The sequence below is a fragment of the Pituophis catenifer genome, unplaced genomic scaffold, assembly GCF_029215685.1.
Source record: "Pituophis catenifer annectens isolate HBS135680 unplaced genomic scaffold, rPitCat1.0.hap2 SCAF_6, whole genome shotgun sequence".
In the NCBI taxonomy this organism is placed as follows: domain Eukaryota; kingdom Metazoa; phylum Chordata; class Lepidosauria; order Squamata; family Colubridae; genus Pituophis; species Pituophis catenifer.
In genome coordinates, this window is record NW_027256886.1 from 81,690,003 (window position 1) to 81,834,181 (window position 144,179).

Consider the following 144,179-nt stretch of genomic DNA (forward strand, 5'->3'; position numbering starts at 1 on the left):
GGTACTGAGTTTCTCCAGCCAAAAGCAGGCTTTTCTCGATGCTAAGGGGCATGGGAGGAGAGGGGTGTGTGGATAAGGCAGGCAGACAGGGTGTGTGTGTGTGTGTGTGTGTGTGTATCTCCTTTTGACTTGAGCCAAACATAACCAGGGTTGTGTGCCAAATGGGCACAACTTAGCCCAGATCAGCCAGGGGTCAGTCTTGCTATATTTGGACAAACCTTTATGACCATGCAAGGGAGATTCTCCAGAAGGAGGACATGCTGAGAACATGTCAGAGCCTCTCAGTTCCCTGTCCACTTACAATAGTGGCCAAAATTGTGGAAACCTTTTGGGAAAAGTGTATTTTTGAGGTTTGATGGCTAATAACACCACTTTTTTTTTTGAAGTTTCAGGATAATCCTATTTCACTGCTGGAATGGCCTGGGAATAGCCCAGACCTTAACCCAATTGAAAATCTATGGAGCCAACTAAAGAAACTGGTTAGTCAGAAGCGACCCAGAAATAAAACCCAGTTAATAGAAGCCATCATTCAATCTTGGTTTCACATTAGAACAGCTGCAGAACTAAAATACTTAGTTCACTCCATGGGAAGACGTTGTAAGGCCATAATTCATGCTAAAGGTTACCCAGCTAAGTATTAACTGACATGGTGATCATTTTTGTGTATCTCATTTTTTCTATGGTCATAGTTTTTGTATATCTTGTTTTTTTCTCCGTGTTTCACTTTTCTTCTTTATACTGTAACTGCTATTCTAATAGCAAATCCTTCATCAAAGTTATTGCATTACATTTTTGATTAAATTATCTTTCCATTGGCATATAATTTTATGGTATGACTAAAAAAAAAAAAATTGGTGTTATTAACTAATTTTAGAAAATACACTTTTCCCAGAAGGTTTCCACAATTTTGGCCACTACTGTAGTTGTGTTCAGCGCCCGCTTGGGTATGTTGGGTATCCTTTGACAAGATTAAGTAGATCACGGATAAAACTTGTTGAGGTGTTATTATTACCTCAAAAAGGAAAGGTGGGTTAGATAACTATTCCAGTCCAATATTAATTCTGTCATTTGCTGGGCTTGGTAGAAGATTGAACTTGGTGGCTTAAATGGCCTATATAAATTATGTGGATGAAGCTAGTTTTTTGAGAAGTTATTTTGGGGAAGGGGGACTTTTGCAAAAGGACAGCAGGGGACGACGCCAGTCTTTGCCTCCCATTTTGTGGCCAAATAGGTTAAATGGTGGGTGTAGCCTCCCATGCAGTGGTGAGATGCAGCCGGTTCTATCTGGCTTGGGTGAACCAGTAGCATCGGCAGTGGGAGGCTCCGCCCACCCATCCGGATGTCATCACGTCCGTTTTTGACCCTCTGCGCATGTGCGGAAGGCTCTGCGCATGTGTGGAGGAGGCGCACATGCTCACATTTGCGAACAGGTAGCGTGGATTTCACCACTGCTCCCATGTAACATTTCTCACCAGTTTGTTTCCTGGGCAGAAACTTCACTGTACTTGCCAATTATTACAAAAGTATTTTAAAAAGCAAAAAACAAAAAGCAACCCCACTCCTAAATAGTAGGTCAAGTCATTTCTAGTAGCCTTTGGAATATTTTCAGTATCTCTGTGGTTTATTTGCTTGCATATCCAGAAAGCGCACCCTAATTGAACTTCGAGAAGCTTTGAAGATGATAAGCACTCTGAAGAACTTGTCAGCCTTGTCAAAATTGCCATCTGTAGTCTAGGAAAAGTTCTTTTTTTTTTTTTTTTTTGAAATCACAGAGGTTTTCAGTAATTAATTTTAGATGGCACATACTGTGTGCTCTCTTTCCAATGCAGTAGATAAGGTGACTGGCTTTTGTTAATCCAGATGCATTTTTTAAAAAGCTATTTCACTGTTTGGAAACGTTTCACCCATGAGTGTACTGAAACTAGCATTTGCCGCAAACAGCAAATTGGGCTGCGGTTAAAAACCAAAATAAAATGGAAAAAGTAGTTCTACTTTCACTACTCTGTCCCCAGATTAGACCAAGAGATCATTTGCGCTTTCCATGTTATACCATGAATTTAACTATGAAATATTGGAAAGTCAAAACACATAGGATTTCTTCTCTGGATGAGATTATAACACTGTCTTCTATGGAATATGAGGAACTGAATGTAGTTTAGCTAACGTAATCGCTAGCCAACTACCATATTTCCTCGAAAATAAGCCCTCCCCAAAAATATTTAAATGCATGCGCACCTGGTCCCTGCCATTTCCTCTGGTTAGGGTGAGGGAGACAGAGCTGAAAATCAGGTAAGATGGCAAGAGAAGCCCATTCTTGCTCCATGTGCCCCAAAATAATAAGACCTCCCTGAAAATAAGGCCACACACTTGTTTCGGGGTTCAAAAAAATATAAGACAGTGTCTTATTTTCAGGGAAACACGGTATCATTTTTGCTTTTGTAATTATTCTTTTGTAATTTTTTTTGCTTGTTAATCTGGTATGTAATCTTTTTTTGTAGGTTATTCTGGTATTTTTTTTTTAATTACAAAATAATTTATAAGGAATTTGGTAGTCCCTTATATATAATATACATTATAATTAATTTTACAAGTACTGTAATAAAAAAAAGTTTTAAAATAGCAAAAAATTAAAAAAGAAATTTATAGCCAACATAAAGTTAGGCATATTTCTATATTTCTATATATGGATTTTAGAATGTCAACTATCAACTTAAAAGTTTACTCAATATTAAAAAGGCATTATTAAAATTGTTTATTATACAATAACTAACCAATCTGATTCACACTGCAAGATTTAGACCCAGATTTTACAAAACTTGGTAATTTTTGATTAATCTAAAAAATTAGCAGATTTAACAGATCATAAAAAGATTGAATATTATAATTTTGAAAATTTATTCCTTACTTTTACAACATCTAAGCCACAAATTTTCAGTCGTGAAAGCATAAAAGTGAATTCCCAGTGAGAAAATGTTAACTTTTTTGTAACATACATGTCTCTTTTGTTTTAATAATTTTCATCTGAGAGAAAACTGGCTGTCTGGACAAGCACTGCCATTTAAAAGAAACATGAAAATAAATATGAAAAGTTCTCAGTACACCTAAGATCTTCTCAAATTTGGAATTTCCCAAGATGGGTGTTTCCTCAGGATAACACAGTCATACACAGAGACACATGTGCCCCCAACCAACCATGTCTATTAGCACACAGAACCTTACTGAATGCCAAGATTTCAACTTCTGTCATTAAGTGAAAATGCAGAAAAATAGCATTTCCATAAGAATGTTGGTTTAAAAGCAGAATTGGAATCTAAGAGATGAAAGAAATAGACAGCCTAAACATATTCAAAACTTCTAAAATAGAATTTTGAAGAATTGTGATTTGTAGTAAATAACCTGAAACCTCTTCCATATTTTTAAGAGATTTGGGCAGAGTGTTTGTTCTTCATTTGTAACAGAACAGCACTACCATGTGGTCTGTCCAGAGTACTGGGTTCTTTTTTTGGATTTTTCTGTTTTTTTAACTTGATTTACCAGTTGTGATCTGGGCAACTCTGAAATTTGTCTCCCATGCAGAACATTTGCATGTTAATATTTAAAAGGTGGTTTGTTTTTTTTTGCTTTGTTTTGTTTTTTGCATTTTAACGGTTGCTTTTAAAAATAAAATCCATTTTGTTTATTTTCTATGAGATTGAATTTCCACGTTTTGGAGGTAGGGGAGGAGAGGAAAGGATGAAAACTCTGCTCACTGTGCCAGCAAGTTACATGCTTCAGAAGTGCACTTCTGGAATTATTTCAGGGTTTTTCCCCCCAGTTTTTTTTATCTTAGGCTTTTAATTGCCTTTTAATTCCAACTTTCCATGAGGCTCAGCTACGGTTACAGGGATTTTCCTATCGATTCCGACCCCATGGACAACTTTCCTCCAAGCCTTCCTGTCCTCTACCATCCCCTGGAGTCCATTTAAGCTCACGCCGACTGCTTCAGTGACTCCATCCAGCCAATTCATTTTCTGCCGTCCCCTTCTTTTGTCCTCAATCTTTCCCAGCATTAGACACTCTTCTCCAGTGAGTCCTTCCTTCTCATTAGGTGGCCAAAGTATTTGAGTTTCATCTTCAGGATCTGGCCTTCTAAAGAGCAGTCAGGGTTGATCTCCTCTAGAACTGACTGGTTTGATCACTTTGCAGTCCAAGGGACTTGCAGGAGTCTTCTCCAGCACCATAGTTCAAAGGCCTAGGTCCATCTTCATTGCCATCATTACTTCTAACTGCCAGCCCAGCATCTGTAGCTCCTCCTCCTCTCTTCTATGGGAAACCAAATTATGCTCTATTCCCAGCTTCTCCGGATCAAGAAAAGTAACAGACAACATTTGTTTGGGTTTCTGGGCAGATATGTGACAATCAATAAGAAGATTTGGCTAGCTGTTAGATTTACATTGTTACCTTGTCAAAGAATCACAAAACTATTAAATTTCAGGCTTGAAAGTGACCATGGAGATCATGTAGTCCAACCCTCTAGATAGAGCGGGTTGAACTATATTAATGCAACATCTCCAATAGATTGCCATCCAACTTCTAAACATCTTCACTCCAGCACTTTCTAAGACCGTCTGTTCCATTAGTGAACAACCTTACAACTGTGATATCTCCAGCACTCTTTTCTTCTCCAGATTAGACAAACTGTTAAATTTCAACAGTTTCCCCCTCCAGGCCCGTTTTCATCTTTGTTATCTTCTCTGGACATGCTCCAGTTCATTTTGCATCCTTCTAAAAATATGATATCCAGAACTGGATGTAATATTTTAGGTATAGCTTGATCAACACAGACTAGAGAGAAACTAAGATTTCTCCTGAAGTTAAAAGTCAATAATTCATGTGTCATTATTTGATAATGTATCAACAAAGTCTACATATTTCTGATACTTAAATTGATTAAATATACTTTTGTTAATCTGAACTATCCAAACTGCATTTTTTTTGCAGCTGCATTTTCACACCATTGTGCAGCTATGATCCATCAAGGTTACCGGATCCTTTTCACATGTACTGCTGCCAAGTTTGATTCCCCACTTTCTGATACATTTGATTTTTCCATCACTCTCTTTTGAAGTTATTTTTGCTGATTTTTGCTCATTCAATATGATAATTGTAATTTTTAACCTCTCTTCTGAATTATTTATATGTTGAACAACAGTGGATGTAAAACGGAACTCTATAGTACATAACATAACATTTGCCTCTATGTGGATACATTGACGTAGCCTCGTTGGATAACATTGCTTATCTAATGGTAGTATAGTGTTGCTCACTTGCTATCATATTAGCGCCATTAGAATCTCATGGAATATTTGGTTGAATACTTGATTTGGCGGACCAAGCTTGCATTCCCATCAGTGGTGGGTTTCTACTGGTTCGCCCTAGTTCAGGCAAACTGGTAGCGGCGGCGGGAGGCTCCACCCATCTACCCGGATGACATCACAGAGGCTCTGCGCATGCGCAGAAGTGCTGCATGCGAGTGAAGCAAGCACGCACGCGCGCTCACAGTTCCGAACCGGTAGCGAAGGTAAGTGAAACCCACTACTGATTCCCATGGTCAACTAAACTGATCTGTTGAAAAATAATTTAGATTAATTTAACATTCTAGCCCCTGCCAAGCAATTCTTGCTTTTTTAAAACACTCAAAGACTACTTAATACTCTTTCAGAGTTTTGCTCAGTTATCAATGTCCTAATACTGATCTGATTGATCATTAGTTACCTGGTTCACTTTTTTTTTAATTAAATAAATTTTTATTTGTTTAAAAGTACAAACAAAACAGAACTAGTGACAACAAAACATACAGAACAAAACATGTAAATGAAAACATGTAAACATGTAAAATAGAGGATTGGAGAAAGATGAATGTTCCAACACTTTGCCCTTTATCGATGATTTCTCAAAGATCGTAGAGAGGGGCTGTGAGGTGGCATCTGCAAGCGCCTTAAAGGTATTCAGATGTAATTGGTCTGATGTTAGAGAGCAACACATGGTAGCCAGGTGTTCCCTAACTATCATTCTAATTGCCTTGGGTTGGCACTCCCTCTTTTATGAACAGTTTATAGCATCTATAATCTATATAATAAAAAAAATAGTCATTTGAACCTAAAATGTACCACCGGTAATTTTCTTCTAGCATAAAAAGCGAAGTGCTCCCCCCCCCCTTTGATTGGGTGCATCAAGGTCGAGCACATTACTTTTCTGTTCACTTGCTGCTCACTTTCTGGAGCCACTCTGATGCCAATACTTCCATTAGGAACAGTGATGGCCCCCAATGCTGTATGGGCACTTTCAAAAATGTCCGTGGCTTTTAATCAGCATTCAAATATCAGTGGCTTCATTTGGTTGAGAAAGGAATTTGCTTTCTTAGCGATAATCTATTCTCAATACCATTAAGAATGCTCAAAATGCAGTATTTTCAAATGTTTATTTAGAGATGAGCCTGAATTATATAAAACAGATGGAAAAATTATGGTCTCTCTCTCCCTCTCTCCCTCCCTCTCCCTCCCCCCCTCTCTCTCTCTGTCATATATACCTCCCTTATAGAGTGATTCTAGGCAGTTTCCTGGCAGTAAGATAGAAATAATATTTTGATATGTTATTGTTAATTGAATTTCCTTTAGCATACTTCATTTTTATCATATCATAACTTGCTAACTCCAAAGCCACTGAGTTGGCATTAAGTATATATTTAACTATTACAAGCATGTAGTAGTGAACCAAGAAAACAAACTATAGTGGAGAAAGCTCATTCTGAGCATTGTGGTTTTTGCAGGTACTAAAATGGAATAATCTCGCTAAAGAAAAGTTGAGCATATGTGGAAGATATTTGGGGAATTATAAGAAGAAAAGCAAACAGAACTAAAGGTATAGGGCCAAAAATCTTATTGTGTAAATGAGGGAAATTATTAGACCCTAATCAAGATTCATAGGGACGTGGTGGCTCAGTGGCTAAGACACTGAGTTTGTCGATCGAAAGGTCGGCAGTTCAGCAGTTCGAATCCCTAGTGCCGCATAACGGGGTGAGCTCCCGTTACTTGTCCCAGCTTCTGCCAACCTAGCAGTTCGAAAGCATGTAAAAAATGCAAGTAGAAAAAATAGGGACCACCTTTGATGGGAAGGTAACAGCGTTCTGGGTGCCTTTGGCGTTTAGTCATGCTGGCCACATGACCACGGAGATGTCTTCGGACAGCGCTGGCTCTTCGGCTTTGAAATGGAGATGAGCACCGCCCCCTAGAGTCAGGAACGACTAACACATATGTGTGAGGGGAACCTTTATGTTTATCTTTTTAATCAAGATTCTTAGACTCATAGATTAAGAGAGTTGGAAGGAACTTTGGAGGTCTTCTAGTTCAAACCTCTGCTCGAGCAGGAATCTTTATACCATCCCAGACAACTGATGTCCAATCTCTTCTCGAAAACTTCCAATGATGGAGTACCTATAACGCCAGGAGGCAGCTGTTCCATTGATTGTTTCCAAATGAGGCATTCTTTCCTTGGTCCAGAAGGGAGCTTTTATTCACTTTACTGCCCATATCATCTTCTGCAAAGTTTTTTTTTTACTTGTGTCTGCCAGAGTTTCTCTTTAGAAGGCAATCTGCTATTTAATGTTTTCACTGCTATAATAAAGCTTTGCATAAGTGTCCTCACTCCACAATGTCGTTATATAGAAATGTGCAGCATCTTCCGGTGGTTATTTTCTTTTATTCTGACAGGCTATAATTCGGCAGATGTCTGGAGGGGCTTTTCCAGTAAGAATATATTATATATTATACAATGTATATATTTTCAGCTTCAAACAACCTGTGATAACTCATCAGCTGTTGCTCAATAGCAGCCCAATTTTTCTGATGGAATGATCTGTATCACTCAGCTCTGAAGTAACAGAGGGCCAAGGCAGCATTTATAAACCCTATAGAATGTATCTACTGATGGGAATTTGTAAGTGTTCTAGATTCTGTCTCTGATTCTCAATACCGTGTTTCCCCAAAAATAAGACCGGGTCTTATATTAATTTTTGCTCCAAAAGACACATTAGGGCTTATTTTCTGGTTAGGTCCTATTTTGGGGGGAAATACGGTACTAAATGCACCTATCTGGCTGACAATCTTAACTGGGGCTTATTTTGGGGGTAGGGCTTATATTACGAGCTTCCTGAAAAATCATGCTAGGACTTATTTTCCAGTTGGGTCTTATTTTCAGGGAAACGGTATGTGATAAATATGTGAAAAATTCAGGGTCACTCCAAGATTTACTAGGCTTTTATTGTTATTCAGATAAGTTCCATTCCAGTTAGAGTTCAGTTTCTTGACTCTGCAAATGGAAGAGGCTAACCCAAGACTTCCTTGTATTTGTTCTTCCATTCGTATCTTTTAAATCTTAATCAATTCCTTTGTTTATGTGGCCATAGCTAAGTCATCCATTTAGCCTTTTATATAAGGTGGGTTGTTCATATAGATGTTAAACGGGAGTGATGTCCCCATACTTCTTTGTCACAAGCCATTTCACCCCATCTGGCATTTACTCCAAGCTTGATCCAAAAGTGGTGATTTTCAGCACAAGTTGCATTTGTGTGATTCATGCAACACATATTATAAAGTGATGGGATTTTAACCAGAGGTGGGTTTCACATACTTTTACCACTAGTTCGCCGTGCATCGAAAATGTGCGAGTGCATGCGGCTTTGCTCGTGCGCGTGGCTTGCATGGATGCACGTGGCTTAGAAAACATGACTAAATAGGATGGCATAGTGCCAGGGCAAGTTGCCACTACCAGTTCCCCCGAACCGGTCTGAACCGGCTGAATACCACCACTGGCTTTAACCACTTGATTGCCCCCATCATTTTGACACCGTTGACATCTCCCCACTCTTCAAATTCTCCTGGGCAGAAAGATCACAGAATACTTTTTCCTAGGATTTCACATCTCTCAAAGGGTTTTGGATAAATGTAGTGAGATTCAGAATTTGCCCTGCATATGGCTTTCCTGGAAAAAAAATGTTTGTTTTGCTTTGGTAATTTATCCATAGTAGATGAAGCTTGGTTCACAACTACATTTCTTATATGGATGACATAGGACAGTGATGGCTAATCTTTTTTGCCATCATGTGCCAAAAGTGGGGGGAGCGTGGGGGGGTCATCCACATGCGTGCCCACACCCATAATTCACTGCACCCTGGCCCCCTGCACATGACCCCCCGGTGCTCCCCCCACTTTTGGCACACAAAGGCCCGGTGGGCCCGATAGGCCCATTTTTCACCCTCCCCAGGCTCCAGAGGCTTTCTTGGAGCCTGGGGAGGGTGAAAATGGCCTTCCCCACTCCCCCAAAGGCCCTCTGGAGGCCGGAAACAGTCTGTTTCCCGACTTCCAGTGAGCCCGGAAGGCCCAAAAATCAGCTGGCTGGCACGCGCATGCGCGCTGGAGCTGAGGCAGGGCAACGTTCACGTGCTCACCGATATGGCTCCGCGTGCCACCTGCGGCATGTGTGCCATAGGTTCACCATCACGGACATAGGAAGACAGTTGGATCTTAAGGGATTTTTGTCTGGCCTCAGTAGTGCCACATGCCACACTAGAGATTTAACTAGAGGTTTTCATTTAAGAAGCAGTTTTGATACATCCATCTTCTTGGATCATTGTTTCACTTATAAAAATGAGAAAGAGCTAGGTACCACCAATTGCCTAATGGCACTTTACGTACTTAAATGATTTCAGGAATTTTATATAAATATTAAAAAGCTTGGGGTTGAACTAGAACCTCATGTAAAATTAGGTAGGCAACTGAACTACCAATGATAATGCCTCTTACCCTCAACTGTACTCGTGATCAGCTCAAAAATACATTAGGATAATGAAGTGTTGGCGCTTTGCCACCATCACTGAGTTATAGCTCAAATCTGCTTCCTGCCCCTTGTATTGCAGTCATCTGTGTCATTGCCTCCAATTTGTTGGCAAACCAAGTTCAGAATGAGAATTTGCACCTACTGGCAGAGACTTTGCTGCTTTTCACAGAGCAATCAAGCCACTGGGTATCCAAGTCATACTAACCCAAAATCTGCAAGGATACCCAATTCTCCTTCTGTCTTCTTGCAGGTTCACATTTAATCCTGAAAGGCCTTGTGAGAAAGGGCAGATTAAAAGAATGACTCTTTCAGCTTACTTCATATATTTTGTGATATATTATTAAGGGCATATTAAATTCTACATTCTATGCACTGCATCATTCCACTTTTACACTGACATAAGTCATAAATAGCATGCAGACTGAAAGATGAAAGGGAATGAGACAAGCTGGTTTAATCTACCAATGAAAGAATTTTCTGACACTTCAGCAATACCGCTGGAGATACAATTCTAATATGACCATGAAGGAAAGACAGCATCAGAAAGAAGAAAAAAAAAAACCCTAGATGAGAATGGTAAAGTATGATCATATACTAGAACCTTCAGTTTCAAAAACCCCTTGGAAATCAGTAATAGCATTTTAGCTAATAAAATGAAAGTCAATGCAAAGTTTCATGCTGGCCAAACAATGCACAATGACATTATTTGGTTTGGTGATGAATGATGCAATTTGAGTGCAAAAATGTTTCACTTCTCCCGACCAGGAATCAATTTGCTTTGTGGTACAGTGACTTTTCTCTTCCTTGTTTGAAGGCTTTCATAACTTCTTGTATGCGTGGATTTGTGTCAGTTGCCCACTTGCCCCTTAAACTTGCTGATTCTGGTATAAATGCCCCATTTTCCCAGCTTGCTTCCCCTTTTTATTTCCCTCCAGATTCATTCCATAAGTTTAATTGGAAATCCCAAGGCTGACATAGAGGTGAGGCAGCAAAGAAGAGACTGTGTCTGCTGACACCATGATCGATTACCTGGAACTCCACCTGACACTGAAATTAGGGTTTTTTAATGATAGGCGACTCTCCCTGGATGTGAAATTCAAATGCTCTCCAATACCTCCCTGCAACCATCACGCAGTAGACACCACATGCAGGTGCTTTGTCTCTGTCAGCATTGAAAGGACATTGTTATTACCAACAACTCTTTGTATTAACCAGTCTCCTTACCTAATAGACAACACTTTATGTTCTGCACCGTTACCCACTCAGGGCTGCCATGTGCCTGAGAGACACACGCTCACTGAAAACTCCCCTAGGCAAGAGTGACAACAACAAAAACCCCTCTAAGGCTTAAAAACCAGAAGGCATAAATGGAACACCTGTGCTTCACCCCATATCCTCCCCCATCTCAGACCAATGTACTGTTGTCCTCCTAGGCTCCGTTGAAAATGCCGCTGATTCTATCAAACAGAATGAATCACTGAATAGCTTTTCACCATGTTTGACTGGGTATAATTAGGAGAGGAGAATCATAGCAAAGAATTATGAGCTGTTATGAAATTATGAAATGTCTGAAAACAAAATTTTGGACTGAAAGATCCCACATAGAATTATCTCCTTTGTGACATTTTGAGTGTGCTTAATTGAGGATTTGTGGTTTTTTTAAAAAAAAAAATATATTGCTAATATTTCCTACACAAACACATATATTTTCATCACACTATTTACTTTTATGTACACTGAGAGCGTATACACCAAGACAAATTCCTTGTGTGTCCAATCACATTTGGCCAATAAAGAATTCTCTTCTCTTCTCTTCTCTTCTCTTCTCTTCTCTTCTCTTCTCTTCTCTTCTCTTCTCTTCTCTTCTCTTCTCTTCTCTTCAATTTTCTATTATTCTATTCTATTTTGTGATTGGCAATAGAAAATAATTAGTAATCCCAACTAATTAAAGATGGGCTTGTAGCATGGAGGAAGAAACAGAACTACAGTAGAATTAGATTTCCCCAATATCACCTATTGTATTCAAACCTTTCTATACTTGCAAACCAAAATTACTTCTGCAGATCCATAGATTGCTCCATACATGCAATTCCTTTTCCTCTTTAAATCTCTTTCTTTTTCAGGATTTCATCATTCAATCATGACTTTCTTAGTGGGTTTTTTTTTTAACACATCCACTCTTCTGTTGGGCATTTGCTCTGTAAATTCAGTCCTCATTCATTTTCTCCACAGGACTAAACCATCTCAAAATACTTCTTTCACTCTTTAATCCACCTTCAACTCATCTCTTTTTGTTTTTCCACACACACCTCTTAAGTACCCTAATTCCTATTGCATTTGATTTATTTTTTAAGTGTTTCCTGACACATTCAGCTCTCAGTTTAGAATAACCCTGAGGTGGGAAAAGTATATCCCCATTAAGTGACAGTGCATTTCTCACCCTTTGTTTATTGTTATCTTTTGTGCCTTTTCAGTCAGGATTCTGCCAAATATTTTCTCAATCAGAGCATAAAAAACATCCCCCCTTAGTATTCATACTTGCTATCTCTCCTTTATATTGAGATTGAATTCTTCCAATCCTCAGGTACAGAGGGAATCTTTTCACACATATCAAAACAAGGTACACAACATAAGCAAAGCATATCCATATTTTAATGTTCTTCCAATTTCACCATCCATACCAACAGCCATCTCGTTTTTCAAAATTCTCACAGCATTGATGACTTCTTCATTATTGTAGTTGGGGAAACACTAATATTTAAAACATTTGTTTCAACTCTGCTCTTCAGTATACTGTTATTATCCCCCTATAAATCTTTAAAATGCTCCTTTCAAAATTCTCTCACTTTAGTACTATCTCAAATAATTTAATCCCTTTTGTTTTTAATTCTATTTACACTTGTTGGAGACCCCTTATTTACCTCTCTTCACTTACTTACAAAATAAATGTTTATTTTCATTGAAATCACCTTGTATTTTCTCTGTGTTTTATAATCTTAACCATTCTGACAAGATTCTGCAACTGTCTTTTTTGTAGATATATATTATACCGCATATACTCTCATCCTCATTTTTGCTGCGGTTAATTTCTTATATTGTATTTCTTTTCTTATACACAGCTTCTTTCATTTCATCATTTTATTGAATATAATTTTGATGCTTCCATTAGCATAACTCCTCACTCTTCTGTGGCCTTTTATAACATGGTCATTTTCACTCTGAATCATCTTCCATAGCTTGTTTACTTCCTTCTATTTTCCATTGTTGAGAGAACAATCTAATCCTGTTAGAATATATACTCTTTTCATAGAGAACTCCCCCCACTTGTCCTTATTTTAGGTTTCTTTATCCTTTTTCCTCCCATTGGATCCCTTCTTGATAGTACCAAAAACGGCAGGTAACCTTGCAATCTTCAATATTTCTCTCAAATTTAAATAATCAAATAATATTTAAATTTTATATTAAACACTCTGACACACACACATATTGTATGCTTACATATTTGATATTTAAAAATAAAATCACGTATTAGAAATAAAACACGTCTTTGAATATTATAATGATATGGGAAAGAAAAAAAAGTTAAAAGAGAGGGGAATTATACACATAGGCAAGTCTTGGGGTATTCGGGTCTTTTCCCATGTAAGATTGAGAGTATCTTGGTTCAAGATGCCAAGATACTCTCAATCTTACATGGGAAAAGACCCAAATAGGCTAAGACTTGCATACCTGTACCCGTGAAAATCTACAAAAACAAATACACACACACATACATGTTAAGATATATAAAAGAACAAAAAGAAGGTTTAGAACTGAAGGGCAATAGTAAAAGATATGTGTAGACCAATATGAAATAGTGAAAATGAAATGTAATAACTAGAAGTAATAATATTATGTTTATTTTTATTGAAATGTATGATACCCGGGTATCACACCATTCAAACATTGATATGTATAAACAATATAAAATAAAAAAAACTTAAATTGAAAAAAAAATAAAACTTTCTCTAGGCTAATGCTCAGCAAAGACTCACATTCTGATATTATTTCTTTCAGAAAATAGCCATTCTTTAAATAGCCTAATCACTTTTTTGTACTGTCTCATTTCTACTCATGCAATTAAAGCTCCTAACAGAACATTTTCCCCTTGAACTGCATTTATTTTTTAAAAAAAACCTGTGCATTTATGATTCAACTTAGCCCACAAGGTTGTAGTGGGAATAAAACTAGAGAAAATAGCTGTATAAGTTGCCTTGAGCTTTCAGAAGGAAGGAAGGAAATAACAAAATAAACGAATAAGTAGAATAATAGGGTTGGAAGGCTCTTGAGGTGATTTGAAGAATTTTGAAGGATACACTAATATCATATAAGGGTTAACCAAAACAATCTTTATACTAGTGCAGAGTTGGTAAAGTGTAATTTAACTTAAATATGATAAATAAAATCCAAGCCATGTGAATCCTTTAGAAAAGAGTTTGCCTACTCGGCAGGGGTGGGTTCTACTTACCTTTACTACCAGTTCGGAATGGGATCATGCTCGTGCACTCGCTTTGCTCGCTTCAGCAATGATGACATCTGGGGCAGTGGGCGGGGCCTCCTGCTGGTTTTACTACCGGTTCTTGTGAACCGGTCCGAACCGGGGGCAACCCACTACTACTACTTGGGACTAAGATATATATAATAGTCTATAAGACAATAATAGTCTTATATCATGCACATCACAAACATTTCCTTAACAATGCATGCATTGGAATGAACTTAAGCTGAGTTAAGGAATGAAATCTTTTGAAAGAAAGCAAAATTGGAATTTTAGCAGTTTTTCCCTCTCTAAAAAGAGCTGTTCTTTAGCTGACATATATTTATTCAAATTACATTCTCAAAGAGTTCTACCCCAATGAAGTTTTGTTCATAATAGATTATCACCTGAATCTATACCATCAAATTATCTAAACCTACAATAATGGCTTTTCTCTAGACTTTTTTTTCCTGTACTATCTTGTGAATTCAAAAATTCATCAGGGCAGGCTTGAGATCATTTGTAGTCAAGGGATAACAAACAACAGCAGCAACAACTAAACAGTAAAATACAACTGGGAGTATCTGTATCACTTTGCAAACAGGCAGGGGGAAAAAAAGCATTAAAGGCTAATGCTGGAACAGTTTCTTGTTCCCACTGCCTTACCATCTCCTGTAGTGGGTGGATTGCCCCCGGTTCAGACTGGTTCACAAGAACCGGTAGTAAAACCGGTGGGAGGCTCCGCCCACTGACCTGAATGTCATCAGGAAGGTTCTGCGCACGGCCCCATTGCGAACCAGTAGTAAAGGTAAGTAGAACCCACCCCTGATCTGCTGGCATGATTTCAAAGAATTGGAAAGACTTTGCTTGTTTCTATAATGGTAAAAATTCAGCCACCAGTTGCAGTCTTTAATGAAAAAGCTTTGAATAGTGTGTTTCAAAAAGGATACCAAGGGCTGTAACAATGGGCCTTTACCTTAAAAGTCCTAAAGATAATTTAGTGTAACTCGTTGCTCAGTATAATATGCTCTCTCAATAAATGACTCACCAACCTTTGTTTCATTTCTGTGACCAGAACTTTACAGTTTCCCTAGTACTGAGTAAGACTGCAGCATTCTGTTGCACTGCTGGTTTTTATTAAATTCGCAAAAGATCTGCTTAAGCAACTTAGATCTCTTGTACATATACTTCTCCCAAACTATATCTCACTATCTTATAAGAATTCACGTATATTTCTGTGGAACTGATTGCTGGTTTTAGCTCAATATTTTTGTGTCTTGTGGTGTTGGTGTTAAGAATATTGCAAAGGCTCCAAGGTTAAGAAGGAGCCAGTAATGAATTCTGGTTGAGTACAATTGCTAACAAAGTGAAGTAGTAATACCCATATTCAGGAGTGCTATTCAGCAGGTTCTGACAGATTCTGGAGAACTGGTAACAGAAATTTTGAGTAGTTTGGAGAACCGGCAAATACCACCTCTGGCTGGTCCCAGAGTGGGGTTGGAATGGAGATTTTGCAATATCCTTTCCCCAAGAGTGGGGAGGGAATGGGGATTTTGCAGTATCCTTCCCCTGGAGTGGGATGGGAATAGATATTTTACAGTATCCTTTCCCTGCCACGCCCACCAAGCTACGCCCACCAAGCCACGCCCACCAAGCCACGCCCACAGAACTGGTAGTAAAAAAAATTGAATTCTACCACTGCCCATATTCTCCATACAATAAAATTTAGGGCTGCAGACAGATGGATGACTGGCTGCAGTACATGAAAAACCAAAGGCTTTTCTACCCCATCCTTTTGGATCTCCAGTTAAGCTAATCAGCTAATCGCTTTTGTGAAATCACATGAAAAATAACAGCTACTTATGCAGAAGAGATATTTCCACCAATACGAAGGAAAAAATGAATTTTGGTTTAGTCAGCTGCCAAAGAGACTGATGATTGATTTTCTAGGCAGTGGGCTTCTAACTACTGCAGAAGAGCAGTAGTTAATATCTTATAATATGGTCCTCCCCACTTTCCCATGATCAGCTGATTGCATTTGTGAAGGTACACAGACTTGTGCCAATCAGCTGATTCAGTTGGAATTAGAAATGTGAGATTCAAGCAGAGGTGGTATTTAGCCGATTCCCACCGGTTCAGACGAACCGGTAGCAGCGATTGCGGGTGGGCCTGCTCACCCACCCCGGCTCCAAGTCATACTATTTAGGCACATTTTTGAGGCTGGGGGCATGTGCGGAAGGCGCATGAGTGAGAAAATCACACAAGTGGAAGGCTGGGCGCATGTGTAGACAGCGTGCATGAGAAGCGAGCATGCGTACGTGGGGCGAACCAGTGGTAAAGGTAAGTGAAACCCACCCCTGGATTCAAGGAAGAGTAGAAGATCTCAGAGGTCCTTTCCAGTCTTGTTTTTTAATTCTTAACAATGTATTTAAACTTATTTCATTTTTACCTTAAAACTTTTGGGAATCTTGAGGAATATATTCAATAAATGGAGAGAAAATTGGGGATGCCTGGACACCATAGAAAAAAATACTGAATTGAAAATGAATACAGCAATAGAGAGAGATGGAAGAAGGAGTAGGGAGATTGAAGGGAGGGAGAAGGAGATAGAAATAGAAGAAAGGGAGGAGGAGAGGAAGAAAGGGAGGGGAAATAAGAATAGGAGAGAAGGTTAGATAGGGAGGAAGAAAGGAGGAGGGGGAGAAAGGAAGTAGAAAAGGAGTAGGAGAGGAGGGAAGAAGAAGGTAGGAAGGATAAAAGAAGGGAGGGACTGGAAGAGAAAGAGAAGAAAGATTGCTGTAAAACAAAAAATATGAAATGGAAGAAAGGCATCCCCGAACATGTTTAAATATACTAGGATAAAGAATGAATATGAGAGGGGTACTTATCTACATGAACTCTAAACATAGACTGTTTCGACAAAAGAAAAGATCTGAATTGGAAATAGAAATAAAGAATAAAGAACAGTTACTTATTAAAAATCCAACAGATGAAAGAATAAGCAGTGCTATAAAACTTTTGAAAGACCAATTTCAAATGCTTATGGCGGAACAAGTTGCAACAAACTTACAATATGCGAAGCATAATACATTTTGTAACGCTAATAAACCGGGCAGATGGTTGGCTTACACATTGAGGAAAAAACAAAGTATACGGACTATTGAAAGTATTGATATTGGAGGGAAAGAAATTTTTCAACAAAAATTAATTAAAGAAGCTTTTGTGGACTATTATACCAAACTATATGCCAAAGAGGAGGTGCAGAATGGATTTATAGAAAAATATTTAAACGATAAAAGAGTTACAAAAATTACTGATCAACAAAAGGAAAGAATGAATTATCCTATAACAGAGGAGGAGATAATAGTAGCAATTAAACAGTTAAAAACAGCCAAAGCTCCTGGCACGGATGGTTTGACCGCAGTGTATTACAAAACTTTGCAAGCTGAAATGGTGGAACAACTCAGAGATTTATTTTGCAATATTCAACAAGGGGGTAAAATACCCCCATCATGGACAACAGCTTACATATCTTTGATACCAAAAGAACAAGTCGGTCCTAAAAAACCAGAGAATTATAGACCAATATCTCTTTTGAATACAGATTATAAAATCTATGCGAAAGTATTAGCCAACAGGTTGATGCCAGTAATCCAAAAGGTGATTCATGATGATCAAGCGGGATTTATCGAGGGCAGACACATGAAGGATAATGTAAGGCAAGTAATAGATTTATTGGAATATCTTGAGAAGAATAAACAGATTCCTGCAGTGCTGGTCTTTTTGGATGCAGAGAAGGCCTTTGATAGAGTGGATTGGAATTTTCTACTAAAGACTTTAAAAAAGATGGATTTTGGGGATCAATTTATACAGGCGATTTCAGCAATTTACTAAGAGCAAAAGGCACAGATCATTATTAATGGAAGTTTGACAACAGAGTTTAAAATTGAAAAAGGAACAAGACAGGGATGTCCGTTGTCCCCACTTTTATTTATTCTAACACTAGAAGTCTTGTTAAATACAATACGGGACTCTAATATCTTGAAAGGTATAATGATTAGGCAAGAGGATTACAGAATAAAGGCATTTGCAGATGATCTGGTTGTTACCCTATCACAACCAATGGAATCAATAATCCTGATGAAGGACATTATACAAGACTATGGTAAAGTTTCAGGTTTTAGACTGAATCCAAAAAAGACTAAAATGATAGCTAAAAACATGACACAAGATCGTAAACATGAGCTTGAAAGGAGGGCAGGTTTTGAGACTGTACCTAAGGTAAAATATCTAGGAGTTCAGGTTGCAGAATCAAACATGAAATTGTTTCAAAATAACTATGAGGTGTTGTGGCGAGAGGTGCAGAAAGACATGGAGACTTGGAAAAAACTGCAGCTGTCTCTACTTGGAAGAATAGCAGCAGTTAAGATGAACATTTTGCCAAGATTTCTTTTCCTGTTTCAAATGATTCCGGTGCTTAAAAGTGATAAACAATCGAAAGTCTGGCAAACTGGACTCAACAAGTTTGTCTGGAACGAGAAAAAGCCGAGAGTGAAATTGAAAATTATGCAAGATGTTCCAGAAAGAGGAGGTCTTAAACTTCCAAACCTACAGTTATATTATGATGCAGCAGCTTTAACTCTAACAAGTGATTGGTTTGGAAGGAAAAAGACTGGAATATTGAATGCAGAAAGTTTTGATCTTGAATTTGGATGGCATGCTTACTTATTCTACGACGATAAAGTTGATAAAGTATTTAAAAGTCATATACTTAGAGATTCTTTGATGAGAGTTTGGAAGAAGCACCGACTCAAATGGGATTATAAAATACCGCTATGGCTGGATCTTGGTCATACTTTGTGGAATACAAATATAATGTCACTCGGGGGGGTTTTATACAAAGAGGTTCTTTTTACAGATGCGGGCAGATGGCGGCTGAAGACATTGCAGACACTGTTGGATGAAGGGATTAATTTAACATGGTTACAATATAATCAATTACAATTGAGATGGAAAGAGGACCAAAAAACTGGTATTATGTTGCATGAGGAAGAATTGGTTAGACATATAAAAGAGAAAGGTCCAATGCATATCAAAAGGCTTTATAATGTTTTGCTAGAAAGGGATTCAGAAACTGAATTAGTTAAAGATTGTATGATTAAGTGGGCACAAAATTTTGAAGAACCAGTGATGTTGGAAACATGGGAAAAAATTTGGGTTCAGAATGTTAAATTTACACAGTCGCAGAACCTGAGGGAAAATTTCTATAAAATGTTTTATAGATGGCATTTAGATCCCAAAAAGTTGTCATGTATGTACCCTAATGTTCAGCCAAAATGTTGGAGATGTGAATGTTTGGATGCTACGTATTATCATGTTTGGTGGACCTGTAGGAAAGTTAAGGCTTTTTGGATAAAAATTTGGTGGGTCATGCAGAATGTTTTGAAGAAAAAAATTCAATTTTCTCCACAACTGTTTTTATTGGGTATAGTTAAGGGTTTTACATTGGGTGAAACAAAATTGATATTGTATATGATAACAGCAGCAAGACTGTTGATAGGTAAATACTGGAAGAATGAAGCTTTGCCCACTATTGAGGAATGGACTTTGAAGATGGCCAGTTTTGCAGAGATGGCGAAGATTTCAGCATATTTAAAAGATTGTTCACAAGAGACTTATGAGTGGGAATGGAAAAGGTGGATAGAATATGTTCAGAACAAATATCAAACCAGAAAGTATCAAATAGCTTTTATTTGAAAATAATGTATTAGAAATTTTTTAATGTAATGAGATAAAGAGAAAAATTATACAGGGGAGGGAGGGGTTCAAGTTTACATATAAGTGTTATATTAGGGTTCTTCATGAGTATGAGTATATTATAGGGAAGTCTGGGGGGAGGGGAGGGTTAGGGAGGATTAGGGAGGTTGGGAAGTTTGGGGGGGAAGGTGGGGGGGGAAAGGGGTGAAAATGTAATTGTAAAACTTTTGCAATAAAAAAAAAAGAATGAATGATTAAAAATTAAAAGAGAATATATATGATTAAAAATGGAGAAAAGAGAATTTGAGGGCAAAAGAAGATTCTGTTTATATAAACAAGAATAGAAATATTAAGATTTGATTTAAAAATATGGAAAAAGAATACTTTGGCAGAAATTGTAACTAAGTAAAATATATTTGGATAAGTTGTATATGATATGATGTGGTCAATACACTGTTTCATAAAATATGTGGATGTGTGTCAGGGGAAAAAAACAAAAACTAATAAAACTTGATTCAAAAAAAAAAAAATAGAGGTCCTTTCCAGTCCTATGATTCTATGAGTTGGATTCAAAGTCAATCCAATTTGATTTACGATTTGTTTACAAAAATGAAGTTGATAGGCATAATTGTCAGTCTTGAGCATAATTGTCAATCTTCCAAGCAGATCAGAGAGGAAACATGACAAGATGAACTTATCCTACTTAATTGTAAGGCTCCACTAACAGAATCATGTAAATACGAAAGGACAAATTTCTTGCGGTCTCTTTTTACCGCCTGATTAGTTAGGGTAGAACCTTTCCAAGTTTCTTCCTCTGCCCATTATTCAGCTGGGGGCTTCTCAATCTTTTATCTGATGTTTCCCTCAGCAGAATCTCTGCCCTCCCCTTTTCCAGGGTCATTCTCACATTTCATTACAATAATAGAGATGTGAGTTCCTTTAGTTTCATTCACCCTGCTAAGTTTCATCAGAATGTCTTCCAAGATTTCACTGCAATACATTTATTTATTTATTTATTTATTTATTTATTTATTTATTTATTTATTTATTTATTTAAAGAAAACATTTTCCCTGTATTTCTTTTTAGGGCCTCAGCCTGTCTAATAGCAAGCAGATCAAAGATAAATGAGCTAAACAGACAGTGCCCTATCTAATGTAAAAACCAAAGTTTCAAAAACTGTTCTTTAAAAGAGGCTTTCATCTTTTAAATTGCTTTTCTGGGGTGTCACAGGCTTATGCTTTGTTTCTCTTGGTCATGGGTCTCTGTATGGTACCAAGAGGGCTGACACAGCTGGTTGGCAACCTTATTGAAAATTGTAAAGATCAGAGTATATGAGCTGTACTGAACCTTGAGTTTGACAGAAATTTGATAAGGGTATACCAATTTCATCTTAATGCATTCAAAATATCAGAAGGAGCTAGGTGATAGTCTAGACCAGAGTTTCCCAAACTTACTTGGTTCATGGCATCCTTAGTATTGTAAAGATACGATTTTCAAATAGATGTTGCAAAACCCAGTTTCATAAGTTTACATTTCAAATATTACCATGGTGCCTCTTGTGAATTTGCTGCAGTGTCGTGAAGTGCCATGGTTCACAATTTGGAAACCATAAATCCAACCAGATTCCCATGCATTAGCTATGAACTGATGAAATGCCAATGAAATGTCAAGGACCTTGGAGTACTCATTGTACTCATTGAGATTTTGCAATATCCTTCCCCCAGGAGTGGGAAGGAAATAGGGATTTTGCAGTATCCTTCCCCTGCCCTGCCCACCAAGCCACGCCCACCAAGCCACACCACGCCCACCAAGCCACGCCCACAGAACCAGTAGTAAAAAAAAATTGGATTTCACCACTGGGCGAGAGGGCAACTAATGATCAGGCGACTAGAAAGGAAAACCTGTAAAGAGAGCTTGAAAAATCTGAATGACTACCTTTGAGAAAAGAAAACTAAGGCGGCTGAGATATTGATAGTCCCCTTTAAATATGGGAAAGGAAGGAAGTCACATAGTGGGTTTGTCTTTAGTTCCAAAAAGTATGAAATAGAATAATGGATTTAAATTAGAGCATGGCAGGTTCCGATTGAAGGTTGGAAGGCCTAGGGAAAATATTCTTAAGAGGGGTTTGAAAATAGAGCCAGTTACCTAGAGAAATGATGGATATCATAGAAGGTGTGAGTAGAAGCTGGGCTGCCATTTGTCTGAAATGCTTGAATCTAGCTTCCTGCCATAAATGGTGGGTTTGACCTGAGGAACCAAATAGCTCCTTCCAGCTTTGTGACTTTGAGAGAAGGCCTATCATGGACTTTCCCCCCCCCCCCACCCCCCAGACATCTCTGTCCTTACACAAGGCATCCCAAATAATCCAGTGGAACAAGTGAGGAAACTAACACCGAGGAAATAGCCTCATTTACTTCTAATGCTGGCACCACTGACAATCACCATAAAACTGTGAATGAGTTTGTTTTTCTTTACAAGACATTCCTCCATCATGTGGTTCGCAGTGTGTCTTAGTTCACATATGATATGGAATCCATCCGTCACTTCTGCTTTTCTGTGTCTCACTATTCTCCCTGCAATGTCTCTGATGGAAGAATATTTATGGTCCGCACTGTTGTCATTTGTTGCAAAATCGTGTCCGACCCATCGCGACCCCATGGACAACTTTCCTCTAGGCCTTCCTGTCCTCTACCATCCCCCAGAGACCATTTAAGCCCAACTGCTTCAGTGACTCCATCTAGCCACCTCATTCTCTGTTGTCCCCTTCTCCTTTTGCCTTCAATCGTTCCCAGCATTAGGCTCTTCTCCAGTGAGTCCTTTCTTCTCATGAAGTGGCCAAAGTATTTGAATTTCATTTTCAGGATCTGTCCTTCTAAAGAGAAGTCAGGGTTGATCTCCTCTAGGACTGACCAGTTTGGTTGCCTTGCAGTCCAAGGAACTCGCAGGAGTCTTCTCCAGCACCATAGTTCAAAGGCCTCAATTCTTTGATACTCAGCCTTCTTTATGGTCCAACTTTCACAGCCATACATTGCGACTGGGAAAACCATAGCCTTGACTCTACATGGTACGTCCAGTAATGTTCAATTTGGGTAACCATGAAAACATCCTTTTGAATTAAAACAAAGCATCATTTCACACATCAGTTCTGAACGTATACTCACATTGAATTTCACCTCACTCTGAAGTGAAATTCAAATACTGGACATGAAAACAGGAACTTTTAAATCAATGTAATTTTATGTAAAAACCAAAACCTTGCATCCCAAAGAATTACTTCAGTTTCAAACTTAAAAGCTGTGCGATCTATACTTCTTTTAATTTTTGAAATTTGGATTTTTTTTAAAAAAAAAATCAATTGGGTAGTTCTAGCAAGAAATGTTGGTATTTTAAATTTGGTGCTACACCTTCATCCATCTTCGTAGAATAATCTTTAATTGAAAATTATGTATTTCTAAATTTCAAAAGCTCACCACTGAACCCGCAGGCCTGTTTTGGGTTCCTACAGCTTTGGGGTTTTGTTTTGGAGTCCTCCTCTGTGGCAGCTTCCATCTGAGCCTCACGTGGACCATGCTACCCACCATTTCTCCATTGCCCAGTGAACAGCACTTAATATGAGGGGTGTGGCAGGATTAATGCTGTTAATAACGATGGATCAGATGTTGTAAATTATTTTAATTGATGTCTACATCCCCTGAAAATGTGAAGTCAGCCATACAAAACTCCCCTCTACTATGAGAAGATGTCAGGGGGAAAATTCATGTCTCCAAGGCACAAACAAGCAAAGTAATGGGATATAAATCAAAAACAGCGAGAGGAAAAGCAAGTGAGAGATGCACACACCAGCCAAGAGCTTTCACAACCAAAAGAGAGAGAGGAAATGTTCAATACACGCTAGAGCATCTATTAGTTCTGTGTTCTCCTGAATCACATCTTACTGTCCTCCAATCTATTTTTTTTTTGGGGGGGGGCGTATTGCCTCTTAATACAGATTGTGGAATAAAATTACTGGACATGGAGTGAGAGCTTCATAACAGATGCTCCCTCCAGCCAGGGGAAAAAAAAAAAAACCTTCGAACTATACAAATTGTACACTCCTCGCACATCATCATCTGCTGTCATAATCTATTCCTCCTGAAGTTTCCAATTTAGGAGAAAGTCGCATACATTGAAAGCGAAATGTGTAGATGCCAAATTGGCTATGGTGATCAGCATCCTGTTTTGGACTGCAATTTTTAAGGACATAATTTGTATTTATTTGGTATGTTGGAGCTGCATATTGCGATTGCATATTGAGATTGTGAAGCATAGTACGTTCAGAACTAATTTTCTTTTAACAAAGACGACTAAAATGTGCCTTTGAGTTGCTCATCTCTTTCTTCAAAACATAACCATTCTTTTTGATGGATAGCATGCAGAAGAGAAATTGAGGATTTTCGTCTAGATAGGCTTTTTAAAAAATTTAAATTCTACTTTATGTTGCTGAAAGATTAAAGACCCTCGTGAAAAAGTGCACTACTGCACTTTATTCTTTGTGAACTGAATAGCGTCTTTCCCCCACCCCTCTGTGGCCCAGTGGGAAATGCCGTTAGTACCCAAAACCTAAAAGTATCATCTCATTATTACGTGTGAACATTGCTCAAAGGCCCAGGGACTCAAAGATACTATTATGTGTCCTAGGAAAGTTGGGGAGGGGGATGAAGGGAGGGATATAAAAAAAGGTGGATAAAAAGAATTTTTGAAAAAGAAGTGAATGAAATAATTCAAACTGGAAAGTAATGTAGAAAGCTGCAAGGAACACGCTTGAATGCATTCAAATTTATTCAAACTCTGGGTCTGACATTGATGAATGCAAGAGCTTTTTTTCACAATATGTAGCATGTACAGGACATTTAGAAGTTCACCGTCCCTTTTTCCTGCAGCTGTCTCAGGTCTGGTTCCTAATGCCACAGTGACCTCTAGATCCTCCTGACAACCCCCACCATCTCTTCAAGCAGAAACTAAAAGTAGTCAGAGTTTAACCCTTGTTTGTTCTGTATCTGGTCTCATCTGGAGGTAAGGATAGACATCAGTAATTCTTCCTTCGGTGCTGGATAGTTTCTTTCCCCCTCTCCATTTTAGGGAGCCTTTCCTAGGGGTTTGTTGCATTCCCCTTTTAATTTTCCAGAATCAATGCATAGGCTCATCCCAGCTTCAGCAAAACTACCGAGATTAGTGCTTCTCAACCCTGGCAACTTTAAGATGTGTGAACTTCAACTCCCAGAATTCTCCAACCAGTATGGAACTCTGGGAATTGAAGTCCAAACAGTTAAAAGTTGCCAATGTTGAGAAACAATGACTTAGATCAGAGTAGGTATTCAGTCGGTTCAGACCAGTTCAGGCGAACCGGTAGCAGAAATTGTGGGTGCCCCCCCCCCATCTCAATGCCGTCCTTTTTAGGCACATTTTTGAGGCCGGGTGCATGTGCTGAAGCTGCGGGTGCAAGCAAAGTGCATGCGCGGAAGGCCAGGCGCAGATGTGGAAGGCAGGTGTGCACACCGAACCGGTAGTAACAAAATGTGAAACCCACCACTGGCCTTGATGGCTTTCAATGGGAAAGTCAATGAACTGATCACATATGTCCATTAATCTACATTATTTATTTACTTATTTCAAAATATGCTGCCTGCCAATTACCTCTCTCTGAGTGGACCAGTGGGATGAATCTATTGTAGTCCACCAGCAGCCTGTGGACCTGGCAGCAGAGTCAGACAGTGAGGAGGCTGGGGAGGACAATGGGTCAGTCCTGGAGTCAGAGGAAGGCCCGGGTGAGGGCTCTGCATCGGAGGCAAAGATGGGGCCAGGGCCATCTGGGAGTGGACAGCAGAGAGGCAGAGGAACAGGAGGAGAACAGAACAGAACAGCAGAACTGTTCCTAGTGCACGCATGTGCAGAGCTGCCAGAAGGCAAGAGCAGCTGGAGAAAAAAAGGACAACTCGGGAGTAAGGCCAGAAGATGATTGGCCACTCCCATAAGGCTTAAAAGAGCAGCAATGAGCCGTTGGGTTCAACGTTGATTCCCGTGCTTCTTGTCAGCGTCTCTTAAACTTTGTGGGGGTTTTGCCAAGAAAAGCCTTTGGCTGGTTGCCAAAGACATCAAAGGTTGGTGATAAGGCTGACGGACTGGTTATTAAGAATTTTGTTTTGGACTAAGCTGAGAAGGAATTAATTCTCAGCTGTTTTAATAAAATAAGTTTGTTGAGGACTGAATTGTGTTTAGTAATCACTACTTGGGCCTCGGTCACAATAGAATCATAGAATCACAGAACCACAAAATCATAGAATAATAGGGCTGGCAGGGACCTTGGAGGACTTCTAGTCCAAACCCTAGCACAAGAGAAGAGTCCTTATACAATTCTGGACAAATGGTTGCCCAATCTTTTCTTGAAAAGCTCCAGTGATGGAGCACCCACAGATCTGGGAGGCAAGCTGTTCCATTGATTAATCTTTCCCACTGTCACTTGACATGGATGCTGATGGAATGTCAGTTGGCATGGATGTTGAAGCAAGAGCTGTCTCCTGCCAACCCAGACATTTGGCGGGGAATGCTGGGAAGACCAAACATGTCGGTGGGTGGGTGGCGTCATGACAGGGAAGAGAATAAATTCTCTGTCTGCTCATCGCAGTTTAACCAAACAGGCTAAAGTCTGTGAGATTTACTATGCCCAGCACTGGTAGCTTCCATTACCAGTGAGATATTTCTGTACAGGCAGGGTAAGCACTTTCCATTTTATACCTCAGCAGCTTTATAGCATCTTAAGGATTTTTGTACATGCCTGGCTTCACATCCAGGGGAAAAAAATCAGGCTTGTAAATAAATACTAAATATCTATGAATAGAAAATACAGAAGTGGATAGAACTTGAAAGAATATCCAAGTATACCGTACCTAGGAAGATGGAGACAGAGGGAAGATGGAAGTGTGTGTGTTATGAGGGAGAGAGAGAGGGGGAGAGAGAGAGGGAGTGGAGGAGGAGGAGGAGGAGGAGGAGATGAGAACAGCAGCAAAACCAACCAAATAGCAAGAGAGAGAGAGAGGGGGGAGGAAGGGAGAGAGAGACAGAGAGAGAGAGGGAGGGAGGGAGAGACAGAGAGAGAGATGGAGACACACACACACACACACACACAGAGAGAGAGAGAGAGAGAGAGAGAGAGAGAGAGACAGACAGAGAGACAGAGACAGAGAGAGTCAGTCACAGGCATGATAGATAATTGGAACAAAGGGAATAAGGAAAGCAGAGGAGGCAGTCACTGAGAGTGTGGTGAATGGTTAGACTAGCACTGAGAAGACTCAAGTTCAAATTTATGGAAACTCAGTGGGTGATTTCAGATCTTTCCATTGTTGGAAACCAACTTGTCAACCTCATAGGTATGTTGCTGTCAGGAAAAAAAAATTGGAGGAGGGAATACTCTGTACACTAACTTGAATGTAAAGAAAACTTGGGATTACAAATTTAACTAATCAATAGAGGAGGAAGAGGAGATGGAGCGGGAAAACAAATTCCTAATCCAACCCTATAAAAAAAAACCTGCAAAGATTGATGTTGCTAGTACTGTAGTCTAGCAAACTGGATATTATAAACTACCTTGCATCAGACTAATTGTCTTGTTTGAAGTTAACCATTATGCCAGATAAAAGGTTTTTTTTAAAGTGTTTTATGCCTCTGAATTACAAACGTTGTTTGGACCGTTTCTTCTCCCTGTCTTCTCTATTACAGTTTTGCTTATTTCTTTAGCTATTCAAAGAGACAACCTTTCAGAAGTTGTCACTTAGCACAAAGTCAATTAGCCAGACCAGATTTATGGAGGATTGAGTTTCTTGTATCCCATCATTTAATTATTTTCTTTCTCCTTCCTTCCTTCCTTCCTTCCTTCCTTCCTTCCTTCCTTCCTTCCTTCCTTCCTTCCTTCCTTCCTTCCTTCCTTCCTTCTTTCCTCCCTCCCTCCCCTCCCCTTCCCTCCCTCCCTCCCTCTTTCCTTCCCTCCCTCCCACCCTCTCTCCCTCCCTCCCTTCCCTCCCTCCCTCCCTCCTTCCTTCCTTCCTTCCTTCCTTCCTTCCTTCCTTCCTCCCTCCCTCCCTCCCTCCCTCCCTCCCTCCCTTCCCAATTGTCCAGTGCATGCAAGTCCCTCCTTCACACCCCACTGCTTTAGCCTTCAACAGCAGCATGGCCTCTTGCTCAGACTAGTCATCACAGTGGCTATTTGTTGTCTCCGATTTCAATCAGACTTGCCTTTCTCTTCTCCCTTTTTGTTTCAAGGGTTGCTTGGAATGCAAGAAAACAGCCGCAAAAAAGACCTACAGTATTTTCCCTTTGATTCTGCTACTGTTGAAAAAAAATGCCACCCATAGAATCTACCCAGGGCACTAATATGGGTAACCTCAATTTCTTTGGGATAATTGCTCAGTGAAAGATTTCTGCCATTCAGACCCAGACTAGTTAGTCTGTCAGAATAGAACTAGGTAGCTTAGGGTTCAAATTTGAGATCTTTTCCCATTCAATGATTTTCTGAATGCATGGAAAACAAAATGCTATTCAAATCCATGTAACCTCACAATAAACAGGCAGGACTTTCAAAAACAATGTCTTAAATAAGAGGCACAGGATTCCTGGCAGATTTCAGGGCTGTAGAAACTTGTGCTTTACCTGAAATTTGATAATGAGGGCTCTATTTTATTGCATTTTCAGTCCCAACTCTTCAACTCACATCGATTTTTGCAGTGACTTTTGCAGCGACTCCTTCGCAGGGATTCCACTCACTCACTGGTATAGGTATGTGGACAATACTTGGGTCATGATCAAAACACAGGAATTGGAAGCATTCACCAAACATATCAACTCTGTGGACCGATACATCAAATTCACACGGGACAATATTAAGGAAAATAGTTTAGGCTTCCTGGACTATGCAGTACACATTAAGGAAGACAGAAGCCTTAACACTGAAGTTTACAGAAAACCCCCATGAACAGATCAATATTTACATTTTGATTCCCACCACCCACTGGAGCACATAATGGGAGTCATCAGAACCCTACACCACTACAGCAATAGAGAGAGATGGAAGAAGGAGTAGGGAGATGAAAGGAAGGGAGAAGGAGAGAGAGGAATAGAAGAAAGGGAAGAGGAGAGGAAGAAAGGGAGGGGAAATAAGAGTAGGAGAGAAGGTTAGATGGGGGGAAGAAAGGAGGAGGGAGAGAAAGGAAAGGGAAGTAGAGAAGGAGTAGGAGAGGAGGGAAGAAGAAGGTAGGAAGGATAAAAGAAGGGAGGGAGAGGAAGAGAAAGAGAAGAAAGATTGCTGTAAAACAAAAAAGATGAAATGGAAGAAAGGCATCCCTGAACATGTTTAAATGTACTAGGATAAAGAATGAATTATCAAAGAATTAAAAGAGAATATATATGCTTAAAAATGGAGAAATTAGAACTGGAGGTCGAAAGAAGATGTTGTTAATAAGCATAGAAATATTAAGATATGATTAAAAAATATGGAAAAAGAATATTTTGGCAGAAATTGTAACTAAGTAAAATGTATTTGGATATGACAAGTTGTATAAGATATGATATGGCCAATACTCTGTTCATAAAATATGTGGGTGTGTGTGAGGAAAAAAAACTAATAAAACTTGACATTAAAAAAAAAAAAGAACCTTACACCACCCAGCTGAAGGCCAGCCTACCAGCAAAGATGGGAAAGAAAAAGAACGAAAACATATCAAGGAAGCCCTCAGAATGTGTGACTATCCCAAGTGGGTCATCATCAAATCTCAAAAAAGGTCCCACATAACAGCTGTTATGGAGCTCCTCCATAACAGACAATGAAGAGAATAATAAAAGAAGCAACGTTGTCATTCCATACATTGCAGGAATATTAGGGAAAAGCTCAGGAGGATCTTCAGCCAACATAACATACATATACACTTCAAACCCAAGAATACACTAAGGCAGAAGCTTGTCCACTTCAAGGATAAAACACTCAGGCACAAACTGAGCAATGTGGTACATGCAGTACAATGCAGTGAGTTATGTGTAGATCTGTACGATGGGGAAACAAAACAACCATTTCATAAATGCATGGCACAACACAGGAGAACAAACCTATCAAGACTATATTTAACAATCCATCTGCATTTAAAAGACAAAGGCCACTCTTTTGAACACAGCAAAGTCCGCATTTTGGACAGAGAGGACCACTGGTTTGAAAGAGGGGGTCAAAGAAACCGTCTATGTCAAAATTGAACAGCCCTCTCTCAACAGAGGGGGAGGGATACGACATCATCTACTGTATCTCCAATCTACAACACAGTACACCATAGTCTGTATTACCTACATGAAGAGGATGGAGTGAACCTCACAAGAACTGGAAAGAATATATTTGGAAAAAGACTGGCTCATTGTATCAAACGGGCTTTAAACTAAAATTGACGGGGGAGCATGACAATCTTCACGACCTTTAGAACCTAATTCCAAGCAAAAACCACCAGATAACCAATCACATAAGGAGGAAGGGAGTAAAGAGAAAAAAAAATAAAAAAGGAAAAACATAATGAAGTAGAGAGTGAGGAAAACGATGGACATCCCAGTTACAAAGTAGGAGATATGTGCCCAAGACTCATAAAGGACTCAAATGCTATACACTAACACTCAAAGTTGAAGGAACAAACAGGGTGAACTTGAAATATTAGTACGTGAAGGCAGATACGATATAGATACCATTACTGAAACTTGGTGGGATGATATAGAAGTATTGATGGAAGGATACAAACTATTCAAAAGAAACAGACCTAACAAAAGAGGAGGTGGATTTGTATTATATATAAAAGATCATTACATCTATACAGAAATACACAAAACCAAGGATGAAAACATCCTAGAATCCATATGGTCAATATAAAAGGGGGAAAAATGACATTGTTACAGGTGGATACTACAGGCCACCCAACCAAACAGAGGAAATAGATGAATTCTTTGCTAATCAATCAACATTAAATGTATGTAGGAAACATCTCACAGTAGTAATGGGAGACTTTAACTACCCTGATATCAAATGGGAGAAAAAAAGATTGGTTAGCATTGGACATCACAGTACACTCCAGATAGTGAAAAATATTTATAGAGAAACTAAAGATATGGTCTCTGGGTCCAAATGAGCTACCTGTGATCTGCTCTGAGGAGGCACATTGTGATGTGACTCAACAAGGTGAAGAGGTGATACAATTTTGCTTGACAAAACATGTTATGTCCCCTTGCATATCCCTTGCAAGTGCTTATGATAGGTAGAAGTGTTTGCAGGTGTAGGAAGAGGCAAAAGGAAGCAATGCAGCTTCTTTCCTTTGTTTTTGGAAGCAAGGATGCTGCATTTTTGTGAAACACCTGTGAAAGGTGCTTCCCTCAGAATTATATCAAAGCAAATCACTCTGTTTAAGAACTTGCAGACATGGCACCTGAAGATTGGGGTGAATAAGGAAGAACGCAAAGGGATAAACAGGAGGCTAGAGTAGACTTCAAGAGGAAATTACAATAGCACTCCAACCAGTGATAGCAATAGCACTTAGACTTAGAGACCGCTTCACAGTGCTTTTACAGCCCTCTCTAGGCAGTTTACAGAGTCAGCCTCTTGCCCCCAACAAACTGGGTCCTCATTTTACCCACCTCGGAAGGATGGAAGGCTGAGTCAACCTTGTGCCTGATGAGATTTGATCTGCCAAATTGTAGGCAGCCGGCAGTCAGCAGAAGTAGCCTGCAGTACTGCATTCTAACCACTGCGCCACCGCCGCTCTCTGCATAGGGAGATGCACAGAGTGTGGAAAATAAACAAGGAGAGCTGGAGATCCTAATTCAGGAGCACACATATAATACGATAGGCATCACTGAAACTGGGTGGGAGGGTACTCGGGCACCTACCACTGAAAGAATAAAAATGTATTTAAAAGAAGCAGATCCAGATTAAAGAATGGGAAAGACAGTAGACTTGCACAGAGATCCGGGAAGCAGAGTATGGAAATCCTGTTGAAAGAGTGATATCTCTTCTACCATGAGAATGAATAGAGAGAGAGAAACAAAAGTGATATGGTCGGGGGTTTCTTACAGATGACCTGTGCAGGCAGGGTTACCATGACGCTAGATGGTAACTTTGAGTTAATTAGAAACAGGGCCCTTTCCTTAGATAACACTGAAACCAGCCCTCACTGCCCTAATCAGTGGCTAATGAGGAATATGTGTGTGTACCATTCCTGCTCGGTGAGTAACCACCCTCCTTGGGGACAAGCTGATTATACGTTCATTGAGCCAACTAAGCTCCCTCCCTTCTAAGGGCAGATTGCTTGCTGTTGGGTTTTTTTTTGCAGACAGCTTGCCTTGCAAATAGTGCCCTATAGGTAGGCAGAAGATATGGATGAGGAGGCCTTTCGGCATCAGATGATCTCTCTTTTCAAAGAAGCATGCAATAGTAATAATGGGAGATTTCAATGATCTGAGATCTAATTCAAGAATCGGAGATCCAATGGATATTGCCATCATTTGATAATTTCCTGAACTTGGAGAAAGGCTCTGCTATCCTGAACCTAAACCTCACCAATTGACAGAAATTGGTTGAGGATATGATGGTTAGGGCTCTTTGGGGGAAAGTAATCATGTTACCCTTTAACTTGTGATATCCATAGGAGAAAGAATGTAGAAGAGTTAGACCAGGGATGGTATTGTTGTGGCTCCAACCCCCGAGCCCATTTTATCGGAGGGAGAAGGCTCCGAACATGAAGGAGAGGAGCCGGCCAGGCCTCCCTCTCCAGGCCCCCCCTCTCTGGCTATGCCTCAGGTGTCTGCCGAGGGAGAGGAGATTGGCCAGGAGCCAGGTGTCTCCGATGACAGCGATGACGGAGATACGTCGTTCCTGGATCCACGCCAACGAAGGTGAGATAAACGTTTGCAGCAGATGAGGAGGCGTGCCAGGGATTAAGCTGAGTCACTGGACCACACCCCACAGGCTATATAAGATAGTGTGGTGGCCATTTAGACTCTGTGACGGACAAAACTAACTTCTGGCTAGTCACTTTGTACAACGCCTGAACCTGCTGAAGGTTTCTGTTTGAGCTGGACTGTTTTTGAAAACTGTGTGTATTCGTTGGTGTTTATCTGGTGGAGGAAAACTCCCTCTTCTTGAAGTAAAGCACTTGGCAGACGGTTATCGTATTGCTGCCAAGTTCCTGATAACGAACCTTGTGTGTGCCAAGTAATTCTTTAACCCCCAGCTGGCTGTTTGTGTGTGTGTGGGGATGGGGATAGAACAGGTATTCACTTACCTTTGCTACTAGTTCGCAAATGTGAGCGGTCGTGCATGCTTCGCTCACACGCGCCACCTTCACGCATGCGCAGAGCATAAAAAATGGGACATGATGATGTCCGGGTGGGTGGATGGAGCCTCCCACAGCCGCAGCTACCGGTTTGCCCGAACCGGATAGAACTAGCTGAATACCACCACTGAGTTAGACCATCATGCTGGATTTCAGAAGAGTGTATTTTGATAAACTTCTCTGGAAGAAAAGTTGGTTTTAATGGCCTGAAAATCTGAAGGGGAAAGGTGTCCAGTAAAGCTGGGAACTATTGAACCTCTAAAGATACAATTCCAAACAATTCTTACAAGGCAGAAAAATGAGAAGAAGGTAGCTAATTAAAATCAGTTTAAATCTCTAGGGGTAAATAGATTACATCCCAAGGACTGAATGGAGATTGTTACCCACCTTTAACATGTGCAAATCTAACTATACAACTTATAGTGCGTTCAGAAAGTATTCAGACCACCTTCATTTTTGTCAATTTTGTTATGCCGCAGCCTGATTATACAGTTGTTGAAATTCATTTTTTCCCTCATGAATCTACGCTCAGTATCCCATAATGACAAAGTGAAAACAGAATTTTAGAAATGTCTGTAAATTTATTAAAAAGAAAAAACTGAAATATGACATCGGCGTAAGTATTCAGACCCTTTGCAACAACACTTGAAATTTAGCTCAGGTTCCTCCCATTTCTCTTGATCATTGCTGACATGTTTCTACACCTTGATTGGAGTCGACCTGTGGTAAATTAAATTGATTGGGCATGATTCGGAAAGGCACATACTTCTCTATAGAAGGCCTCACAGCTGACAATGCATACTGTAGTAGAGCAAAAGCAATGAGATCAAAGGAACTGCCTGTCAGAGTTCAGAGTCAGGATTATTGCAAGGCACAGATCTGGGGAAGGCTACAGTAAAATTTCTGCTGCATTGAAGGTTCCTAAGAGCACAGTGGCCTCCATAATTCTCAAATGGAAGAAGTTTGGCACAACCAGAACTCTTCCAAGAACTGGTCAAACTGAGCAATTGGGGGAGAAGGGTCTTAGTAAGAGAGGTGACTAAGAACTCAATGGTCACTCTGACCTCCAGAGATTCTGTGTGGAGATGGGAGAGTTCCAGAAGGACAACCATTACTGCAGCCCTCCACTGATCTGGGCTTTATGGCAGAATGGCTAGACAGTGCAAGACCCATGAAAGCCTGCTTGGAGTTTGCAAAAAAGCACGGGAAGTCTCTCAGACTGTGAGGAACAAAATTCCCTGTTTTGATAAAGCCAAGATTGAACTGTTTGGCCTCAAATCTAAAGGTGATGTCTAGAGGAAACCAGGCACCACTCATCACCTGCCCAATATCATCCCAACAGTGAAGCATAGTGGTAGCATCATGTTGTGGGGGTATTTTTCAGCAGCAGGCACTGGGAGACTGGTAAGGGTTGAGGGAAAGCTGAATGGAGCGAAGTACAGGGATATCCTCAATGAAAATCTGTTCCACAGTGCTCAGGACCTCAGGCTGGGCCGAAGGTTCATTTTCCAACATGACAATGATCCTAAGCACACAGCCAAGACAACACAGGAATGGTTTAGGGACAATTCTTGTGAAAGTTCTAAAGTGGCTCAACCAGAGTCCTGACTTGAACCCTATTGAACATCTTCGGAGGGACCTGAACATGGCCGTCCACTGACGGTCGCCATCCAATCTGATTGAGCTTGAGAGAATTTGCAAGGAACAATGGCAGAAAAAAACCCCAATCCAGGTGTGTAAAGGTTGTGCACATCACATTCAAAGACTCAAGGTTGTAATTAGTGCCAAAGGTACTTCAAGAAAGTACTGAGTGAAGGGTCTGAATACTTATGCCAATGTGATATTTCAGGGTTTGTTTTTAATAAATTTACAGACATTTCTAAATGTTGTCATTATGGGATACTGAGTGTAGAATCATGAGAAAAAATGAATTTCAGCAACTGTAAAATCAGGCTGCCACCTAACAAAATTGACAAAAGTGAAAAAGGTCTGAATACTTTCTGACTGTACTGTAAACATGAAGCCACTTCATTTTTGGAGTGTCTTAACAGGAGATGTAAGGGTTAGTTTAAAAACTGATAAAGATTCAAATGATGGTTTAGAAAACAAACACCATTAGGGTTTTCTATTATCCGCCAAAAAGGACTGCCTCCTTGCTACTTTATGGGACGTTCATTAAGAAGAAACAGAAATTTTCTATCCTAAAATACTTCAGGGAATGGAGTTGGTGACATGGTTAGAATTTTAACTTTCTTAGCTCAGAAAACTTTGGTAACAAAAGATATTCTGAGAATTAAGCTTGGAAGAATTATTTTCAGTTTGAGATTGGCCAAAGGCTAACAGGGTAGAGAAATAATTACTGATAGATCATGATTAGCACAAGTTCATATAATGTACTATTTGATTTAACATGATTTATAAACTAATACAGCAGTGGTATTGTTGTGGCCCATCAGCGGCCGGTGCAGCTAGTAGCTGATTCCGACAGCGAGGACGCTGGTGTGCTGCACCAGCAGCCTGTGCAGCTGGCACTCAAGTCAGACAATGAGGAGGCTGGAGAAGATGTAGTGCCAGAGGAGGGGATTCAGCCAGGGCCTTCAGAACCTCCGGAAGCTCTCATAAGTGAAGAGGAAGAAGAGGAGGAGCCTCTTCTCGATGCATGAGTGGGCAGAGCTGCCAAAAGGCAGGAGTGGCTCCTCAGGAGGAGGTCTCCTCGAGAGTAAGGTAAGTAGCTAATTGGCTACTCCCCTAGCCTATTTAAGGAAGGACGATGACTGAAGCAATTTGCAGGAAACAACTTCGTTCACATTCCTTCGCGTCTTGACCTTGTTTCTCTCTTATCAGTTTCCTGCAAATTGTTTCTGGGCATTCTGCCAACCACAGTAAGATTACAGTTATTATTCTTTGGATTCTTGTCAGCTGTTAATGAAGTTAAATTAACAGCCTTTGTTCGGAAAAGACTGATTTAAATTAGTAAACTAAGGTTTGTACGGACTTTGTGTGTGCTGCGTTCTTTGGGGTCCATAGCTGGGGCAGAACACCTTTGCTAGAAGTTCGGAAATGTGAGCACACGTGCCACCTCTGTTCATGTGCAGAGCATCCGTGATGACATCCAGATGGGAGGGCGGAGCCTCCTGCCGCTGCTGCTCCCGGTTTACCTGAACCGGGTAGAACCGGTAGAATCCCACCACTGAACTGATACCAGATGATGTTAAATACAAGCCAAAATTCAGTCAGTGTGAGGCTAGTACACATGCAGCTGAGGCTAGTACAAGCGTAGTTGCCACTGGGGTTTTAAGTAGCTAATTGTTGTGTATGAAATTGGAGAAAAAGGAGGTTCCATTTGAGGATAGCTAAAAAAAAAAATCTTTTTTTTTTTGAAGCATTATAGCAGAATACAAGAGATAGCAGGCATGCTTTGGATATGGCTTTATCCTCTTTTACTGTTACACATTATTGTATTAATATATAAAAACAAGTTTTAAAATTTTAATTGCCTTATTTCCATTGAGCTGGAACCAATTACTTTATTTTCCATAGAAATATCACTCCGAATAGTGCAAATCTGAATAATGTGACCATTTCATAGAATTCATTAACTGCGCTAATTGAGATCTACCTGTATTTCATTGTCTTCTGCCTTGATGGGGCACCATGGCTCAGAAAAAAAAAAAAGAACAGTTACATATTGGAGCAAGTTCATGGGATGGTTGCCAAGAGAGTGAGAGGTTTGAGAATTAAGTGCAAGGAGGAAAGGTTAAGGGATATTAATATATTTAGTCTTGAGAAGAGAGGTCCGAGAGGAGATATGATAGCAATCTTGAACTGTTATCACATAGAAATGGAAGGGGATGTTCTTCATTGATTCAGAGAGCAGGACCAGAACAATCAGTGGAAAAATAGAAGGAAGTTCTTTCAGCAGGGGTGGGCTGCTGGGGGTTCGCAAGGGTTTGGAAGAACCTCTAGCTAAGATTCTGTGCAGTTCAGAGAATCTCCAAATCTGACTCCTGGCTGGCCCCACCCACCCCACTCCACCCCTCCCAGGAGTCTCCACACAGCCTATTTTGGATGCAGGTAAGTGCAGGGCATGCATGGAGACTCCGGGAGGCTGAAAAATGGGCCTACCGGAAGTTCAGGAAGGCCGGAAACAGGCCTGTTTCTGGCCTTCAGAGGGCCTCTGGAGCTGGGGAGTCCATTTTTGCCCTCCCGGAGGCTCGAAGAAAGCCTCCAGAGCCCGGGGAGGGCAAAAATCCCCCCCCACTGTGGCGCGACTAGGCCGCACCCACCATGGCCACACCCACCCAGTAACTGGGCAGAGAACCCCTTGCTAAAATTTTTGAAGCCCACCCATGTCTTTCAGGCAGGGGTGAAATGCTCCCGGTTTGGATCAGATCCGGTAGTGATGGCAGCGGGTGGTTCGGAGAACCAGTAGCAAAAATCCCTGCCCCCCCCCCCATGCGCAGCTGAGCTGCACAATCATCAGAGGCTTTTTTTTTTTTACTTTTAAAAGCATTTTTTCTACAACCTCTTCGGCCGAAAAAATACTTTTAAAAGTAAAAAAAAAAAAAAAAAGCCTCTGATGATCCCACGGCTCAGCTGGGATTGTCAGAGGCTTTTAACAGCATTTTTTCTACACCCTCTTAAGGGTGTAGAAAAAAATGCTTTAAAAAAAAAGTTACACCACCCAGTCACATATCCACAGAACGGGTAGTAACAAATTTTACATTTCACCACTGCTTTCAAGTATACTAAAAAAAAAAGAAAAAAAAACCCACCACCCTTTTTTTGGTTGTATGAGCAGTCAACAGCAGCAGCTATGCAATTTTTAGTTCTCCTGTGCTGAAAACCTTCCAACAGAGGCTTGATGGTCCTCTCTCTGAGATGCTGCAGTAGCTGCTGCCCTAAATAGAGCGTCTGATTCCATGACCATTTCTTACTCCCTTCCAATTCTCTTATTTTCTTTCTAACTGCAGCCAGTCAGGGGGCTCAAATGTGCCAAAATGGCAGTGTGTCCCACACCTCTTCTGCACATTCTTGACTGCATGCATACTGTTCCTTATCATCCAAGAATACAGGATATAGCGTAATTGGTGGTTTCCAACAGGACATTAAGAAAACAATTCTAAGCAATAAAGAGCCGTCTGAAGTTGAATCAAGTTCCCAGAGAGATGATGGCTCCCTTTCATTGGATAAATTGATCTACCCAGAGTCACTTTCGATGGCAAGATGGGCAGTGGATAAATTTAATTAATTCAGTTCACATGGAAGCTAGACTGCCACGGATTGGGGACGCATTCAATTAGATTCCTGTATTAACCAGGGAGTTGAACAGAATGATCTAAATTGTCTCTTCTAGGATGATCACCTACTCCCATATTGTTTGCATTACTATGCCATAATGTGGTTTATTCATTGTTCTTTAACTTCTTCCAAAGTGACGATTTATTTATGTTAACCACCCTTATTAGCAGCTTCCAAGGACTGGGAGGTTTAGGAAGAGGAAGGTGTAAAGAGGGTAGGAAGAGAGTGGTAGTAAAGGACACCTGTTTTTCATAGCACGGCAAAGAAATGTTCATTGCTCTTTTCCTGCATTGGGACTAGGTACTACTACGCTCATGCGTTCATTTTCAAAGGGATGAAAAAGAGACAATCATAGGTTGTGTATGCAAGTCATAGTTGCAAGTTACAGGCAGTTACATAGATAACCCTACACAAAAGGTGCCAGGTTTTGATCTTCCTCGCCAACATTGGTCAACTCTGAACAGGATCCGTACCCAACATGGTGTCTGCTAGGACTCATTGTTTAAGTGGAGTCTTGTCTCCATCCCTGAGTGTAACTGTGGTGCTCCTCGACAAAATATCCACCACATTCAGTGGTGGATTGCCCCCGGTTTGGACCGGTTTGCAAGAACTGGTAGTAAAACCGGTGGGAGGCTCCACCCACTGACCCCGATGTCATCAGGAAGCTTCTGCGCATGCGCAGAAGTGTGTGTGCGCACAAATTGAGTGTGCGCGGCTCCGTTGCGAACCGGTAGTAAAGGTAAGTACAACCCACCCCTGACTACATTGTGTCCGAATGTCCATCAAGAGCTTACACCGGCCCAATGTCTGATTTTTTTCAACATAGACCACCCTGTCCTTGAATGGCTGGAGGGACTGGACATTAACATTTGAACTTCTATAAGTCCATGTATTTGCCATACACCAAATAAATAAATAAATAAATAAATAGTTGCAAGATTCTTTATTGTTTTGGAGAAATTTGCTATGGCAACATTTGACCATTAGTGCAATAGAAACGGGTGAAAATGTAGTGAAAATAAGAGCAGTCAAACATGAGATACAAGCTCAATCTCATTCTTGGAGAAGTGGCGCAGGAATATTCTGGTTCTACAAGCTTTCAGTCATGCATGGCAAGGTTAGCGAGGCAGGTTGGACTCCTGCCCTTCTTGGACACACCGTGCTGCCTCACAGAGTGGTCCCCATCGAAAAGCTAAATGCTCCAAGTTCTGACAAAATCTCCTCATTCTTTTCATGACTAGCTTTTGCCTTCTCAGATATTAAGTATTCAAACCTCATTTACATCCTTATTTTTCAATTTGCTGCCACAGTAGTTTAATTTATTCTATATAATTTCTTTTTCTGAGGGGACATTAATCATTGCCCTGTGCTTTTGGGTGCCTCTGGGATGTGTGTGTGTGTTTAAATCAATAAAACAAAGCAACCGTTCCCCCCCTCAAGACCCCCCCTTCATCTAATACCCGCCCAGCCTACTCTCTCCCTTTGCCGGAGGAGAGAAACATAATTTCTCTCCCACTTTTCATTGTTTTCAATGTTTGAAGATTAATTCTTCCGCCATATTTCTGACAACTGTGAGTGAGAAGCGGTGGTTTGTACCATAGTCAAGAAGACACAGGTTTCCCTACTATATAACTAAAGTTTAGATCCACTTGCATAGAAAATGTAAGGTAAGGTTTAGCCTACAGATGTAAAATAATGTTTAGACTCACCCCGTTTCAAAAGAGACTTAAAAAAAAAAAGCTGGGATACCATGAGCTGACTTGAAAAGTAAGAGAAAAGAAAAAGGGAGATGGAAAAACAAGCAGGAAATGAAAGAAGAAAAATCTCAGATCTAGTAGAGAAGTGGTGGGCATGTTGTTATCCTCTGTGGTTCTTAAGACTGCAGAAATTATACTGGATATGCAATAGAAACTGGGGTTCCAGAAACTTTTGAGATGCATTTTAAAATTGAAAATAAAGAAAACAACTGCTGGATGCAGACTCTTACTGATATAGCTTATACTGAATATCAGCATGACCAAAACCTGCAACCCACCATAGAAATAGAAATAGGAATAGACTAGACTAGACTAGACTAGACTAGAATAGACTAGACTAGAATAGAATAGAATAGAATAGAATAGAATAGAATAGAATAGAATAGAATAGAATAAAATAGAATTCTTGATTGGCCAAGTGTGATTGGACACACAAGGAATTTGTCTTTGGTGCATATGCTCTCAGTGTACATAAAAAGACAAGCTATATTCGTCAAGAATCATAAGGTACAACACTTAATGATAGTCATAGGGTACAAATAAGCAATCAAATCATACTAGGAAAAAATCATAATAAATATAAATCGTAAGGATACAAGCAACAAAGTTACAATCATGCAGTCATAATTATGATTGTTGCCCTATTCAGTGCTAATTGTAATCAGTATGGAGAAGTAGGAGAAAGTGAGTACTTCAAACAAGTCCTCCCCATTAGAAAAAATATAATTCCTATTTCTGTGGGCTTCCACAATATTTTAGGAGGAGAGGCTTCATCCAATGATAAGTTGTGAATGCACATTGTTCAGTTAATCAATATGATGGGTGGCAATTACAAGTCATAGGATATTAGCCACTAGTACCAAGATAGAAGGAAGACATCTTGATATATTGACAAGCTGGTTAGCTGCGGGATAGATAATGTTATTTCTGGAGGGTTCCATGGAAATGAATTCAAAGAGTGCTTTTGACAAGAACCAGGTCCTGAATTCTGTCTTTTTTCAACATTTTTATTATGACTTGAAGAAAGTGGTTAGGAGAAAATGCTTATTAAATTTGCAGTTTTCACCAGTAATTGACCATACAACTATGATGAAGAAATGGAGCAAAAATAATAGAGATAAGGGCAAATTATTTGATTTAGGAAAAATAAATCAAATATGTGGGGGATACCAATAGAAGTATGAAAGGGTACTGGAGTATGAAACGAAGGCAAATCTAATTCTATGCTGCATCAGTACCATTACATTTTCCAAGTTTTATTCTATCTTTGCTGATCAGACAGTAGTGTCTTCTTCTAATGTTAAAACAAAAGTGGAATGTTTTCAAGAATGAGAATGCAGGTGATCAAGAGATTGGAAATTACATCCTAAAAGATTGAAGTTCAGCCTTGAGAAGAGAAGATGGCACAATTGTAGTGGTTTGTATTGTAGTGGGATGGACGTTATCCCAAAAGGTCAACACAGAATGATGAGCGTAAGTTTATTTGGACAGAAATAGAATCTTAATGGCACATTTTAATGGCACACTTCTTCGCCATGGCAAATAGTCATTTCCCCAACATTATTTGTTGTATATTCAGACAAAGTTGAATATAATATAATATACCAGTGGGCTGGGCTGGTAGGGAAAATAGAAAGTTTTGGATAGCATGGTGATGGAGTCCATGGTATCAAGGCGCATGATAGCCCAATAGGCATGAGTTGATCAGCCCATGAGTGATAAACCAGCTCAACCTTCTGAATGTTATTCCAATGTTATATGACCATTCCATAATGGTCAAATTCTTGAGTCAGCTTCACTGGGAAGGACTATTGTCACCTGTTCAGAATTGTATCCCATAAAATTGTAAGTTAATGAACTGGGATTGTGTAATGTAGCTCTTCTTTGTATGAAGTGGCAAGACACAATTAAAATACAGTCATACAACCAGATTCTTAGGAGTCAAAAATATTTATTTTTTATTTATTATGAAATTTATTAGCCCATCTCATGCCCAATGAACAATATGCTTTGAGTAGATTTTCACCCTGGTGGTTTGGATTTCTAAATAAATGTTATATAGAAAAAAATTAACCCACAACATACTTGGATCTGTGTGCACTTCCAAATATTAGATCTGTAGGAAAGTGAAGATTCAAAGAGGGCAAGATTCAATTCAACCCTGCAGTTAGAAACTTGGGGACAAATTAATTAAAATTTCTTCAAAATTTAATTAGAAAGACTCATCCGCAGACTAGAGTGGGAAAATATTGCAATGCCTGCTGCTACTTTCTTTTTTTATGTTTTTATTTTCTACAGAATGCAATAAAAATAGCAGAGGTGTTGGTAAAAATGTTTTAAGCCTGTACATTTTCAGCTAAATTTGAAAGACTTTTCAAGGTTTTGAGAGAAAATATTCCTTTTATATCTATTTTAAGACAGGCCCACACACCCGCCCACCCGCCCCTGCTCTATGCCGTCCTATTTAGGCACGTTTTTGAGGCTGGGTGCATGCACAGAAGACCAGGTGCATGTGCAGAAGACAGGAGCGTGCACAAACCAGGCGCGCACGGGCACAAAGTGAGTATGCATGTGCACGGTGAACTGGTAGTAACATAATGTGAAACCCACCGCTGCACACATCCCAGCTTTCTCCATATATGGAACGGAAGAGCTCTGTGTAGCTCTACTAAATATCTAGGTCAGTGATGGCTAATCTTTTTGCCATTGCATGCCAGGAGCGGGAGAGGGGTCACACGCACACATGCCCACACCCATAATTCTATGCGCCTTGCCCCTGCACATGCACGCGTGACCCCCCCCCACTCCCCGCGCTCCTGGCACATGATGGCACAGTAGACCTGTTTTTTGCTCTCCCCAGCTCCAGAGCCTTTCTAGGAGTCTGGGGAGGGAGAAAATGGCCTCCCCCCCCCGGAGGCCCTCCGGAGGCCAGAAGTGGTCTGTTTCCCTACTTCCGATGGGCTCAGAAGGCCCAAAAATCAGCTGGCTCGCGCGCTCACTGATATGGCCAGCTACTTTTTAGACTGATCTAAGGGAACCCTAAGACAAAATAAATAAATAAATGATATTTTGAACTCTCTCTTCAGTCTTGAATGAGGATTTCTATCTGTAAATTGAAACTTCACCACATTTCTCCCTAATTGCCTTGAAACAACAGTGTGTTTGTCATTTTCTTTTATATTTTTATCTGGGTTTTCCTGCCAAGGGCTGCCCTGGAAACATAATTCCAAGCAGTCTGCAAGATCCACATTTGTCAAACGCTTGTTTAAACTCTTTCATTTTTATCCTACTTTTCCCTCAAAGTGGTTCTACTTATTGCAAGTCTTTCCCAAGCAATTGTACCTCCTCACTTCTGGTATCCTGAGACAAACTGAGACAGCTAATAAGCTGCAAGCTCTCTCTAACCACTCTTTGAGTCTTAAGTCAGTAGAAAAGTATGCTGATCTCTGTTTTGCTGCCCAGGTCGTGGGCACAGTGAAATGGTGGCAAGGAGTAGCAGACAATCTACATCCTGTTCAGAGATGGGGATTCACATACTGTAGCAACCGGTTCGCCCAGCACTGGAAATGTGAGTGCGCATGCATGCTCACTTCACTCATGCGTGCACCATCCGTGCATGCGTAAAGCATCACAATACACTGCAATTTGCACACGTACACCATCTGTACATGCATGTGGCGTCAAAACCACAGCGATATAGGACAGGATTGCATTACGGTTGCCACTACCGGTTGCCATTACCGGTTTGCCTGAACAGATCCGAACCGGCTGAATACCACCTCTGATCCTGTTGCATCCCACACCCTCCTTAGCTGTCCCTTCAGCTAAAATTAAAAACGAAAGAGATTTTCACCCCAGTTCCTATTTATTTATTAATTTATTCTATTCCTACACCACCAAATCAACCATGACTTGTGGAGGCTTATAAGTAGAGACTAAACATTTGTTACATCATTAAAAACATTGACAATAAATAAATAACCGGATTAAAATAATCTGTAAAAATCTAAACATAATTCGATTAAATAATAAATCATTACTTTTTGCAAAAAAAAAAAAAAGTATGACTTTTATAAGATGATTAATTAAAATTCCCCAACTACAGCAAGAAAAATAAGAAACGGGATGGCAGAAATCAGTTACCAATTGTTCTCTGAAGAGCTCAGGCTTTGACAGGCTTTGAAAGTAGTAGGGTTGGAGCTAGTCTTATTTGTAAAGGCAAATAAGTAAAGGCAAGGCAATAGAACCAGTGGTGAAATCCAATTTTTTTTACTACTGGTTCTGTGAGCTGAATACTGTGGGCATAGTGTGGCTCGGTGGGCGTGGCTCGATGGGCATGGCAGGGGAAGGATACTGCAAAATCTCCATTCCCTCCCCACTCCTGGGGGAAGGATATTACAAAATCTCCATTCCCACCCCACTGGGACCAGCCAGAGGTGGTATTTGCTGGTTCTTCGAACTACTCAAAAATTCCGCTACCAGTTCTCCAGAACCTGTCAGAACCTGCTGGATTTCACCCCTGCCCCCAATGTCAAACACAACCCTGATGCGGCCCTCAATGAAACCGAGTTTGACACCCCTGGTTTAAAGTGATGGTTTAAACTACAAAGCCCTTTATGGTTTGGCACTAAGATGTCTTGTGGACTGTTTTTGTGGCCAAAATTGCCCCAATTCACCAGATCATCCTGAGGGAAACTGCTGCTAATGCTTCACTTCCCCCCAAATTGGGTTGCGCCTAAAAGAAGTTGTTTTCTGTTGCAGAGCTGACCCACTGACCACTTTTGGGAAACAACTCAAGACTAGAGTCCTGCAAAAGGGCCTTTTCCTGTGAGGGAGGTTTATGCTATGGTTTCATCTCTTAAACGTTTTCCATATTTTATTGTTAAACTTACTGTGGATATTTTAATATGTTTGCTTTATTGTTCCTTATCATGGATGCTTTATACCTGTTTTTGCCTGTAAACTGCTGTGAGTCAATTTGTTGATACCAGTGGCATACTAGCTAGCTAGCTAGCTAAATAAATAAATAAATAAAATCCATCCGGCTTTCTCCAAGCTGTTCAGTGATGATTGCCCTCACCCTATTTAAAGACCCACTGCTTCTTAAGCTTCTATTACTGTCTCCATGCTACAAATTCTCTCCCTTATGGCAGCCTGAATTGAAAAGGGCCCTGGCTCCATGGTGAAGGACATTCTTTACACGCGGAAAGGAAGAAGACGGGAGAAGATGTCTGTTTAAAACCGCGGAGAGCCTCCACTGGAGAGCCATAGGATCCTAGAATTGTAAGTAGGCATTAATGCCATTGAGTTCAACCCCCCCAGCTCAGTGCAGGAATTTAAATTAAAGCATCCCAGACAGAGGGCTGCCTTGCCTCCACTTGAGCACATCTGACCGAGGGGAGCCTGCACATCTCCGGGTCATTGGTTTCACTTTTTAAATTGCCTGTGCTGTTAGGAAGTTTTTCTAACAGTCAACTGGAATCTGCCTTCCTCTAACTTAAACTCAGCATTCCACATCCTTTGCCCTGAAAAGGAGAAAGGACAGGCCTTGGCTTGCTTCTCGGTGACATCCTTTTCACGCAGGCTTTGTACAAGGCAGTTTGCAAAAGAAAAAAACAGCTTATTGGATGGTGACTATCATGTCTATACTATGGAAGACTGGGGGCGGCAGGCAGAAATTGAGGCATATAGGTCCCATTTAGGCATATAGGTTTGAGAGAAATTTTCTGACAGTGAGAACAATCAACTCAAAGAACAGAAGTTGCCTTTGGAGGTTGTGGGAGCTTCATCCCTGGAGGCTTCCAGGAAGAGACTGGACTGCCATTTGTTGGAAATGGTGTAGGGAAGTGATGGTTATCCTTTTTGGTGCCGAGTGCCCAAAGCGTGCATGCGCACCAATGCACGTGTGTGTGCGTGAGCTCCCAAAATGCAATGCAAGTGCCCCCCAGCGCATGCTCCCCACCCCCCTGTGCCCCATTTTAGCTTCCGGGTTGGTGCAGGAGGCTTTCCAGAACCAAAATGGGGTGCAGGGGGCTTTGCGCAATGCCCCCATGTCCCATTTTGACTTCCAGGTTGGTGCAGGAGGCCTTCCAGGCCACGTGTGAACCCCCAAAATGCAATGTGAGTGCCCCCACGCATGCACCCCCTGCATGTGCATGGGTGTCCCCTGCATGCAGCCCACCCCCGCACATGCACGACAGAGACCCAAAGACCAGCTGGCTGGTGGGAGGCGCACGCACATGTGCGGTGGAGCTGGGCTGGGGTGATGACTGGTGTGCCTGCAGAGAGGGCTCTGTGTGCCACCGGTGGCATGCGTGCCACCTATTACCATCACGGGTGTAGGGTCTCCTGCTTGGCCGGGGGGCTGGACTAGATTGTTTTGTTTGTTTGTTTTTATTGGATTTGTATACCGCCCTACTCCTGAAGGACTCAGGGCGGTGAACAGCCACAGAATAAAACACATAAATACAAAAATTTAAAATAGAATAAAAACGAATTAAATAATTTGGCTGAGACAAATTAAAATACCCAATAATTTAAAAACAAATTAAAATTTACATTTAACAGGGGAAAAGATTTAGGCCAGGCCAGCTTGATGAAATAAAAAAATCTTGAGCGTGCGACAGAAGGTGCGCATATCCGGGATCCTCCGTATCTCCGGGGGAAGCTCGTTCCAGATCGTAGGTGCCCCCACAGAGAAGGCTCTCCCCCTGGGGGCCACCAGTCGACATTGTTTGGCCGACGGCACCTGGAGGAGCCCCTCTCTATCGGAGCGTACTGGCCGGTGGGACTACAAGGCTATGACCTACAAGGTCCCTTCTAACTCCTAATGGTTAAAATCTGTTAAAAATGTAACAGTATGTGGGATGATCTTGAGAGTTGAGGGGAAATGATACTGTTGAGGTAAAAATATAGGTAGTCCTTGACTTACGACCAGTCACTTAGTGACTGTTCAAAGTTACAATGGGCCCCGAAAAAAGATACTTACAACCCAACTTAGAAGTTCCAATGGCTGAATCCCCTGCCCCATGGTCAAGGGATCACAATTTGGGTGCTTGGCAACTGACTTGTCGTATTCACCCATGGTCATGTAATTGCAATTTATGCCTTTTTTTTTTTTTTGCTGGAAATCAACATTTACTTCTAGTTTCCCACAAAAAGCACTCATTGCAGAGAATGGGTTTGCATTATGACGGCTTAACTACCACCGCAAAATAAAAAGTTGTAAAATTGGGTGCAGTCATGACAGGCCTGCTTAATGACCAGCACAACTTAATAACAATAATTCTGGGCTGAATTATAATTGTAAATCAAAGATTACTTGTAAAAGGAGAAGTAGCTGGCAACGGGCAAAAAACAAAAACAAAACAAAGAAACTTAAAAAGGATTCACCCTAACCTATCAGACAGTTAAAAGTGATGGTGGTATTTTCAGACTTGCAAGTTTCTGCTAATGGTAGCCTTAGTTGAATTAGCTTATCTGTAATCAGCAGTGGATTTCCAATATTCTTACCACCAGTTCACCGTGCATGCACACCAGGGGTAGGTTCCGCTTACCTTTACTACTGGTTCGCAACGGGAGCGCACCCACTCGCTCACTTCGCTCGCATGCGCACTCTTCTGCACATGCACAGAAGCTTCTGCGCATGCGCAGATCACCCATGATGACGTCGTGGCAGGTGGGTGGAGCCTCCCGCCAGTTTTACTACTGGTTCTATAGAAGCGGACCAAACTGGGAGCAACCCACCACTGATGCGCACGCTTGCTTTGCTCACGCGTGCACCTTCCGCGCAGGCGCCTGGCCTCGAAAACGTGGCTAAATAGGATGGCATTACACCAGGGCAGGTGGGCGGGGACCCGTAGTTGCTGCTACCAGTTCGCTTGAACTGGTACGAACCAGCTGACTACCACCTCTGTCTGTAATGCTTCCTCTCTGGTTACCTGAGACATCCTATGAAATCCCAGCCATTTTCATGATTCCTGATAGAATCCACATAAGCAAAAGGTCTATGAAAACCAAGAATAACAATCATTTTCATATGAAAGGGCATATCAGTCTCAACTATATGTGTCGAGCCTAAGGAGTCCTATCCCGGATGAGTAGACACCTCACAGTTATACAAACCGATGTTGGAAGAAATGTCCATCTGGGTTCAGTTCCAAGTGGGAAGAAAGACACTGAAAACATGGAGTCTACTTGGTTTTAATGGTGGACAGGACCATATTGAGGTGCTGGGTAAAAGAAGCACATGGTTGAGAGAGGGAGAGAGATTTATAACCTCTGTTGGGCTTTGAACTTGCTTCCTGTTTCTGTGGCAAGAAATGTATCCTGATTGGTTGTCAGGCTCCTACGGGGCCATGCAAGTGTAACTTTGTAGGTTGTCTTCTTGAGTCCTTGGCTTGGTTGAGCTTTGCTGGGTGATGTAATCTTCCCAGGTGCCATGTGGTGAGATGGGTAGAGGGCTAATCTTATCATGTCCTGAGGGCCATGTCTTAATCCCATCACCCTGGAGCTGAAGTGGCGGGCAGGGAGCTGCTTTGTCTTTAAAAACATGTTGCTCCTTTTCTCATCCAGGGAAATATAATATTCTGCCTTTTTTAAAAAAAAAAAATTTTTTTTTAATACAAACATTTCATCTTTTATTAAACAGCATGTCGTCTGGGTACAAATGTCTTGTGCAATAACAATTAAATTTTACAGCCATATTTAATATTTTGTCTATTCTTAATACTAACACCTAACATACCTACTATTATAACAATCCTCTTCTTAGCTTATTTAACTTTGTTAAAACATTTTCCATATTTCACTTCTCTGCTTTTCTTTCTAATATTCATATTTATTCTCTAACCATTGATAGAATAACTCCCATATACTATAATAATCAGATTCTTCCTTTTCTTTAATTGCAAGTGTTAATCTATTCATTTCTGCACATTCTAATATTTTCTTAATCACATTCTCATCCATAGGGATCTCTTCACTTTTCCAATTTTGTGCAAATACAATTCTAGCTGCAGTTATTACATGAATAATCAGATATACATTTTCTTTACTATACGTTTCTGGTAAAATCCCCAACAAGAATAATTCAGGTTTGAAATCAATATGTTGTTGTATCATTTTCTCCAACCACATACGAAAAAAATATTCTGCCTTTTTAATATTTCCTAAAATATTTCATTTTTCTAGGAGAGGGGTGGGTGCTAACTTCCTACACTGAATTATCAGAGGACTGTTCCTGTTCTACCTTGAGTTTAATGCTTGACTGTGGCTTTATATCAGGACCATCTACTGCACTCTAGAGATTGAGATGAGGAGTGAAAAGAGTTTATATAAGTAGAATTTGGACGGAGGCAAAATGGAAGGAGGAGGAGGAATCCAGGTGAGAAAGAAATTAGGATGGGAAATGATTCAGAAAATCCAGATTCGAGCAGACAGAAAAAGCGAGGTGAAAGCAAGAGGGCTAAAAGCTTCACTGCTTATGGATTAGTAAGAAGAAGAAAAAAAGCATTTTATCAACAGCCTTGGTTAAAGTAAGGAATTAGTCAAAGCATTTTTTGATGTATGTATTAAATCATATCATAATTGTGCTATGTCTCACTGCTAAATTGTTTTACAGTTCTATTTTTGCCATTCTTCTTTTGCAATCCCTTGTCCACTGGAAGCCTAAGAGGTGTTTTCATACAGTCTCTTTTGACTGACACTCTCGTCTTTCTTTTATTTGTTTCTCCAACATGGTTAAGCTTTCTTTTCCACGGGGGGGGGGGGGGGGGGGGGGCTTTTCTGTGAAAATATTGATGCACGCAAAAATTATGCAATAAGCTAGTCATGAAAGTAGGGCATTATAATAGCAAAGTAGTACATGATGCTATAGATGTTAACTGTTTGCATGTTAACTACACACATCAGATTTATAAAAAAAAAAAATACAGCCGGAATTTTTTTAAAAATGAAATCTGAAACTTCATGGGGAGTTGCTGAGTTGCCAAATTCAGTATCTGAGTTTGATTGTTATCCATCCATATCATCTAACAGATGTGCAAAATACAGGAATTTTCTTAATTTAAATTTTGGGGTTAAGGTTCCTTTACATATCACCTAAAGCGTATCAGCTCTTCCCTTCCTCTTTCTCTTTCTGGAGATTTTTTTTTAAGAGACAAAACATTATTCTTTCCATTCTTCATTTTTACCTACCGTGTACCCAGCTAGCTTGACATTTTGTGCACATTGCCTCCGCCAGCATCTACAAATGACACGAGGATGTAGCAAGATTATTTCTAAAGTCTGCCCCTTCCTCTGGTAGAAACGAGCATCTCCCAGCTGAATCACAACAGAAAGAACAAACTTGTAGTATGATATATTTAATAAAAGAGTGGGGTGGGGGATGAAGAGGAGGAAAAACCCAGTGCCTGAGAAGGTAATGCGTTCATTTGAATAATGGGCAAAATCAAATTAATTCTACATTAAATAGTTCTGAATAAAGGGTTTAAGTCAGCAGTTTCAAACTTGTTTTCCTTAATTACTTTCCGTGTTTAATGTCATTAAGAAGATTAAAAATTCATTAACAAGAGTAGTAAAGTGGCAAATCAGTAAAGCTATCACTCCAGGTTAAAAACTAAGCTGAGGTTGACACTTTGCATACTTCTACAGGCATTACGGGAAATGCTCATGGGGATCAAGAGGTGGCCCCCATGGGAGAGACACAGAGCTGGAGCCAAATTTGATGAAGGTCAGTCCATGTGGGGGGGGGGGGGAGGAAGGCGTAGAGGGAGGAACCCCATGGTAATTAATAATGGGATTGCCCATGGTTGATGACATCTCCCCTTGGATTAATAGCTCAATTGAATTTTGCATAGAAGTGCAAGTTTAAGTCCCGTGTGCAGCTCACAGTTTATTTTCCATCCTCACTTGCTTTTCTCTCTGTAATCACGGTTAAGAAATAACATTTAGTTCACTGGATTCAGGATGAAGATAGACACATAAATAAGATGTTTATTTGTTTCCTTTTTAAGATGGCACCCAAATAGAAATATAGCAGTCTGGAAATATTGTATAGAGACTTCATTTCCTACATAGGATTCTGCTAGAGTTGCCATACGTAGCTGTTTTATCAACCCAGAGTTCAGTCTAATTAAGGACCATAGTCAAAACAAGAGGGAGTGAGTATTTACCATAATTATTAATTAAGAGTGAAGCTGTGTTGTATTAACAAGGCATCATAGTTGAGGGCCAAAAAAAAAAATTACAGTTGTGTAACAAGCAATATAATAGTTGAGGACAGAAGTAAATTCAGCTCTACTTCTCCATCTTTCATAAGCAGAAAGTAATGGATAAGAATCATTACTGTCCTTCTAACAAGATTTTTCGCTTGTTTTAAAACAAGTAGGGCAGTAGAAAGCCAGAAAGGGCACGGATACTTTTTAGTTTATTGCATACAACATCAAAGGTCTACCAGGGATGGTCCTCCAGCAGATGGAGAGCTTTTTGTCGGGGTTACGATTTCATTGTTAGAAACAACAGAGAAATGGGTTGGATGGATGTGTGGATTCTATGAGGTGCTTGCCTGCTTGGACATCACGAGCCATCTAGATAAGCTATTAGATCTAATAGGGAGGAGGCAGCTGTCATGTCATGTTCCCTGCTGATAACCAATGACACTGGAAAAGAGAGTGAGCTAGTCCTTGAGACTAAATTTTTGAGGAGGGATTTAACCTTCTTACACACTTAGGGAACTTTTTGAGACAAGCCACATTTGTACAAGACTCATTGCAAACACTTAACTCAATAGCAGAAATGGAATTTTAATGTTCTGCTATAGCATTTCATTGAGGGCCGTATCAGGGTTGTGTTTGACCTTCAGGGGGCTGGGGTGGGCGTGGCCAGGGTGGGCATGGCCAGCTCGATGTCACTCATATCAGGGGTGACTGTGGAGGCCCGAGCGCTCTGCCAGCGAAAATGAGTTCCCGAGCTCTGTTTTCGGCTGCGACGGTCTCCTGTAACCATCTGCCAGTGAAAATGGAGCTTGGGAGGGCAGAGGCAGCCCTCCCAAGCTCCGGTTTCACTGGCAGAGGTACCACGGGCTGGTCCTTCACTGTTTCCAGGGTTGCCCAGGGGCCAGATCTAAGCACCCTGCGGGCCGAATCTGTTCCCCCGGCAGAGGTGGGTTTCAGCAGGTTCTGACCAGTTCTGAAGAACCGGTAGTGAAAATTCTGACTGGCCCCACCCCCATCTATTCTCTGCCTCTCAAGTCCCAGCTGATCGGGAGGAAATGGGGATTTTGCAGTAACCTTCCCCTGGATTGGGGAGGGAATGGAGATTTTACAGTATCCTTTTACGTCCATCAAGCCACACCCACAGAACTGGTAGTAAACATTTTTGAAACCCACCACTGCCCCCCGGGTTTTGAGTTTGACACCCCTGTGCTATAGCATAAGATTAAATAAGTAGCAGAGCATCTTTTAAACTGATAATTTAGAAAGGTGCAGATGTTTTAGAAAATGCCACAATAGATAGTTGAGCAGACAAAATAGTAATAAAATTAAAAAGAGATCAAAAAGCTGTGAAAGATATCTTATTGCAATATAATTTTTAAAAGAACGTGGTGTATGGATTTTTCTGTACCCATCTTAGAAGTCTCTAAACCAAGATAGGAGAATTATAGCTCTTGGCTGCAAATGGGAACACATACTTTTAGTGGGCAGAAGAGAGTAGAGGGGTATAGTATCCTCCGGATTGTTGGTTTATTCATTTCAGAAACATCACAATTTAAAATAAGGCATACTTTCCAACTTAAAATTTTAAGTATAATATTTTTAAAAAATAAATATAAAATAAATTATTTTGAATAAATGAAGTATAAAATATGGGAAATTACCAGCCACTCAGTTTAATGTTTATCCCAGACAAATGGGTAGAAACAAACATTTCCCAAAGCACACAGATTCATCAATTTTCTATAGAGGCTTTTTTTTTTGTCACACTGGAAGAAAGTTAAAAAATTATTCTAGGAGTCTGAACCATCAATCCTTCTTTGTGATAAATTTTCTAGAAGAAAGAAAGGAGAGAAAGAGACGGGACTGGCATTCATGTTTGCAAACATCTGGAAAGCAAAGGAAAAGACCTACGATTAGTCAGGAAGGATCAGAAAAGGGCAAGCATTAAAATACTGAACACTGGAACTAGCCATTCAGCTTGCTTTTCCCTGCATGGATGAGAACAGCAATAAACTAGCAGATGACCAATGAGGTCATCATAATCTGGAATGAACACTAACTGGTGGCAAACCACTGCAGTTCGGACTGGAACTCACCTTTAGGAACATCCAAGAGGGGCCCAGGAAACAAACAGCATAGGCTGCAGCACATAATTGTCATAAATCAGCAAAAATACAATAGACCAGTGGTGGGATTCAAATAATTTAACAACCGGTTCTCTGACCTAATGACCGACTGGGTGGGCGTGGCCATGATTGGCGCGGCCAGGGGTGTGTGAAAGGCAGCACTCAGCCTCCTGCATCCCCCTGGGAGCCAAAATGGGCCGCGAGGGGGGGGGACAGGCCCCATAGGCCTCCCTGCAGCCTCCTGGGAGCAAAAACGGGCTGCAAGGGTGCCGCACTGCACCCCTGTGCCCTGTTTTGGGCTTAGTAGGCCTCCCTACAATTTTCAAATTGTACATGATGAAGAACTAGAGCAAAAAAAAAAAAAACCTAGAAAAATTTGGGATAGACAGCATCATCATCAGATGGATTTGTAACTGACTGACAAACTGTACTCGCAGAATAGTCCTTAATGGTACTACATCTACATGGAGGGAAGTAAGCAGTGGGGCTGTTGTTGTTAGTTGAAAAGCTGTGTCCAACCCATCGCAACCCCATGGACAACGTTCCTCCAAGCCTTCCTGTCCTCTACCATCCTCTGGAGTCTATTTAAGCTCACGCCGACTGCTTCAGTGACTCCATCCAGCCACCTCATTCTCTGTCGTCCCCTTCTTCTTTTGCCCTCAATCTTTCCCAGCATTAGGCTCTTCTCCAGTGAGTCCTTCCTTCTCATTAGGTGGCCAAAGTATTTGAGTTTCATCTTCAGGATCTGGCCTTCTAAAGAGCAGTTAGGGTTAATCTCCTCTAGAACTGACCAGTTTGATCGCCTTGCAGTCCAAGGGACTAGCGGGAGTCTTCTCCAGCACCGTAGTTCAAAGGCCTCAATCCTTTCTTACGATCCAACTTTCAGAGCCATATATTGCAACTGGGAAAATCATAGCCAGGGTGATGTCTCTGCTTTTTAGTATGCTGTCTAGATTTGCCATAGCTTTCCTCTCCAGGAGCAAGCGTCTTTTAATTTCTTGGCTGCAGTCCCCATCTGCGGTGATCTTGGAGTCCAAAGCAGTGGGGTACCACAAGGTATTCTTCAATATCTTCATAATTTATTGAGACAAGGGAATAGAAGGAGAACTCATCAAATTTGCAGATATCACTAAGCCACCAGGAATAGCCAACACCCCAGAAAACAAGCTCGAGATCCAAAAATATCTTGACAGACTTGAACAATGGGCCCTAGCCAACCAAATGAAATGTAATGTGGAGAAAGGAAAGGTTTTAAACTTAGGCAGGAAAAATGAAAGATACAAGAACAGATTAGGCAAAACCTGGCTCAAAAACAGTAACTGTGAGAAGGATCTTGGAGTGCTAGTGGACAATCACTTAAAAATAAGCCAGCAGTGTGTGGCAGCAGCCAAAAATGCTAATACAATCCTTGGTTGTATGAACAAAAGCATAGAATCAAAATCATGTTACGTATTAAAAACCGCTTCATAAAATCTTAGTAAGACCACTCCTGGAATACAGCATCCAGTTTTGATCACCACATTACAAAAAAGATGTTGAGACATTGGAAAAAGTGCAGAGAAGAGCAACTAAGTTGATTAAAGGCCTGGAGACTAAAACATATGAAGAACGGTTGCAGGAAATGGGTATGTCTAGTCTGGAGAGAAGAAGGACTAGGGGAGACATGATAGCAGTTTTCCAATATTTAAGGGGCTACCACAAAGAAGATGGGGTTAACTTATTTTCCAAAGTACCAGAAGGCAAGACAAGAAACAATGGATGGAAACTAATCAAGGAGAGAAGCAACCTGGAATTGAGGAGAATATTCCTAACAGTAAGAACAATTAACCAGTGGAATAGCTTGCCTTCAGAAGTTGTGGATGCTTCATCGCTGCAGGTTTTTAAGAAGAGACTGGACGGCCACTTGTCTCAAATTGTCTCCTGCTTGAGCAGGGAGTTAGACTAGAAGACTTCCAAGATCCCTTCCAGTTCTATTCTAATTGAAATGGGAAAACTGGCGTACCTTGTAGAGGTGGGTTTCAGCAGGTTCTGCCAGGTTCTGGAGAACCGGTAGCGGAAATCTTGAGTAGTTCAGAGAATCGGTAGTAAAAATTCTGGCTGGCCCCACTCCCATCTATTCTCTGCCTCCCAAGTCCCAGCTGATTGGGGGGAAATGGGGATTTTGCAGTATCCTTCCCCTGGAGTGGGGTGGGAATGGAGATTTTACAGTATCCTTCCCCTGCCATGCCCACCAAGCCATGCCCACCAAGCCATGCCATGCCACGCCCACCAAGCCATGCCACGCCCACCAAGCCACACCCACAGAACCAGTAGTAAAAAATTTTGAAACCCACCACTGATACCTTGGTTTTTAATGAGAATTGTTACAAAAAATGGATGGAGAAATTTTAAGGCATGCAAATACTTATAAAAGGATAGTGAGAACCATTGCCCATTAAACAATGTGAAAATGGCTGCGTAGAACGTCTTGCCCACTCTGCTATTGGAAATCAGAATTGACTATAGCAGAGGAAACACAAATAAGTTGATGCGGTTTTTGAAAAATGTGTATGGTAATACTAGAAGAGATGAAGAGATAGGGTCAAGAGTGAATGGCTGCTGGAGGAATGTGGATTAAATACAAAAGTGAATGACTATCCAGTAAAACAAAAAAGCTGTATTTTGAAGTGGTTCGGTAATATAGAAAGAATTAACAAGGATTGAATTGCAAAGCAACTATATGAAGGAAGAGTGAATGGACCAAGATGAAGGGGAAGACTGAGAATGTCATGGTTGGATGGAGTTAGATCTTTAAAAAAGGGAGAGGGAAGAAATTTAAAGAACAAAAGACAACGTGTGATGCAACGTTTGGATGTGGTGGAAGCAAGGATGGCTTGCAAAGAAAGAATGGTACGGAGAAGTATAATGAATGGTGTAAGGATAAACTAGCTTCAGCTTTGCTTCCTTTTATTTTTCTTATTTCATGCCTATTTTTTTGGCTCACTATGTTTTACCTCTTTTCTGAATCTTGCATAATCCCTTGAAAAAAACAGTCTGATATTGTTGTGGCCCGTACGCGGCCTGTGCAGCTAGTAGCTGATTCAGACAGCGAGGAGGCTGGTGTGGTGCTGCGCTAGCAGCCTGTGCAGCTGGCACTCGAATCGGACAATGAGGAGGCTGGAGAAGATGTGGTGCCAGAGACGGAGATTCAGCCAGGGCCTTCAGAATTTCCAGAAGCTCCCTTAAGTGAAGAGGATGAAGAGGAGGAGCCTCTTCTCGATGCACGGGCACACAGAACTGCCAAAAGGCAGGAGTGGCTCCTCAGGAGGAGGTCTCCTCGAGAGTAAGGCTTGGGGCTAATTGGCCACTCCCTTAGCCTATTTAAGGAGGAACGCCGACTGAAGCAATTTGAAGGGAACAACTTAGTTCACATACCTTCGTGTCTTGTCTTGCTTATCTTATCAGCTTCTTGCAAATTGCTTCTGGGCATTCTGTCAATCATAGTAAGCTTTCAGTTATTATTCTTTGAATTCTTGGCGGCTGTTACTGCAATTAATTAACAGCCGTTGTTGTAAAAGACTGGTTTATTCAGTAAACTAAGGTTTGAATGGACTTTGTGTATGCTGTGTTCTTTGGGGTTTGTAGCTGGGGCAGAACAGATATACATATATACAGTAAATATAGGTAGGAATCGATCCGATACTTGCTATCAGAATAGCAAGGAGACGGCCCTATTGCCACTACAGTCTTCTCATAGGTTTTATACTAAGAAAACCAGCATCCTTTTCAGAGGTGGTATTCGCCTGAACCGGTAGTGGGAATCGTGGGTGGGCGTGGGTGTGGGCGGGCCCACCCCACCCCACCCCACCCCACCCCACCCTGACTCTATGCCATCCTATTTAGGCACGTTTTGAGGCCAGGCACATGCACGGAAGGTGCGCGCACGAGCAACATGTGTGGAAGGCAGGCACGAGCGCGAACCGGGCATGTGTGCATGCACGGCAAACCAGTAGTAACATAATGTGAAACCCACCGCTGATCCTTTTGGTTCATCTGCTGCTTACTGTTGGAAAAATGTTCTGTTGGAACGGTGTACTGATCTTGCGGACTTTATTAACTAGTTAAAGTAACATCACTGCTTATCTCTGAGAGATCATTTCAAGATTTCTGTTCAACTTTAGTACTATTCAAAATTCTTACTTCAAAACTTCCCGAGTGTGGACAGCCACTGAAACACTGCTGACAGTTGCTTGATGCAATAGCGTACATTAGTGTCATAGTGGTAGTATAAAATAAGATAATGTGTTACTAAGGGCAACTGGAGGAACATCTCCTTCTGTCAACAACTTGGCACTGCATTTGTCCTTTCTAACCATGTCTGAATCAAAGTCCACAGCACACTGCTTTGTAGATCATCATGTCCACTCCTAATGCCAAGGCCGAATGAACATTGTAAAAGCAGCTGGTGGTGTTTCAGGAATATAGTTTTACAAGCTGTTGTTGACTTCTGAAACGCAAAGGAAAATTTGGTTTCCTTTGGTTTTTGGTCATATGATGCCTCAGGTACATTTCCACAATGATGTTGATTCATATGGGAGGAACAAAGGAAGTTTGGTGTAGAAAATCACAGTACAGTTCTGCCTTGTATGTAGAAAAGAGAATAAATGTAGATTTTTGCTATTTTTCTTGGTTCCAGGATTTGATATGTGTTTCAAGATGGAATCACTGAGCATAACTTTTTGTAGTGTGGGATCTCTTCTGAAGAAATGTATTGCAGATTTCTTTGCCATTGCAAGATCTTCTAAAACCAAATTCATCTGAGCATAAATGGGAACACTGAATAGAATCTATTTATTCCTTTCTTTCTCCACTCAAAAACCACAAATTCACACTTGTTCATAATTTTAATGCAAATTCCCTAAGACATATTTTACTTAAAAGGGAAAAAAAAGGATTTGCTGCACTATTTCTTACATAGTTGTATCCTAAATTGCCCCCCTCTTGCAGGTCTGGCCCTCTTCTTTATCGAGGGCCTATCTCGATGACGGACTTTGGAGTCCGGAGAGATGGCATACAGCAAAAAGAGGGTTATGGGGTTTTTTAGGGAAATTTCTTAATAAGATTTTAAGGGATTCTGGGACGGGGGTAGATTACGTGGGTTCGGGGGAAGACCCGCGGGGGAGGGTATCTGGGCCAGCCGTAGGGCATGGCATGGGAGGTGTGAACTCTGGGGTCAAGGAGATGATTAGATCTTACGATACAGATGCCCATAACATCGATACTGTAGGTGGGAGGGGCAGATATGGCGGGAGCAGGGGGCCACATCATCCTACAGGAGTGCGTCCTCGCTGTTTGCAAGCGGTGGCGCGCTCCGACCCTCAAAGCTCTTCTCGTTCCCCAGGTTGTAGGGAACCTCGGGCCCCAGGCCTTCGGCTGATGCTGTGCAATGCCAGGTCCGTGGTAAATAAAGCCCCCCTCATTTGTGATCTTATTCAGGAGGGGGGTGCGGACCTGGCGGGTATTACGGAGACCTGGTTGGGCCAGGAAGGGGGAGCCCCCCTTGTTGATATGTGCCCACCAGGTTTCCGTGCTTTCCATCAGCCAAGGTCTCAGGGGAGGGGCGGAGGGGTGGCGGTTGTTATTAACGAGGGTCTTGGACCAAGGGAGGCCACTGTTCCTCAGACGGCTGGATGTGAGTCCCTTCTTGTGAAGTGGGGTCATAGGGTGCAGTTGGGCTTGCTAGTCATGTACCTGGCTCCCTGCCATGTGGCAGCAGCCCTGCCTGAGCTGCTTGATGTTATAGCCGCAGTGGCTGTTGACACCCCCAGGCTTATGGTCATGGGGGATTTTAACCTGTCATCAGTTGGCGAGACATCTGAGGTGGCTCGGGAGTTCATGGCTTCCATGACGGCTATGGACCTGACCCAGTTAATTTATGGCTCTATTCACATGGGGGGACACACACTGGACCTTGTTTTTGTCTCTGGACAGTGGTTGAGTGATCTCGAGATAGGGGATATAGTGATTGAACCCTTGTCATGGTCAGATCACTCCCTCCTTCGCCTGGACCTTCGAACCGCCACACCCCGCCGCAGGGAGGCGGAACCGACCAGGCGCCCCAGGCGCCTGATGGATCCTGAGAGATTCCAGATGGAGCTTGGGCCATTTCCTGAGGTTCTAGCACACGACTCGGCTGAGGACTTAGTGGCCGCCTGGGATAGGGCGGCGGCTGATGCTTTAGACCGAGTCGTGCCTTTGCGGCCTCTGACCCGGTGCCGGTCTCACCTGGCTCCTTGGTATACTGAGGAGCTGAGGGAGATGAAGCGCCGGAAAAGACGCCTAGAGAGCAGTTGGAGGGCTAGTCGTTCTGAATCCGACCGAACACTGGTAAGATCTCATATTAAGAATTACCTAGTGGCGATAAGAGTAGAGAAGAGTAACTACTTTTCTACTCTTATTGTGTCATCAGATAATCGCCCAGCCGCCCTGTTTAGGGTGACCCGCTCTCTGCTTCATCAAGAGACGCGGGAAGACCCCTTGGAGGGTAGAGCTGAGGATTTTGTACAATATCTATATGACAAAATTGCTCAGATTCGTGAACAGCTAGACTCTGACTGGATTGATCCAGAGGAGATGACAGGGGCAGGTCCTGAGAATATTATTTGGGAAGAGTTTGATCCTGTGACTCCCGAAAGCGTGGACAGGATACTGAACAGACTAAAGGCGACCACATGTTTATTGGACCCGTGTCCATCCTGGTTGGTACTGGCCTCCCGGGAGGTGACACGAGGCTGGCTCCAGGAGATTATAAATGCTTCTTTGAGTGAGGGTGTCTTTCCCACCGCCTTGAAAGAGGCGGTGGTGAGGCCCCTCCTCAAGAAGCCCTCCCTGGATCCAGCTGTATTAGCAAATTATCGTCCTGTCTCCAACCTTCGCTTTGTTGCAAAGGTTGTTGAGAGTGTGGTTGCACAACAACTGCCTCAGTACCTGGATGAATCGAATTATCTAGATCCGTTCCAGTCGGGATTCAGGCCCAGGTACAGCACAGAGACAGCATTGGTCGCATTGGTTGATGATCTCTGGAGGGCTCGAGCCAGGGGTTGCTCCTCAGTCCTTGTCCTATTAGACCTCTCAGCAGCTTTTGATACCATCGATCATGATATCATGCTGCACCGGTTGGAAGGGTTGGGGGTGGGGGGCACTGTTGTACAGTGGTTCTCCTCCTTTCTCTCTGACCGGTCGCAGTCTGTGTTGACAGGGGGGCAGAGGTCGACCCCGAGGCCCCTTATATGTGGGGTGCCACAAGGATCGGTCCTCTCGCCCCTTCTATTCAACATTTATGTGAAGCCGCTGGGTGAGATCATCCGTGGTTTTGGGGTGAAGTACCATCAGTACGCTGATGACACCCAGCTGTACATCTCCACCCCAGACCACCCCAATGATGCCCTCGAGGTGATGTCCCGGTGCCTGGAGGCCGTACGGATCTGGATGGGGAGGAACAAACTCAGACTCAACCCATCCAAGACCGAGTGGCTGTGGTTTCTGTCATCCCGATATAGTCAGTTGGCGCCATCTCTGACTATTGGGGGCGAGTCGTTGGCCCCCACAGATGGGGTTCGCAACTTGGGCATCCTCCTGGACTCACGGCTGTCTTTTGAAGAGCATATGACGGCCGTAGCCAGGAGGACTTTTTATCAGGTTCGCCTGATTCGCCAGTTGCATCCCTTTCTGGATCGGGACTCGTTACGCACGGTCACTCACGCCCTTGTCACCTCATGCCTGGATTATTGTAATGCTCTCTACATGGGGCTCCCCTTGAGAAGCACCCGAAGGTCCAACTGGTCCAGAATGCGGCCGCGCGGGTGGTAATGGGAGCAATGTGGCGCTCTCATGTAACCCCCCTCCTGCGCGAGCTGCACTGGCTCCCAGTGGTCTTCCGGGTGCGCTTCAAGGTTTTGGTTACTATCTTTAGAGCGCTCCATGGCTCAGGACCAGGGTACTTACGAGACCGCCTCCTGCCACCAATAGCCTCTCACCGACCAGTTCGCTCCCATAGAGAGGGACTCCTCAGGGTGCCGTCGGCCAAACAATGTTGACTGATGGCCCCCAGGGGGAGAGCCTTTTCTGTGGGGGCACCTACCATCTGGAACGGGCTTCCCCCGGAGTTACGAAACATCCAAGACTTACGCATTTTCCGCCGAGCCTTGAAAACATTTCTATTCCAACAAGCTGGTCTGGCCTAACTCTCCCTTTTTAATTGGCTTTTAAACTGTCTTTTAAATTGGGTTTTAAACCTCTTTAGATAAATTTGGATGTTTTTTAATCTTTGAGCCTAAATTACTTAATCTGTTTCTTAATAGTTTTTAACTTCTATATGTATTTGTATTTATTATGGCTGTTCACCGCCCTGAGTCCTTCGGGAGTAGGGCGGTATACAAATATGAAAAATAAATAAATAAATAAATAAATAAATAAATAAATAAATAAATAAATAAATAAATAAATAAAATTAAGTGCCAGGCAGCCCCAAAACCTGATAAAACAGAACCTTAGGAAATAGGAAAGAGAGAGAGAGGGTGAGAGGGAGGGAGGGAGAGGGAGAGCACACTTCAACTTCTAACACAAACAAAACTTCTTATTCTGGTTTGCCAGAATAAATTTGATGACTTTAACTATTTTGTTAGGGCACTGAATGTGATGAAATTAGCAACAAAAGTAGCTGTTTTTCAAAAATATAGGTAAAGGTTCCCCTCACACATATATGCTAATGGTTCCCAACTCTAGAGGGCGGTGCTCATCTCCATTTCAAGGCCGAAGAGTCAGCGCTTTCCGAAAACATGTCCGTGGTCATGTGGCCGGCATGACTAAACACCAAAGGCGCATGGAATGCTGTTACCTTCCTACCAAAGGTGGTCCCTATTTTTCTACTTGCATTTTTTAATGTGCTTTCGAACTGCTAGGTTGGCAGAAACTGGGACAAGTAACGGGAGTTCACCCTGTTACGCGGCACTCTTTTGAGCCTAATACTGCAGTCAAAAAGAGGGCTGTGAAAATATTTACAGACTGCTCTCATCCTGGACATAAATTGTTTCAACTCCTTCCCTCAAAATGATGCTATAGAGCAGCGGTCACCAACTGGTGGTCCGTGAGAAAATTTTGGTGGCCCACAGAAAGATTATTTGCATTTTTTATATTGCACTAAATCAGGGATCCTCAAACTATGGCCCCTGGGCCAGATATGTGCAATGAATGTTTGTATTGCTACAGAGAGTCTTCCCCTTTGGGGTTTTTTTGTGCAGGTCGGAAGGGGGCAGAAATTCTGACTTGAATGCTCATAGTCCTCAGTGAGGTGCTTCTGCTGAACCTCCTTCTTGGTCAGATCCAATTTGAACTGAGCCAGCTGTTTTGCCAACTTGTTCTCATGCTGGCTGCTTAGCTCCAACAACTGTTTCCTGTTGGGGTCCTAAGGAGCCTGGGCGGGCAGGTGAGGAGTGGCTGGGAGGGGGAAGGGCAAGTAGAGGCCGGAGAGGCTCCCCTTGATGTAAGTGACATTGAGTTGGTCACGTCCACTCAGTCACACCTAGCCCACCCACCTAGCCATGCCCACCCAGCCAATCATTAGGCAGATCATATTAGTGGTCCGTGGGATTTAAAATTATGAATTTAGTGGTCCCTGAGGTCCAAAAGGTTGCGGACCCTTGCTATAGAGCACTGTACACCAAGACAACTAGACACAAGAACAGTTTTTCCCCGAACGCCATCACTCTTACTAAACAAATAATTCCCTCAACACTGTCAAACTATTCACTAAGACTGCATTACTATTGCTATTGGTCTTTTCATCGTTCCTGTTGCCCATATCCTCCCACTTGTGACTGCATGATTACTAACTTGTTGCTTATATATTGAGATTTATATTGATACTGATCGTTTCATAGTATGATTTAATTGCTTATTGTACTGTATAACTGTCACTGGGTGTTGTGCCTTGTGATTCTTGATGAGTGTATCTTTTCTTTTTATGTATACTGAGAGCATATGCACCAAAGACAAATTCTTTGTGTCTCCAATAACACTTGGCCAATGAAGAATTCTATTCTATTCTATTCTATTCTATTCTATTCTATTCTATTCTATTCTATTCTATTCCATTCCATTCCATTCCATTCCATTCATGTCATTATATCATTGAAGAGATTTGTTTTTCTAACCTTTGATTGAAATATAATGAATCATTTGATTGATACAAGGAAATTGAGGGCAATGTTATTTTGGAGCAATGCATAGATGGTAGGAAATTCCCCAAAGATCAAGAAACAGACTCCCTTTCAACTAAGGGAGGCAGGATAATTAAATGTCCCTTCATCCAAGCCATAACTATTTGCAACTGGCTCTCTGTTGTAACTCTACTCCCTTCCACACCAAAATGGGCTGTTCAGGTCGGCTCACAATGCCTGCAGCTGCAGAGATGTTTAAGGGCAGCTGGAAACCTGGAAGGGAAGTAATTATCCCCTGGCAGGTGAGCAGAAAAGGCTTGGCTCTGGCATGGGACAGGACAAGGTGGGGGGACATGACAAGACAGTGGCAGCTGTCACAAGATGGCAGGAAGAGCAGATAGTAGGGGATAGTAGTAGGGGTGACAAGGGTAAAGGCATAGTTTAAAAGCAGGAACTGTCTCTATTCTTGGAACCAAATCGTAATCCTTGCTTGAGATTTCTTAGGGCAAGGAAAATGGGAATCTTGTTGCCCGCCCTCTTACCAGTAAACATTCGCATAGCTGGGAATGGAGATTGGTTGACAGCTCCAGCTGACTAATTAAGACTCTCAAAACTACTGGGCTGCTTTGTTCTCACCCATGTGCCTCCTGAACAAAGGGACATTCAACCGGATCCTTGATCAGTCTGGTTCACGGCATACTCTTGTGAAACAATACACCACCCCCTTATATCAAAGACCCAATGACTACTATGCATACTTGTGTTTCCAGTTTCCATCCAGAACATACCTGAAGCCATTGTTAGAGCTAAGCCTTATGAAACATCCACATCTGTTCAGACTCAGGTGACAAAGGATGTGCAATGCAGGGACTTAAATTAGGCATTTCTCAAACAGCAATACTTAGCCAGCAAAATAGCGACAACAGGGCAAAACTGGTAAAGACAGAGTATACCCAGAAGAAAAATAATGGAATACTAGGTTGTGCCTATAAGGGTAAAAGCTTTTTCAAGTCAAACTCAACTCCCAGTAACTTTATGCACAATCTAGGCAGTTTTTATATACCTGTTTTATATACCTATATATACCTGTTGTGGTCTGCCAGCAGCCTGCAGAACTGGCAGCGGAGTCAGACAGTAAGGAGGCTGGGGAGGAACATGGGCCAGTCCTGGAATCTGGGGAAGGCCCGGATGAGGGCTCTGCGCCGGCAGCAGAGGTGGGGCCAGGGCCATCTGGGAGTGATACACAGACTCTAGAGCCCCCAATAGATACAAATTTATGGTAAACGGCACTAAACTTAATTGCAGAAAATACGACTTCAGTAACAGTCATTAATGCCCTCCCCCCAGCAGATATTTTGGTGCCAACCTATCTACAAGACAAAGGCTGGGCCAGCTTATCTAGAACACAAAAGACATGGCCCTCAGGACATGATAGGATTAGCCCTCACTCAAGATTCAAACGTGGACAAAGCCATTAAGCCATAATAGGAATTGCCCAAAGCCCCTTCATTAAATCATCACCCAGCAAGATTCAACCAGGCTTGGGAGTCTGACAACCAATTAGAGTACATTCCTTACACAGGAACAGGAAGCTCCAAGGCGGGGCCCAAGAGAGGGTATAAATCTCTCTCTCTCTCTCTCTCACCCATGTGCTCTTTTTGTCCAGAACCTCAAACCATGTGGTCCTGTCCACCATGAAACCATATTTCCAAGCAGTCTCCACGTTTCCAGTGTTTTTTTTCCCACTTGGAACTGAACCCAGATTGACATTTCTTCCAACACTACCATACATTTACTTTTAAAGGAAATCATTAAAAAATAAATCTATTTTACCAGATACGTATTCTCATCCATTTTGTGATATTGAAAAAATTAGCTCCAAGTCAAATTCATACCAGTTTAATTTCACAAGCTTTCTAAGTATCTAGTGTAGTTCTTCAACAAATTTACATAATCAGATGTAGATATAGAGGTTGATAAACTTGCGATACATCTTAATAATAGTTTACTTCTCTATGTTTAAGCACAATATATTCCGTGTATTGTAAAGACTTGAATTTACACGTAGAATAGATGTATAGTTTGGACCACATCAGCTTCTCTTATTTTCAGATATTATTTCATTCTATCAATAGTGCACATTTTACTGAATTAAAACAGGAACAATATGGGAACCAAGAAGTAATTAGATAAAACTATTACTTTGCTATGTTGTTGTTGTTAGTTGCGAAGTCATGTCCAACCCATCGCGACCCCATGGACAACTTTTCTCCAGGCCTTCCTGTCCTCTACCATCCCCCGGAGTCCATTTAAGCTCATGCCGACTGCTTCAGTGACTCCATCCAGCACCACATTTTCTGTCGCCCCCTTCTTTTTTTGCCCTCAATCGTTCCCAGCATTAGGTTCTTCTCCAGTGAGTCCTTCCTTCTCATTAAGTGATCAAAGTATTTGAGTTTCATCTTCAGGATCTGGCTTTCTAAACAGCAGTCAAGTTTGATCTCCTCTAGGACTGACTGGTTTGATCGCCTTGCAGTCCAAGGGACTCCCAGGAGTCTTCTCCAGCACCAGAGTTCAAAGGCCTCCATTCTTTGGCGCTCAGCCTTCCTTATGGTCCAAATTTCACAGCCATACATTGCAACCTGGAAAACCATAGCCTTGACTATACGCACTTTTGTTGGCAGGGTGATGTCTCTGCTTTTTAGTATGCTGTCTAGATTTGCCATAGCTTTCCTCTCTTCTTGGCTGTAGTCCCCATGTGCAGTGATCTTGGAGCCCAGGAAAATAAAATCTGTCACTACCCCCATTTCTTCCACATCTATTTGCCAGGAATTGATAGGACTGGGAGCCATGATTTTAGTTTGCTATAGAAATGATCAAAATATCTAACTTTCAAATTGAAGAGAATCAGTTGAGAAGATGATCTTGATAAAGAATTAACCTTTCCATGTCCATTAAATTTTTGTTTAAATAATATCTCAGCAAACAGGCTCTGTATAATGCTCACTGCTTAAAAAAAAACAACTACAGGTGAAACTCGAAAAATTAGAATATCGTGCAAAAACTCATTTATTTCAATAATGCAACTTAAAAGGTGAAACTAATATATGAGATAGACTCATTACATGCAAAGCGAGATAGTTCAAGCCTTGATTTGTCATACTTTTGATGATTATGGCTTACAGCTCATGAAAACCCCAAATTCACAATCTCAGAAAATTAGAATATTACATGAAATCGATAAAACAAGGATTGTACATAGAACAATATCGGACCTCTGAAAAGTATAAGCATGCATATGTACTCAGTACTTGGTTTGGGCCCCTTTTGCATCAATTACTGCCTCAATGCAGCGTGGCATGGATGCTATCAGCCTGTGGCACTGCTGAGGTGTTATGGAAGACCAGGATGCTTCAATAGCGGCCTTCAGCTCTTCTGCATTGTTCGGTCTCATGTCTCTCAACTTTCTCTTGGCAATGCCCCATAGATTCTCTATGGGGTTCAGGTCAGGCGAGTTTGCTGGCCAATCAAGCACAGTAATCCCATGGTCATTGAACCAGGTTTTGGTACTTTTGGCAGTGTGGGCAGGTGCCAAGTCCTGCTGGAAAATGAAGTCAGCATCCCCATTAAGCTCATCTGCGGAAGGAAGCATGGAGTGCTCCAAAATCTCCTGGTAGACGGCTGCATTGACCCTGGACTTAATGAAGCACAGTGGACCAACACCAGCAGATGACATGGCTCCCCAAATCAACACAGACTGTGGAAACTTCACACTGGACTTCAAGCATCTTGCAGTGTGTGCCTCTCCATTCTTCCTCCAGACTCTGGGTCCTTGGTTTCCAAATGGGATGCAAAAGTTGCTCTCATCAGAAAAGAGGACTTTGGACCACTGAGCAACAGACCAGTTCTTTTTTTCTTTAGCCCAGGTAAGACGCTTCTGACGTTGTTGTTCAGGAGTGGCTTGACAAGAGGAATACGGCATTTGAAGCCCATGTCCAGGATCCGTCTGTGTGTGGTGGCTCTTGATGCACTGACTCCAGCCTCAGTCCACTCCTTGTGAAAGTCCCCAACACTTTTGAATGGCCTTTTCCTGACAATCCTCTCCAGGCTGCAGTCATCCCTGCTGCTTGTGCACCTTTTTCTTCCACACTTTTCCCTTCCACATAACTTTCTATTAATGTGCTTTGATACAGCACTTTGGGAACATCCAACTTCTTTTGCAATTACCTTTTGAGGCTTTCCCTCCTTATGGAGGGTGTCAATGATGGTTTTCTGCACAACTGTCAGGTCAGCAGTCTTTCCCATGATTGTGATTCCTACTGAACCAGACTGAGAGACCATTTAAAGGCTCAGGAACCCTTTGCAGGTGTTATGGCTTAATTAGCTGATTAGAGTGGGACACTTTGAGCCTAGAATATGGAACTTTTTCACAATATTCTAATTTTCTGAGATTGTGAATTTGGGGTTTTCATGAGCTGTAAGCCATAATCATCAAAAGTATGACAAATCAAGGCTTGAACTATCTCGCTTTGCATGTAATGAGTCTATCTCATATATTAGTTTCACCTTTTAAGTTGCATTACTGAAATAAATGAACTTTTGCACGATATTCTAATTTTTCGAGTTTCACCTGTACATTTACTTTTTATTAGCAGGCACCTTTTTACAAAAATACAACTGCCTGATTTTACTTTTTTTTTTAAAAAACAAACCACACCTAAAATAATTGTTTCAACATACTAAATAAATGCTGTGTTTTACATCTCTCGTTCTTAAATATTCAGTTGTGGGTAGGGAGGGTAGCAAAATTTTGAGCAGCAAAGATCTTTGTTTCTGGTGCTGCTGCAAAGCAATTCTGTTTACTTTGTGCCATTGCATGTTTACTTCCTATATATACTTTATATAGACGCTATAGAACACTGCACACCAGAACAACTTGACAAAAGAACAGCTTTTTCCCAAATGCCATCACTCTGCTAAACAAATAATTCCCTCAACACTGTCAAACTATTTACTAAATCTGCACTACTATTAAACTTCTCATCATTCCCATCATCCATCTCCTTCCATTTATGATGGCATGACTGTAACTTTGTTGCTTGTATCCTTACGATTTATATTGATATTGATATTGTTTCCTGATTGCTTATTTCTACCCTATGACTATCATTAAGTGTTGTACCTTATGATTCTTGATGAATGTATCTTGGTGCATATGCTCTGAGAGCATAAGCACCAAGACAAATTCCTTGTGTGTCCACTCACACTTGGCCAATAAAAAAATTCTATTCTATTTACTTCCTTAATATTTAGAATCCAAAGGCATTTTCCTGTGGGAACATGATTCTAAATATAGTGGAATAAAGTTACCACAGGTTACATTTCTAGCCTAATGTGAAGCATTTTATCGATTAAGCAAATTATACACGTCCAGAAAGAGCAATAGTATAAGCACACTCTTGGGATGTAAAGTTACCGTTCTGTTTTCATTGTATTTTCATTTCATTGTATGTTTATCTTCATTTTGATTGTATTTTTCATTCATTGTATTTTTCATTGATATATTTTTTCATATTTGCATGCAGTTGAATGCCATTGTAAAATCGTTTCAAAATAATGATCTCTGTTCAGCACTGCTGCCGAAGACTTGTGAAGAATTTTATACCTCCCCAGTGTATTTTTCCCCTCTGCAAATCTTTATGTTATTTTGTACTGGTAGGCGCACTTGGAATTCTGACATCATGCAGTGGACACTGTCACAAAAAGGCTTCCATGATTGATATGTCCAGCCACAAAATACAAAATTTACCAGATGTTCCCTCTGGCCTCCTCAGGTGCTTGTACCATCCTTTTTTGTTTGTTTAATGGTTTTGTTTTGCTGTGGCAGCCCCTCATTTCAGTAAAGAAGGCCTCAATAGCAATGGTCCACAGATCCACAGATATTCTTGTAAATAAAATATAAGGCTTGAGGCTAGCCATTTGCTCTGCAAGATGTTTGCTTTTTATTGATTTATAATTAAAAGAACTTCATAAACATAAATCAAATCAGATGTGATAAGTGCCTGCTGATACCTTGGCACCTTCCAGCTCATCTTTAGGACCAAGGTACAAAAATATCTGGCAAGCCGAATATGGACTATTTGCTGAGGTAGGTAGTATTTTTAGAAGATGTGGCTGATTGGATAGGGATGAAATAAATTATGAACTAAGTTCTTTACAATTGGGCCTCATGTAGTATTTAATTTCTTTGGCTAGTGATAACTAGAAGGATTTACTAGAAGATTCAGCATAGAAAATGTATTGAACAACACTGCCAAGAAGGTCTATAAAACAATAATACCGTGTTTCCCCGAAAATAAGGCCTATCGTGAAAATGAGCCCTAGCATGTTTCTATGAGTGCGCCTAATATAAACCCTATCCCAAAATAAGCCCTACTTAAGAGCCTGCACAGCTGGCCAGCTGGTCACCCATTCCGTCTGGTTGCTCACAGTGTCATGGCCACGAGTCGAGATGGGAGGGTGGAGCTGCCCCATGCACCCCGCACCAGCTTACCTCAGGGCCCCTGCAGTCAGACCACCCATACCCAACACCTGCCTTGCCTCATGGACGTGGCACCAGCACATCGCTTGGCCTCCTGCTCTGTTGCGGTCACAAGCAAGCAAAGAAGTGGGCCTGCAGCTACATGTGGAGGAAATCGGCCTACTGGAGCTGCCACCATGAGGTGAGGCAGGTGTCAGGGCATGGGTGGCCTGGCTGCAGAGCCCTGAAATCAAGCCAGTGTGGGGCACACAGGGCAGATCCCCCCCCAGCCTCATGGTAGTGGCACTAGCTCACTGCATGGCCCCCTGCCCCGCCACAAGCAAGAAGAAGAAATGGGCCTCCAGTACATGGAAAAAAATAAGATACTCCCAAAAATAAGCCCTAGTGTTTATTTTGGAGCCCAAACATGGGTAACAACAAAATTCTCTGCATCCAATTTGCAAAATTCAAATTTTGTCAGCCCTTTGAGATAGTCCAGACAAGAAGTATCAAACGTGAATACCAACAGTGCTCTTTTTGTAAAGTTACAATAACAGAGTCTTGCAAGTCTGAAAACAAAACTCTCCCCTCTCACCTTTACAGACCAAGAAACAAGGGATGGCCTCCTCTGGGATGTTTGCCATCCTTCCCTTCCTTCTGCAGGTTAAATAGTCTAGTCAAAAGAAGGATTAGGGATGACACGATAACAGTGTTCCAATATTTGAGGGGCTGCCACAAAGAAGAGGGAGTCAACCTATTTTCCAAAGCAACGGAAGGCAAGAAGAAAAACAATGGATGGAAACTAATCAAGGAGAGAAGCAACCTAGAAATAAGGAGAAATTTTCTAACAGTGAGAACAATTCACCAATAGAACAGCTTACCTTCAGAAGCTGTGTGTGTTCCATCACTTGAGACTTTTAAGAAGAAACTGGACAACCACTTATCTGGAATGATATTTTCTGCTTGAGCAGGGGATTGGAGTAGGAGGTCTCCAAAGTCCCTTCCAACTAGTCTGCAACTCCTCCTCCTCCTCCTTTTACCCATGTCCCAATGTCCCATTCAGGACATTCTCACAGAGCTTGACCAGTTCTCAAAGCAAAATAAGTTCCATAATAAAGTTGACAAAATATTTCAGCTTTTTTGTTGTCAAACTTTTCAGTCGTTGTTTCAATCCTAAGCAATGTCCTGCAAGCCAAAAAGCAAGGAAAAAAAATTCCAAAATGTTTGGATGTGTTTATATCACCAGCTTCCTGAAAGATCTTATTTTATGGTAAAAGATTTCAGAACGACAGGTAAGACTAGACTAACGAAGCTTTACTCGTGCTCATTTTTCCAAACAAAAGCAAACCAGAGTAGTTTTATAGTATTATCAGAACATTGCAGGGTCAGTTGACCATATTTTCCCTCCTGGAATGAATTCATTAAATTAAATTAAATTAAATATTAGATTTGCAAAAAAAAATAAAAAGCTTATTTTTATTGTTTTGTTGGTCCAGTCAGATTGGAATAGAGAAAAGGGAGATGAGAGAGTGGAAACTAGAGAGAAAAAGAGAAAATATAGGGTAAGGACTGAGTCCTCCAGCAGTATGTGGACCTCCAGTAGACCTCCTGTGTGCCAGAGGGACAACAGAACGCAACTCCCAAAACAAAATACATTAGAATAGAATAGAGTAGAGTAGAGTAGAGTAGAATAGAGTAGAGTAGAGTAGAGTACAATAGAATAGAATAGAATAGAATAGAATAGAATAGAATAGAATAGAATAGAATAGAATAGAATAGAATAGAATAGAATAACAGAGTTGGAAGGGACCTTGGAGGTCTTCTAGTCCAACCCCCTGCCCAGGTAGGAAACCCTACACCACTTCAGACAAATGGTTATCCAACATCTTCTTAAAGACTTCCAGTGTGGGAGCATTCACGACTTCTGGAGGCAAGTTGTTCCACTGATTAATTGTTCTAACTGTCAGGAAATGTCTCCTTAGTTCTAAGTTGCTTCTCTCCTTGATTAGTTTCCACCCATTGATTCTTGTCCTACCCTCAGGTGCTTTGGAGCATAGTTTGACTCCCTCTTCTTTGTGGCAGCCCCTGAGATATTCAAACACTGCTATCATGTCTCCCCTAGTCCTTCTTTTCATTAAACTAGATATACCCAGTTCCTGCAACTGTTCTCCGTATGATTTAGCATCCAGTCCCCTAATTAAAAAGGACCGGATGCCTTCTGTCCATATCTTCTTCCAGCCAAGCAAATTCAATATTTTGATGTCTTGCTTTCATAAAGTTATATTTTCTGTTGGTAACCCAGATTTCTAAACACTTTGGGAGGGGGGGGGTTATTGCTGATTCAGGAGATCTTCAACTGCCACTAAATGTCCTTCCTACAGAATTAGAAGATCTTATTTTGTGGCCATATGTTCCAATAAACAGGTCCTAGAATTGATGCTGTCCCCAGCTCCATAGACGGCCCCAGGGGAGGCCAAGGCTGCCTGCCAAGGTACCCCACACTTTACAATATAATCGCTGTGAAGCAAGAATGTGTTGTTCTTTTGTTGGAACAGAGAGTCAAAAACGTGCAGACAACTTAGAGAAGGGGATAAGAAGGGAGAGATGCATTTGGCTGTTTAAAAAAAGCGGGGAAGGAAAAAAGAAATTAAAGGGAAAGAGAAAAGAGGCATAAAAGGAGATAAAAGAGACACAATGAGTACTTTTGTGGCAAACTAAACAGTCTTTCTGATAGATAGATAGATAGATAGATAGATAGATAGATAGATAGATAGATAGATAGGTATACAGTCAGTCAGTCAGTCTTTCTGGTGTAGCTCTCTAAAAGGCAAGCAATTTTACAAAGCTGATAACATCTGTTCAACATTTTTTCATTGTCCTCTAACTAGGCAACAGAGCATAATCACTTTCCCATCTAAGGTGCAACAAAAAAAGAACTAATAGAAGGGATGACAATCACAATAGAAGTTCAAATCTAAATATAATATGTTTTTAAATTTTCGGATGGTGACAACGAGACCTTAAAGGGAGCTTTTTTAAAATCTACCTGCAAATAAGATTGGAACAAATTAGGCCACTTCTGCTCTTTCTGGTGTAAATTGTATGGAGGAGGAAGGAGAAGAAAAGGGCAACAAATCACAAATAATTATTGCTCACTTGATTTCTTGGCATTCCTATTTACTGCTATACGTGGTGAATTTCACTACTACCACAGTGCCCCCCCCAACTCTCTGTGCAAATGTGTGCACAGTGGGGGCAGGGAATCCTGTACTGTACCTATTCTTCTTATGAAGCAAAAAGCTATGTTTTGGGGCAATGACTGTCATTTCACTAGCTGTATATGCAACGGGTGCTCCAGGGGTGAAATGCTACCAGTTCGGACCGGTTCTCCTCAACCGGTAGTAAAAAATGCTACCTGTTTGGGCGAACCGGTATTTCCAACAATCAGCTGGGTGATGATCAGCTGTGACGCGCAATTTATATTAGCTATGATTGTCGGATTTTCTGCTTTCTAGCTAATCTAAATCGCGTGGCACAGCAGATTCCCCCCCCCGCCGCTGTTCTACTTACCTTTGCAGACTTGGAAGGCTTCAAAATGTTCCTTTTTAAGTGCCGGGATGGGCGTGCCTCAGGCGCGCATGCACGCAAAGCGCGTGCTCGATAGCAGACTCACAGAACCGGTAGCAGACTTCAGAGGGTCTCATGACTGGGGTGCTCAGCTGTATGTTCAAGGCCATGCCAATTGCAATTGGTTATCTGTGGCCTCGGCTTCCATTTTGGGGGAGGGCCCCGATTCTCTCTGCTTCTGTCCCTTAACTGCAATATGGGGGAAAACAATAGTAATTACTCTTGATTCACTGTACAACGAGATAGGGCAATATTCTATGAAGCCATTTTAATTCTCCGAAGTCCTGTATAAACGTGAAATGTTTCTATGAAATTCAAGATCTTCTGAAAGTGACTAACAAGAATGAAAGCCAAAAAAAAAATCTTCAAAAGCCCACACTGAAAGCAACCATTTATTCCCAAATTTATCAGGCTATTGACTTGACAAAGACAGAGCCAAAAAAAGTAGCCATTTAACCTCCCTGCAAACAGTAGACCCTCCCCCCACTCAGCCATCTCCAGAAAGCAATGAAGCTTCCCCCCCCACCCCCACCAACAGCCTCAGTCACAATAAATTCATGGCAGCTAGGGCTGAGAAACAGGCTGCTGCAATTTAAAGGAAGCATGGATTTGCATATTGAATTAAAATTAAGAGCTAATTATGCAAATAAATTATGACATTTGGCAGGAGAATTTGCTTCAAGATCATTTATTACGTTCCTTTTTATAACAGTGTGAGCATTTAACGGTCAAAGACAATATTTTAAAGGAAAATTAATGCAAGATTATTAACCTAAAAACAATTCCACATTAATGAGATGTATTTCTCTTCAACTTCTCACACCTGGCTGCCTGTTGACTCTGGGCCAGTGCTGTCTCCTAGTAAACCGAGTTCTTCGTGCAGGCCATTAACAAATTAGGTTGGATGCTGCTTTGGGCAGAAACACATAGGGAAATTTCTTGAGGTTTGTAGTCAGATGCCCTGGAAAGGAAATTTTGAAGGTTAATTGTACTTCCTTTTCCTCTTCTGTCAGCTGGTGTTGAAAAGCTGCCAAACTTCACCTCTCCACCCCCCAAAATTCAGTGATGTTGGCTTATAATAAAGCAGAAGTCTCAAATCAGTGTTTCTACTGGAGGCAGTACTACTAATCCATAAAACAGTGAAGGGACATAATAATAGTAGAATAAGTAGAATTAGTGGGACATAATAGCAGAATCAGTAAAATTCGTGTAACTTGCTATTTCGCCTCTGTAAGAATTGCTTTGCTAAGAATTAGAATTGCCTTTGCCATTTGCTTCTACCAGTGATCTATCTTGTTTTTTTGTACAACTCGGTGCCTGGTGCATAACTCAAACAAGAAACGGGATATGTCAAGGCCTGGCAGGGTTACATCCAGTGGTGGGCTGCTGCCGGTTTGCCCACCTGCCCCAGTGCTATCCCATCCTATATTGCCATGTTTTTGAAGCCGCGCACATGCGTGGAAGGCCGTGTACTCACATTTTTGGTGCTGGGTGAACCAGTTGTTAAACCGGCAGCAGCCCACCACTGGTTACGTTGGGAAAATACCAGTGTTGCTAAGCACCCAGCCTCTCTGTTGCTAAGCACTCAGCCCACCCTGTTCCTTGTCAAAGGAACTGTCAAAGGAAGGCCTGGAGCAGGGGTGTTGGAAGAAATGTCCATCTGGGGTCAGTTCCAAGTGAGGAGAAAGACACTGGAAACATAGAAGCTGTTTGGAAAGATGGTTTAATGGTGGACAGGACCACATGGTTTGAGGTCCTGGGCAATCGAGCACATGGAAGGGAATTGCTTTGGGCAATTCCTATTATGGCTTAATGGCTTTGTCCTGATTTGGATCTTGAGTGAGGGCTAATCCTATCACCCTGGAGAGGAAGGCCTTTTGTAGATAAAATGGGCCAGTCTTTTGTCTTGTAGATAGGTTGGCACCAGTCTTTCTGGGGCTATTAACAAAGGTGGAGGTTGCTTTCCAAGAGCATGTATCTGCTTTTCTCATCCAGGGAGGTATAATATTCTGCCTTTTTAATATTTCCTATAATATTTCATTCTAGGAGATGGGTGGGTGCTAACTTCCTACAGGAGTAAGTGGACTCTGTTGTTCTTTGTAAAGCTTCCCCAATTCGTATATCACCTTTTTGCCTCATAGCTGGATCTTGGCCCATCTTGCTGTCCTCCTCCTTGTGGTTCCACAGAAGTGCTTGATTGTCTTTCCTGTTTGGCTGGTATGACAGTGTATTGAAGAGAGAGGAAGAGGAGGAGGAGACTGGACTGCCATCAGTCAGAAATGGTGTAGGGTTTCCTGCTTCGGCGGGGGGTTGGACTAGATGTCCTACAAGGTCCCTTCCAACTCTGTTAATCTGTTAATTTACCTAGAAGACAGGATTTCCAAGAAACAAAATATGGAATTGCAGCGCCTTGTATGGCATCAACATTATAGCATGTTAGATAAAATAGCAATGCCAATTTAAATAACTTGCGCATGTATTCACATTTTATGTTGGCTAGATTTTAGGGAGAGTATAATTGTTCTTACTTGATTTTAGCTAAGAAATGGACAGAATAACCCCCCCTCCAAGAGAATCGCTTGAGTTTGTGAGCCATAATGAGGGCTAGAAAGTAAATTCAGCCTCTGATCACTTCTTCCTTTCCCTTCTTCCTGCCCGCCTTCCTTTATCTTGTAAAAGATGGAAGGAGTAACAGCAGCCCAATGGGCAGAGGAAAAAAAAATATTTATCACTCTTCTAAACAACATTGTTATACAATGCACCAGCACACAACAAGATGCAGTTGCAGCTTAGGGCTAAAAACTAGGGCTACATTTGCACTTCCACCTCCACTGAAGCACAGTTTGAAGACCAAATTTAAAATGCTACACATCCCCTTTTTATGACTACGGAATCTCCTAGTGCAAGCTCCAAATGCTGAACTTTCAACTCAGGGTTATTCAGTGGAGAAATCCAGAAAGCAAAGATAGCACAATCCCTTCTGGAATAACAAAGGTCTTGACTTTTTTTTTTTTTTTTAACGGAACATATCATACATCAGATATTTATTTAAGCAGCTTTTTTTTTTAGCTGTCTCAATAATATCACTTTTGGTGTTCCACAATATTCTCAGAATGTCAATTCAAGAATATAAAAGTAAAGGTTCCCCCACACATGCATGCTAATTGTTACCAGCTCTAGGGGGCGGTGCTATTCTCCGTTTCTAAGCCGAAGAGCCAGTGCTGTCCGAAGGTGTCTCCGTGGTCATGTGACCAGCATGACTAAATGCCAAAGGCGCATGGAGCGCTGTTACCTTATTTTTTATTTATTTATTGGATCAATTTATATGCCTTCCTTCTCCGGAGACTCAGGGTGGCTTACAATGCATTAAGCAATAGTTCATACTTTTGTATATACCTGCTTAGTAGGGCTTTCGCCCCCCCCCCCCCAAGTGGTGTTCTTTTTTATACAAAGTCAGCTTATTGCCCCCACAATCCAGGTCCTCATTTTACCTACCTCGAAAGGATGGAAGGCTGAGTCAACCTTGAGCCTGGTGAGATTCGAACTTGCAGTAATTGCAACCTTCCCACCAAAGTTGTCCCTATTTTTCTATTTGCATTTTTTACATGCTTTCGAACTGCTAGGTTGGCAGGTTGGGACAAGTAATGGGAGCTCACTCTGTTATGCAGCACTAGGGATTCGAACTGCTGAACTGCCGACCTTCTGGTTGACAAGCTCAGCGTCTTAGGGGTGGATTCTGCATCAGGGGTGCATCAGGGGTGGGTTCTTACCTTTACTACAGGTTTGCAATGGGAGCATGTATGCGCGGTCACTTCGCTCGCGTGCGCGCACGCACTTCTATGCATGCACAGAAGCTTCTGTGCCTGCGTAGATCGTCAATTATGACATCCGGGCGGGTCGAACCTCCCGTCACTTTTACTACCGGTTCTAAAGAACCGGACAGAACCGGGAGCAACCCACCACTGCACTGCATCCCTTAATTCAAGAGTACAGTCTAGTAAAATCAATCCAGAATAAAGAGATGGTGGTTCTCCATTCTCACCAAGCATCAAAGTATTTTTTAGAGCCTGTTAACCAGTTTCCCCAAAGGCTAGGAGTAGGCATGCCAAGTGACTCTGGTGGCTGTGTATTTCATTATATAGGGATCGCAACCAAGAATGACTGTCTCCTGACTAGGTCCCCATCATCTCATATAGAGGCAGGATTGCAACCAGTCCTTCTCTAGATGACCTCATAGGACAGGCAGAATCATTATGGATTCTGGCATAATGATTCTGGCAGAATCATTCTGAGCGAATCCAGTTTTGTCTTACTTGTTTCTTCCAGCTTGTGAGCAACAGTTTGAGGTGACTACAGCACATTTGGCATTCTCAGTTTGGATACATTCAGCTGAGTAGCATCAGCATATTGATGATGTCTCACCCCAAACCGATAGATGATCTTTTCAAGTGATTTCTTGTCACTATGAAATAAACATGGAGGAGAAAATTGAATCTTGAGGCATCCCACACTGGAGCAACCATTAGCTTGATAATGCTAAATATTTCAGATACTTGAGAGCACTATAATATCTGTGTCAACATTCCAACTGATGAACCGAACCAAAGCAAGCACAGCCCAGATGATCCAATCTCTGAATGCAAAACTTTATTGAGTACATTATTTCAGCACTGATGAGGCCAAAACCAGATCTAGCTAATTCCTGCCAAACCCACATAATTAAAGTATAGATTCTCCCTCCCACTATTAGAGCACGTCACATTGTCCAATTGAGTCTTATTGTATTGTTATGAGAAAAAGTGTTTGGCTTTGGCAAACACCTGCTGATGTATCCTTGGCTCCCACGGCTGTCTTTTTGATGTCTGGAGCTTACATTCCATCTCCCTCTTCCCTCACCCCTGGTTCATTGGCAAGCTGAGAAGCGATAATGGTTGCAACAGCAAAAGCGCAATTCAAAACTTGACACTTTGCCTTTCTTTATCATTTCTCAAGACTGAACCTCCCCAATTCCTTCAATCCTGTTTCATACTCTTGCCTTTAATTGTTGATCATTTTTGCCACATTTCCCTGAACCTCTTGGAATTGCTGTTCAGAACTAGACATGGTATTGGAGTATGACCACGGCAAATATGTAATGTAACAATTAATCCCATTGATTTGAAGATTGTACTTATTTATTTATTTATTTATTTATTTATTTATTTATTTATTTATTTGTCAACAAGTATAAGGAAACAAGTAACAGTATAGATATAGACATGGACACATGAAAAAAAATTGGCACAAATAAAAGGATATAAATAAGCAAAACCTAGCCATAAACACATAAAATGAGTACATATAAATGGGAACAGTAGGACAGGGACGGTAGGCACACTGGTGCGCTTATGCACGCCCCCTTAGGGACCTCTTAAGAAATGTGAAAGGTCCACGGTAGATAGTTTAAGGTAAAAGGTATGGGGGTTAGAGAGACTAACAACAGGATCTGGTAGAGTGTTCCAGATATTTACTACTCTATTGCAGAAGTCATATTTCCTACAATCAAGACTAGAGCAAATTACATTTAGTTTGAATCTATTGATAGACCTTGTGTTATTATGGTTGAAGTTAAAATACTCATTAACAGGTAGGACCAGTGGTGGGTTGCCCCCGGTTCGCACCGGTTCTATAGAACCAGTAGTAAAATCAGCTGGAGGCTCCGCCCACTGACTCCAATATCATCAGAATGCTTCTGCGCATGCTCAGAACAGCGCACGGCCCCATTGTGAACCGGTAGTAAAGGTAAGTAGAACCCACCCCTGGGTAGGACGTTATGGTAAATAATCTTCTGTACTAAGCTTAGGTCAGAATGTAGGCGGTGTAGTTCAAGGCTATCGAGGCCTAAAATTTCAAGCCTGGTGGTATAGGGAATTTTATTTTGAGCAGAGGATTTGAGTACTCTTCTAGTAAAATACCTCTGGACCCTCTCTATTGTATTGATGTCTGAAATACAGTGAAGGTTCCAGGCAGGTGAGCAGTATTCAAGGATAGGTCTAATTTGAAGTATAGCGTTACCAGAGAGAAAACTTTGTAAAATAAGGTTGACAATTCTTAATGCCTTTTTTGCAATGATGTTACAGTGAGCTCTGGGGCTTAGATCTTTTGAAATGAGTACTCCTAGGTCCTTGACAGAGTGTGGGTCAACTTTTAGATCATTTCCGGACAGCATATATTTGATGCTCTTATTTCTATTGCTTCTACTTCACTGAGGCATTCTAAAAAAAATTTTGTATGCATACAGATCACACTTTGTTTATATTCAATTTGAAATCAATATTAATATATTGTTCCAAGAATGTTTTCACAGGTACTATGTTCACCCAAGTTCTCCATATCCTGTATTTCTTCCTATTTGACATTTGTTTCATTCTGTTACTTGCCACCCATTCTATAGTCTAACAGAGCTACTTTGATTTTTTCCCTTTCTCTTCTACAATACAGCTATCTCACTCAAAACCCCGAAACAGCTACTTTGGTCTAGTGCCGTGATGGCGAACCTATGGCACGCGTGCCCAGAGTGGCATGTGGAGCCATGTCCCCTGGCATGTGCAGCATCGCACATTCCTCTTCCGGGTTTCTAGCATGCATGCAATGATCAGCTGGTCTTCGCACAGGAAGTGCTCCCTTTTCCGCACTTGGTGCCGCTCGTGTGCATGCGCACTCCCTTTTTGGCACTCGGTGCCAAAAAGGTTCGCCATCTCTGGTCTAGTGACTAAGGCACCAGGGAAGAATCAGAAGAAAGTGAGTTCGAGTCCCATCTTAACCAGCTGGATGACTTTGGGCTAGTCATTCTTTCTTAGCCCAACCCAACCCCCCTCACAGGGTTGTTTTACGGAAAATAGGAGATGAAGGAATATTTTGTGTGCTAGAAGTTATTGATAAAAATTTTAAAGGCAGGTAAATAAACAAACAAACACATAGATAAATAGATAAATAGATAAATAGATAAATAGATAAATAGATAAATAGATAAATAGATAAATAGATAAATAGATAAATAAAAATGGCTGTCTATCTCAAATAAATGATTCTAGGTGGCTAATAACAAATTAAGGCCCAGAAAAAGAACAATAAAAACATAAAATATATAGACAATCAGCCCTTGAAATAAAAACAACAAAACAATCATCAGTATAAATGCAATACAAATATTTCAGGAAAATTAATTTACAGGCTCCAACAGATGCTCTAATGCCCAACCCAGGAAACAGAGCTTTGTCTTCAGAGTCTTGTGAAAGGCCAACAGGGTCAGAGACAGTCTGATCTTTGAGGGGATGAAGTTTCACCCGGCAACAGAAAAGGCTTTCTTCCTGGTCCAGCCAGGTGCTGCTCTTTAATGGATGGGATCCATAGCATGCCTTTCTTGCTGGATCTGATTTGGGGGGGGGCAGTAGTTGGTGGTGGAAGACATAATCCCATGGAGCCAACCCCACAAATATCTGAAGTTTCATGCCATTGAGGGCTTTATAGGTAATCAATCACCTAGAAGCAGATTGGCAATGAAAGAAGCCCAAGAAGCAGAAGCATAAAATGGGATTGAGAAGCACCTATAACCCCACCCCCACATAGTGTACCAACTGCAGATCCTGAATGCTTGTCTCAGGGTCAGGGCATCACCATGTTGAGTGTATTGCAATAGTCTATCTGGTATGTGCAATGGCATGTGGGCTGTGGCTCAGACAGACCCTCACCATACATTTTATACAAGTGTGGATGGGAATATTGTCCCATGACAGACCTTAACGTTTGTGCCTCTCCCCATAGTTTTTTAAGACTCCTAAGAATTGGATCAGTGACACAGGAAAAGTAGCAAGAGATACTGAGCCTTATCAGAATGAGGCAGGGGTCACCCAAACTGCATCAGAAAGGTTTATCAAATGTTTTAAGAAAAGGACAGAAGTGCTCTGAGATTTTTCCTACAGTCAACGTAGGAAAAAATAAAACAAAAAACGAGTTGCTATGCCGGATAATGCAGAACTCAAAGTAAAGAATGCAATCTGTTATAGAATAGAATAGAAGAACAGAGTTGGAAGGGACCTTGGAGGTCTTCTAGTCCAACCCCCTGCTTAGGCAGGAAACCCTACACCACTTCAGACAAATGGTTATCCAACATCTTCTTAAAAACTTCCAGCGTTGGAGCATTCATAACTTCTGGAGGCAAGTTGTTCCACTGATAAATTTTTCTAACTGTCGGGAAATTTCTCCTTAGTTCTAAGTTGCTTCTCTTCTTGATTAGTTTCCACCCATTGCTTCTTGTCCTACCGTCAGGTGCTTTGGAGAATAGCTTGACTCCCACTTCTTTGTGGCAGCCCCTGAGATATTGGAACACTGCCATCATGTCTCCCCTAGTCTTTCTCTTCATTAAACTAGACATACCCAGTTCCTGAAACAGTTCTTCATATGTTTTAACCTCCAGTCCCCTAATCATCTTTGTTGCTCTTCTCTGTACTCTTTCTAGAGTCTCAACATCTTTTTTACATCGTGGCGACCAAAACTGAATGCAATATTCCAAGTGTGGCCTTACCAAGGCATTATAAAGTGGTATTAACACTTCACGTGATCTTGATTCTATCCCTCTGTTTATGCAGCCTAGAACTGTGTTGGCTTTTTTTGGCAGCTGCTGCCAATTTAAATGGTTGCCCACTAGACTCCAAGATCCCTCTCACAGTTACTACCATTGAGCGAGGTACCACATATACTGCACCTGTGCATTTGGTTTCCTTTGCCTAAATGTAGAACCTTACTTTTTTCACCATTGAATTTCATTTTGTTAGATAGCGCCCAATGTTCAAGTCTGTCAAGATTCTTCTGTATCTTAAGCCTATCTGAATTGGGAGGTTTTAAACCAGGATAAATCATTTCTGTCATCCAATGTCTTGTGTACCATCTAATGAGCTTGACAGAGTTATCCAATTTTGGAACTGGATGCAATTGATATCTTCAGACGAATTAAAACAAAAACCATTTCAGAGAACAAGCCAGTCCTACAGCCAACAAGACAACTGGGAGACAGGCTGGACCTACATTAACTGGGAACATAATCAATGACTTCTGGATCCTCCTTAAGGACCCATACCTGGTTTGAAAATATCATCAATGGTCATAAACAGGAACAAAGAAAGGAGCTGGCACATGTTTTAAACAAGGAAATTTATTTCATCTTGTGGCTAATTTAAAAGGTTTATTTCTTGAAATGAATCCTCTTCATCAAATCTCCGATCCTTGAAAATCAGTGCAGACCTGCCTGGGTGGATAATGAATTGATTTGTAATATAAATGATATAAACCAACCCCCTCCCCACCTGCATTTGTGTATGAGTGTATTTAATCTAAAACGTTTAAGGTTGAAAATGAGCTTCTCCATCAAAAGTCTCTACTCCATTTACATTTCTTGCATATGAGTCAATTTGAGACTGACCCAGTCTATAAATCACTGCCAAAGATGGCTGCATTGGTTCTGCGCCTCCTTCCTTCCCCCATGCTCACATTCTTATACTTCCAATAGGCAAAGAGGGATCTTCCTATTATCAACACAACTCCGATCCTCAGAAAACTTGAATTACCAGGCACTGAAAGCACATTTCTCCACAAAGGTCCTGTGTGCAAGAAAGATATTGCATATAAATAATTATTTTGGTCTCTGTTTGAAAAGGAGGACTGCTTCTCATGCTTCCTATCCATTAAATCTATATATATAAAAGCGAAATCCAGTCACTATCATGAAATCTCCAGAACGGTAAAGCCTACAAACTTGAAATTTGGCATGTATGTTCCTCTTGGCTTCTAGGTGCTCACTAACAAAGGATTTTTGAAAATGACCAACAGATCATTAGTATTTCATATACAGTATATTAACACACTCTGATGCTCAGGAGTTAGACGTTCCACTCCCCCTCCCCTCCTGAAAAGTTCCAACTGCCACTTGCCTCACATTCCGTTACTTCAGTTCAAACTGGCAGACGTTCCACTCCTTCACTCAGGAGCAGTCTGGGGCTCCTTACAGTAATAAATGTCGCTACCTCACCAAAATGTCTATGCCTTCCACCTATGGAACTGCTTCCAAACTCAAGGTGGCAGGAGAGATATTCCCTTATATGTTTCAATCACCGACTACCACTGAGCCAATGGATTGTGAACCGAATTTCTCCTGCATAGTGTCCAATCCCAACTCACTTCTTACACTGACCTCCTCAGTTCAGACGAATCTGTTCCTTCTAACGTAACACCAGTAAAAGGGCAAAGACTGTCTTTCTGCTGCCCGGAAGTACAACAGATGCTTCCAAATGACGTCTTTTGGAGCCAGAGAGGTGAAGGAGGGAAATTTTGTGCCAACATTCAAAGTGCAGGGGCAGGTCTACCATGGGATAGGGAGTATCATGGTGGAGCCTCAGCAGCAGCTTTCATTTCTCCAGATATACTTTGTTGGTGATGATGACAGTGAGAGTCTGTCAAAGCCATGGGGATGCTACAATGGTCGTAAGTGTGAAAAATGGTCATAAGTAGTGAAGCACGGGTATCCAGCTAGTGGATAGTCCAAGATATTTTACGAGAAGAGTCGTCCATTCCTCCAACCGCAATAAAATACCTTATGCCACCAGACTCCAAATTTTGGGCTTAGACAATTTAGAACTACGCCGACTTCGGTCTGACCTAAGCATAGTATATAAAATTATCTGCCACAATGTCCTTCCTCTCAATGACTAATTCAGCTTCAACCACAACAATACACGAGCAAATAATAGATACAATAGATACAAACAATAGATACAATAATAGATACAAATAATAGATGCAAACTCAAGGTAAACCGTTCCCAACTCAATTGCAGAAAATATGACTTCAGTAACAGAGTGGTCAATGCCTGCAATGCACTACCTGACTCTGTAGTTTCTTCCCCAAACCCCCAAAACTTTAACCTTAAACTGTCTACTGTTGACCTCACCCCATTCCTAAGGTGTCTGTAAGGGGTGTGTATAAGTGCACCAGCGTGCCTACTGTCCCTGTCCTAATATTCCTTTTTTACTTACTCTTTTCATGTATTCAAATTATGTTTATACTTTTACCTGTTATCTTATATATGCTTGACAAATAAACTTATGATTAGGGATGAAAAAAGAAAGAAGTTAATTCCTCCATTATACTGCTCTTACAATGAGGAAACCCTGGGTCTTAGTTAATAGACAAGATAAAACTTCAGCCAATCTGATGTAGGATAATCACAATAGCTGGTAATATTTGCTATCTGATTAGGTGAAAAAGAGAGACTAGCATTCTCTCTGCCCTCACTGACACCGGTGGGAAACATTTATATGCTTCGAATTTGTGATCTTTGCATGAACAAAGACTTGCAAGTCACTTTTTAAAGTGTAATTTAATTACATTGAAAGAACAGTAAGAAGTAATGCAGCAACATAGAATCCACTTCTGGGGGAACATTACTTGTCCTTTTCCAGTTTAAATGATGGAAGAATGCAAATGCCATCAGCAAGGAGAGATCTTGCAGTGAAGAAAGTATCATGCAACCCATCATAAACGATCTAAGACCCTGAATATCATAGCATTTTGAACTGGGATTCAAAAGGCAAATCTGTTGTACAATGTTCAGTTTCCAAATCAGAAAAATCTGCGGGGGGGGGGGGGTGTTATTATAGAGTAAAATGTGAAAACAAGAAAAAACAATTTAAACAACTCCCCAAAGTTATTCATTTTCAAAAAAAGGAAATTTGCATGAAGTGCATAACAACAAAATAGTGAGAAGGTGGCTGATATATAAATAATTGAACAAAAGCCTGTTTTCTAACAGATCTAGCAGTTTAACAAAGTTGTAGATGGAGAAATGATTGATAATCAGCATAGGCTGATTAAAAAGTCTGACAGTGCAATTGTTTCACACTAGTATAGTTCACAGAAGACCAGCAGCTACTCAGCATTTTTGCTGCCACGTTCTCCGTTACTGGAGTTCTCAACCAAGCACATTACCAGGGGGTGGACTCCTACAACTACATCAGAGGTCAGCAACCTTAAACACTCAAAGAGCCACAAAGGTCCTAACAGGAAGCCCCCGTTCAATACTGGAGCTGACCGGAACTCCAGTTATAGTCTCCTCCTAGCATGGCATCCTTTTTCCTCTGCTGACCGGAAGTCTAGTTCCCCCACCATAGAGTCTCCTTCTAGCGCTTCATCCTTTTTCCTCTACCTGTCCTAACCGAAAGCCCTATCAATTGTGGAGCTGACCAACAACAGGGAGCCACAGCAGAGGGATGAAAGAGCCACATGTGGCTCCAGAGCCACAGGTTGCTGACTCCTGAACTACACCATACTTGTGTAGTATGTACACATATATAAGGCTCTCCTTGAAACACAGGCATTGTAAAGGTTGAGAAGAAAGATGGGTCTTTGAGATTATGCATGGATTTTCAGGAGATCAATGGTGTCTGTGTGGATAACATGTACTCCCACCCCCCTCATGAAGGGCATGCTGGGATACCTGGCCAAAGGGAAGGTGTTCACCAAGCTGGACTTGAGAGAAGCATATTACTGAGTAAGAATAAAAGAAGGTGATGAGTGGAAAACCACTTTCAATTGTCCCTTAGGGTGTTTCCAATTCCAAGTAATGTCTTTCGGGCTGCAGGGAGCACCCACAATGTTCTTGCAACTGATCAACATAGTGCTACATGAGCACCTGTATAAGGGGGTGTTGGTGTACCTGACCGATACCCTCATTTATTCTGAGACAATGGAAGACCACATGAAATTAGTGCGGGAGGTGCTAAGAAAATTATTGAAAGCTAAACTCTACGTTAAACTATCCAAGTGCAATTTCCATAAAACCAGTTTAATTTACTTGAGCTACTGCATGTCCAGCGAGGGGATGGAGATGGACCTCAGAAAGGAAAAGTCTATTCTGGAGTGGGAAGCCCCTCGCACCAGCAAGCAACTGCAGAGATTCCTGGGCTTCACCAACTTCTACCACCAATTCATCTCCTTGTTCACACAGATAGCCTTGCCTATCACCAAACTATTAAAAATGGGAGGAGGGGGAGTGAAGCCTAAATCAAGCCAGCTGCTCACTTGGACTATGGAATGCCAAGTGGCTTTCAAAAAGCTTAAAAGGCTTTTTGCAGTGGAGTCAACCCTTAAGTACCCAAATGTGGAGGAGCCATTTGTATTACAAGCCGATGCCAGCAATGTGGTGGGGGAGGGGGTGTTTTGCTCCCAGAAAATGTGAAGGGGACTCTGCAACCCTGCACCTACACTTCCCAGAAGCTGGCCGATAACGAAAGGAGTTGGGCGTACACCATTCTATGGGTGCTGCTGAGTTGAAAGCACTACCTAGAAGGCAGTAAGATTCTGTTCAAAGTGTGGATTGACCACAAGAACCTAAAAGCCTTAAGAACTCCAAGGAAGCTGTCCCCTAAGTAAGTGAGATGGGTGCAGTATTTTAACTGGTTGAACTTTACCCTCCGATATTTGCTGGGCAGGGGGGCGGAATTTCCTCACCAATGCACTCTCATGCCCAAAATATTCTAACTTTCTCTTTTTAATGGCTTTGATTATTTCCCTTTGCTTTCCCAGGTGGCTTATCACCTCCTCATTTGTGATTTTGTTAACCCAGCTTATATGTAAATATGTATTTGTGGGACCACCTCTCTGCAATTGTTTCTACCCATCTCACAAAGGCCTGCCAGGTCATGTCAATTAAAAATGGTTACTTGTGGGACCCAGAAAACAGGTCTTTTCTGATTCAGCACCTGCTTTTTTTTTAACATAATATTTTTTGTCCTTGTCATCAAAAGGGGGAAAAGGAAGATCCATCATACTATAGAGCAGTTCATCTATTCTAGAGCAATTCATAGAAACTGATCTGTAAGCCTTTGATGATAATGTACTAATTATTAGAGGTTAGCATGGATGTGTCAAGAACTAATCTTGCCCACTAATCTTATCTTTTTCTTTTATTTTTTTTGGAATGGCTGGCTTTCTCAGAAGGGTAGGAGAACATGATAGACATAATAAACCCTGACACTTGAAAAGTGCTCTATAACATGCTGATTAGTATCCAATGAGATGCAATTCAGTGGTGAGAAAAGTAAGGTCCTGCACTTATGCAGGAAAAATCAAATTGACACGTAGAGAATAGGTGATACCTGGCTCAACAGTAGTAACTGTGAGAAGCATCTAGGCATGCTAGTGGACCATCACTTAAGTATGATCCAGCAGTGTGCTGCAGCTGCCAAAAAAGCCAATGCAGTTTTCATCAATAGAGGGTTAGCATTAAGATCACGAGAAATAATAGTATCATTCTATACTGCACTACTGAGTCATACTTGGAATACTGAGCCCAGTTCTGGTTGCCATGATAAAAAAATATATATGCTGAAACCCTTGAAATAATGCAGAGAAGAGTAACAAAGATGATAAAGGATCTGGAGGCTAAATGGTACAATGAACGGTTAAGGGAATAGGTATGTCTAGCCTAATGAAGAGAAAGATTAGGGGTGACATGATTTTTCAGAGTATAAGACATTCCAGAGTATAAGACGCACCTTCGTTTTTGGGGAGTAAAATAAGAAAAAAAATTCTGCCTCTGCCTACCAGCATCCATTGGTATTCATCTGGCTAGCGTCCTGTCAGTGTGGGTTGAGGGCTGTTTGGAAACTGAAACAGTATTTGCAACAAGGAAGGAGACAGAAAGGAGCCTGGGCGTGGCTTAGCTCAACTGTTCTGTACTAAAGCTGCATGCTATGCTGATCTCTGAAGCTAAAACTGAAACTGTATTTACTACCATGTTGGAAAATCTGCTTTTGGTATTGTATTTGTGTTATATTATATATAAAGAGAAGTTATTGACTTTCTTGATATTTTGCTGAAGTTTAATAAATATAGCTCAAGCTATAATTTTGATAGCGGAACTGGGTAATGGTGTTTAAGCTCGCTCTGCTCGGGTTATGGGAAGGAACTAGGAGTGTGCTGGGTGAAAACTAATTCACAATAATTTCCCAAGAATCTGAATTCAAGGTGGGACTTAGATCTTTTGTGGCCACGAAAAGACACATGACTGATGATGCATTTGCCCCAGGGGTGAAATCCAGCAGGTTCTGACAGGTTCTGGAGAACTGATAGCGGAAATTTTGAGTAGTTCAGAGAACTGGCAAATACCACCTCTGGCTGGAACGGAGATTTTGCAATATCCTTCCCCCAGGAGTGGGGAGGGAGTGGAGATTTTGCAGTATCCTTCTCCTGCCATGCCCACCAAGCCACACCCACCAAGCCATACCACGCCCACTGAGTCACGCCCACATAACCGGTAGTAAAAAAAATTGGATATCACCACTGATTTGTCCCCTCTCTTGGCTCAACCTGGTCATCTCCTACAGTAACTCTGCCCACTGCCAGGAATTCAATCCTGACTGCCTAAAAATTGCCTCAGCCTTCCATCCTTCCAAGGTCAGGAAATGAGGACCTAAATTGTTGGGGGCAATATCCTGATGGTGTAAACTGTTCAGTGGGTTCTGTAAAGCTCTGTGGAATGGTATATATAGCTTAAGTGCTATTGCTATTGCTAATATTAGGTATGATTGCCACCTTGAGTTATTTATAAAAATAATAAAGATGGGATAAAAATGTTTTACAAAAAGACTGAAGGAGTTGGGTACGTTTAGCTTGAGAAAAGAGAACTGACAGAAAATGTGACAGCTGTCCTTCAACATCCAAAAGGAGTCACACAGAGGATCGGGAGTATATGCACAGCACACAGTAATGGATTTAAGTTGCAGGGAACCAGATTCCACCTGAGTGTTAGGAAAGAATTTCATCAATTAGAGAAGGGAAACTGTGAACATAATGACCTGGACAGGTTGTGTCTCCATTTTATCTGAGGGATGCTTTAACCTGGATTCTGATACTGAGCAGTTCTATATTTTCCTCTAGCATTAGATTCTCTGTTTCTCTGGAATATCCAGCAGCAACGAGAAGATGGTGTCCTTTCCACAGTAGTGGCCAAAATTGTGGAAACCTTTTGGGAAATGTGTATTTTTGAGGTTTGATGGCTAATAACACCACTTTTTTCTTTTGGAGTTTCAAGATAATCCTATTCCACTGCCGGAATGGCCTGGGAATAGCCCAGACCTTAACCCAATTGAAAACCTATGAAGCCAAATAAAGAAACATGTTAGTCAGAAGCGACCCAGCAATAAAACCAGGGGTGGGTTTCAGCAGGTTCTGACCAGTTCTGGAGAACCGGTAGCAAACATTTTGAGTAGTTCGGAGAACCGGTAGTAAAAATTCTAACTGGCCCCACCCCCATCTATTCTCTGCCTTCCAAGTCCCAGCTGATTGGGAAGAAATGGGGATTTTGCAGTAACCTTCCCTTGGAGTGGGGTGGGAATGGAGATTTTACAGTATCCTTCCCTTGCCACGCCCACCAAGTCACACCCACAGAACTGGTAATAAATTTTTTTGAAACCCACCACTGAATAAAACCCAGTTAATAGAAGCAATCATTCAGTCTTGGTTTCACATTGTAACAGCTGCAGAACTAAAAGACTTGGTTCACTTTATGGGAAGACATTTTAAGGCCGTAATTCATGTTGAAGGTTACCCAACTAAGTATTAAGTGACATGGTGATAATTTTTGTATATCTCGTTTTTTCTACGTGTTTCACTTTTCTTCTTTATACTGTAACTGTTATTCTAATAGCAAATCCTTCATAAAAGAGATTGCATTACATTCTTGATTAAATTATGTTTCCATTGATAGATAATTTTATGGTACTACTCCAAAAAAGTGGTGTTATTAGCTAGTTTTAGAAAATACACTTTTCCCAAAAGGTTTCCACAATTTTGGCCACTACTGTATATCTATGACTCTTTATACTTCTGGAAGTTGAGTGGCCATCGTGGAGTGAAATCCTATGGCTGAGATGCTCTGGAGTGGAGCAGATATGATTTTTCCTAAGCAGATTCGTTGGCCCAATGGACAAGAAGCATTCTGATCTTGGGGGGGGGGAGGGTTGAAGCCAGGGCATCCGGATGGGATATCAGGAACAAAGATGTATGATATCAATGCCCCATATTTTAAAAGAATGTCTTGTAAAAAATGGTCTGTTGATGAGAGCTGTAGGCTTGTAGAAGTGCTGTCTTTGTTCAGCGCTGCTTTTCATTCAATCCAACCGATGTATCTGTCAGAAGCAAATATACCTCATCTTCTGTTTGGTCCTCATGAATTCCGAGTGCCTGTGGCCATGCTGGCAACACAGAGGGTTTATTTTAAAAAAAAAGGGAAACATCAATTTATGAGAACACAGGGAAGAGGAGAAAGGCAGCACACAGGGAGAGGCCTGGGAGGCAAATGCCAGTCAATTAATCCATATGGAGAACAGAAGGCACTGAGTGGCTGCCATTCAGAAGACTGGCCCCTCTGGCCTGAACATCCTATTGCCACCACTGCTCCAGGGCAAGAGCCTGTAATATTACAACTGAACCCCAAGTGTGTGTGTTTGTGTGTGTAAGAGAGGCTCCGGATTTGGAGAGGTGCCTGCTCCAAGTCTTCCTGATACTGATCTCAGGCGGGAGGGCATCAGGTCCCAGGGCCCATGTTTTCTCTAATAGCTTCCGCAACAGTGCTATTGTCTTGCTGCCATTTCAGTGTGAAATGATGCCCCTGGGTCCTTTTATGGATAAAGACCAATCAAGAGGTTTTAAAACACACAACAGAAACTCTAACCAAACCCTTCAGGCAAAGTGAGCTCGCTCTATTGTCTTGAGTCAAGGTTTTCTCCCATGTGAATAAAAAACCCCCAAAGCACTCCGCTCTTCTTCTAAGATCTTTCTACCGGACGGGACGTGCCCATATTGCAGACAGTAGCTAGTGGCGATGTTGTAAGACAAGAGGATGTTTTTAATGATTTAGCAGATAACATTAGCTTAGCCTCAAAGCTGGCCTCTCTTCATTAACTCCTTCCTGTGCTCCAAAGCCTTCAGGATTTTGCAGCTCTACTTTCCCTTTCCCTATCAGAATATTCCGATTCTTCTGATGAGGCAAACAGAGAATGAAGTCCTGACTAGCCTAATACATTGGACAATTTGAGGGGTGAAATTTATCAGCATGTCTGAGCAAAAGGCCTCTGTAGACTTTGTAGAATTACAGTAACTTCATTGCTTGTGTCCTTACGATTTATATTGATATTGGTTGTTTCCTAGTATGATTTGATTGCTTACCCTATGACTATCACTAAGTGTTGTACCTTATGATTCTTTATGAACGTACCTTGTCTTTTTATGTATACTGAGAGCATATGCACAAAAGACAAATTCCTTGTGTGTCCAATCACACTTGGCCAATAAAAAATTCTATTCTATTCTATTCTATTCTATTCTATTCTATTCTATTCTATTCTATTCTATTCTATTCTATTCTATTCTATTCTATTCTATTCTATTCTAGAAGCAGATAGCAGAGAAGGCTAACCTGGAATTGGGAATCATCCACCGCTGTGGGTCAATTAGTTTTTTTTTAACCTAAGTGTAGAAAATCAATTCTTGAAAGCATGACCCAAGAATCTGGTTGACGGAATCATCATGACACATTTCTTTACAAATATTTGATGGAGAGGTGTACTATACAGAAGTATATATATAAAATTACATACAAAAGGCATACATTTGGAAAAAGCTGCTAGAATATATTTAAGCTCCATATGAAAGAAAAACATATTTTCTTGCTGTTTTTTTTTTAATGCTTTACACAGAAATGAAAAGACCAGACAAATGAATTGAAATTGCTGTGGATTTTGCTCACCCTTAAGTATTTCCTTCACAGAGAATTTCGTAACATGCTGTCCTACGATAAATAGTTTATGGACGTATTAAAAAGGATATGTTTTCTTTGTAAGTCTGTCCCCTCAACGTGTTCTCATCCAATAGCAATGTTTTCCATTTCTTTGGATAACAAAAGAAGTTGCACATTTGAAAAAAAAAAAGTTTCAGATAATGTTAAAAACCTTTTGCATTTCTTTGTATGAAAGCTGATCTTTTTCTTCTGCTAGCATGACTTTTTGTAAGTTTTACCCCATTCTGGTGCAAAATACAGTAGTGGCCAAAACTGTGGAAGCCTTTTGGGAAAAGTGTATTTTCTAAAACTAGCTAATAACATCACTTTTTGGGGGGGAATAGTACTATAAAATTATATATCAATGGAAAGATAATTTAATCAAGAATGTAATACAATAACTTTTATGAAGGATTTGCTATTAGAATAGCAGTTACAGTATAAAGAAGAAAAGTGAAACACGTAGAAAAGACGAGATATACAAAAATCATCACCATAGAAAAAATGAGATATACAAAAATGATCACCATGTCAGTTAATACTTAGTTAGATAACCTTTAGCATGAATTATGGCCTTACAACATCTTCCCATGGAGTGAACCAAGTCTTTGAATTCTGCAGCTGTTATAATGTGAAACCAAGATTGAATGGTTGCTTCTATGAACTGGGTTTTATTGCTGGGTCGCTTCTGACTAACAAGTTTCTTTAGTCTGCTTCATAGATTTTCAATTGGGTAAAGGTCTGGGCTATTCCCAGGCCATTCCAGCAGTAGAATATGATTATCCTGAAACTCCCAAAAAAAGCAGTGTTATTTGTCATCAAACCTCAAAAATTTGGTTTCCACAATTTTGGCCACTACTGTAAATTGAAATGAATGAATGGGTGGGTGGGTGGATGGATGGATGGATGGATGAATGAATGAATGAATGAATGGATAGATGGATGGATGGATGGATGGATGGATAGATAGATTGATAGATAGATAGATAGATAGATAGATAGATAGATAGATAGATAGATAGATAGATAGATAGAAATTGGATAAGTTTCATGCCCTCGTCACTTCCCGCCTGGACTACTGTAATGTTCTCTACATGGGGCTCCCCTTGAAGAGCACCCAGAGGCTCCAACTGGTCCAGAATGTGGCCGCGTGGGTGATTATGGGAGCGTCATGGCGCTCCCATGTAACACCTCTCCTGTGTGAGCTGCACTGGCTTCTGGTGGTCCTCTGGGTGCGATTCAAGGTGTTGGTGACCACCTTTAGAGCGCTCCATGGCTTAGGATCTGGGTACCTACGAGACTGCCTTCTGCCACTGAGAGCCTCCCACCGGCCAGTACGCTCCCACAGAGAGGGGCTCCAACAATGTTGATTGGCGGCCCCCAAAGGGGAGAGCTTTCTCTGTGGGAGCACCTGCCCTCTGGAACGAGCTCCCCCCAGAGATACGGAGGATTCCGGATTTACATACTTTCCGCTGGGCCCTCAAGACTTTTTTATTTTAACAAGCTGGGCTGGCCTAACTTCTCCAATTGCTTAATTTTAATTTGAATTTTAAAAGGGGTATTTTAATTGTTGGGCCAAAATTGTTTAATATGTTTTTTAAACTGTTCTTAAATTTTTGTATTCTTTGTGTTTACCTTTGGCTGTTCACCGCCCTGAGTCCTTTGGGAGAAGGGCGGTATATAAATTTAAATAAATTTAAATAAATAAATAAATAAATAAATAAAAAGAAACATAAGTATATAGACATGCAATATTGATGTTCTGGGGTGTGTGTGTGCATTGTAAGTTATTTTTGTAAGAAATAAAGAAACTCCCCAAATTGACAAGTTCTGAAATGGTAGGTTAAAGTTGAGGCCAGGTTCCTGGTTAAATGGGGCTCCTTCATACAGGAAGCACAGGGGCAGAAATATGTGGGTTTGCAATACATACAATGTCTATGTATTTTTACCCATGTAGTGTGGTTGTAGTATTATTGTTTATAAGCGGTTGCATAAAATCTACTCATACTTGCTGGCTCCCTGTCTTGAGCCACACTGGTATCACCAGCCCTATGAAGGCAGGAAGCCTTAGTGAAGGAGTACAACAAAATGATGAGAAACCCACTTCTTCCTGTGCACACTGATCTTCCTCATCTATCCATTGGCAGGCTTAAATCCAGGAAGCCCTTTTTGACACTTGTTCAACACCTGTCTGACAACTTTGACATCAACACAATGTGGAAAGCCAAATGGGCTGCTGAACGCCCAGATACAGGGAGTTACGTACTCCCTGTATCTCCCTGACCCTACGCAAAAGATGCCAGGTTTTGACCTTTCTCGCTAGCTTTGGTCAACTCTGAACAGGATCCGTACCCAACATGGTGTCTGCCAGGACTCATTGTTTAAGTCGGGTCTTGTCTCCACCCCTCAGTGTGACTGTAGTGCTCCCTGAAAAAATATCCACATTATGTCCGAATGTCCATCAAGAGCTTACACTGGCCCAATGTCTGATTTTTTTCAACATAGACCACCCTGTCCTTGAATGGCTGGGTGGACTGGACATTAAAATTTGAACAACTATAAGTCCATGTATTTGCCATATGCTAAATAAATAAAAATGAATAAATATTGTTTATCCTTTTTATTTTCTTTACTTTCCCTTTTATTGGGATGATGATGATGATAATGGTAATAATTCTGTTGCTTTGCATGTACACTGAGTGCTTCTGTAGCGGAGACAAATTCCTTGTGTGTTGAATCACACTTGGCCAAATAAAGTTCAATTCAATTTACTTTACTTTTACTTTACTTTACTTTTATTTGATTTATATACCGCCCTACTCCCGAAGGACTCAGGGCGGTGAACAGCCAACAATAAAATACATACATACAAAATTTAAAAAGCAGAGATAAAATCAAATTAAATAGTTTGGCCCAGACAAATTTAAAACCCAATCAATTTAAAACAAATTTAGACTTTGAATATTAAAAATACTAAAAATATTAAAAATGTTTAAAAAGAGGGAGAAATTTAGGCCAGGTCCACCTGGTGAAATAAAAAAGTCTTTAGAGCGCGGCGGAAGGTGCACAGATCCGGGATCCTCCGTATCTCCGGGGGGAGCTCATTCCAGATGGTAGGTGCCCCCACAGAGAAGGCTTTCCCCCTGGGGGCCGCCAGTTGACATTGTTTGGCCGACGGCACCCGGAGGAGCCCCTCTCTATGAGAGCGTACTGGCCAGTGGGAGACTATTGGTGGTAGTAGGTGGTCCCGCAAGTACCCAGGTCCTGAGCCATGGAGCGCTTTAAAGGTGGTAACCAAAACCTTGAAGTGCACCCGGAAGACCGGGTGCGCTAAATAAGAATTTAATATTGTGGTAGTGATTATATCATGGGGTTAAGCACTGAGGAAAAATCTCAGTTCTAGAATATGTGCCACTGTGACTTCTCAGGAAAGGGAGACAAAAGAGCAAGAGTCCAGAACTTGGAACTGCAAGTATTTGTCAATCTTTTTATTATAAAGTATCCCACAGGGCTGGAGGTATTGCAAAATTCTGCAAAACAGTAAACATTCCTGAAGGAAAAAAAGGGAAGCCAGAGACAGAAGGAAAAGCCTTTCACATTTTCCTTGGTGTATGTGGCAATATCTGTGAAGAAAAAAAACTTGCCAGTGGGTCAATGGTGAAATTCAAATTTTTTTACTACTGGTTCTGTGGGCGTGGCTTGGTGGGTGTGGTGTGGCTTGGTGGGCGTGGCTTGGTGGGCATGGCAGGGAAAGGATACTGCAAAATCCCCATTCCCACTCCACTTTGGGGGCCAGCCAGAGGTGGTATTTGCCGGTTCTCCAAAGTACTCAAAATTTCCATTACCGCTTCTCCGGAACCTGTCAGAACCTGCTGGATTTCACCCTGCAGTGGGTGGAAAAAACAAATTTATTCAAGTTGTTGATTTCTGGAGAAAGCAGCATTCTCCATCTCCCTATCATCATCACATCAGGCTTTAGTAATTCATGACATCACAACAAAATGAATTATCTCGTTTGAATTCAGAGATTTCTGATAAAAGAATTATTGTTGCATTTTCTTGTTAACCATGCATCCAATGTTTGTGTTTAAGATAGAGGTTGGCTTAGAATATGAAAATAATTTCCTTGTGAGATAGATAATTAGCTCCCACTCCATCCAGAAGAAATGATTGAGAAAATGAATGGATTTCTCTGGGAGGATTCTAAGAATTACTGTGGTTGTAAGGGACAGATCTTCTTTTATTTCTTCACCTTTTTTAAAAAAAAACCAGTACTATTGGGCTCACTGGCTAAGACCCTCAGCTTGTTGACAAAAAGGTCGGCAGTTCAGCAGTTCAAATCCCTAGTGTCGCGTAATGGGGTGAGCTGCCGTTACTTGTCCCAGCTTTTGCCAACCTAGCAGTTCGAAAGCACATAAAAAATGCAAGTAGAAAAATAGGGACCACTTTGGTGGGAAGGTAACAGTGTTTCGTGCGCCTTTGGTGTTTAGTCATGCCAGCCACATGACCACAGAGACGTGTTTAGATAGCGCCTGCTCTTCGGCTTTGAAACGGAGATGAGCATTGCCCCCTAGAGTCGGGAAAGACTAGCACGTATGTGCGAGGGGAACCTTTACCTTTACCTTAATATTTATTAATTTAATGTCATCCTGCAATTTCAGAGGAATATGATATGGATATTTATAGAATATGACAAAAAAAATAAGTATTGTTCTTCTATGTGATGCCACTTCAGAAACTACTATCTTCCATTGGTAGTTCTTCATCAAGATTTACTATTAGCACTTCCTTCACTCTGGCTTAGTTTTTAATTCATCCATCCTCAATCTTGTCTTATTCTGCACTTTTCTAGCTTCTCTGGATTCTTCCTAAATTGAGGTTCTTTAAACAGAATCCCTACTCAAGGTGGAGTCCAATTAAAGCATAATAAACTGGAAATATTGCTTTCTATGAATTAGAAACTATACTTCTATTGAGTAAGACCAAAATTACATGTAAAACTAAATACCGCCACCACCACTACTACTATAGTAAACTGGAGGCAGCTTGAATTGAACAGTTTAGATTACAAAACTTCAGCACCATTGACAATGCATTATGTGTTGCATACATGGAGTGATGTTACTTAGCACAAAAAATTGGAGGCCAGGGCTTATGGTAGGCAAAATACGCAGCCTACAAGTAAAAAAACATTAGTTGATTGATTACATTGAAGCAAGCAAAGAGAAGAATATTCACAATTTGCAAAGTAGTAATTCTGGAAGTAATAGAAGCAAAAAAGTCAATGAAAGTGAATTGTTAGAAAATTGCAGTAGTAAACAATTATTACTGAATAGAATAGAATAGAATAGAATAGAATAGAATAGAATAGAATAGAATAGAATAGAATAGAATAGAATAGAATTCTTTATTAGCCAAGTGTGATTGGACACACAAGGAATTTGTCTTGGTGCATACGCTCTCGATGTACAGAAAAGAAAAGACACTTAACACTTAATGATAGTCATTGGGAACAAATAAGCACCTACTGCCCCTACTATTAAACTAAGGGGGGATAGGAAAATTGGCATTGGTTGGAAGGTGGCAGCATCAATAAGGAAACAGGATGATTAATTTTTGCAGCTCAAGAACACGAATTACAAAAAAAATGTAATGAAATCAAGGATTCCATCTGTATCAAACGCTGTATAATGGCAAATGAACATACTGTAAAGAAAAATATGAAAATAAAGATCATATAATTAATGGATGCAACAATTGCTCAAATCAACTAAAAAAGTCATTAGACAGTAGCTACTACAATCCATAGATATCTGACCAAAAATTTCAATTTGAGTTTTCTAAATATGGTATAATCACATTTTTGAAAAAGTTTTTAAAGATGAGATTAAAATGTTATCTAAAACGCAGCATGTCACACACACTGTATAACAACAGTTGGAAAGAGTAATAATGTGGCAGTACCCGGGAATAGCAGAATCCAAAAATAATAATAATTGGGAAACAATTTAAAATATAGAAACCTAACAATCAATTTACATACATTTTTATAAGAATGAAATATCTTGGTTATATCAACCATGGACTTACAAAACAAAAATGTCTTGCTTAAGATATATCTGACGATTTATTTGAATAATTTTTAAGTTACTAGCTGGAACTCAAATTCCCAAATAAAAACTACTCAAAGAAGTGATTATTCTGAGTTATGACAACAACTTTGAGTTATAACAAATGTAGTTATAATAATAACAACAGGCCTCTTGGATCAATAGCAGTAGCTGTGAGAGGGATCTTGGAATCCTAGTAGACAATCACTTAAATGTGAGTCAACAGTGTGCTGTAGCCACCAAACAAGCCAATGGAATCCTAGGCTGCATTAACATAGAGATAGAATCAAGACATGAAGTGTTAGTGTTGATTTATAATGCCTTGGTAAGGCCACACTTGGAATACTGCATCCAGTTTTGGTCACCACAATATAAAAAAGATGTGGAGGCTCTAGAAAGAGTGCAGAGAAGAGCAACAAAGATGATTAGAGGCCTGGAGGCTAAAACATATGAAGAACGGTTGCAGGAATTGGTTATGTCTAGTCTAGTCTAATTAGAACTGCAGAAAAAACAATTACTACCAACCTGCCTTCCATGGAGGACCTGTATACTGCACGAGTCAAAAAGAGGGCTGTGAAAATATTTACAGACCCCTTGCATCCTGGACATAAACTGTTTCAACTCCCACCCTCAAAATGATTGCGCGCAAAGCACGTTCACGAAGAGAACTGGTGGTAACGCCGGTTGGAACCCACCACTACCCCACTCATGTGAGTGTCACAACGGTTGTGAGCACTCATGGTCACTCGTGGCCCCACTTGCACGAACGTCGCTGCGAGCATCACAGACCCTCACAGCCCTACTTGCATGAGCATTGTGGGCCCTCCGACTCCACTCGTGTGAGTGTTGTCGCAGGCTCTTGTGGCTCCACTCGTGCGATTGCTCGCAACCCACTCGCGGAAACAATGGGTGTTTGAGCACGCACACACGTGCTCAAGACTGCCCCTCCCACAAAACCATCCCCTCTTTCCCCCCTCCCCCCTCCAGTCCACTAACCCTGATTGCCCTCTCTTTGCTCTTTACTACATTGTGAATTCAGTGCCATGAACAAGGACCTGCTTGTTTAAATGTTGCTTGATACCCTACTTTGACATCTAGGTACTGAATGCTTCCCAGGGGGGCTTCCAATCTACAGTAAGTGCATGTGGTGGAGGTCACAGAGTAGCCTAGGAGTAGAATGAATGCCTGTGCAGTGGCAGTGGCACCTTGGTTAAGCCATTGCCTCTCCTCACCCCACCTTGATAGCCTGCATTAGAATTCTAGCCAGAAGGCAAGAGTGATAAAGCAAGAACTCCCTGGAAATAATTCACACTAACTTGTTTAAAAGGAGCAAATGGGTTTAATTATTAGTTACAATCTTGTCAATAATTATCACCCCATCTGTGGGTAATAAATGAGAGTTTCTCACAGACTACATCATTACAGTTTTAGAACACCAATGGGGTGCATTAAAGTGCTGAGGGAAACATTGATCTGGTATAAAAATGCTTTTTACATGCACAAGTCAAGCTTACCAACTTATTATCCCTTCTGTTGACCAAAGCCATTCTGTATGTCATTCCCCCATAACAGTGTCTCTTCTCCAGCTCTATGGTTGTGTTGGCACGTCTCTCTTTTCAGAAATTATAAGCAATGTTGAGCTATCCTTACACTAGCTTATTTCTGAGAGGAAGACCTTTTGTGTAAGTGTGGAAGAACACCAAGGATGCTTCATCACATATAATTCACTGTGTAGGGTCTTATGCGAAGTTCTCAGGAACATTATTGGTAGAAGAGAGACACTCCACTTTTCATGGTATATTTTATGTGTTGAAATACATTGCTGGCGTAAAAGAGCAGGAAGTAGAGTAAGAAATGACACAGTAATACTCAGTCAAGACATTTTGTCATCTAAAGTAGTATGACATAAATGTTCAACACTAGATGACACTTCATCTGATTCAATATACTCCACGCATAATACATGTTAATAGGTAAGATGTTACTTTTTAAAAAATTTGTAATAATATAGCAATATGGTTACTCCTCTTGAAGTCCTTATCTCCCTGCCTTCAACTGGTATGTTCTTCCTTCCTTGGTCATGCTTATCAGGTACAGGGATGAGTGAGGTCTATGGAGATTCTCAGTTATCCAAGTCATGGTTGTCCCAAAGGTGCTTTTTCAAGAGGCAACTGGTCTTTCTTGTTTTTCTTTGAGATGTTTCACTTCTCATCCAAGAAGCTTCTTCAACTCTGACTGGATGGTAAGAATCCATCTTGCTTTCTTATAGCATTTTGAGTCTCAAAAGCCAGTTGAATTTCAGGCCAGGAATTGGTTTGAGTGAGTACAAACTGTAATCTTTAAATCTTTAAAGATGCAGAGAACTATGAAGGTTCAGGAGAAGAACAAACCAATATTCCAAAAGAGGAAAACAGAGGGCTTGGGAAACTACAAACCAGGCAGGAGGCTAGAACAGATTTTCAACAGCAAATCTACAAGCATTTAGAAAAGGATGCTGCCTGTACATGGAACACTCATGGATTTGTAAAATAAACAAACAAACACAATTCAGAGTAGAGCTACCAGGATAGCTAGAGGATTAGAACCAAGCCCAATGATGAAGGGCTGAAGAATCTGGACATGTTTTATCTTGCAAAGGTGAATACAAGAGAAGATCTGATGGTGGTCTGTAAATATCTAAAATGGGGTGGAATGGACATGCATTTTCTCAAAACTGAGAGCAAGGCAAGAATAAAAAGACTGACATTGAAAAAATGAGATTGAGACTATATTTTAGGAAGCATTTCTTTACATTAAAAGTTGTTCATTAAATTAGTTATTTAGTGTAAGGCAGGGCTGTCAAACACGCAGCCCACGGGCCGGATGAGTCACACACTGGCCATGTCCATGCCCGGTTTAGCAAAGGGGGAAAAGTCACAATATATCATGTGACGATGATGTGACGATGTGAGTTTGACACCCCTGGTGTAAGGGATAGATTCCCCTTTATTGGAGATCTTGAAATAGGGGATTGGATGGCCACTGCTGGAAACATTTTAGGGGCATCCTGGACTCAGTAGGGGCCTAGTCAAAATTATTTTAAATGTGTCTTCTAACTCATATTGGTTTACCATTGCCTCCTTCCTAGGGCTAAGAGAGAGTGACTGGCCGAAGCTCTCCTAGCTGGCTTCGTGCCTAAGGTGGGGCTAGGACTCAATGGTTTCTAGCCTGCTGTCTTAATCACCACACTAGGAGCATGGTGGCTCATGTAGTTGGCATGTTGGGTTGGAGGTTAGCAAGCCCACATTTGAGAATCGGCTGCTGCTATGTGACAGGATAAGCTCTCATTATTTGTTTCAAGTCCTTGATGGGGCATGAAAGGAGCATCCCCCAAGCAATGGTAATGTCATTGGCTAATCCTTTCAACTCGGAGGTGCCTATAAAGTGCCTCTGACATGAATGGGGTGGGAGACCATCAGAGGTGGTATTCAGCCGGTTCAGGCCGGTTCAGGCAAACCGATAACAGAGATCGCGGGTGGGCCTATGCCATCCTATTTAGGCACGGTTTTGAGGCCAGGTGCATGTGAGGAAGACACACATGAGAGCAAAGTGCATGCACGGAAGGCTGGTGGATACAGTGGTGGATTGCTCCCAGTTCTGTCCGGTTCTATAGAACCGGTAGTAAAATCGGTGGGAAGCTTCGCCCACCCACCACAACGTCATTATAGGTGATCTGTGCATGCGCAGAAGTGCGTGCGCTCCCATTGCGAACCAGTAGTAAAGGTAAGTAGAACCCATTCCTGGCACATGCGCGGAAGGTGCGCACGCACAAAGCAAGCATGCACACACACAAAGCAACAAAATGTGAAACCCACCGCTGAGGACCACCACCTAAACTGCCTCTCTTATTCTAATGCATGAGCCAAACAAAAAGAAACATAAGTAAGGCAAGATAGAAGGTAATCAAAATATTTTTCTAGTTGTAGAATCTAGAACTTTACACATGTATTACACAATAATCACACAATTAATAGTGTCATTCTTTTAATATGTAATTAGAGTCAAATCATTTATTTCCTTATTTTACAGAAGAAGAAAATAATGTAGTCTGTACCCCTCGAATTCCATTCCAGCCTGCATGCCATCAAAGGGATGTTAGAAGTTGAACTCTGGAGAACTGCAATGTCTCATCTGAAATGCTAGGATAGGAAAGGAATTCTGGGAGAGCAAAGGAAGGTATCAATTTCCCATTTTAACTGAAACATAATAGAGAAGAAGGGAATGCAATTATTCATGCTGGAATGCTGCCAAAGTGCTCTGTTAGAACTATCTTCCTGTTTCAAAGCAGGTCACAGAATCTTTAATAACCTACTATTATGTTCAAAACAATCAAAGCTACATTCTTTATCTTTCAAAACAACAACAACTAGTACGCAAGCTTCATCGAGAGGAAGATGTTGTAAATAAAACTTATAATTCATTGTTTTTTAAAAATGCTTGGTGTATTTTAGTAGGGGGGGATCTATATCCCCCCCCTAAAATGCTCTGTTTTTTAAAATGTCTGTCCCCAGTTAAAACTAGGAAATATTGTGTTATTTCTCTTCTCTCCATAAAATTGCATCTGAAAATGAGATTTTAAGCTCATAGAGCATATTTAGGACTGAAAAGACATTTCATATACTGTTATGGGATTCTTTGAAAAGACAAATACCCTGTTTCCCTGAAAATAAAACATCCCCTGATAATAAACCCAATTGGGCTTTTGAGTGCATGCGCTAAAATAAGCCCCTCCTGAAAATAAGCCCTCCCCAAAAATATTTAAATGCATGTGCAGCCGGTCCCCGCCATTTCCTCTGGTTAGGGTTAGGGAGAGAGAGCTGGAAATCAGGCAAGAAAGCAAGAGGAGCCCCGTCTTGCTCCACGTGCCCCAAAATAATAAGACCTCAGAGAAAATAAGTCCAAGCGCTTATTTCAGGGTTCAAAAAAAATATAAGACAAGGTCTTATTTTCGGGAAAACATGGTAATCTGTCTTGAATGGCCAAGCTGCCCATTACTGATTGTAGCCATAAACTTGAAACCAACCAAGCTGAAAGAGCCAACGTGTGAAACTGGCTTTTGTTTGCAGCCCTCAGATCAGAAGCTTTTCTTTCTCTTTTTCCTATGAATATAAGTGCTATACTGGATCAGTCCACAAACACACTTTTATTAAAGCAACCAACCAGAAGCCCATAGCAAGCCCAGCAGAGGTGGGATTCACATAATTTACCTACTGGTTTGCCCAGCACTGAAAATGTGTGTGCATACTCCCCTTCCACGTATGCTCACAGCCTTCCGTGCATGCGCTTTGTTTGCACGCACGGTTTGCACACATGTGCAAGTCTTGAAAACATGTCTAAATAGGAAGGCATAGTGCCAGGGCGGGTGGGTGGGTGGGCAGGCCCACCCCACCCACAGGTCGCTACTACCGGTTCACCTGAACCAGTCCGAACCGGCTGAATACCACCTCTGAAGCCCAGGATAGGACCCAAGTCTATACACAATGCCTCAAGTCCTGAAATTAAAACAGAATCATCCTGAGTACAGGTCCTTGCATTTTGCATTTTGCATTTTGCATACTGCATACTGCATACTGCATTCAATTTTGGTTGTCACGATGTAAAAAAGATGTGGAGACTGTAGAAAGAGTGCAGAGAAGAGCAACAAAGATGATTCAGGGACTGGAGGCTAAAACCTATGAAGAACGGTTGCAAGAACTGGGTATGTCTAGTTTAATGAAAAGAAGGACTAGGGAAGACATGATAGCAGTGTTCTGATAGCTGAGGGGCTGCCACAAAGAAGAGGGAGTCAAGCTATTCTCCAAAGCACCTGAGGGTAGGACAAGAAGCAACGGGTGGAAACTAATCAAGGAGAGAAACAGCTTAGAACTAAGGAGAAATTTCCTGACAGTTAGAACAATTAATCAGTGGAACAACTTGCCTCCAGAAGTTGTGAATGCTCCAACACTGGAAGTATTTAAGAAGATGTTGGATAACCATTTGTCTGAAGGGTTTCCATTTGGTGTAGGGCTTCCTGCCTAAGCACGGGGTTGGATTAGAAGACCTCCAAGGTCCCTTCCAACTCTGTTATTCTATTCTATTTTCTGTGTCCTATGGATGTTAGTCTCTAGCTTTACATTCTGGGATAACAAGGTCTTTTATTTGCTTTGAATCCATCCATCACTCAGCCTGATTGAATGATAGTCCATTATGAAAGTAAGCGAATAACACATCCCCTTCTATTTTTTCCAAACAATGCATAACATTTCCATGGCTCTATCAAGTTACCTATTACCTACTCTTTTTTCAGCTCTAAAGCCTCCAGTATAATATCCTTTCATTAAAGAGAAGTGGCCCCAGCTTTTTGATAATTTTGACTGCCTTATTTTGGTTTAGGACTACTACAACAACAGTATCTAATATTACAAATGTGGCTTTAGCCTAGATTTGAGCATTATACAACATTATAATATTAGCAGTTCTATTTTAATATTCTTTCCTTAATATCCTCCATGAAATATTTTTTTTTCTCTTCTAAGCACTCAGAAATTATTGGATGTTTCAGATTCATGTTATTTGCATTTTACCAGCACGCTCTGCAATCCGTTTTAACTGAGGTGATAATATTTCAACTTTTGAAAAAGAGGCCATAGGGATAGCCTAGGCAATTTGCATTTCATGTGGCATCTAATTTAATAAGGCTCCCTATTGCAGGGAAACTGCAAATGGTTTGTTTCAGCAGAGCAGTCTGGACCGAAAACTTCAATTCAGAATCCAAAACTTTTGCCATGTTTATTATAGTTTCTGCCACTTAAACCGAGTTTATTACATAATTGTTGCTTGTCTTTCACTGAGAAAAAAAAACCACTGAAAAGGAGCTTAGAGTCTTTTAGCCCAACTCCCTGATTTCTGCAGGATCTTGTGGAGAGTCTCTGAATTTTGTCGTCAAGCCTTATTTGGAAAGCAAGCTCAGCAATTTCTGGGGCAACCAGTTTGACAGGTTGATATAGTCAAAAGTTCTTCCTGACCTCTAGCTTGAACTTACCTCTTGCACTTTAAGGTTCTGATCTCTTCCTGAGAGGCAGTAGAAAATACACACTCTTTTGTATTACAACCTTCAAATGTATCAAGACTAGCTTAGACTCTACTATCTCCTCCCGTTCTCTTGTCTGTTGGCTAAACATACATAATTCCTGTCTAATAAGATTTGGTTTCTTTCGCATTCATCATCTTAGTGAACCTTTTCTGAACTTTCTCCAATTTGTCACTGTCTTTTTTGAACTATAGTGCCCAGAATTGGGCAGAGGCCTCCAAATGGAGTCTGGCCAGGGCAAGTCTGAGGAGAGGGGATTTCAGCCGGTATATTGTTCCGGGGCCCATGGAGCTCAAAGGGGACCCATGAAGGGGAATTTTTTTTAAAAAAAATTACAAAATCAAAATTTTAAAAAGAAAAACAATATTGGATATATACTTCATACTCTAGACCAGTGATGGCTAACCTTTTTGCTGTTGTGTGCCAAAAGCAGGGGGAGAGCGGGGGGATTGCGCATGTGCGTGCCCACACTCACAATTCAACGCGCCCCCGCCCCCCCGTGCATGTGTGCATGACCCCCCTGTGCTTTCCTCGCTTTTGGCACGTGATGACATGGTGGGCCAGGTAGGCCCGTTTTTTTGCCCTCCCCAGGCTCCAGAGGCTTTCTTGGAGCCTGGGGAGGGCAAAAACAGCCTTCCCCACCCACCCAGAGACTGGAAACGGCCCATTTCCCAACCGGAAGGCCTGGAAATCAGCTGGCCGGCGCACGCATGCACGCTGGAACTGAATTAGGGCAACACTCGCGTGTCCACGGATATGGCTCTGTGTGCCACCTGTGGCACGCGTGCCATAGGTTCGCCATCACGGCTCTAGACTTTGTGTGTATAGCAAAACCGCCTTACAGCCTTGTTTGACATAACTTTTATTAATCTGAAACTCAGTGAACAGTTATTTATGTAATTTATTGAATTTGGATGTCCATGTGGATGTCGCACATTTAATTTGTGTGGAAATGGTCTTTGGGTCTCTGCCACACATGCGTGGGGAGTGGGGTGCATGAGGGTGGACCGCACATTCATGCACGGGGGGCAGGGGGGCATATTAATCTTGTTCCAGCACTTAATAATCCTCTCGGTCAGGGGTAGGTTCTACTTACCTTTACTACGGGTTCGCACCAGGATCGTGCACCAGGAAGCTTCTGCGCATGCGCAGATCACCGATGATGACATCCGGGGCGGGGCCTCCCACCGGTTTTACTACCGGTCCTTGCGAACTGGTCCGAAACGGGGGGCAACCCACCACTGCTCTCAGTGGCCCTGGGCCAGGGCAGAATAGAATGGAAGAATTACTTCAATTTTCTGGATTTTATACTGCTGTTAATGTACTCCAAGATAGCATTTGTCTTCTTAGCAGCTGCATCACACTGCTGCTTCATATTTGTAGTTGACAGGAGCACTCACGTCCTTTTCACACGTACTACTCCTGGGCTAGGTACTCACCATCCTATACTTATACTTTACATTTTTCCTAGTCTGATGCAGAACTTTACATTTGCCCCTGTTAAATTCCATGCTGTTTATTTCAGCCCACTGCTCATGTCTGTTAGGATGAAAGAGAAAAGATTCAAAAAAGCCTTCCCAATTTTGCATTGTCTGCAAACATTATGATTGTCACTTTAATTTTGCTTCATTCAAAATACTGGTGGAAGTGTTGAACAGCACAGGGCCAAGGGCAAAACCCTGTGGTGTACCAGTTAATACTTCCTTTAATCCTGAAGCACTCTTAGCCAACTCTGAGTCCATCGAATAGTAGCATCATCTAGCCCATATTTTCATTTTGTAATTCTGATAAAGGCTTTGTTGATTTTGAAATCTCTGGATATTTTTCCCATGGTCAGACAAACATGAACATAATTAAAAGAGGATATGTTTGAAAAAAGGGAAGCAGTGGCTCAGTGGCTAAGACGCTGAGCTTGTCGATCGAAAGGTTGGCAGTTCAGCGGTTCGAATTCCTAATGCCGCATATCAGGGTGAGCTCCAGTTACTTGTCCCAGCTTCTGCCAACCTAGCAGTTCGAAAGCACATAAAAAATGCAAGTAGAAAAATAGGGACCACCTTTGGTGGGAAGGACTTATTTCATGGTTCAAAAAAAATAAAAAAATAAAAAAGACAGGGTTTTTCTGAATCTGGAACAAACATTAGATCATCTCTTCTGTATTTTTTCAGGCTCATCCCTGAAAACCCTTTTGTTTTTTAAACATTTCTCTAGAAAGAAAAATAAATAATAAATAAATAAATAAATAAATAAATAAATAAATAAATAAATAAATAAATAAATGAATAAATAAATGAATAAATAAATAAATAAATAAATAAATTTCTATACCGCCCTTCTCCCGAAGGACTCAGGGTGGTGTACAGCCTATTAAAAACACAAAGACAGACATCAGTTAAAATTAATTAAAATTATTACATAATTTCTGCTCAGATTTAAAACCCCAAAAATTTAAAACACCCAATTTAAAAATCATTACATTGATAGCCCGGCTTGGCGGAACAGCAGGGTCTTGAGGGCACAGCGAAATACACGGAGGTCAGAGATCTTACGCATTTCCAGGGGCAGTTCATTCCACAGGGCAGGGGCTCCCACAGAGAAGGCCCTCCCCCTGGGTGTCACCAGCTGACATAACTTGGCTAATGGCACCCTGAGGAGACCCTCTCTGTGGGAGCGAACTGGCCAGTGGGAGGCTGTTGGTGGTAGAAGTCGGTCTCGAAGTTACCCGGGTCCTATGCCATGGAGCGCTTTAAAGGTGGTGACCAACACCTTGAATTGCACCCGGAAGACCACTGGGAGCCAGTGCAGCTCGCGCAGGAGGGGTGTCATGTGGGCACAATGGGTTGCGCCCATAACCACCCGCGCGGCCGCATTCTGGACCAGCTGGAGCCTCCGAGTGCTCTTCAAGGGGAGCCCCATGTAGAGAGCATTACAATAGTCCAGCCGGGAGGTGACAAGGGCGTGAGTGACTGTGCGCAAGGTGTCCCGGTCCAGAAAGGGCTGCAACTGGTGAATCAGGCGAACCTGATAAAAGGCCCCCCTGGCCACGGCCGTCATATGCTCTTCTAAAGACAGCCGTGAGTCCAGGAGGACGCCCAGATTGCGAGCCCTCTCTGTGGGGGGCAGAGATTCACCCCCAATAGTCAGCGATGGCACCAGCTGACTATATCGGGATGCCGGAAGCCACAGCCACTCGGTCTTGGATCTCTTAAAAACATTTGATATATTATTGATAGAAGGGCAGCAATTTTAATTTTGTTCTTAATCATTCTTTTCATCTAATGAGGCCTTTTCTTAGGGACTTGATGGTTGATTTTGTTTTCTGCCTTCTAGTAATATGGCTTAACATTATCTTTTAAGAGTTTACTTCGGGTTCATTTTAGAAAAGTTTTTATTTATTTATTTATTTATTTTTCATTTTAGAAAATAGATCACTGCCTAGCCATTTGATTCTTGTGATCTATGTAATAATCAATACGGTTTGGGATGGAAGGACCAAAATGAAATATACTTGTTACAGTTTTTTGTTGTTGTTGTACCACTATTCTTATGTTTGATTTTGCACAATGTAAATTTGGCATAATCATAGGTTGCTATGGTTTAGGCTGTATGTACAGAAAAAAACTATGGATTGTAAATGTTTGGGGAAATTCCTACGGGGGAAAAAAAAATTCTCTTAGCCTAATCAAAATAAACAAAATTATATAGTCTGTTAAAAAGCAAATAATAATTCTTGGATGGATGTAATCTGGATCCAATTATTTATTTGTGTCCAATTTATTAGTAAAGCCTGAGATCCTATTTTTTGTCTTTAATATTTACCTCAGGAACATGATCTTTCCTGAAAATACCAAGTCAGAAAAAAAGCATCTGTGAAAAAAGCATCTGTCTTTTGTATCTGAAGATCTGGAAATGATATTGGTATCATTCCCAGTAGAGTGGTGGAACCTATTTCAAGGAGTATATTTCATTTCTATCATAGTTTAAAAATGGATGTTAGACCTTTTCATTTTCCCCTCCTCATCTACTGTGCCATGTCTTCTTAGATTGCAACCATGAGAGCATTTACTGTCTTGATTTTATTATTATGGAAGTTGCTTTGGGAGCTTTTGGGCTGAAAAGCAGGATACAAACATAGGAGAAAAGCTAAACAGATTTTGAGCAGCTGCCTCAATTTTAGTATGATTTTTTTTAAAAAAGTTAAATGTGCCTGTGGGCACTTTCATTCCACTCCCAGTTCCTGAAGAACAGTATAAAGGAGATCTTACTCATTTTGTGTTGCGAAAGGCGGTTCTTCCAATTTTGAGTGATTTTTGTGTTATTAGTTTTATGCTGGTCTCTGACTGAAATATTAATAATGTTCACTGAACAAAATGTAACTGAAGTTTTATATTGTATAAATAATAAAAGATAAAGATAAATATATAAAATAATGTTAATAATAAAAATGTTATACTAATGCCAAATATTTGAGTTCTGCAAAACTTTTGTTGAAGCTAAACTTCTCTTTCAAGACAACTTCAACTCCTGGTGACTTCATGGATGTCTCTATTTGGTTTGCACCATTATGAAAGTGGGTTAATCTTTGTTTTCTTCTAGACAGTTTTGCTGATAGAACTGGGATTCTCTGTAAATATTTATTTACTATGGAAATTCTATAATTACAGTAGAATAAGAGCAGTGTACAACATTTGATACTGGTAAATACTGTACATAATAACACAATAATACCTATACAACAATAAATATCTTTATTCTACTCTACTCTACTCTACTCTACTCTACTCTACTCTACTCTACTCTACTCTACTCTACTCTACTCTACTCTACTCTACTCTAGCAAAGAGAGGACCTCTTGCAAAAGAAGGCCCATTTTTGTGCCCCATCTGGATAGGAGTAAGGGGGACCCCCCCTCAATAGTCATGCTCTGCTAACATATATTACATGTGTAGATTTGGGGTCTTTAAAAAAACTCAGTCTCCAAATCATACACTGCTTTCAGGATTATAACAAGCATCTTGAAATGTATTTAGAAGCACATGGAGTGTCTATATTTTTTGTATTATTTATCAACTAAAGCACAAACAGTCCATAATTGTGCAACAGCTGACTGTTGCAGATGTTCATCAAGGACAGCCCTATGTAGAACAAATTACAGTAGTCCATCTGAGAAGTGAAAAGTGTTTTAGTGAGTGTACTCAGTACCTTCTAATGGGGAAAGGCTGCAACAATGGTTGTGCTCCTCACATCTCATTCATGAAACTGAGAAGTGGTTTCTATCATATACCTCGACCTGAATTCAGACTGCCAGAATCCCCAGGTAATCAGGATTTTTTTAAAAAATAATTGCCACTCTACAATCTTCTTCCCAAAAAGATTGAAGACAGGATAATAGTTATCCCAATTTACCAGGTCCAAAGTGGGCTTCTTCTTGATGAGGAAGTAAATCAGGCCCTCTTTTAAACCAGCTGGCAACATCGCTTCATCTCTCTCAAATTACATCATGGCAACCTTTCCTCTTACACTTCTGAACCAGGATAAAGTTGGCCAAGTACTTTTAATCAGTGGTGAAATCCAATTTTTTTTACTACCGGTTCTGTGAGCGTGGCTTGATGGGTGTGGCTTGATGGGCGTGACAGGGGAAGGATACTGAAAAATCTCCATTCTCACCTCACTCCAGGGGAAGGATTTTGCAAAGTCTCCATTGCCACCCCACTTTGGGGCCAACCATAGGTGATATTTACCGGTTCTCTGGACTACTCAAAATTTCCGCTACCGGTTCTCCAGAACCTGTCAGAACCTGCTGGATTTCACCCCTGCTTTTAATCAATTTAGGCTTGGATTAGTGCTCTCCCTCCCTCCCTCCCTCCCCCTCTCTCTCTTTCACACATACAATCTGTTATGTCCTTATAAGGACATCCGCCCTGATTGGCTGCCAGCCATCGGGCGGGAGATTTGAATCCCTGTCTAGGGGCGGTGCGGCTGCCGGGAGCGAATATAAGGAGAGCTCCGGCAGCGCGCCTGCAGTCTTCTTTACTTGTTACTTGTAAATAAAGTTTGTTACATGTATCGAGCTGGTCACGTCTTCTGTTCCTGCGCCTGATCCAACACTGGCGACGAAGGACTAGAGAAGAGAACCTGAGAAAGACTCACGGCACGATCGCCCAAGAGCTGAAGTCACTTCACCACAGCGACTTCCAGAATGGCTACCCCGCAAGCCCCGATGACCGCGCTGAACCCGTTCGACCCATCCCGGGAGAAGTGGAGGTCATACATGGTCCGATTCCGGCAGTTCCTGCGAGGCAATGGATACCAGAACCTCGATGATGAGAGGAAAAGAGCCCTCTTCCTGGCTCACTGCGGATCAGACGTCCTAGAGATGGCGATGGACCTCGTGGCACCTAGGGACATCGAGGAGATGTCCTGGAACGACCTGCAGGACGTCTTACAGGAGCACTATGCACCTACAGGCACCCCCATCGCAAACAGGTTCACCTTCCAGCAAAGAAACCAGCGGGAAGGTGAATCCATCAAAGAATTCGTGGCAGCGCTCCGCCAACTCGCTGCCAACTGTGAGTTCGATAATGTGGACAACGCCATCCGGGACCGCATTGTCTTTGGAATGCGAGATGTGGGGCTGCAAAAGAAATTCCTCAGCAGGAAGAGGATTCCGCTTAAAGACGTCCTCGACGAGGCAACGGCGGCGGAGACGTCCGAACAAGCAGCCGCCGCAATGGTAAAAGCAAGAGGGATCCATAAGATCCACAAGTCGGGCCCAACCTCATCAGACGAGGCAACCACTCAATCCGAGTCTGATGAGGAAATGGCCGTCCACAAGGTGTCCCGCCCTCCCAGGCGGGAAACACCACAGCATGGCGACCGTGGAGAGCGATGCGGCAGCTGCAGAGGCGACCACCCCAGAGCAACCTGCAGATGGAGGGACGCGACCTGCCGCCGATGCCTGAAGAGGGGCCACATCGCCGAGGCCTGCAGAGCCACAGACCCAGCCCCGGAGCCGCCCAGACCGCGATTCCGGGAAAATCGCAAAGATAATCAGAGGACATCCAAACGGTCCTCAAACCAGTCCCGGCGCGGGGAGGAGGAATATCCCCGAAACAGAACGGTGCACCAGACCACCACCATTGCTCACACAAGCGACGAGGGGACCACCAAGTTCCACGTGACGCTGCTAGCAGAGGGGTCGCCGTGCAAGATGGAGGTAGACTCCGGATCCGCTTTCTCCATCATGGACTGGCAGCACCTACAACAGCTGAAACCGGCATACAAAAGAACCCAGCTGAAAGCCCCGAAAGACAAACTTGTGGACTTTAACGGAAACCCTATTGAAATCCTAGGCAGAGCAACCATCCATGTGAAGTACAACGACTTCGATGGAAAGCTACCCATCACCATTGTGCAGCACAGCCGACCGAACCTGTTGGGCGTGGAGTGGTTCAAGCCTCTAGGACTTTCACTTCAGGGCATCCACGAGATCCGCAGGGACGAACTCGACTCCATCATCGAAGAGTTCAAAGAAGTCTTCGATGGTAAGCTGGGGAAATTTGTGGGGAGGCCAATTTCTTTTAATCTGGACAAGGGAATCACCCCAATCAGGCTCAAGCCCCGCCGAGTTCCATTTGCCCTGCGGCCTAAAGTAGATGAACAGCTGGATAAGCTGATCGCCCAGGGCGTACTGGAACCGATCGATCATGCCTCATGGGAGACCCCCATTGTGACCCCACTGAAGCATGATGGGTCTGTGCGCATCTGTGCTGACTACCGTTGCACCATCAACAAGGCGTTGGCACAGAGCGCATACCCAGTCCCAGTAGTGCAACATCTGCTGCATTCCCTGGGATCTGGATCAATTTTCGCGAAACTGGACCTGGCCCAGGCTTACCAGCAACTGCCAGTGGATGACAAAACGGCGGAGGCCCAAACAATTGTCACGCACAGAGGGGCATTTAAATGTAACCGCCTCCAATTTGGAGTCAGCGCTGCCCCTGGCATCTTCCAATCCATGATGGAACGCCTTCTCCAAGGCGTTCCAGGGGTGGTGCCTTACTTCGATGATGTGCTCATCTCCGGCGACTCGAGACCCCAACTCCTTGAAAGGTTCAGGCTCGTCCTGCAGCGGTTCAAGGAAAAGGGTTTGAGGGTCAGGCGGGACAAGTGCATCATAGGAGTACAGGAAGTCGAGTTCCTGGGCTTCCTCATTGATAGCACAGGCATACACCCCACCAAATCAAAAGTGGAAGCAATCCATGAAGCTCCAAGCCCAAAAAACAAAACGGAGCTTCAGGCGTTCCTTGGGTTGCTCAACTTCTACGCCATTTTCTTAAAACAGAAAGCCACAGTTGCTGAGCCACTCCACCGCCTGCTGGGGAAATCGGCTTCCTGGAAGTGGGGCCAGGAAGAGGAAGCAGCATTCCGGGCCATCAAGGGACTACTGACGTCCAAAAGCGTCCTCATCCAATACAGCGAGACGCTCCCCATCAGACTGACCTGCGACGCGTCGCCCTACGGGGTGGGGGCAGTCCTCAGCCACGAACTGCCCAATGGCTCGGAAGCCCCAATCGCGTACTTCTCAAAGACAATGTCCGGCGCAGAACGAAACTATAGCCAGCTGGACAAAGAAGTCCTGGCCATCGTGGCTGGAGTGAAGCGCTTCCACGAATACCTTTACGGAAGACGTTTCACCATAGTCACAGACCACAAGCCGCTGCTGGGACTCCTCGCAGGCGACCAACCAACCCCGACCTTCATGTCCCCAAGAATGACGAGATGGGCCATCTTCCTAGCTGGCTACTCCTATCGGCTCGTGCACCAGCCAGGCACAGCCATAGGGAACGCTGATGCCCTCAGCAGATGCCCATCGAAGAAGCCGGTCGAAGACCCAGCCCCCACGCTCCACCTACTCCACATTGATGACGACGCCAGCTGCCCGGTGTCGTCCGCAGATGTGGCCGTCCACACTCAAAAGGACCCCACACTCCGCCAAGTGAAGTCCTGGATCCTCAGAGGGTGGCCAGCGGAAAAGCCAGAGGAAAGGTTCAGCCCGTTCGCCAGGAAACAGGAGGAGCTGTCCACCATAAAAGGCTGCCTGCTATGGGGAGACAGGGTGCTGATTCCAAGCACTCTGCAACGGCGGACGTTGGAAACCCTGCACAAGGGGCATCCGGGCATCGTCCGCATGAAGGCCCTGGCACGGAGTTATGTCTGGTGGCCCTCCATGGACAGAGACATTGAACAATGGGTCTCCAGATGTGACCCGTGCCAAGAAGTTCGCCCAGCGCCACCGCAATCCGAAGTCGCGAAGTGGGAGACCCCCAGCAACCCCTGGTCGAGGATCCACATTGACTTCGCGGGTCCGATGCAAGGGCGACACCTCCTCATCGTGGTAGATGCCTTCTCCAAATGGCTCGAGGTGGTGCCCATGGCATCTACCACAACGGAAGCAACCATCCGAGCTCTGCGCCGCCTTTTTGCCACACATGGCCTACCGGACGTGCTGGTCTCAGACAACGGCCCCCAGCTCACATCCCTGGCCATGGAGTCCTTCCTGGCAGGACTGGGCATCCGCCACGCCCTGTCCGCCCCTTACAGGCCGGCCGGAAACGGACAAGCCGAACGCATGGTCCGACTGACCAAAGAAGCCCTCACCAAGATGGGCCCGGGGGACTGGCAAGAGCGCATAGACAATTTCCTCCTCACCCAGCACATCACGCCACACGCCACCACCCACAAGAGTCCGGCCGAACTGTTGATGGGCAGAAGGTTGAGGTCACCCTTGGACCGGCTGCACCCCCAATACAGCCCGGAAGTGACCGCAACCGCCAGCCGCCCGCTTCGCGCTTTCAGCAAAGGAGATTCAATCTTCGCGCTGAATTTCAGCGGCTCTCCTAAGTGGCTGAAGGGGAAAATTGCCAGCACAACCGGGCCCAAATCCTACATCGTTGAGTTGGAAGATGGACAGTTCACGAGACGCCACATCGACCAACTCCGAAAAAGGTGGGGGGGGCACATGAAAACCAGCCTGACGAGGGAGGCCTACAACACCCCGACGAGGTAGGCCTCCAACACCCCGGCGAGGTAGGCCTACAACACCCCGACGAGGTAGGCCTACAACACCCCGACGAGGTAGGCCTACAACACCCTGACGAGGTAGGCCTACCACACCCCTGCGAGGCAGAGCAGCACCACCCCGACAAGGTTGGCCCAGCCCACTACCAAATGCTGTCACATCGGCAGCCCAGCGAGGTAGACCGGGGCCAACCGCACGGGGGATGGCAACACCAACCCAGCCAGGTGGGCACCGGGCACGGCAAGGCCAGGGACCACCAACACAGCCCGCAGGTAGACCGGGACCTGCCCAGAGGAGGAGCAGCGCACCCCACCAGTTACAGCAGCCCATGCCAGCCCAGCAAGGGAGACTGCAGTTCCAGGCGAGTAGACCGGGACCCATCCAAGACGGGCACCCCCAACCCTATGGGCAAGGGTGGCACTCGACTCCCCGGCGAGAGGGACCCCCGCCCATCACAAGAGGCAGCCAGGAAACAACACCCCGACCCGGATGACCCCAGGCACCACCCAACGGTAGACCAGGGACTAGGGGGAAGGGAAAGCCGACAACAACCCGGCCAGGTAGACCTGCACCACCCCGGCAAGGGAGACCTCCGCCGCCCCGCAGAGGTAGTACCGCAACAACAGCCCGACCAGGTCGACAACCACCGACCAGACGGGGTAGACCAACGCCAGCCCGACCGAGCAGACCAACACCACCCCTGCGAGGTCGGACAACGCAACACAAGCCAGCACCACCCGCAGCCGGCGGGCCGGTCCAGAGGGCACCAGACAGAACCACCACCCACCCGGCACCAGGCCGAACCACAGCCGAACCGCAGCGCCCGGGAGACCGGGGAGGAGCAAACAATGGACTTACCGAGATTCAGACGCTCTTCCCGGGTCGGAACCGAGCCACCGAGACGAGGCGACAAATCCACAGGCCAGGAAGAAGACCACCAGAACCAGCCATCCAAGGTCTGCGGTCCGGCCGGAGGCGCTGGGGGTGACCCCGCTCACTCGACAGCCGAACCAAGCCCGGTTCCGGAGGGGGAGCCGGGAGACGACAGAGCCCCATCCACCCAGGTCGGAGACGGAGAACAAGTGAGACTGCGCAGGTCAGCTAGGGTGCCGAGGCGCCCTACGTACCTGCGGGATTACGTGACTTTTGTGGACGAGATTTGACAGTCCAGACTAAGGGGGGAGGAGTGTTATGTCCTTATAAGGACATCCGCCCTGATTGGCTGCCAGCCATCGGGCGGGAGATTTGAATCCCTGTCTAGGGGCGGTGCGGCTGCCGGGAGCGAATATAAGGAGAGCTCCGGCAGCGCGCCTGCAGTCTTCTTTACTTGTTACTTGTAAATAAAGTTTGTTACATGTATCGAGCTGGTCACGTCTTCTGTTCCTGCGCCTGATCCAACACAATCCAATTCCTATCTGCTTTTTCCCAAATTTCAATTGTGGATGAAATTTGTGCAAGCTAAAGTGGCCGTATTCACACAACACTTTTAATCAGGTTCACCCTTAAATTATTTAATTAGACTCGATTAACAGTACTTTTTCAAAGGGTTAGCATGTTGTGCAAACCTAGTCTGCTTGATTAGTTTATGGTTCAATGAATTTGAAACCACTTAAGATGCTTTACCTAGTCAACTACTAAGCTGATCATTTATGGGGAGGGGGGCATGGGGGTGGTGGAGGTGGCTGGCTACAAATCACACTGAATCAAGGCCACCATTTGCAGAACCACCACCTGTCTTCCCTAAGGAATTCTGGTCTGCCTTCCTTAGGCCAAGAACTATCTTTATCATGGCATCATTATCTCACTAGCCCTTTAACTACAGGTACATATGGGCATTTGTATATGCCACAGCAGCTCATTGATGTTTGGTAGTGAGTTCTATAATGCTCGATCTTTCCACCTATATCCCCCATATCTATGAAGATACTCTATCATCCAGGTCATGGTTGTCCCAAAGGTGCTTTTTCAAGAGGCAACTGGACTTTCTTTGTTTTTCTTTGAAGAAGTTTTGCTTCTCATCTCATTGAACAAAGACTTGCAAGAAAAATCCAAGATAATTTTTAAAAAGTTTCTTTCAACATATTAATAATAAGAAAAAAAGTCAAGGAAACAGTAGGTCCACTAAAGAGAGAAGATGGCAAGGAAGTAACAGGCAGCAGGGAGAAAGTAGAGCTGCTTAACTCATTCTTTGCATCAGTCTTCACGCAAAAAGAAATTATAGGCCAAAGTATCAAAAAAACTGCTGTAAAAGAGAAAGTAGGAATAAAAATTAAAATAAGCAAGAAAATAGTAAGAGAACACCTATCTGACCTTGACGAATATAAATCACCGGGACTTGACAGATTACATCCGAGAGTTCTGAAGGAGCTGGTAGATGTTATCTTAGAAACATTGTACCACAGGTGATATTCAGCAGATTCTGACCAGTTCTGGAGAACCGGTAGCGGAAATTTTGAGTAGTTCAGAGAACAGGTAAATACCACCTCTGACTGGCCCCACCCCCGTCTATTCTCTGCCTCCCGAGTCCCAGCTGAACGGGAGAAAATGAGGATTTTGCAGTAACCTTCCTCTGGAGTGGGGAAGGAATGGAGATTTTACAGTATCCTTCCCCTGGAGTGGGGTGGGAATGGAGATTTTACAGTATCCTTCCCTTGCTATGTCCACCAAGCCATGCCCACCAAACCATGCCACGCCCACCAGGTCACACCCACAGAACCGGTAGTAAAAAAAATTTGAATCCCACCACTGCATTGTACTATATTTTTCAAAAATCCTGGATCACCAGGGAAGTACCTGATATAGATAGATAGATAGATAGATAGATAGATAGATAGGTAGATAGATAGATAGATGCCTTTCTTATCTACAATTGTTAAATCTGGGATATTGTGTGGTAGGTGTCTGTCTTTTTGAATTCTAAGATCCCAGAGCATTTTAGCTTCTTCATTTTTTTAAAATTAGGTCTATTTTGTGGTTCCACCATTTCTTGTTTGCAGGTAAATATTTCTTGCAGATCTTCCAATGCACCATTGTTGCTATTTTGTTATATCATTATTTGTAGTCTATCTGTGCGATCTTCTTGTGCTAACTAATTAGGTGCTCCACTTCAGCTTCTTTTCAGAAGCAACACTTTCTGTCTATTCTAGTTTATCCTCTCAGTTTTGGCTTTGTATGCATTTGTTCTTAAGACTTGGTCTTGTGCAGTGAGTATTATCCCTCTTTCTTCAACTTTCCTGCTCTTGGCCATCATAATTCTTATGGTTATAGTTCTTATTGTATTTTCCTTTTCCTTTTATATATTCTTATCAACTAAAGGTGGTAAACATGCTTAAAACTCCTATTTTCCACACAATGACAACTCCGTGAGTTGGACTAGGTTGAGAGAGAGTAACTGGCCTAAAGTCACCCAGCTGGCTTTTATATTTAAGGGAGGACTTGTCATGGCTCCATCAGATCCCAGTTCAGAGGAGGAGGAGGAGTTGGAACCAGGGCAGTTCGACAGGGAGGACATGGTCCTCTCCAAATGAGCGGAGAGTCCAGGGGCTGAGGACAAGGCAACCCCAGGGCTGTCTGGCAGTGGGGATGAGGGGGGCAGCCGACCGGGCAGACAGCCAACTGCAGGAGCAGAGCAGCTGCAGAGAGCCAGCAGAGATGACAGACTCCAGACCACTTCCAATGAGGAACAGCTCCCTCCCACACCTGATCCCCAGACGAGGAGAGCAGAGAGAAGAGAGGCACAGAGGAGGTCAGCGAGGCTGCTTGTGAGGAAGCAGCCCCACCCTTCCTCACAAGGAACAGCTGGGGAAGGGTGATTCAACTGGATGCTGGGGAAAGGTGTGTTTGTTGAGAACACCTGATCATTTTGATGTGCCCTCTCTGGCTTCCCTGGATCCGGTTCCTTGAACTTCGGACTGTGTTTTTGGACTCTGAACCTTGGACTCTTGTGAATTTGGACTCAGTTCTCAGATTTCTCACTCTTGGACTGTGTTTTGGTTACTTGGAATTCTGGACTAGTTGATATTGTTACCTCCCTCTTCAGTGGTGGGCTTCCATACTGTAGCAACCGATTCGCCCAGCACTGGGAATGTGCGCGCGCACCATCTGCGCATGCATACAGCGCCACAAAACGTGGCAATTCACATGCATGTGACGTCAAACAACACGAGCAATTCTCTCATGTGTGCCGTCCGCGGATGCATGCGACATCAAAAACACAGTGATATAGGACGGGATTGCACTCAGGTCACTACTACTGGTTCGCACGAACCGGTACAAACTGGCTGAATACCACCTCTGTCCATCTTGCCTCGTGGGTCAGTTGGGATTTAGTTTGTGAATCCAGACTGAGGAAAAACTGAGGGCTGGGGCGGAGCTTCACTGGCACCATTGGTGAGTCATTTGTCACTGTGATAAGTGAGCAATAAACAGACTGTCCTTAACCTCTGCCTTGACCGCGTAACTTGGGTCAGAACAGAACTAAAATATACAGCCTCCTAGTTTCTAGCCCAGCATCTAACTCATGATATCACACTTCACCTTTATACCAAGCAATATATTAGATTAGAAATAAAAGCCTTTTGCACAGGTGCAGTCATCTATATTTTTAACCGCCATTATTCTCTATCACACAGGAAGAAAACAAATTATCATCATGAGGTTTGCATATTGAACCAAATCAAACCCCACTTGCAAATTTTAAAATCTATGCTCTAACTCAATATGAATACAGTGAGGCTGGTGATACTGCTATTTATATTATTGGAGAATTCATCCAGAGTACCTAGTTTGTATTTATAGTAGTGAGCTACAGATCAAGAATTTTTCATGGCTGAAATTATGCAGTGAATGATTCTGAGTAAAGCGTTGACGTGAGGGAACTGTTACTAAGACAGCCAACAAGAGGAGAGGAGGCAAAAGTTGCTGGAAAAACAACAAAACAAATTATGAATTACTCGCCTAGCTGGATTATTTAACCATAATTCAAATGTACAAAGTGCTTTAGTAAACGTGTGATTTTTAAAAGACAAGAATGAGCTGGGCAGCATCCAGTTCTGAGTAACCTGGATTATTCCTTGCCTTTATATGTAATTTCAGCCTGAAAACATTAATAATGTTTTGTGCTTAATTATTATTTTTATACAGTATTAAACACATCCCTGAGTAAACCTCTTAATATTCCCGCTATATTGTGCAACAAATGTGCTTTTGTATGCTAGAGCGATTGCTATTTTTTTTTTTTAGCAAACACAATCTCTATGAAATACTGTGGTAAACAGTTCACAAAATACTACAGCAAACACTCTCCACATTATCAGATTAGCCATTTCACTGAGCACCACATTAAGCACACTTTAAATACAGAGAAGAGACGCACAGCCTTTTCTTTTGATGGTGCCTCGTTGCCCTTCCTGGATCCATATTTCTTGATCTCCACTTGACCAACTTCTCCAACGTACTCGTCTGCGTGCAAACACCTGCTCAGTCCCTCCTCCAACACAACACCTTATTTCCAGCACGGATCAGGTTTTTTTAAGCATGGTAGAGAGATTTTTCATTGGGGGAATGGTAATTTTACCCCCCCCCCATCCCCTCCGCTTTAAAAAACAACAACAATTGACAAAATCTATCTTTCGTCAGTTTCGAGCTCAGCTGCACCGAACATCTGAGTCTCAGAGGGTGATGGTGGAGGCTTTGTGAGTTATAAAGCTTTGTTTGGGTTTTGCAGGTGTATCTTAATGTCAGCGAAATTACTGTGCGTCAAGCCGTCAACGGATACCTCTTTAACATGCGTTTAAGGGGCACAAACGCATCTCCATCGCTGACTGTCAAGATTTAACCTGCAGCTCTCTTCAGCTTTTCTTATTTCCCCCTTTCTTTTTTTCCCCTCTTTTTTTTTCTTCCTAACTTGCAATTTGATGTTTGATCATTTGAAGCAATGAGGCGGAGGGTAATTTACGTTATCATGAAGGTATGAGGGGAGCTCGGAACCCAGACGCCAGGACTGTTCGCTTGCTAAAGCAGCATCCTAATGTAATAAGACTCCAGTCAAGTGCAGCTAGTAATGGAGGGGAACGCTTTCCATTCATCTGCCTACCTGAACCTCCATGGAATATGACAATAACTTTAACACAGGAGGAGGAGGAGGAGGGGGCAGGCATACAACACTGGGTAATGTTTGGAATATTTCACAGCCCCTATTTCCGCTTGGGTCAATCTGGCCTGCTTGTCTCAACTTGTTGCATCCCGGAATGGTTCAGTGGAAGAGGCTGCTGAAGATAGATGCATCCCTTTGACCAATGGCTGCCAACTTGGGTCTTAGGTCAACATTTCAGCTGAACAGTCACAGCAAAGCAAAGTCAGGTTGTCATGAACCTTCTTTTAGATCGGCTACAGGTAGAAATTTCACCAAATATCTTCCCCCCCCCCTCAATATGTCAGTTTTGCTTCAAATCATCTTGTCAACAGTGGTGGGTTGCTCCCAGTTCGGTCCACTTCTATAGAACCGGTAGTAAAACCAGCAGGAGGCTCTGTCCACCTGCCACAACATCATCATGGGTGATCTACACATACGCAGAAGCGTGAGCGAGCGAAGCGAGCGTGCATGCGCTCCCGTTCTGAACCGGTAGTAAAGGTAAGTGGAACCACTCCCCCCTGGCCACATGCCTCTGCCCCCGCCCTGCCTCTTATTCTCCAAAGCACCTAAAGGCAGGACAAGAAACAATGGGTGGAAACTAATCAAGGAGGGAACCAACCTAGAACTAAGGAGAAATTTCCTGTCAGTTAAAACAATTAATCAGTGGAACAACTTGCCTCCAGAAATTGTGGGTATTCCAACACTGGAGGTTTTTAAGAAGAAATTGGACAATCATTTATCTGAAATGGTATGGGGTTACTTGCTTGAGCAGGGGGTTAGACTAGATGACCTCAGAGGTTCCTTCCAACTCTGTTATACTGTTATTCTGTTACTGAGAATAATATGACAAGAAAAAAATTATAAAAAAGCAGTTGTACATTTAGAAGACAAAAATAAAACATCCAAACAAGAGTCTGGATGTTAATATGGTGTGATTTCTTTCTGAACTTGGTTTTGCAAACTTTCAAAAACTTTTGGAATAAGTAATAAAATCCTTCAGGTTTATCATTAAAGTGGTACATAGACAATTGTCAAAAATAATTTAAACAATTTAAATTTACAGCTAGGCAGAAAAGCAGTCAAAAACCAGAGATTCAAGGTCAGGTTGTTAAAAGGCTACCAGCTTCAGATTTTTTTTTAAATAAAATAAAATAAAAAAATCTTTAATTTTTTACTGCAAACACCCCTAAAACCAATTATGGGACAGGAGTTGTGTGTACGACTGCCAAATTCCTATTTTCAAAAAGGGCAAAAACAATGATTCAAAGTACTATAAATCAGCTTTTCTGATACTGAATAGACTCTAAAGTAGATTATAAAGAACCTGATTTGATAGCGAACAATATAATGATTAAAAGAAGTTTTCACCGCTTGGTACAAAATAAGGATTGTCAGACTCTTTTAATTTAGTAAGCTCCTTGGTGGAAAGGCAAATACTGTAGACATAGTATATCTTGTTTTCACCAAATAAGTTACCTAAACACAAATAAAATAAAATAAAGTTAATCTGAAAACACTTTTTTTTTTGACAAATCTGTTTTAATAACTCTTCTGCTCTCTTCTTGAAGACTGACAAGTTGTTCAGTTTTGGTTGTTCTGTGCCCAAATCCTCAGGGAATAATGCACTATGCCATGTGCCTACACCATGTGCACTAGTAATTTTGTCAGAAAAAAGTAAAAAATTGAATGCTGATGTTGTTAAGACTCAATCAGTTCAACACTGAAACAAAGAACCAGAAATTAATGTTTTGCAGGTAGGATAAGCAATAATAATTGGCAGTATTATTGCTGGATATACAACTGATTACCAGTGATTTCTTAAGAAAACAGAAAACCCATTAGTCAGGTTATAGACTAGACTTGTGATGGCAAACCTATGGGACGCGTGCCACAGTTGGCACGCATAGCCATATCGGTGGGCAAGCGAGCTCAGCTCCGGCGCTTATGTGCGTGGCGGCCAACTGACTTTCGGGCCTTCTGGGCCCACCAGAAGTAGGGAAACAGGCTGTTTCCTGCGTCTGGAGGACCTTGGGGGGTGGTGGGGAAGGCCCGTTTTTCTCTCTCCCCATCCTCCAGAGCCTTTCTAGGAGTCTGGGGAGGGCAAAAATGGCCTTCCCCACCCCGCTGGAGGCACTCCGGAGGCTGGAAATGGCCCGTTTGCCAACTTCTGGTGGGGTTGGCTCTTGGCTTTGAAGCAGAGATGAGCACCGCCCCCTAGAGTCAGGAATGACTAGCACATATGTCCGAGGGGAACCTTTACCTTTTTATAAAGGTATAAAGTGCTTCTGTAGTTACATGTTGCATATCATGTGTTGGAGGAAATATTTTATTTATTTATTTATTATTGAATTTCTATACCGCCCTTCTCCCTGAGGACTCAGGGCGGTGTACAGCCAGAATTAAAAAACATACAGGACAAATATTAAAAAACAATTAAAAGATATATAAATTTGGCCCAATTAAAACTCACTACCAATTAAAACATTTAAAACATTTAAAAACATTTAAAAATTTCTTCTTAAGCCAGCCCGGCTTGCTTGAAAAAATGGGTTTTAAGGGCACGTCGGAAGGCACTGAGGTCCTGGATTCTCCTTATCTCTGGGGGGAGCTGATTCCAGAGGGTAGGTGCCCCCACAAAGAAGGCCCTCCCCCTGGGGGTCACCAGCCTACACTGTTTGGTTGATGGCACCCCGAGGAGGCCCTCTCTGTGGGAGCGCACAGGTCGATGGGAGGTCGTCGGTAGCAGCAGGCGGTCTCGAAGATAGCTAGGCCCTATGCCATGGAGCACTTTAAAGGTGATAACCAGCACCTTGAAGCACACCCGGAAGACCACCGGGAGCCAGTGCAGCTCGCGCAGGAGCAGTGTTACATGGGAGCGTGCATCTGGTTCAGTTCCAAGCTGGGAGAAAAGACACTGGAAACATGGAGGCTGATTGGAAAGATGGTTTATTGATGAAGCAGAACCACATGTGATTGTATTTGAGCTTCTTGTACCTATGCAAGAACATGTCCTTTAATAGTCTATTGGCTGTTGTCAGATTCCTATAGGGTCATGTAGGGGTCATAGCTGGCTCTATAGGCAAAAGAGGAAGTGCAAATCCTAGGTGCTTGTCTGAGCTAATTTTGTCAGCCTCTGGCTTATTGTTTATCTGAGCTCCCAGGTTTCTATGACTTTGAAGTTTGGACTGCAATGAAGTGTTCTGAAAAGGTGTTGATGGCTTTTGTCCTGTTTTGGATCTTGGGTAAGGGGCTGCTTCTAATCCTATCACTCTGCTTTTGTTAGCTGTCAAACTTTGCTTGCAACCAATTTCAAAACTGATGTAGTGGCTCAGTGGCTAAGAAGCTGAGCTTGTCGATCAGAAAGGTCAGCAGTTCGGCGGTTCAAATCCCTAGTGCTGCGTAATGGAGTGAGCTCCCGTTACTTGCCCCAGCTTCTAGCTTACTCTAGCAGTTCGAAAGCATGTGAAAATGCAAGTAGAAAAATAGGGACCACCTTGGTGGGAAGGTAACACTGTTCCGTGCACCTTCGGAGTTTAGTTATGCCGGCCACATGACCATGGAATTATCATCAGACAGCGCTGGCTCTTCAGCTTAGAAACGGAGATGAGCACCGCCTCCTAGAGTCAGGAACGACTAGCATGTATGTGCGAGGGGAACCTTTACCTTTACCATTTTAGTTTCAAAATATCCTGTCTTGAATGGATTTGTGCCTGCAGTATTTGCTTATGAATAGAGCCATCTAGATTGTTGGATTCTTCTTTCAATAAGCTCTTTCTCTCTTAAGTGCTGGCATCTGCTGTGGGCTATTAAGAAAGACTTGGGGGCTGCTTCCTGCCTCTAAAAAACCACGTTTCTCCATTTCTCATTTAGGGAAATATAATATTCTGCCTTTTTAATAGTCCTCAAAATATTTCATTCTTTTAGGAGGGGGAGGGGGCTTCCCACAGATGAATAAATGAGAGTAAGCTTGATGTAGTGATTAAGGCACCACTCTAGAGACTAGGAGACCATAGGAGCTGGATAACCTTCGGCCAGTCATTCTCTTTTAGCCTAGGAAGGAAGCAATGGCAAAAAACTTCTGAAATCTTGCCAAGAAAACTACAGGGATTTATTCAGGCAATCACCAGGAGTCAACACTGACTTGAAGGCACCAAAACAAAACAACAACAAAAAAAAAATAGCAAAACAAAACAAAACCCCTCATGATGAATCAGAATTGAATTGATCTCAAGGAAATGTGTGTAGCATCTCAAGGCAGTGTGCAGCAGCTGCCAAAAAGCCAACACAGTTCTAGGCTGCATAAACAGAGGGATAGAATCAAGACCACGTGAACTGTTAATACTACTTTATAATGCCTTGGTAAGGCCACATGTGGACTACTGCATTCACTTTTGGTTGCCACGATGTAAAAAAGATGTTGAGACTCTAGAAAGAGTGCAGAGAAGAGCAACAAAGATGATTAGGGGACTGGAGGCTAAAACATATGAAGAACAGTTGCAGGAACTGAGTATGTCTAGTTTGATGAAAAGAAGGACCAGGGGAGACATGATAGCAGTCTTCCAATATCTTAGGGGCTGCCACAAAGAAGAGGGAGTCAAGCTATTCTCCAAAGCACTTGAGGGCAGGACAAGAAGCAATGGGTGGAAACTAATCAAGGAGAGAAGCAACTTAGAACTAAGGAAAAATTTCCTGACAGTTAGAACTGTGGAACAACTTGCCTCCAGAAGTTGTGAATGCTCCAATACTGTAAGTTTTTAAGAAGAGGTTGGATAACCATTTGTCTGAAGTGGTGTAGGGTTTCCTGCCTAAGCAGGGGGTTGAACTGGAAGACCTCCAAGATCCCTTCCAACTCTGTTATTCTATATTCTAAATCCATGCTATTTTTGCAGAGATTTGATGTCCCTGATGTACTCTGGGGCTAAAAGTTCCTGCTCCCTCGGTCCCTTGAAGCTCTTGAAATGCCTGCAAAAGCATAACATGCACTGTATTCAAAATAGAATCGTGGCATTAACTCCATATGGCAGCCGATCCTAATTAGATCTTGTCCATGTGAACCCGAAAAACCCCTGTACACCAGCCTTGAAAAAAATTACAAAAAGAAGGCCAAAGTTCCTGAAGGAATCAATTGCTCCCCTCCCCCCCACCCCTTTCCATTGCCAGCGCTGCCATGCAGGCACCCTCTTCACCCTGTTGGAAGGTGACATTTGCTATTAACCTTATATTGGGCCATTTTGTAAATCAATGTCACTTACATTTAATAACAAGTGTAATCAAAGGAATTATGCAAATTTAATTTGATGCTTCTTGAATTATGCAAATCCACTGCACATATAATGGCTTCTGACATGTGCCCAGTTGGAGAATGTTCCATTACCTCCTCTCTTATTACCCCTTTCATTATTTTTATTTTATTTTTATTTTTAAATCCAGTACTCGGGGAAGGGGCTGCAATGCAGCTTGGACTGCAAAGCGGTGGAGAAAAGATATGTAAGCGGAGCATTTCTTTCCCTCTGCTCCTCTCTCTTTCTCTCTCAAATACACACACACACACACACACACACAGATGCACACACATTTCTGTGATTGTTATTGCAGGACAAAATATCCAGGGTGGGATGAAAAGACAGAGAATGTCTTTCCAGACAATAATGATGCAGAATTTTGACCCTAAATATGAATCCTATCTTTATTTCTCTACTGTTAGACATTACTGACTAAATTATTAGAAACAGGAGTGAGAAGGGGAATAAATGTCATCCACATGGTATTGAGCAGACGTCTTGAGACGGAAGGCACTACTGTATTTCAGAAAAAACACAACATGCAATTTCCCTTAAACCTGCTAATACCCTCCAATGATGCCCAGTCTGCAAAGTTTTCTTTAAACAGTACAGTATTACCCTGCTTTCCCCAAAATAAGACCTCCCCGGATAATAAGCCCAGTCGGACTTTTGAGCGCATGTGCTAAAATAAGCCCCTCCCAAGAATAAGCCCTCCCCAAAAATAAGCCCTCCCCAGAAATATTTAAACACATGCACAGCCGGTCCCCCCCCCATTTCCTCTAGTTAAGGTTAGAGAGAGAGAGCTGGAAATTAGGTAAAATGGCAAGAGGAGCCCCGTCTTGCTCCACACGCCCCAAAATAATAAGACCTCTTTGAAAATAAAGCCCAGCACTTATTTCAGGGTTCAAAAAAATATAAGACAGGGTCTTATTTTCAGGGAAACACAGGTATTCCTACAGAACTACCAATTAATATTCTTGAGTTTGGCCCTGTGATAGGAATGGGATCAGGGAAGTCCAATGCCCAACCTACAGAATCAGTTTAAAAGAATATCTTAAGAAGCCCGCTAAAATGAGATCAATATGTTAATACTATTCCTTTCTTGCCTCCTTCTAAAGGTCACCCATCAGAGAAATCAAAAGCAATTTGATTCCATAACCAAGGTTAAATTCAGACAGGAATAGCAAATCCATGTTTTCCCAGAACATTGGAAGCTGCACAGTCCTATCCTTTTGAGCTCTTCTTAAGAAAGGTACATTAGTTAGCAGTTGTTAAAAAAAATAAAAAACAAAGTAAGCAATTTTTAGAAAATGTATTCATTATGTTTTTTTAAAAAAATATTTTATTTTTTATTTTAAATATACTGTACATCCATATTGTATGTGGACGGTGTTGGTTCTGGGCATCGTTCATATTAATCCAAATTACAATAACAATCTTAGTAATCTTTATCACATCATATTATTTTTTTGATTTATGTCCTGATTTTTACTCAATTTTAGACGTTTTTAAGGTGGTTTTAAAACAAGTTGTTTTTTTTTAAAAAAAATCATAAGAAGTGTTCAAAATAAATGAACGGGACAAGTTGCAAAACTATAGAATTCTAGTCCTAGAAGATGGGATTTGGGCTCCTGCCTAGGCATTGCTCAATGCAAAATCTAAATTAAGTACAAATGAATAGAACCCATCGTTCTATTCTAACCCATCTCATCATTCCTATTACCCATCTCCTCCCACTTATGACTGTATGACTGTAACTTTGTTGCTGGTATCCTTACAATTTATATTGACTATTTCCCTATGGCTATCAAAACTCCCAAAATCCCCAAAACTTTAACCTAATACTGTCTATTGTTGACCTCACCCCATTCCTAAGAGGTCTGTAAGGGGCATACATAAGAGCTCGACCAGAGTGCCTACAGTCCCTGTCCTAATGTTCCCTTTAACTGTACTCATTTTATGTATTCAATTCATGCTTACACTTATATATATTATCTAATATGTACTTGACAAAATAAATAAATGAAATAAATAAATAAAATAAATAAATATCATTAAGTGCTGTACCTTATGATTCTTGATGAATGTATCTTTTCTTTTATGTACTCTGAGAGCATATGCACCAAGACAAATTCCTTGTGTGTCCAATCACACTTGGCCAATAAAGAATTCTATTCTATTCTATTCTATTCTATTCTATTCTATTCTATTCTATTCTATTCTATTCTATTCTATTCTATTCTATTCTATTCTATTCTATGAATAGAACTCATCCATACAGTACATGCATCTCAAATGGAGATGCTAAGCAGAGATCTTCAAACTTGGCAGCTTTAAGACTTGTGGACTTCAGTCCACAAGTCTTAAAGCTGCCAAGTTTGAAGACTTCTGCGCTAAGGTATGGGAAGAGAACTAGGCAATTCTGTTTCTCAGTTTTTGATTTTTCCCTATGGAACAGGGTGTCCCCAAAGATCCAGATGGCCCTTTCCCACATGGCCTTTGGAAAAGAAGAAAATATAGAATTATTTCAGAGTATTTCATCTGTAATGTTACCGGGGAATGGATGCCAAGAGAAGAGTTTTTGTTATAGTTTTAAAGCAAAAGTTTTATAGTGGCTGTTTATCGATAAGTTGTAAATTGTAGGATTCATGCTGGTGGTGCATACAAATACATATATATACATACATACATACATTACATACATATATATAAAGAAATAAAGAATATTTTAAAATCAGGATAATTAAAAACTCTGCTTAAAAAGATAGCATACTGTATATTCTTTTTATGTTATTCCTTTCAATATGTGCAATATTCTGCAAAGTGCTAAAAGGAGATTAGGCCAAAGAAATTAAAGACATAAAATAAGAAAAAGGAAAGGAAATATAAGTAAATCTAGTTTACATTAGCATCGTTCTCTTAAGTACCACATTTTAGTACGTTACACTTACATTCATCTTGATATACTCAACTCTTATATTCAGCTCCACTTCCCAGTGACAAAAGTAGGCAAAGTTGTACACAGGCAATTTTGCTTTTGGAACAAACATTCATTCCTCACAACCAACTACCATTCACCACATTTTACTAGCTATTGCACAACTTAATATTTCTCCATCCATTTCTCATCGTTAGTAATCATTCTACGAAATACACAAGTGTATCTACTTATTCTGGTTTTTGATATTTATGTGTAACTTGCTGTTGTTCATTTCACTTCCAAGCAGGACTACCTTGGTTTCCATATATTAATTTTCATATCTATATTCTTTCTTTTCCTATCTGCTGTCACTTGTTCAGCCAGGAGCATTATATGCACCAGCATCTGCATACAAAGTTACACGGACATTTATATCCCCAACCAACCATTGTCATCACAAATATTTATATTAAATTTATCTATGAACAGGGTAGAAAATAAGGAGACATCTTATATCTTTGTTTTACTTCCTGTTTGATTTGAACCATTTGTTAAACATTATGATTATTCTCACACATGTTTCACTTCCATCATATATCACTTATACTGTATGGCTTTTAACAACTAAGCTTCAACTCCATGCTTCCATGAAATGTTCTATAATTCAAGCATATTAATCAGGGGTGGGCTTCAGATCCTTTAGCAATGGGTTCACTGCCCAGTTGCTGAGTAGGTGTGATCATGGTGGACATGGCCTAGTCAGCCACCTGCACCACCTGGGGGGGGTCATTTTTTGCCCTCCCCAGGCTTTGGAGGCTTTCCTCAAGCCTCCGGGAGGGTGAAAACAGCTTCCCCAGGATTCCGGAGGCCCACCAGAGGCTGGAAACAGGCCTGTTTCTGGACTTCTGGAACTTCCGGTAGGCCTGTTTTTTGCCCTCCCAGTCCCTCCGGGTGGCCCCTGCACTTACCTGGAATGGAGACTCCTGGGAGGGGCGGAGGAGGGTGGCCATGGCCAGTCAGGGGTGGCATTTGGGGGTTTGCCAAACCCCAGTGGTTCTTGGCTAGAGGATCGCCTGAACCCTGCTGAACCTCCTGGAGCCCACCCCTGATATTAATGTAATCATACTTCTTTACTTCCTCTTTTACCACTTCAGATGTCGAGGTTTTTAATCATGCAGTTTCTTGAAATCAACAAATATCTAATACCCTTTTTTCTCTCGCAAATGGAGGCAAACCCTTTTTTCTGTTATCGTATTTTTTTCAGGGTCACGCTGAACAACATCTACTTTGGGCACCTACTGTCTGTCTTAACGTTGCACTGCACTTCCCAAAGTTTATTTGTTGTCACCTCTCATACCCATTCAACCAAAATACTTCCAAATCCACTTTTCCAGGAACGTCTGTAGTTTTTGCATTTTTTTTTAACTATCAATCCTGTTGTATGAAAGAACAATAACAGCGTCCTTCCAATCCTCAGGAACAGGTGCATTTTTCACACAGAAGAGCAAATTGCATGGCCAACAGAGAAGCAAAACTACACTTATACCATACAGATTGTCCTCAGGTTATGAGGACATAACATTTGTTCAATGTTATGACAGCACTGAATGAAAGAGGACGGTTGCATGGTCCCCATGGTCACATAATTCTGATCTAGATGTTAGGGTGCCCAATTTGAGATCATGATGTCACCGGATGCTGAGGTCACATGATTGCCATTTGCAACCTTCTCTACTAGCTACCCACAAGCAAAGTGAATGGGCAAGTTGGCAGGAAAGGTTGCAAGTTGCTTCCATGAGTCACGCTACTTTTTTCCCCCGAGGAGCCCCTGCCAGCCCAACCACACTCTACAGTGCTGTGATGGTGAATCTAAGGCACACGTGCCAAAGGTGGCAAGCAGAATCCTCTCTGTGAGCATGCGCACTATCGCCAGCTGTTCTTCCGGGTTCCATCGCACGCATGCATGCTGGACAGCTGGTCCGGCATGCATGCACACTGCGGCCAGCTGCTGTCTTCCAGGTTCCGGTGTGTGCATGTGCACCAGCCAGCTGGTCTTCGCACAAAGACCATCTGGCCGGAGTGCATACGCAGGCTGGAACCCGGAAGAGAGCAGCTGGCCACTGCGCATGCACACCAGACCATCTGTCTGGCGCACATGCGCTTGACGGAACCCAGAAATGCAGCTGGCCACCGTGTGCATGCGCACCGGCCAACTGCTCTCTTTCAGGTTCCTGCACTCTGGCACACACAAGCTCCAGTTTTGGCACTTGGTGCCGAAAAGGTTAACCATCACTGCTATACTGTCTATGAGTTCTGTTGACATGCCCATACTTTTTTAGGTTTACACACATGCAGATAAAAAAAAAAGTGTGTTCACACCATTGTGCCCACCGATTCAACTCTTTTGATTATAACCTGCAGATACTCCTACATTTAATCCAAAGATGTTACCCTTTTCAGAAAGAGAAGGGTCTTTGCAAGCCTAGCTGCTGGGCAAGATGTAAATTTCAAGGTTTGGTCTTGGTGACCTGTGACAGTTTACAGTAGAAGGAGCAAAATTTTGACTATCAGCACTTCCTGGGAATGGATGGTTTCTGTCCTGAAGAGTTGAAAATGGTTTTAACCTGGCTATCTTCTCTTTCTAAAAAGGAATGTTACCTTTGAAGATTAAGTAAGGAGCTTTCCCTGAACTATGGGTCAGAGGACAAGAGTACTTAAGATTAGAAGGAACAGGCTGGTAAGTCAGATGGATGCTGCCAGCCCGAGTATGCTGTAGCAATAGCAATAGCACTTAGACTTATACACCGCTTTACAGTGCTTTCCAGCCCTCTCTAAGCAGTTTACAGAGTCAGCATATTGCCCCCAACAATTTGGATCCTCATTTTTACGCACCTCGGAAGGATGGAAGGCTGAGTCAACCTTGAGCCCGGTGAGATTTGAACTGCCAAATTGCAGTCAGCAGGCAGTCAGCAGACGTAGCCTGCACTACTGCACTCTAACCACTGTATGGTAAGTGAAGATGTTACTGCCCCCAGTATGGCCTTCCACCCTATCACTCCACAGTGTTCACTCAACAAGCAGCTGCTTCTGACCTCAGCTCTAGCTAGAGAGACTTGAAGTAGTTTGCTCCCGAGTTGCTCCTGGTTTGGTCTGGTTCTTGCGAACTGGTAGTAAAAGCGGCGGGAGGCTCTGACCACCTGCCCGGACGTCATCATGGACAATCTGTGCATGCACAGAAGCTTCTCCGCATGCACAAAAGTGTGTGCACGCGCTCCCGTTGCAAACCAGTAGTAAAGGTAAGTAGAACCCACCCCTGACTTGAAGCTAGTTTGCACTTAGCTTTTCATTTGATTGCATGTGTTTTTATTCAAATTGTATCTTTTAGCATATTTTTTGTAAACTGCCCAAATCTTTGACCATCCTGGAGGGGTGGTCCTTCCTCTGTAAATTAGACAATGAACTGTTGAGTTTAGTCTAAGTAAACTCGTGTACTGTATCCCAAATGGGCAAGCGTCCTGGAGGCCATCTTGGGAGGGAGTGTGCATATTTAAACTGGGTCTGGGAGACATGTGTGGAGGTTGCCTTCAGAGGGAGTAGAACATCAACCTGACTATTTCTGCCCTTGAGCAATGGTTGTCAGCTGGTTCTGACAATAGGCAAGAAGTAAGTCCATATCTGACATCTGAGATGATGAAATGTTGTAATATAAAGGTAAGAGAGTTGTTTTAAGTTGTTATACAATAGAACACCATGGACTTCCCCTCAGTGGAAATAGTGCCAGGTCACGGATGGACCAGTGCAGTGGTGAAATCCAATTTTTTTTACTACCGGTTTTGTGGGCGTGGCTTGGTGGGCGTGGCAGGGGAAGGATACTGCAAAATCCCCATTCCCAACCCACTCTGGAGCCAGCCAGAGGTGGTATTTGCCAGTTCTACGAACTACCTAACCGGTTCTCCGCTACCGGTTCTCCAGAACCTGTCAGAACCTACTGGATTTCACCCCTGGACCAGTGGATTTCTGCACTTTTGGACTAGATTACTAAATTCCTTCCAGTTTGATTCTACAATAAAAAATAGCTCCTATAGTTGTGCTTGATAAATATAATAAGATATTATTAATATATTCAAAATTATTAAAATTATATTGCCTGGAACTCAAGTTTAAGATGTGACCACTTTAGGCCTAGCAATTGTCATTCAGATTCTGCCATAGGTAATATACTGGTGATATATAAACTAAATTCTGCTTTTATTTCTGTTTTCCTTTATAATCAGAGGTGGTATTCAGCCGGTTTGGACCGGTTCAGGCGAACCAGTAGTGGCGACCTGCGGGTGGGAGTGGGCCCTCCCACCCGCCCGGGTGCAATCCCGTCCTATATCGCTGTGTTTTTGACGCACCATGCATGTGAGGATGGCATGCGCGAGCAAATTGCCATGTTGTTTGACGTCACATGTATGTGTGAATGGCATGCGCAAATGAATTGCCATGTTTTGTGACGCCATGTGCATGCACAGGCGCTGGGCACTCATATCTCCAGTGCTGGGTGAATCGGTTGCTTCAGTATATGAATCCCATTTCTGTTTATAATAGAAAAGTACATTGTGATTTACTGAAAAAGAATATTGTGAGATTTTAGAATCTTTTTAGATTTAAAATTTTAAAATTTTAGAAGGAAATGGTATCCTTCATTCTAAGATTGAAGAACATAAGGACAGCTCTGCTGCAAAGCCCATCTTTTGTCTAAGATTTTGAGTTTCTCAATGTCGAACTCTTTTAATGTCAAACCCCTTTTCTATTGATTTCTAGCATTGCATTTGCTTCTTTCACTTGTGTCTTGTAGTAACTGAGACTATCGTGAGCCTGATACTTTTTTCCTGGTTAGTTCCAAGCAGTTTAGATTTTATTGAGGTATAAGCAAAGTTTACAAGTTCTGCCCCAGTCTCCATTTAACAATGATAATTGAGTCTGGAATGACCATCACTAAGCAACACAATCATAAAATGCGACATGTCCCCCTTAGCAAAAGCACTTTATGTTGCAGTTGTTAAGTGAATCATGTGTGGTTGTGAAGTGCAATGTTACATCACCGTTTGTGATCTGCCAACTTCCCCATTGACCTTGCTAGTCAGAAGCCAAGCAGTGAAAGTTGCAATTGCAATCGAAATCTTCGAATCTCGCTGTTTGAGGAAGTTGTATAACATTCTCAGAGATTCTTCCCATCCTGCTTACAATCTTTTTGGACTGTTGCCTTCTGGCAGAAGATACAGAACAATTAAAACTCTGACCACACGTTTTCTGAATAGTTTTTATCCCAGAGCTATAATTGCACTCAACAATGAACTAAAGGGCCACCATCAGTGAATTGTTGGACAGCATTACTTGGTCTGTTGTGTAGATGTTCGGGTGGTTTAGGGGTGGGGAATTTGTGGGGGTGGGGGTGTGTTGGGGGATTGTTATGTGTGTTGGACCTGGTCTTTGGGTGTTAAATGAATTTTGTTGTATGGATATACTGTGTATACACATACAATGACAATAAAGTTATTATATTATTATTATTAATTGGCCATTTTAGGTATGAGACTAATTATAAATACCACTCATTCAGCACCGTCATAAATTTGAATGGTAGCTGAATGAAGGTTGTTAAGCGAAGATTGCCTATACTCAGAATGAACTGCATTTGTCACTTGGGTCTCCCATGTTCAGAAGATTCTTCTGGAGCTTTTCAGATTCACTTTTCATTTTTTTTTTCATTTCATTTTTATTGAATTTGTATACCGCCCTACTCCCGAAGGACTCAGGGCGGTGAACAGCCATAAAAATAAAACATATAAATACAAAATTTAAAATAGAGATAAAACAAATTAAATAAATTTGGCTGAACCATATTTAAAACCCCAATAATTTAAAACCGAATTTAAAATTCCCATTTAAAAACGGAGAAGTTTAAGTCAGGCCGGCTTGCTGGAATAGAAACGTCTTAAGCGTGCGACGGAAGGTGCGCAGATCCGGAATCCTCCGTATCTCGGGGGGGAGCTCGTTCCAGATAGTAGGTGCCCCCACAGAGAAGGCTCTCCCCCTGGGGGCCGCCAGTCGACATTGTTTGGCCGACGGCACCCGGAGGAGCCCCTCTCTATGGGAGCGTACTGGTCGGTGGGAGGCTATTGGTGGTAGCAGGCGGTCCCGTAGATAACCAGGTCCTAGGCCATGGAGCGCTCTAAAGGTGATAACCAAAACCTTGAAGCGCACTCGGAAGACCACCGGGAGCCAGTGCAGCTCGCGCAGGAGGGGCGTTACATGGGAGCGCCACGTCGCTCCCATCACCACCCGCGCGGCCGCACTCTGCGCCAGTTGGAGCCTCCGAGTGCTCCTCAAGGGGAGCCCCATGTAGAGAGCGTTACAATAGTCCAGACGGGAGGTGACGAGGGCATGAGTGACCGTGCGTAACGAGTCCCGATCCAGAAAGGGGCGCAACTGGCGAATCAGGCGAACCTGATGAAAAATCCTCCCGGTCACGGCCGTCAAGTGCTCTTCTAAAGACAGCCGTGAATCCAGGAGGACACCCAAGTTGCGAGCCCTCTCCGTGGGGGCCAATGCTTCGCCCCCAATAGTCAGCGATGGCACCAGCTGACTATATCGGGACGTCGGAAACCACAGCCACTCGGTCTTGGATGGGTTGAGTCTGAGCCGGTTTCTCCCCATCCAGATCCGTACGGCCTCCAGGCACCGGGACATCACTTCAAGGGCATCGTTGGGGTGGTCTGGGGTGGAGATGTACAGCTGGGTGTCGTCAGCGTACTGATGGTACTCCACCCCGAAACCACGGATGATCTCGCCCAGCGGCTTCACATAAATGTTGAACAAAAGGGGCGAGAGGACCGATCCCTGTGGCACCCCACATATAAGGGGCCTCGGGGTCGACCTCTGCCCCCCTGTCAACACAGACTGCGACCGGTCGGAGAGAAAGGAGGAGAACCACCGTAATACGGTGCCTCCCACCCCCAACCCTTCCAACCGGTGCAGCATGATACCATGGTCGATGGTATCAAAAGCCGCTGAGAGATCTAATAGGACCAGGATAGAGGAACAACCTCTATCCCGAGCCCTCCAGAGATCATCCACCAACGCGACCAATGCCGTTTCCGTGCTGTACCCAGGCCTGAAGCCCGACTGGAACGGGTCTAGATACGTCGTTTCATCCAGGTACCGGGGAAACTGTCGTGCCACCACACTCTCAACAACCTCCGCAACAAAGCGAAGGTTGGAGACTGGACGATAATTAGCCAATGTTGCCGGGTCCAGGGAAGGCTTCTTGAGGAGAGGTCTCACCACCGCCTCTTTCAAGGCAGCGGGAAAGACACCCTCACTCAATGAAGCATTTATAATCCCCTGGAGCCAGCCTCGCGTCACCTCCCGAGAAGCCAGCACTAACCAGGAGGGGCACGGGTCCAACAAACATGTGGTCGCATTCAGTCTACCCAGAATCCTGTCCACGTCCTCAGGGGTCACAGAGTCAAACTCATCCCAGATAACATTCTCAGGACCTGCCCCCGTCATCCCCCCTGGATCTACCCAGTCGGAGTCCAGATCTTCCCGAATCTGAGTGATTTTGTCATACAGATACTGAACAAAGTCCTCGGCTCTTCCCTCCAAGGGGTCCTCCCTCGCTTCCTGATGGAGCAGGGAGCGGGTCACCCTAAACAGGGCGGCCGGGCGGTTATCTGATGACGCAATAAGAGCAGCAAGATGAGTACATTTTGCTGCTTTTATCGCCACTAGGTAATTCTTAATATGAGATCTTACCAGTGTCCGGTCAGATTCAGTGCGACTGGCCCTCCAACTACTCTCTAGGCGTCTTTTCCGGCGCTTCATCTCCCTCAGCTCCTCAGTAAACCAAGGAGCCAGGTGAGATCGGCGCCGGGTCAGAGGCCGCAAAGGCACGACTCGATCCAGAGCTCCAGCGGCCGCCCTATCCCAGGCGGCCACTAAGTCTCCAGTCGAGGCGTGAGCCAGGACCTCAGGCATTGGCCCAAGCTCCGTCTGGAACCTATCAGGTTCCATCAGGCGCCTGGGGCGGTACCATCTTATCGGTTCCGCCTCCCTGCGGCGGGGAGTAGCGGTTCGAAGATCAAGGCGAAGGAGAGAGTGATCCGACCATGACAAGGGCTCGATGGCTATGTCCCCTATCTCGAGATCACTCAGCCACTGTCCAGAGACAAAAATCAAGTCCAGTGTGTTTCCCCCCATGTGCGTAGGGCCATGAATTAGCTGGGTCAGATCCATAGCCGTCATGGAAGCCATGAACTCCCGAGCCACCTCAGACGTCTCACCCACGGACGGCAGGTTGAAATCCCCCATGACCATAAGTCTGGGGGTATCAACCGCCACCGCAGCGATAACGTTGAGTAGCTCGGGCAGGGCTGCTGCCACGTGGCAGGGAGCCAGGTACGTGATCAGCAAACCCATCTGAACCCCATGACCCCACTTCACAAGGAGGGTCTCACAACCGGCCGTCTGAGGAACAGTGGCCCCCCTCGGCCTAAAACCTTCTCTAATAATAACCGCTACTCCCCCGCCCCTCCCCTGAGACCTCGGTTGATGGAATGCGTGGAAGCCTGGTGGGCACATTTCTACCAGAGGGACCCCCCCCCTCCAGGCCCAACCAGGTCTCCGTAATACCTGCCAGGTCCGCTCCCCCCTCCTGAACAAGATCACAAATGAGGGGGGCTTTATTTACTGCGGACCTGGCATTGCACAACATCAGCCGAAGGCCCGGGCCCTGAGGGTCTGTGCAACCTGGAAAACGAGTGGAGCCTTGGGGGCCGGAGCACGCTACCGCATGAAGACAGCGGGTGCGCGCTCCCTTAACATGATATGGCCCCCTGCTCCCGCCATATCTACCCCTCCCCCTCACAGTACCGATGGTAAAAACACAATCTGGACAAGCTCGACCCCCCCCATTTCCTCCGGAACTCCCACCCCCCCCGCCGCATATAGTGGCCAGGCCTGACCTTCCCCTTGGTGGGTTATCCCCCAAACCCACTACCCTAGTTCTTTTCATTTTGATCACTGACTAAAATATAGAATAACAGTTGGAAGAGACCTTGGAGGTGTTCTAGTCCAGCCCCCTGCTTAGACAGGAAGCCCTACACCAAATGGAAACCCTTCAGACAAATGGTTATCCAACATCTTCTTAAAAACTCCCAGTGTTGGAGCATTCACAACTTCTGGAGGCAAGTTGTTCCACTGGTTAATTGTTCTAACTGTCAAGAAATTTCTCCTTAGTTCTAAGTTGCTTCTCTCCTTGATTAGTTTCTATCCATTGCTTCTTGTCTTGCCTTCAGATGCTTTGGAGAATAGCTTGACTCCCTCTTCTTTGTGGCAGCCCCTGAGATATTGGAACACTGCTATCATGTTATCCCTAGTTTGGTATTATGCACAGACTTGGCCAGTGACCCCTAAATAAGAGTATTTATTATTAATTTACAAAGCAGTGGTCCCCCACAAATTACTGAGAGAGTTTACCTTTTGTCATTGAGAAAATTGCTCACTTCGACTAATTGTCTGCTTAACCCATCCATAAAAGAATAGGACTTCTTAGCTCACAACTACTAAGTTTACTCAAGAGCCTCTGAGGAGTTTTAAAGAAATCGGGACAATATTTATATGCTCAGAGTAATATTGATTAGTCTATTTAGCTAGCACCATTACTAATGCTTTTCATTTTATTGATCGAACTATTTCTTGATCAATTTACTGGGTTAGAACCACTGGTGATTCTTTTTATTTTATGTAAATGTAAAAAAGAGGCCTGCAAAAAGTTAACTGAGAAACTTTTGTAACATTTATGGTATATAGAGATGCTCCTTCAATGGCATTTTCTGTGATTTCCTCATAATCTTCATTGACTATTATTTGCCTCTGCTGTACTTCCATTTTTCATTATGTCTTAGAATCATTGAATCCATAGAGTTGATAGAAATAATTTAGACCAACAAATCTAACCCTCTTCCCTCTCCTCTGCCCTCTCCCCTCTTTGGAAGAGCTTTATAGCTCCCGCTGTCTTAAGAAAGTTCAAAACATTCATAAAGATCCATCTCATCCTGGAAACCCCCCCCCCCCTTTTTTTTTAACTATTACCATCTGACAGACGGTACAGAATAATAAAAACAAGGAGAAATAGGCTGGAAAACAGCTTCTATCCTAGGGCAGTAACTATTCTGAATTCTACTGTATAGTGCAATATTAATGCAATATCAGGGGTTTTCAATTCAATTGCATAGAATGTGAAGGATGTGTGTTTGTGTTTTATTTTTATAATTATAATGTACACTGAAGATGGCATTTAATTTCGTTGTATAAGGTGCAATGACAATAAAGTAAACAAAAAACTAAAAATTAGACATTCTGTTAAGGACCTAGGAGTATTTATCTCAAATGATATAAGCCCCAGAGCTCACTTGTAACAGCATTACCAAAAAGACATTAAGAATTGTTAACCTAATTTTGCGAAGCTTCTTCTCTAGGTTTTTGTTTTTGTTTTTGTAGATGACTAAATAGTACTTGAGTAACTCTACCTTTTTTGTTACTTGTTTGCCTTTTGCCAACTTAATCAAGCAGCGGATATACTGATTTTCTGTTTATTTCGAACAAAGCTAAAGAGCATCTTTTTGTTGTTCTTAACATCCTACCTTCACTATATCTCCTACAAAGAGTCTTCTATGATAGTAGTGGGATATAAATGTTATATATTAATTAATTAATTCTCATTCTGTTCTATTGTTTTCCTAACATCAGCTATACAATTGCTTATTCTTGTATGTATACTTTCGTGGCTCTTCTTCCATCTCGTACTTATATTCTTTTTGATTTTCAGATCTTCCTTAAGTTTTTCATGTAGCCATGTTTTAAACACGAAACCCATATTTATTTCATGTTATATAATCTGAATGTGCAAAAAATGTAATGCTTTCTTTTGACAAGCAGAAGCCCACTATGAATTTCAGGTCCTAAGGACTTTGGAGAGTCCTTAATGGGATGATATTTTCATGCTTTCAAGAAAACCTGAATGCAAACATGATAGACCATATACCTATTTTCCGAGTGCTTGCTCTATTCCAGGAACTTTTAGATAGTAAGTATGGATGATTCTCAATTTATTCAATTTAAGTTTAGACGGTGATATTAGACAGAATCCATTGGGGCTTACTTAGGTATGTTTAGACTGGATGTTGGTCAAACCATGATGGTAAACAATCTGCCTAGGAGCAATTTCTCCATTCTTCCTTCCTGCCTGCTTCCACCACCTCCCCCATCATGATATATTCACTCAGTGACAGTTTTATAGGGAAATTTCCTGGATTTCTCTTGAACTTTGTCACATTTCCTTCGTATCTTCGCTTTTCATTTTTTTCCTCACTTTCACATCTTGCTTGTTTATTCATTTTCTTTGGTAAAAGTAATGCTAGGAGGGTAATAGGCAGTTCCGATGGAAGGCAGAAGGAGAGCAAGCAGATAAACAGAAAGAAGCGACGAAGAAACAAAACCATCGTCTAATTGGCCTGCAGTGAATTATTCACATGTATAATCTTTTTTGAAAATTCCTGCGCAAAGCAATGCAAGCAAATGCTGTTCATGTTTAAAAGTCATTTCCATAAGTAAGTGCAATTTCTCTAGTGTTTGCCCCTGTTTAATGAAGTGAATTCTTGTTTGCATTTCTCCCAATTTCCCAACGAAAGGCGCCCAAGCGTTTGCACCAAAATTACTCGGCCCAAATTAAAACCCTTCAACACTTTTCAAAAAGGAAAAGGAGGTATATGTGTGTCTGGAGGGGCAAGATCATGCTTATTTTTAAAATGCCTTAAGTGCACCCCAAGATACTAATTTATTTTTAGACACTCATTATTAAGAGTGTTAGTAAGTTCCCCCTTCTCGTTCTCTCCCCCATTCCTCTCCCCCTCTATTTCTTATTTAAATGAACTTAATGGCAGTAGATGCAAATGTCTGGAAGAGGAAAATAGTTAACATTTATTTATTCTTACTGTTGTCTCTTCCCTGGCTGCTATCATTAGAACAGTTCGCTGCATCCCATTCGCTCCCATTAGCTCTGCTATCAGAGCTACCCAGCACGACTCCAGTCCTGCTCGAAGTGCTTTCCTGCAGCCCACATAGGGGCTGCATCATCATTTGCAAGGCACTGACTTAATGACAAGAGGGAAGGGGGGAAAAAAAATCCCAGAAAATATTGCAGACTGATCTCTGGAAACAACAAAATAAAAACAGCCCTTTCCTGAAACACTAGCAACAGAGACAGAACAATTGATTTCCCCACTGAAGTAGGATGCAATCTTCCCAATTTCTAGTCTAGGGTGGATCCCATCCACGGCATGTACTTGCTTGGGATGGGCAATCTGTGCCAGGACAGGCATCGCGCTGTAATCCCCTCATTCAGTGTTTCAAAAAAGACACCATTGGGAACCAAAAGTGCTTTGAAAGGCATTCAGGAAGACCCAGTGAGACTGCAAAGGACTCAGACAGCTGTTGTTTGTGCTAGGCTGCACACCCCAGTGTGCTGTTGCCAAGCATCAGATTCTCAAGAGCTCCTGGTCAAGATGGATACCACACATAATTTTCTGCCCTCTTAGAAGATTGGGCAGAATCAACTGTCAGAGATATATGTTAGTAGCCAACCTTCACAAATATTTTATCCCAGTTCTGTGATATTTGGCCATGCCAGGGCAATACACGATACAACACTCTCCAACCTATCCTCATGACACTGTTTCCCCTCAATATTCCGTTTTTTCCACCAGAATGATTTTATGATATTTCTTTTGGGTGATTTTGTGGCTTCTGTATATTGCCAAGTGAAGAGGATTTTAATCTTGAGACATAATTCTTACTAGTGGATTTCAAAGTCTAGCTGTTTAATAGGTGGTTGGGGCAGCTGCATCTTCTGTGACTGCCATGAAGGAGTGTGAGCCTGCTGAGAATGGAATAAAATAAGGGAAAAGGAAAGGCTTTTGTTCATCTAATGGGGCCTGGGCCAGAGTGTCATTTCTTAAAAATGTTTGGGAACTACACATATTGCTGTTCTAGGAGGAAAAGGGTCCTGTGGGGAAGGAATCGATGAGTTGTGGTTGTTGGATGATCCTATTGTATACCTATTGACCAGTGGTGATATTCAGCCGGTTCTATCCGGTTAAGACGAACTGGTAGCGGCGGCTGCGGGATGCTTCGCCCACCGCCCGGATGTCATCACATCCCATTTTTGACGCTCTGCACATGCGCGCATTCACATTTGCGAACCGGTAACGAAGTTAAGTGAATACCACCTCTGCTATTGACTTTCTCATCCTGCAACAGAAAAAAAGCAACCTGAAATTGCATTGCTTGGAACACTCAGGTGCTTTTA